This window comes from Vicugna pacos, chromosome 11 (assembly GCF_048564905.1).
Source record: "Vicugna pacos chromosome 11, VicPac4, whole genome shotgun sequence".
In the NCBI taxonomy this organism is placed as follows: Eukaryota; Metazoa; Chordata; class Mammalia; order Artiodactyla; family Camelidae; genus Vicugna; species Vicugna pacos.
Window position 1 is genome coordinate 99,743,188 of NC_132997.1, and position 124,921 is coordinate 99,868,108.

General features: G+C 49.0%; 2 protein-coding genes and 1 non-coding gene across 12 annotated transcripts in view; all 3 read right to left on the reverse strand.

Moving 5' to 3' along the window:
* Positions 1-17,281, reverse strand: part of EBF3 (EBF transcription factor 3) — a 117,817-nt gene extending 100,536 nt beyond the window's left edge. For all 9 annotated transcript variants that reach the window (XM_072972128.1, XM_072972126.1, XM_072972125.1 and 6 more), the window contains exons 1-6: positions 16,652-17,281; positions 16,384-16,540; positions 15,949-16,012; positions 15,190-15,245; positions 12,057-12,130; positions 10,368-10,436 (exon numbers count right to left, since the gene is read on the reverse strand). In XM_072972128.1, the coding sequence (XP_072828229.1) occupies positions 10,368-10,436; positions 12,057-12,130; positions 15,190-15,245; positions 15,949-16,012; positions 16,384-16,540; positions 16,652-16,785 (554 nt within the window). In that variant the 5' untranslated portion in view covers positions 16,786-17,281. The remainder of the gene's footprint in view (positions 1-10,367; positions 10,437-12,056; positions 12,131-15,189; positions 15,246-15,948; positions 16,013-16,383; positions 16,541-16,651) is intronic.
* Positions 17,282-46,571: 29,290 nt separating this feature from the next.
* Positions 46,572-116,162, reverse strand: C11H10orf143 (chromosome 11 C10orf143 homolog). 2 transcript variants are annotated; one of them, XR_012077692.1, is made up of 5 exons: positions 116,005-116,162; positions 91,659-91,832; positions 91,489-91,551; positions 50,311-50,535; positions 46,572-49,851 (listed from the first exon to the last, which is right to left on the reverse strand). XR_012077692.1 is itself a non-coding variant. In XM_072972130.1 (4 exons), the coding sequence occupies exons 1-4, from the start codon at positions 116,071-116,073 to the stop codon at positions 81,527-81,529; spliced, it is 336 nt and encodes a 111-aa protein (XP_072828231.1). In that variant the 5' UTR covers positions 116,074-116,162; the 3' UTR covers positions 81,005-81,526. The 2 variants fall into 2 exon arrangements, 1 of the variants encoding a protein (XP_072828231.1); XM_072972130.1 differs by lacking the exons at positions 46,572-49,851; positions 50,311-50,535 and adding an exon at positions 81,005-81,556.
* On the reverse strand, positions 84,070-84,142 carry TRNAG-ACC (transfer RNA glycine (anticodon ACC)). The gene has a single exon. It is a non-coding gene; the product is annotated as a tRNA-Gly (tRNA).
* Positions 116,163-124,921: the final 8,759 nt, after the last annotated feature.

Here is a 124,921-nt window from a genome sequence, read left to right on the forward strand (position 1 = left end):
GAAACAATGTAAATTAGTTACTGCTCACAGTCTAATAAATGGGAACAAATGTGTTTGGGGCTGGAATGGGGTTCTGGATGCTATAATTGCTGGGAATAATTATAATGGGGTCTCAGGAAACAGGCTGCAGTCACTTGTCATGACAAACACCGCTGGCCCCGCAAACCTGCTTCTGACCACAGGACTTACAACAGCCACATTTTTTCTTTTCTTAAAGTTAAACTGTACTTACAGACCTCACTTTATTTACGATCACATGGGAAAGCCTCTTTAAAACTATGTAGCACATCTATGTGTTAGATTATTCAGAACCAAGGCGAGTTTATTTCCACCGCACAGCTTTTCTTCCATGGCCGCTGGCCCGCCTACAGACTCCATCGGAGCGGTGAGGCCGCCACAAACGCTTGGGTGACCAGCCCAAGTGGGAGAGAGTCAGTCACTTGCTGGGGGGTGGGAGACAGAGCCAGGTCTATTTTTTGAGCCACACAAAGGCACACCTCTGGATGGGAAACCTAGCCATTTATTAACTTGCATAACTCATTTATTTGTTCAAAGTAATGATCTTTGGGGAAAGGGCTGTTATATTTAGAACTCGCTTGTCAAATTTAATAAATGATAGTTATTGCCATTTTTTTCCCCCTGAAAGCACTTTCCCAGATCCTCCCCCACCTCTCCCTGGGGCCCCCGCTGGCCAAGGACCGATGGGCAGCCCGCGTCTCATAACTGATGGCTGCTGCCCGGTGGCCGGATCCGGCCGATGACCTCGGACGGCAGGGATGAGCATCACGTCTGATCCAATCCCCCACTTACTTCCTGACCCAATCTTCCTGATGTCAGAGGACAAATCGCTTCATTGAGAAAATGGAAATGGATGGGGAGTTCCCCTTTGGCAGCATTTCCAACAACCAAATATCAGGATGGAGAGACACCGAGGGGCTGCCGGGACCACCCCATCCCCGCACACTGATCTGATTTACAAACCTTTCCTAATGTGAAACAAATGCTGTGGGTGTGAATTCATACTTAACCATAAAAACCCTTGCATTACTCTGTCTCGTATTAAATACCACATATAACTCTCAGCAGGTTTTATGTTGTGTTTTACTGTCAGCAATGGCTAAAGCTGGCCTAACATTTTGTTTGGCAATTAGGAAAATTTGTAGTTTAATTTATTAAACCAAAAAAGCCAACAGCTACACTCGGTGTTGAATGCATTCAGTTTTTCTGCCATAGGGTAGCATGTTCGCCTTCCCAATAATTTAATCATTCTCCTTTTATGGCCTACGCTATTTAAATATTATAAAAAAGTATTATTTAGGGTGAAAAAAACCTGATAATAAGCAAAACAGAGTCATGCCACTTAAATAAATTCTTGGTTAAAAAAAAGTTTAAATGTTTTTATTTCTTTGCAAACGATTCAGTTGCTTTTTTTTTTTCCCAAAAATGGGGTAGGACATGTAAACTTCCAAAATCACAAGAACCCCACAGACAATAACCAAACATCAGAACACGGCGGCCTTCGATAAACTCAGGGGTGAAGGAGTTTATCACAAAAGCGCCAAGACATTAAATGAAAGGAAAAACATTGTCCAGAAACCTGTAAGAAGAGAAAAAAAAAAACCCTGAAATTCAAAAACTATCACAGTGCTCTGAAGCCACAAAGACACAAGGAAGAAACTTAAATGTGTATTTGTATATGAAAAAAACCAGTCCAAAAAGGCCACATGCTACATGACTCCAACTCTATGGCTTTCTGGACAAGGTAAAACTACGGACACAGTGAAAAGATCAGTGTCAGGGCTTAGGGGAAGGGAGGGTGAAGAGGCGGAGCGCAGAGGAGGTCAGGACTGGGGTAGGGGGAGCGACTCTGTAGGACAATGCGCGTCCCCAGGCATCTGTCAAAACCCATTGGATCTACAAAACCCAGAGCAAACCCTAGCGTAAACTGTAGACTTGAGTTCATCGCGATGTATCAACGTTAGGTGTCAACGCTGGCTCACTGACTGTAGCAATGAACCTCGCTGTTGCAAGATGGTACCAAGATGAAATGGGGTGGCTGGGAGGAGTGGGTATTAATACAGGGACCTTACTTTCTGCTCATGTGTCTGTAAACCTAAAACTGCTCCAAAAGATAAAGTCTATTAATTTTTCCAAAAATGTCATCAGAACACTTTGGCATCTACATCAAACGCAGAGGAAGAAATGCCAGGTTGAGATGGGTGTCACCAGTGCAGGTGTGGCCTCAGTGTCCCTGCCCAATGGCCACCAGCTCCCCAGCACCTCTCGTGCCTCCCTGGCTTTCCTCTTGGCCGTGGGATGTCATTCTACAGAGCTGGACAAGTGGTTCCAAGCCACGACAACTTGGAAGGGACACCGGCATGTACCTGTCAGAACAGCATTCAGGTGCCTGCTGACCACATTCCCTGATGCTGAAGGTCTTAGAAAAGTCAGGGGGCCCACAAGGAGGATACCCTCCTCAACAGGGCTGGAGGGGAGCACCCTCCCCCTCCCCAATGCCTAGTGGCTTTATGCGGTGTTATTTAAAATAAAAGGGGGACCCTCCCGCTTTGGGCCTTCTCTGTAGGCCCCAACCCTGCCCAGAGTTGGGGTGGCCTGGCTGCCCCTCCCCCATACACACTGGGGGTGCACATAGTCAAATTCCGCGCCTTGCTGCACACATGTGTCATCCTCCGATGGCCCCAGACTGGGCGTGGGCTCCAGACCTGTGCTCCGCAACCCTGTAACACCCAGACTGGCCATTGCAGTGAAAGCCTTCTATTTCGACAAAAACTCACAGCAAGGGTGAGGTTGTGCGGGTTTGCAGGACACCCTCGTTGAAACCTTCCTCTCAGAGGGCGAGCCTCGAGGGTCAAGGCTGGTCTTCCCCCTTTGGAAATTTGTCATCACAAGGGCAAATATTTTCCGGGCCTTAAACACTGCCCAAGTTTCGTTCTGTTGTTTTAACATGGCACCCAGCCCCCAGCTGCCTTCTGCTGAGAGCGAGGGGAGGGGGAGGGGAGGGGCGGGGCGGAGGCAGGGGCGCGGCTGGAGCTGCCTGTCTGGGCTTGGCCTCCTCCCCAGATGTGCAGCCACTGGCTCCCCGTCCAGCAGAGACTCTCTGGAGCCGACTCCTTCCGCCGGTGGGGCCTGGGCTCCGGGTCCTACAACAACACCACTGGAGCCCCTTCCTTTCCGCACATGTTAAACTCATTTCCTAGTGAATTATTGGGAAAGCAAGGCGCTCCCCCCTCCACTGCTCTCAGACGATGCACTCCGTCCACTTTCGGCACCGCGGCCGGCGTGCGTTTTCAGTATTTTCTAGCTGAGCAACTTCCAGTGCAGGAATTGCAGAGGGATATTTTTCATTTGTTTTGTTTTTAAAGGGAAGGGGAAATGAGTGATTCAGAAACAACCAGAATGAGAGCTTTCCAGTACCACCACGGCGGCCCCCACCCCCGACAGCGCTCTTCATCTAATTGTTTGCAAATTCATAGCATTTATTACGTTGACAGATATTACTGACTGCTTTCTGAATAAACAGTCCTGAAAACAGTTCCTTCCAGCTTCTACAATGTAACGGACGCTCGTTACCCCAAAATCTAAGAAGCTTATAAAACACAACCAAGAAAACCCATAACACGTAAAATTCCTCAGCTTATTTTTCTAAATTATAGCCAGATTTTTATTTTAAAGCACTAATAATACCGGCATAATGTCTCATTATATAGAGTTTTGACCACAAACATTTTTGGGAGATTTGCTCGGAAGATAAACAAACAAGAGGAGCTGTGTTCTGGCGAGCTGGCCGCCTGAATGGTTTCCATTTTCTCCGAGTGCAAGCTCTCGCAGCTTTGCCAAGTACAGGTTAAGCTCCTTGAGTTTTCACTTCCTGTACCCTTACTTGTCAATCACTTCCTGTCTGCAACGACAATTTCCATCATTAGAGCTCGGAATTTTTTATCTCCTCCAACGTGCCGCCCGTTGCCACAGTTAGTTTGAATTCTGATAAATTATTCACCATCCTTGAAAAGTAACCGAAAATTACAGCACCAGCGTGAGCCACCCATAGGCAGCGAGGGTCCCCGTCCTCCCGGTCTGTCTCCTAAATGCTCTGCCGAGGCCAGCTTCTCCCGCTTTCTTCGGCGGCGCGAGAAGGCCTCCGGCCAGCCCCAATTATCTCCTGGTGCACAGAGAGTAATTATTTGCTTCCTGTAAGCATGCGTAACAGAACCCGGAGTTTGGACGGCTTTCCATAAGGTAATCCAATTCATCCAAGCCATCCTAACACAATTACAGGCACTGGCAATATCTTTGCTTTTCACCTGATAAGGCTGCCGCAGAGGGGCGGGATGGCTTGCGTCAACATACCTCCTGGAGTATAGCTTCTGACAGCCCTGCCGCCAGCCCCTCCCCTCGCCCCCGCGTCTTCCTACCCGGCGGCAGCGCGCAGCTCCCGGGCTCCCGTGCACGGCAGCTCCGGAGAGGCTTCTCCCTTGCACAAGCGGACAAGAATCAGAGCTGTTTCAGAGTGTTGCGGAAGTCATTATGGGTGTGTGGCTTGTTTTAAAACCCGGCCTTCGACTGGCCTGGCCGTGGAGTCCTCACCCAGGCCAGGCAGCCATAAATCTCTGCAGGCCTCCTGGGCCTAGACCAGAGATGCAGGCACTGGGCCTGGTGACGGCTCTGCAGCAGCGTGGCCGGCGGCTGTACGCTGGCATGGAGTGGCGGGCGGTGCTCAGACTTAGCATGTATGATGTCAACTCTCTAATCCCGGGGCTCCCAGGGAGAAGGAAACATACAAAGTGGCAACTGTTTCTGGTGTCTCCCCGTTTAAATGAAAGCATGGCATTGTGACTCAATACTACAGCTCTTCCTTTTCTGTTTATTTTCAGAAGTTTATGGAAAAAAAATTTTTTAAAGGATGAATGAGCACGCTGAACTTTTTGCCTCTCTCCACTGGCGTGCCAGGGAATAAGACAGCCATTCACACCTGAGCACGGAGAAGCCAAGTGGGGCGGGTGCCAGGCAAAATCAGATTCTTTGTAGCCACATCCATTCATCCAAAGTGTGCTTTCGTATTGCCAAATTTCTCGCCAACATTTTCCCTGCACTGAAGCCCCAATGTATTAAAACAGATCCTGAACCAAAGAGCGTCTCAAACAGCCAGCCCACACCCAGAGGAGGACTCCGGGACCCCAGGCCTGTTGGCTGATAATTATATTCACATCTTTAAGGAAACCGAGAAGGAGAAATTAGCACCGAACTATACTGTTTTCATTGCCTTATGCAGATGAAATGACAAGTTGTCGTTTAAGAAGTTAATAAACAGTCTCTGTTTTGCAGGTTATCCAAATGCTACTGAATAGAAAACCTTGGATCCCTAAATGATGTGTAATTAAAATTATTTTTAAAATCCTCCTTGACAGGCCGGGGCTTAGCCAAAATGTAAATGACATTAAAGAAGACAATGAATTTAATTTTATTTAATGTCCCTTTTTGCAGATCCTCATTTACATAGCATTTTTAACAAAAGCGTTGACCTTATAAATGCTGGCATTTGTACAGCTCCCTCAGAGTTGGATTTAATCACGCTCGTGCAAAGCCATGAGGGAGGAAGCCTTAAGTTCTCTGCTTGGAGATGGAGTAGGAATAAAAACATTGGGACTGGTCAAATGTTTATCCTCCCCGCTTCTGAAAACAACCTGACAAGAAGATGTAAGGGGCTAGGGAATAGCCCGGTGCTGTTTGTAAGGCTTGGTAATAATCATACATAATCGTTTGGAAATATAGCTAATAAAAAATATAATGAGTGTTCAGCAAAATCGGCATTAGGCCCAAATTACATGATATTAATACTTGAACAGGTGCAGAAAGGCGCTTTAAATGAGGTAAATGAATAAAATGTCCCAGAGCACAACTGTGTGTGCTGACAAAAAGTCAATGCCATGAATAATTCAGTGAGGAGGACTGCCAGCAAAGGTCGGCTCTCTTTGACCTTTGTGACAGGAAGTGAAAGGAAACACTGTTGACTAAAAAAAAAAAGAAAGAAAGAAAGAGAGAGAAAGAAAGAAAATCTCCAATCGGTCTTCGGCTACTGTTCTGCAATCACTTTAAAGGTGTAAACTTAAAACTCGTAAATGAATCAGAGTGAGGCTCTGGGGGCCTGGAGGATGGAGGAGGGTGCAGAGCTGAAACTGGGGACAGTTAGCGCGTCCGACCAAAGGCAATGTGAAATCGTAGACAATGAAAGGTTAAGTAAATAAGATTCTTCTACAACCCAACGTCAGTTATGTATAAAAAATCTGAGGTCAGCTGAGAAGTATTTTCAGAGCCCACAGGGTTGAAATTTTGTAACAGCTGTTAAATATGACAAAACTCCCCACCCCCCTCCCCAGACTAAAGCTATTCCAAACTCTGTATGAAAGAAAATGGGATAAACAGATGTCTGGCTTCCAGACAGGAAAGTAGGACAGACTTGGAATGATAAGTCTCTCAAACCCTACAGACCAATGCCAGGCTGACTGGGGAGGGGGCCCTGCCTGCTGCAGAGATGCCAGCAAGTGGGCGCCTGCGACGGGGCCATCTGGAGCCGCCCCGCCGAGCACGCCCTGCTCGGCCCGGGCACTCAGTGCGCGACCCTGCCCCTTGGACGGCTGCGTCCCTCGGCTCCTGCCTCCTCTGCCGTCGGCCTCTCCCGTCTGCAACAGTTGGACCCTGCACCTCGGGTCCACTGAGGCCCGGCGAGCAAGGGGAGGTGAGAGCCTGCAGCTCCCCGGGCCCTCGCAGGGGGCCCAGGAGACCCCGGGCTGGCACGGGAGGGGGCGAGAGCCAGAGTGTGGTTTTGGTTTAGCAGCTACACCAACATCCTGTAATCATTTACAGCCCTTGGAATGCACGGGTGAAACAGGAGAGATTTATCTGTTCATAGCTGGGATATGTGGACAATGGGTGTTCCTAATGAAGACCATCTGCTTTTGTGTTTTCCCAGAAAACATCACTCCACGAGGAAAATCATACTCATCCTTTCCAGCAGTACTCGAAAAGCCGCGTGTGTACGTCTGTCTGCACGTATACAGGTTCACGTACATGCACAAGCGTGGGTGTGCGCACGGATGTGTATACGCAGACATGCGAGCATGTGTGTGAGGCGGTGTACGACTGCACACGCACGCACATGTATGTGGGTGTGTGCGTTGGGGGGTGAGCACACGTGCACACACGTGCCTTTTGCCTCCTGGCAGCTGGCTCTCCGCAGGTCGCCACCGTCCACCAGAGGTGTCTTCTCCTACTGCGTCTGTTTACTGGCCACGATTTTTACTTTACAATGTTATGTGCTCTCCTTTACCCCACAAGTTGTTGCATTATTTGAAAGACGCCATCGTATAATTATATTTGCAAAGCTATAAAAAAAATGCCTTCTCTAGCACTGTCTTATGAGAAAGAAAACAGTTAACATAAGCGAAACCTTCACCGTAAAGTAAAAGGGTTTTGTAATACAAACTATCTTCACTCCCCCCCTTTTTTTTTACTGAGGCGCCTTCCACGCTGCTTGTGTGTATTTAATGCTTCTGAACGAGAACTACACTAAATCGTGTAATTAATTGATTTAAGGCATCAGAGTCCATAGGATGTGATTTCCTTGCCAGAGAGGAGAGTTCACTTCTCTGTTCTCATAACGCAGAAGAGCAGTATCTGCGTGCGGGAAGAGGCTCAGGGTGGGTTAGAACAAATGTGGGCCCATTGATCTCAATTCAGCCTGGAATTATTGGTTTATATCCTCGGGACAAATATGCCTTATCTGGTCAGAACCTGCTAAACGTATCCAAAGGCCACAAGGAGCCGGCAAAGCGCACTGTATATAATTCTTTTTTAAGCCAACTAACCAAGTGATGACATTGCTGATGGGGACCTGCAGACTGACTCACCAACCTGATGGGATATTTTATTCTGCAATACTCAAGAGGAAACACAGGCTGGAAACTCAACATAAGCAACTAATTTTAGGAGGCAACACACACGCACAGAAATGATTATCATTATGAAATTGAAACACACCTCAGTTGCGAAAGACGGCACGACTGAAGATGCTCCTCTCCTATTGGCATTTCTCTTTCTCTGGTTAACACTACTTGCCCCAGTGAACACTGAACTCTTCATTTTTTCCCCCAGCATTATGCCTTAAACTGGAGACGTGCCCACACCACAGTCATCTCACAAAGATTTACATCACGCGACGAAATGCAAACAGGGTTTGCCATGGGAGGTGGCAGCTCTCTTAAGAATGCTAAAAATGTACCTTCTATTTGTTATGACATAAAACTATCCTTACCTTAAAATCCCTAACACAGAAGGTGATTAAAATTCCTATAAAATTGTCATATCTTTGAATTTAGAAGCAGAGCAGATTTTTTCATCAATAATTAAGACCTCCAAAGCATTTATGCCTGGCGTAAACGGAGCAGCAGTCCTCCTCATTCAAATAAACTTGGTAAACCCATCAACCAAATGTTTTTACGTTTTTCACCTCCTCTCATGCTTCTAGAATATCGAGTGGTCACATACTCCTCTTAGGTTAGAGAGGTATCAGGAAGTTTAGCACATATTTTAATTAACCAAATACAAGACAGCACTCACTCAGACGAGAACTACCGAGTACATTTCTGCAGACCTAGGGAAGATGTTCCCCACCATGTGATGGAAAATAGTATTCAAAGTTATTCAGTATCACAGTCAATAAATGACTGAATGTTACACAAACCAAAAGTGGAAGGGAACACACAGTGTCCAAAACCTTAGTTGAATCAACCCAGCTACTTCATTATCGTGGCATGCCAAACACCTCAAGATTTAAAAACCAGTCATCTTTCGAAATTTACAAATAGCACAAATCAAAGACAACTCAAAAGATGAAACACTTTACAATCCTGCATTACGAGCACACGTTCACGGTCTTTTCAAGCATCTAACACAGACTAGATTCCGATAGGTGTTCAGACACTTTTAGCCAATCAAAAAAAAAATGAAATAAATTCAGTTACGAGACAATCCCAGACCGTGTAATTTCCATAGCCACAACACTAAAGACAAATATAATTATATTGATTTCTGTAGTTCAAGTCCTATAAAGTGTTGAACTTGTTCTCAATTGCCTGAGTGACGGCCACAACTGGTCAACCCTATTTGATTACTAATAAGAGAGCTGTCCCTTCTGTCAGATACCGAACATTCTCCACTAAGCAAACAGCTATTCCAGCTAGTTAAACATTAGCATTGCTCTCCACTGGTGGTGCATATTTCTTTAGGCTTAACTCATAGAGTTTTCCGGGTTTAATTTTTCAGACACTGGACAGCAAAGTTCATGATCAAAAGATAACTTTGTAATGAAAGCTGCTGAAACTCAACCCCTCTTCAAAACAGTCTGAACCTCTGCCTCACAAAACTGGTGTCGTATGTACACATCTCACATTTATTCAACTTGGGTACCAATTTCAAAATCTGCAGTCAATCACACACTGGCTCTTCTGCTGTTCCCCATTGTTGGGGAGAACGAAATCTTCCTCTCCCCCAGGTCACCGAAAGCCCAGCGATTTGGGTGGAGGTTGGGAGAGGAGGGTGGTGGTGTTTTTGTTGTTGGCACTAAAGCAATGCCAAATACACGTTAGCACGATTAACACTAATGATTAGTATCTGAAAGGGATGCCACGTTGCCCAAGGAGTATGATAAACAGCAAGATGAAAAGCAGCAAATGTAAAGAATGCATACGGCTCATCTAGTCATGGAAATTAATGTTGGAAAATGTAACCAGCATGTGTAATTAGTTTCAATTATAACAACTTTGGTTTGTTAGTTACATATTTGCGACTTGACATAAAACGACAGCCACAATTGAAAAAAAATTAGGAGACATTTTGCAACTAATTGAGAGCAGATTCAATTCATTCTAACACTGGGCAACAATTACAACAGCAAACCACCCAAGTCTCAACTTCAGCTATCAGCGGAGATAAAAATAATGCAAAAACGAAATACTTGTTAACAAATTAGCAAAAAGCATTTTCTGACATATCTCTGGGTTTAAAGCCAGAAACTCTCTAGGCATAAAGTGCTCCTCACAGTGAGAGCAGTGGCAGATGAAACTGCTTCCCTTGACAACTCGCAAGCAATTACTGAATCCCCACAGAGCGAGCCACCAGGTTTCCAAGTCAACCCACCTGTGCGTGATAACACACGCGGACAACAAATGGTGCGACGCCCGAGATGAGCTCCACACCAGACTCAAAAACATGGAGCCACCGGAACCCAAGCCAAGCAACGGGCTGTACTGCTGCTGCGGTTTTGTTTTGAAAAATAAAGAAGTCATCCTTACCTGTCAATGATTACAGGGTCTGAGGGTGTTTCGTTTCTATTGCCACAGCTTTTCTTGTCACAGCACCGGCTGTGGAGTAATCGTAAACAGTGGTTTTTAATACACATTTCATCCTTTCATGCCCGACTTGTATTTTTTTTTTTTTGAAGCCTGACAGTAAAGCGGTTGGAGTCAAGAAAATAAGTTATCCTACCAAGGCGGTTTGGCACATTTAAACCCAGGGAGTTCACGTGCTCTGCGGCTCAACTTGTGATGTAACTTTCTACCGGAAGGAGCAAAGTTGAGCGCTCCTGTTAATACTGGGAGGGTCAGGAGCTACTATATAAATTGTGATGCTAAAATATGGAAAACGTTGTCGGTGTTTGTCTTTGCACTGAACTGAGGAGAAGGGGAGGCAGGAGGCTTGGGAATAACTTTTCACAGCTTCAGCTTTTGTTTACCTCTAATTGTCAAGCTGTTATTTCTGGAAAAGATGCAAGATGCCACCTTCAACCAATATTTCTTTGGGGCATTTATTAATTATAACCACAAAAGCATGCATCAATCTATCAGAAACTTCTATTGTTCCTTCTTTAAGCCTACCTTAACTCCGTTATTGAAACTTTAATTAAAGCAGAAATGAAACAAAAATGTTATGCTTCTTGCATTTTAAAAAAGCATACTTGTATAATGGTTACATGTCTAAATTAGCTAAATTAACACCATATGGTAGGCAAAGTATATAAAGCCTTTTAAAGCTGACAGCTAAAGTGATTAAAGAAAGTCTACAGTCTTCCACTTAGAGCTTAAATCACATCTGTGCGCTTTCTATGTTAATTGCAGTACATGCAGAAGTGGATAATAAAGAAATTCCACTTTATTGGTTGTAATTTATATTTATTACCTGATATGAGAAAAAGTCAGCTTTTGTATATTAGGGCTGTAACAATATGTCTGCTCAGAAATGGCATTCAGGAAAGAGGCACCGTAGCCAGGCAGAGTATGCCCCTCAGAGTCCGCGGCCTGCTACTGTAGCCCCAAGCCTGCAAAGCAGGTCCTTATTACGCGGAGCGACTATATTTCACATGCCGCACATACAAAGTCAATGATGCATTTTTATTTGCCATGTAGGGGTGAAACTCTTGTGGTAGTTGGAAAAAAATAGGTGGGAAATTGCTCTTCTGACAGAGATCTGAAGTAACGTGCATGATACCCAGCAACAACATGAACGATGCTTCGCTGCTCTGGGGAAGAGGTTAACTGACAGAATCACAATCCAATTCTCACATACACGGGCTCCATAAGAAGTACAAAAGAGTTTCCTTTTTATCAGGAACACACAACTGTGTATCTCAGGATGGCAGCGCCTGAGAGGGAAGTAGTGAAATGATTTCCAGTGATCTCTGACTCCTCCGGCATCGCGGACAGACGCGTCGCCCAGGACCTGTTTTCGGTTTTGACTACCCAGCAGCGACACGGCCAACATATTAATCCGCTCTGCTGAGCAGCCGGTCGCGCTGATCGTCATCACTGGGGGGGGAAATGGGACCGGGTTCCTCGGTGGCCGGCGTGCGGCCGCGGGCCGATTACATTTCAATCGATGCCCTTCCCGAAGTTGGGCGGGGTGGCGGCGCCTGGACGCGGCGTCCTTTGTAGACGCAGCTGGCGCCGAGGCCACCCGCGCCCCCGCCGCCCGCGCCCGCCGCTCACCTGCACATGATCTCGTGGGTCAGCAGCACGCGGCACATCTCCGGGTTCTTGTCCTGGCCCTCGTAGACGATGGCCTGCGCGGGGGAAACCAGAGGCGGGGTTACGCAGCGCCCGTGGCTTTCGCGCCCAATAGCCCCGGGCATGGCGGGCCTCGCGGGCGGCAGGTGCACGGCGGGCAAGGGCAGGCGTCCCAGGCTACCCTCCCGGCAGGGTCACCCGCAGCCTGGCTAGGCCGAGGCGGCCTCCTCTCCTGGGCGCCCGCCGGGCCTGCGCGGGGCCTTCTGCTTGGGAGGGCGCCGGCCGCGCTCGGGCCTGGAGAGGGAGGCCGAGGCATGCGCTCAGGGAGCGAGGGCCCGCTGGCACCGGCCCCAGCGACCCGGCTCCCGGCCCCCTTGGCTGCCCGCGCCGCCGCCGCCGCGGGGCGCGTCTTCGGGCCATTGTCTACACTGAGTTCAATCAGCGTGTTGAAAGGGGCCGATCAGAACGCGCTACGACTAGAGAAGCAGAGAAGAGCCGCGGGGCAGCCTTGCCTGGTGTCGAGGGCCGCGTCCGCCCTGCCCTGCGCGCTCCCAAGGATCGGGCAAGTAAGGCGCCCAGCAGCTCCCCGCGGTCCAAGCCCCGGCGCCTGCGTGGGCCGCCCGCCCAGGCCCCGCCGCCGCCGCCGCCGCCGCCGCCGCCACCGCGAGCGCCGGGCCAAGGCCGGGCTCCGCACGCCGCGGGCGGCCCCGTGGCCGGGGTGCAGCAGCCGCACGTGGCCGCGCCGGGCCGGGCCTGATGGGCGCCCCGCAGGAGTGCTGGGGGCCCCGGGGCGCCCGGGCCCGCGCGGCCACGTGCTCCTCGCCGGATGATATTTGGAAAGAAAGTGCTAATGGCCAATCTGGTGTTTGTTTTGAAACTGCTAACAATGATTTTTCTCGGGTAAAAAGGCAGTGTCTGCGCACACGCTCTGGTGGGTTTTGAGCAGAGGCTCCGCCAGATGGTGCGAAGCCCTAGGTGCGCTCACGACCGCGCTCAGCCCGGCTCCGCCGCCGGCAACCGGGCCGGGCCGCCCGCGCCGCCGCCCGCGCCTGCCCCACCGCCGGCCTCGCAGAAAAAAGGAAGGAGAAAGAAAGGGGAAAAGACAACTGGGGGAGGGGCAAGGGGCGGGGGCCGGGAGCCGCAAGTTCCCCGCAGAAAATTCCACGGAAGGGGGAGGGGAGTCCCCTCTCCAGTTCCCGCCCCCCCCCGAAAATTATCTGGAAATTACTTCCAACCTCCTCCGGCAGTTCTGACACTTTCCTCCACTTCCAGGCGGACAAAGCTTTTTCTCGGGAAAGCCTGGGGCTGCCCTCTGAGAAGAGGGAAGGGTCCCCGCGAGCCCCTCTCCCACAGCCTCCCTCTGGATCCGCTGGCAACCACAGAAGTGATGGGTGTCACCGCAGGCCAACGGGCCGCCTGGGGCTCAGGGCGCGCGGCCGCGGCGGGCACCAGCACTTCTGACAACGCGGCTTGTCCTCGGATGGATCTCTGTATTTATATTTGATTTATTTTTTATTTTGTAGCACAAACAGAAATCCATAAACTGTCGGTTCAGCGCCATTGACTCTTTGATCAGTTACTGGGCTATTTCTTTCCTTTTTTTTCCCTTCCCAATCCCCGTCAGTGAGAGGAGATTAAATGCCTTTATTTTCAGCCTTGTTTAGACTGCAAAGGTACATGGATAAATGAACAATAAAAGTGCACTTAAAACGAAGCCTTCTCCTTCTCTATGCAGAAGCTCGGTGCTGCCCACATCAACCTCTTTATTAGACTACAGCGATTTCCGAAAACATTTAGCTCTTATATACAAAGGAAATAAAAGCACCCTGTCCACTCGCAGGCCGAGTTCCAGAGGCTTCTCTGAATCCGACTGAAATGATTACAGAAGGGCACCCGCCTCCGTCTTTGTCAGAAAGACCACAGTTTACCTGTCGGATCTGTTTTACTCTAAGAGAAAACCATGCTGTTTTACCATTGCAGACATTAAAATCTAACACGCTTGTTGCCTAGGTAAGGACAAACTTTTTAAAGGGCAAGTAAAATCCTAAAATGAATTGCTGTGTAGAGTGGGAAGCATGCGTGCTGGGCTGCAAGGAGCCCGAAAGAGTTCTTTTTGACTTGGCTCACAATTCTTAAAGTTAGCATCAAAACTGAAGACACTACTTTCATTTCTAAGCGTGAAGCCGAGCTTGGAAGTGTATTTTAAATCAATCTGTGCAGAGTGGATGTAATTTAGGCATTGGATTTGCCCCCTCCCCCAACACACTAGTTTAAGAAAATGTGGGGGAGGATCTCTAAAACAACTGAACAACAACATAATACCCTACACAAAACCAGCCAGAGACTGCACACCATCAGAAAGCAAGCCAGCACTTTCCTGCACTTAATCACACGACTGATAGCCAACAGTTATCATCGGGAAAGTTGACCAAGACAGGTTAAATAATTTAATAAGGAACTGCCTGTAATTATGTTATTTACAAGGTATGACAGAGGGTGGAGAGGACGAGAAGCTACCCCCAGAGCAATGGACGGGTTTGGGTGACCCCTGGAGCTCAGAGTTTGAATTATGGAGACGAGGGGGCTTCGAGGTGAAGATGGACTAGGGGAGAACAAGGTGACTTTTCACCCCAACACATTTAACTTTTAAATCCAAATAAACGTCTCGTGTTACTAGACCATCACACTAGAAAGGAGAAAAAAATGAACCAATCAAGTCCAACTCAATGGGCTTTGGAAAGGAGTTAGTTGCCTTTGTCATAGGAAAAAAAATCAATGAAATGATTGCAGGCAGAAAGAGAAACGTTTAAAAATATAGAAGAGGGAAGATCTTGAAAATTTTCTGTCCAACATTAATTACCATAATTAATTAAGACAGATTTTGATTCCAATCACAAGCCACTTCATAAGGCATATATGTCCTGTTCTAATGACAGCATAAACTATTTTACCAATCGCTTCATTTATTCCAATAAATATGGAATTCTCATTAGCATGTCAAGGAAACAAAATGAAAAACAAATACACCAGTTCCATTTGTCAGCCCCCTAGTCTCTGGACCCCAGGACAACTCCAGCTGAGCAGTGAAAACTAGTAGAGGCTTAAACTTTCTCACCTGTTTGGTCATGGAATCTATGAGTCGGACATACAAATCCTGCTCCGTTCTGACTCCTGCAAGAAACAGGGACAATTTCTCATCAGGATTTTAGCAAGGGCACACAGGGGCACAGGAAGTTAGTTGAACTCAGGACTGCTGCCGCCCGTGATGCAGCAAAACTTAGGCATGCCCTTTAAAAGGCAGGAAAGAGAACCCCAATCACCTCTCATTTAATTGTTTTTTCTTTTCTTAATAAGGAACCTTGAGGCTCAGCGTTTGCATTTAAAGGTGCTAGAAATTTGCGCGGCTGAGAGCAGGCCTGATTGCTGCACCGGTGGGCCCATGTGCTCATTTATTTTTAGAAAACAGAAAGCACGAAATGGAAACTAAGTGAGAGTCTGAACTCTTTCTAATGTCTCTCGAGGAGTTTTTAAAAACTCGGGCACGGGAAGTAAGGTATGCCCGGTTTACAGAGCTTCCCCCATCTCCATAATTAACATTAATTTGCAAAATTGAAAAAAGTCACTTAAAAGTGATGTTCTGCTGGCGCCCGTATCGATCCCCTTTTTACTTTCTACTTCAAGCCTGGCCGGTTAATCATGTGAAGTGCCATCGACTTATTGATCGTTTATGTTTTGTTTTCCTTCTATGCCATGAGAAGATTTCGTGTTTACATCCATGTCATTTTAATCTCAGAATCTTTATGTCCTTAAACATCTCGGGAAAGGAGAGCCAGCCCGGCGGGGCGGGAAGGCGGCAGCAGCAGCAGCCACTTACCGTTGCTGTAGAGCAACTGGAGTTTGTAGTGGATGCCGTTGTTGGTTTTCTCGTTGTTGGGCTCCTGAAAGTAACGATAAACAATTGCGTTTAGCGCGATCGGCGTCCGGTGCGGCCACCGCACTCGGTCCCCCTCCACGACCGAGGCCCCTTGGCCTCACACATGGCAGTATTCCTAGCTCGGAGCAGCGCGGTGATGTCACTTTCCTGCTGGAAGCCCAGCGTTCTCCTCGCCCGGAGTGTAAGTCCGGGGGCGCAGAGAAGTTGCCCAGCCCTCGGCGGGCCCGGGCGGCCGCACGTGGCGGCGGCGGCGGCGGGGGCGCCTCGCGGAGCTGTCCCCGCCGCCGAGGGGGGCTCTCCGGGCCACCGCGCTTGGACACCGCCTGCCTCCCACTTCTAGAAAGATGGAGGGTGTGATTGTGTGTTTGCACTTACTTTCTCTTTCTCCACAAAGTCCACAAAAGCGGTCCTTTCAATCTCCACCGGCTGCCCCTGCCTGTCGTAGAGCGCCAGCACGAAGTGGAAGAAATTGGATTTCCGGAGGTTGGAAGGCGGCTGCTTCTCGAAGTGCGCCCGCGCCAGCCCCACGCCGCTGCGGGAGGAAAGAGACAGCGGCCCGGTGAGGAGCGCGGCGCCGGCCGGCTGCGGGGACCCGGTGGGGCCGGGGCCCGGGCCGGGGCGCGCGGGGGCGGCCGGTACGTACCTCTGGGCGGCCGTGTTGGCGTCCACCACCCCCGCCGTGTGCATCCATGAGCGCACCGGGTTCATGCCGCTGCCCAGCGGCTCCTCCTTCATGGTCGTCCCCCCGCGCGGAATATTCTCCTGAATCCCAAACATGAAAACTGGTGGCGGCGGCCGCAGCTCCCGGCCGAAAGCGCTTCCGCGAGCAGCGGCGCTCGGGGCTCGGCGGCAGGCGGCTGCCCTGGCCGCGCTCGCCCTGCTCGGCGCCTGCGGTCCGGCCCGCCGCCGGCTTCAGCCCGTCCCGGGCAGGCGCGACATACACCAGCGGCTGGGCGCTCCGGACGGCCGGGGGCGCGGAGGCGGCTACACCGGCGGCGGCGGCGGCGCTTCGGAGGAGCAGGACGCGGTGGCCGCGGCGGCGGTTGTTGTTGTTGTTGTTTGCAGGCGCGCTCAACGTGGTGTCATCCTAGCCAGGCGGCGTCTGCGGCTGCAGGACACTGCGGGATCGCCCGCTTCTGGCGCGGCCCGCCTGCTCCAAAGACAAATAAACGGGGCAGTGAGTGCCGCGGCGCAGTCCCGGGCGCAGGCGGGGCGCGGCGGGGCCTGGAGCGGCGCGCGCAGCGGACGGAGGCGCACAAAACTCAGCCCTCTCTCCCCGAGGAATGGACCCTTTCCCGGGAGCCAAAACTCGAAGCCCCCGGGAGCGGCGCTGTCAGAGGGTGACGTCGGGGGGCGGTGCCTGCGCCATATATGGGAGCGGCCGCCCCTCGCCGCGCCCCTCGCCGCCGCAGCCGCCGCCGCGCTCGCCGACTGACTGCCTGACGGCGCCGCGAGCCGGCCCGAGCCCTGCGAGCCCCGCGAGCCCCGCCGCCGCCGAGCGCCGCCGAGGGCCGCCGAGCGCCACCGAGCGCCGCTGCCGCCCCCAGCCACGCGCCGCGGCTCCTCGCGCCCACCCGCAGCCAAGGAAGTTACTACTCGCCCAAATAAATCTTGAAATGAAACAAACAACCAGTGCACAATTGCAGCTTGGCCCCTTAATACCTCCTCCTGAAATCAGCCACACAGTCAAAACACGGTGGGGAGGAGGGGGTAAAATGCCGGGGCGCCCCCCGTTGCCCGAATGCTCGCAATAAATGCAAGGGGCCGCAGATAGCCCTGGGACGGCCCAAAGGGAAAAGTGGGTAGAGGCAGGCAGGCCGCAGGAAGGGAGCTGGAGGGGCAAGCAACGAACTAGGGGCTGGGGACCGAGGCGGGGGGAGGCTGGTTTCCAAGCAGACCTAAGGCTGCTTGGGGCCGGTCTGCCCCCGTCTGGGCCTCACCGGGCGCCCATGTTTTCTGCCCCGGCGGAAGCCACCGAGAGTCAGGCTGAGGACCCACGTCGGAGGCGGGCTCCACTAGATGCTCTTTCACGGTGGCCACGGGAGACCCCGTCCCCCGGCCTGTCCTTAGGCGCGGCGAGTGACAAAGAAGTCTTCGGGCTCTCTAGGCGGACAGGAAGCGCGCCCGGCCTCTCCGGCGACCAGGAGCCGTGTGTCGGGCTGCGCGCCTTGCGCGGTGGCCAGACCTCCCCGGCGCCAGCCACTCTAAAAGCCGAGCGGACGCTGCCGGCGCCCGAGTCGTGTCCTCGGTGCCGCCGGGCCCGGGTGAGCGCGCAGCGCGCGGCTTCCAGACCTGGTTTCGAGGAATCGGGAGGACAGCGGGGCGCGGGCAGCGCGAGGGCCCGGCGGCCGGGCTCCTGCAGCCCAGACTTGGCGCCCAGGCGCACTGCCCGCTCAAAGGACGTCTGTGCGACACGGGGCGGAGACCCAGGGGACGACCGGGAGCTGTCCGGCACTTCCCTGCCGAGAGAAATCAGGCCCTTTGATTAAAACAAACAAATGAAAAACAAAAAACAGGTTTCAGGGTGCAAGTGTGTCGCAGGACAGCCTCTTTCCACCCAGTCTGCGGTAGCACTCTTTTTTTCATGAATTGGCAGTGTGCGTACGTTAATATTTTAATTAATCGGGAAAATCGAAGTCCGATTTACGTTATCTGGGGACCCCCTAGCCTCTTGGAAGGGGTGAGGAAAAAAGCAGTGCTGGAAAGCAATCTATTTTGCTGGTGTTGGGGGTTAATGACTATTGCCAAAGATAAGTGAATTATCACAGCTGTTGCGCCAGTCCCATCTCAAAATCCATTCCGGTGCCGGCCGTCTAATTAAATACGTAAGTATAATAAAATCATATTTTATGACTATTTGAGGGTAATGAGATTAGTCTTTAGAAGCGATCGCCACATATTAAAGATGCCACTGTCTATAGAATGTTAATAACCTTAAATCAAAGTGTATGGAAACTATTCACGATAAATTAAAAGAAAATTTCTGTGTTCCTAATAAGCCTAGCACTTTCCACCTACAGCTGACCGAGTGTAAGAGGGGACACTTTCTTCGTGGAGGGGACAACGCAAAATAAAGTTGGCCAACGGTGGAGGGTGGGGTTGAGATATCGCTTTGTCTCTGCATATTTAGCTGCTTCGGGGGCTCACGCAGGGCGAGCGGCCAGGCAAGCGTTATTGTCAGATTATGCAAAGTGCCTTTTCGGAAAAGATGAAGTTGGAAAGAGGAAACAATGCTTCCTTTGTAGCACACTTCCTAAAATGCCCAGCCCACGCTGGAGGTGCCCCCTTCCTTGCTCTAACGAAAATATCATGCTTAAAATCATTTACAGTATCTTTAATTCAGATTACACGCGCCAAGGCGATTTAAATCTGATTACCAAATTAGAAGGTTTAAAAACAAATCCTTCTAAATCTGATACTGTTGACTAAAGAGGGAAGGAAAGTTCTGTAAGCCCATCACATAAGGTAACGATCCCACCCCAGAAAGAAAAGGGGTTTTAAACCTTTTTGACAACAAATGCAGCTGCCCCACTATTTTGGACGATATTAAGCGAAAATGAATGCAAATCTGTGTTCAGCAGCCATCTGGCCCGAAATGGGGGAATCAGCTGCTCTCACAACAGGCTTGGAGGCTGAATCCATTTCAGCTCATTTTCTAGATCATCTGGTCCCGCACCCAAAGCGTGGAAAATACGGTCTTTATCATTCACCAACTTTATCTTTTTTGTCACTCCACTCCTGGCTCCGAGCTGCGGGCACAAGGAATCGTGGCCGGGCAGGGTCGCCACACGGGCCTGCTGCGGAGCGGCCTGGGAGGGCAGCCCCCGCAGCCCCCACCTCACCCCACCCCAGATTTTAGCCTTGACGGGGCGGGAGCAGCAGCAGAGAGGAACGAGGGGCCGAGCACCCAGGCCGGGGAGGGAAGAGGGGGCTGTAGGTCAATGCCTGGGCGTGCACAGAGATGCTGGGGGCGCGTCCCCGCGCCGCCGCCTCCTGCGGGAGTCCTGCCCCCGCCCCACTCCCTTTCTGGGGAGCTAGGGGTGCCCAGTACCCAGACTGGGGAAGCCGAGATGGGGACAGGCTGACACTTGGGAAGTTGCGCAGGCCCGCTGCGACTGCCGGTCCAGCCTCCGCGCACAGAGCGCTCCCAGGGGCCAGACAGACGCCCAGGGGGCCGGGCCGGGCGGGGCCTGACCTTCGCTGGAAACCCCGCGGGCCGCGACGGCGGCGACGACCGCTCAGGGCCCCGCGCTCAACGCGATTTGCACGGGTGGCCCTCGCGCCGCCGCCGCCGCCGCCTCCTCCTCCTCCTCGGAGGGTGGGAAGTATTCCTTTTGTGCGGATTTACGGGGAGAGGCTTCAATGAGTCCCCTCACATTTGCATTTAAATAGCGGCATCAAGCGCTTCGCGTGCCACACACCAGTGGGCTCCCAGATGTCACGCCGGAGTCAGTCAGATGGCCAGTGCCCAGCTGTCCTCCCCACGTCGTGCCGGAGCAGGCAGTGACCTTAAAGAGACAGCGCCCGCAGCCCCTGGAGCCCCGCTAGGGGAGCGGCGTGCAGGGCACAGGACCACGGCCGCGCTTGGCCGCTGACCCGCGGCACAATCCGAGGTTGGGCCAGGAGGTACAGGCGCACAGCGCCCGCACCCAGGCCTAGCCCAGCCTGGCCTCCCTGCCGGCCGCTCAGTGCCCCGGCCACCGCGCGCGCCCAGCCCTCCGCCCGCGCCCACTACCCACCCGCGGGAAGGGTGGGGAGAGCTGTTCCGCGCGCTCCAGGCGTGAACTTTCCCAAGCAACTCCCCAGTCCCGGGTCCTCCACTGCTGCGTGTTGCAAGGCCTGGAGAGCGGGAGCCGGGCTGGTGCCGGCCTCCAAGCCATCCAGAAACTTCGGCCAAGTTGGGGTCCCAGGGCGTAAGGCCAGCCGCAGAGTCAGCGCTGGCCCAACGGCCAGGGCACTCTGTGAATGCCCCTTCTTGCTCTCGGCCGAGCCCGGGGAGCCAGCCGCCCTCTCTACCAGCCTTCCAAAGAGTAATAAACTGCATTCATTTCCGGCGTTGAGAAGCCCGAGCCGGGGGTTCCTGGAAGCCGATCACCATGAGGGATCCGGGGCGCGCGGGCGCGGCCAGGGGCGGCTCCCTCGAAGGCCCAGTGTCCTGAGGCCCACGCTGCGCGGCCATGCCACTCCGAGTCCTCGGGAAGGGGTGGAAGCCTGCGCGCCGAAGGCCGGCGGTCCGCGTTCCCGCCGCCAGTGCTGAGTTGCAGGCGCGGCCCGCCCCCACGTCCTCAGCGCCCGGGGGTCACGCTCAGACCGCGCTGGTGACCTGGCCTCCAGCCCCGCTCCTGCCCGAGGTCCAGGTCTGGCGCCGCATGCAAGCAGAGCCCGGGAAGAGAACCCCAAAGCGGAGACCAGACTGACCTTGGGCCCTGGCGAGGAAGAGGCCGTAGGGGCTGGGAGAGCCAAAGAATGGGGTAATCCCGGGAAGGCACACCCAGAAAGTACAGCAAACTGCCGGATGGGGTGGAACAGCAATGCGCTCGCAAAGCCTGCTCACCGCAGGTCAGTGCTGTGGTCCCTGAGTGTGCCCGGGCTTTGCCTTGCGCCGCCGGGACACGCTCGCCTGTGGGCCTGGGGACACCAAGAAAGGCAGGGCTCCGCACTCAGGCTACCCCCAACCTGTTAAACTATGCACAAAGGGAGCCAGGCCAGAGTCTACTGAGTTTTCCAGGCCCAGAGAAGACTCCTTCGCCCTCTGTGTACAGAGACGGAAGCCGCGGGGCCCTCAGGAGGCGTGTGGCGGCTGAACCCAAGCCAGGACTCGCGTCCCGCCTGCCCTCAGAGGCAAGTAACTGGGCATCTCGCCCCGGACACACGAGGCGCTCCTATGGGCTCCTCTCCCCTGCGCTGGAAGGTGGGGGGCCTGGCTGGATTCACAGCTAAGAAGCGAACACTGAAGGGTCTCAGACTCCTTTCTCAGCACCTTTCCCCCACCCCAACGCCGGTCATTCCTTAAGGCTAAGGTTCCTGAAGCCCGACTCCCCGAGTGCCGAAAAAGGCTCAGTTCTGCAAGTGAAAACGTGCAGGCGCCTCCTGCCGAGGCGGCCAAGTTTGACAAACAGCGCCTCCTGGGGTGAGGAGAGCAGAGTGCCGCAGCGCAGCCGAGAGCCGAGCCGCCGAGGCTCCCACCTACCCCTGGGCAGGTGGCGGCCGTGGCTCCCCGCCCGGCTTCAACAGCTGGGCCGCGGCTCCTGCGCGTCGGGCGCACCTAGGCCTCGCTGACCCCGTGACCCCAGGGGCGCGCGGAAACGTCCACCGGCCGCCTGGTCCTAATTGTCGCTCACGTGTGTCTGCGAGAGTCAGGCCCAGCCGGGCACTGGGAACAAGGCCCAGGCGGCGAGCACCGCGCCCACACCCTTGCTGGAGAGAAACGCCCGCTCCAAGTGCCGGGCCCCGCGTGGGGCAGCGGGCACTACCCGGAACCCGCTCGATCGTCTCCCTGGAAAACCTAGCTCCACGCGGGGCCGAAAATGCCGGGCGCACCTCGGCGTGCAGCCTGCGAAAGTAGAAAGGAAGTGGTTGATTATTGTCTCCTTGTCCTAACTTTTCTCTGGTCCTTTCAGTCACTTTGGCTAACCCCACGTCCTGAGTCAGCCCTGGGGGCTCCTCAGCCAGAGCGAGACTCCAGAATCAAACACTTGCTTTCTCCGAGCCGGGCTTCTCCCAACGCACCTTGCAACCTTAAAGGCTGCCTCTCCGCCAAAAGCTGGGAAGGCTACCCGAGCTGGGAAAGACGCCTGATGCGTGGCGGGGTCCCTCGGATCCGAAAACGCACAGTGGTTTAACGAGCTGCGTTCAGCGGTGCCCCAAGGCAATCCGGCAGGATGAGCCAGAGCCGGCGCCCGGGACGCGAATTCCGCGCCCGCCCGCCCCCGCCGGTTTACAAAGCAAACTTTCGCCGGAGTTGTTTCTACATGGAACGGCGCACGGAGTGCGCCAATCAACACCTAAACACACCCAAACTGTAGAAACACGGATCGATCAGATAATTTCAAATATTATAATTGGCTTTAATTAAACACACTGCGTTCTAATTAACTCTGAAATTTTAGCATGCTTTGGGACACTGGTGTCTGATTTGATATTGTCAGTCCAGATGTCCTAATAAAATTCAATCCTCCACTCAAGACTTCAATATTCACTAAGAACAAAATGCAAATTAAATGTAAAACCCTAAGTATCGCCAAAGGTATAATCAAGAAAGGTGTCTCAAAACTTCTCACTTTTTATTACGCAGTAGTTTAAAAATGCAGATTACATCCAACAAGACCTCTCCAGCACACCATAAATCTTAACTCTTTCCTGGACGGAGATGGAGTGCCCTGTCACTGGCTTAAAGGTAAAGGAGGGGGACAGCCAGACCCCACAATGGAACTGAACATCCTCATCCAGAAGCTAACGGAGCGCAAAAGTTTGCCAATGAAATTCTGGTTTTAAACATGGGTTTGCTAATACGGGCAAAGGAGTTGGGGTGGTAGAGAGCCAAGGGGCGGAGGCAAACGGGATGGCAAGGGATTGACATCCTTCTCTGCCACGACCCTTGCCCACTCCTTGGTCACACCTTAACGCAGCTTGTTCACATCTCTTCCCCTGCGCAAAAGTGGGGAGGTGGGTGGCAGAGGCCAGGCCTGGTCAGTCCGCTTGGGGAATTCTCTCAGCTGCGGGGTCTGGGATGGCGAAGCTGGGAGGGAAGAGAGAGCACACTGCCCTTGGACAGAAATGTGTCAAGCCCTCCTCCCCTCCTGCTTGCACAAACCATTTCGCCCACATTCTCGCGACTTCTAAGGGATCCGAGCCGACAGACCGGGTCGGGAGGCGTGTGGTGGCAGGACTGCCCCTCCCGGGAAGCCCGGCGCAGGCTACGCAGGGGGTGAGCCTTTGGCGACACATTTGGCCGCGACTTGATTCTTTACCAATGGGAGGGTCTGATAAATTTACAGTCCAGAATGAGCCCCGTTAAAAGGATGCTATTCTCACGTTAAACGTTTATGTTTTCCATACTAATGGAGTCACTTAAAGCTGTTATTAATTTAACTTTTTTAAAAGGCCACACTGTGGAAATTTGCATTTTCTTTAGGATATTGAAATGAAGAGAAAACTCCTGGGCGGTGAGGCTGCCCAGGGCATAGCTGGGGGCCATGCAGAAATAAAAACAGATAAAGAAAAGAAGAAAGAAAGAAACCCGCTTCTCTTCTAGACTATTAATAAGCAATTTGTCCCGCTGAAATTTACATTGCAAAGCACAGTGCACCAGCAACCGCGGCAGCAGAGCGGGCTTGGGCTTGGGCAGTGCACCTCGCGCGGGGCGCGAGCGCACTCCGGGCCGTCCCGGCCGCCCTCGGGAGTGATCGGTGGGCAGCTTTGAACTTGAGTCCTTGCTGACAAACGGCCGACCCTCAAGCGTATCTGCACCCCGGTGCCATGCCTGGGCCGCGCGCCTGGAGAGCCAGAACTGGGGCTGCGCCGTCGCCACCAGGTCAGGGCCGAAGCCAGACTGGGGTCTCTCGAGGGGAACCCCTAGGCTCCCGGGACATCCCGGATTCACGGACCCCCACCTTCCCCCCAATACTGCCCAGGCCTTAAATTTACAATGCCAACAATAAGCTTAAAATTTTTGCCATTGAGCCGTGCGGCCCCGATCCAAGTCCACTGCTAGTGAGGAGCCTTGAGCTCCACGCCCGCCCCGCGCCCCCGCCAGCTCCCCCGCCCGCGCGCGGCCCGGCGGAGCGCGGCTCCCGAGCCTAGCGTGGGGCCAGGGCGCCATCTACGGGCGCCGCGCGGCTCCGGGAGCCGCCGCCTCCTCCCTCTCCCGTTCCAGAGCCCGCTCCTCCTCCCGCCGCCGCCGCCGCCGCCCGCGCTCGCCCCGCGTCCGCACCGCGACGCCTGCCACTTATCACAATTACCCGGCGCTCCCCGTGCCATTTTGCTTATGAAACATTGATTGTTAGATATTCGAACTTTTAAGCACTATATTAAAACTTTGAAATGAAGGCGCTCTTCTGCTTGCGATTTTTAGGCACACGATTAAAAGACATGAAATGTAAAGATAATGCAATTTGATTTGTTAGTCTAACTCCGATTTGAGACTTGATGTCCCCAAAGACCAGGCAAGCTTTTCCCCTTTATTTATTTTTATTAAAACATCAATCTACGCTGGAGCTGGGTGAACTCGGTTTCACCTGGAGAACATAAAATTCTCCATACCAGAGAAATAAGCACCTTTCATAAATCAGCGGTATTCCTGACACATCGATCAATTTTTGGTTGTTAATCCGAAAGGAGGAGTTTTAATTGCTTCCTGCGTTCTCGTCCAGGCACCTCGGCGTTTCGACCCCTCCCTCCTTCCCTCCAAGGGTCTCACTTTGTATTGGGGGGAGGGGTGGGTTTTGAAAAATCCGGGGTCCTTCCAGTAAATCCCAGAACCCCCAATCTCTGCCCGCGCCCGTGCGCGCCTCCTTCGCGCCGAGGGCCCCCGGCACGCGCTCACCTCCCCGCAGCCCAGCCAGGAAGGCCTCGAGGAGAGGCCACCCGGAGCCCGCGAGGCCGCCCAGGCAGTGCTCGCCGGCCGCCAAGATGCTGGCCAGGGCGCGGCGCAAAAGTTCAGTGCGAGGCCAGTCCCGGAGTGCCGCCCACGGTCCCGGGCTCCCGCGTCCCCCAGCTCCGCCGCGCGCCTCCGCCGCAGCCCCGGCCCGCGCTCCCACAAGGCAAGGGGAACGCACCCCGGCTCGGGGATCCCGCAGTGCGCGCACGGGCCCCCTGCACCCACCGCCCGGCGGCCCGCGAAGCGCGAAGTTCAACTTTCCTGGCCCTTGGCCTCCGATGGGGACGGGCTGGGGCGAGGAGCCCCCGACGGGACCCCGAGCAGCCCCCGCGCGCTTACCTCCGCCACTCATTCGACGGGCGTCGCGGGGCGCCCTGGCCGCGAGGTGTCGGCGGCGCCGGGCGGCGGGCCGAGAGGGCGTGCGGCGCGGCGCCTTCCCACGTTCCCACCTCCCGCCCTCCCGGGAGAGCCCACGGGCCCGGCCGCGAGCGCGCCAGTGCGCACGCGCCGCGCTGCCTTCCACCGCGGGAGGCGGCGGCGCGGCAGGGGCCGGGCGGGGGCGCGAGGAGGTGCCCGCAGGCGGCCCCGGGGCCGCAGCTGTGCCCCGCGCTCGCCGCCGGGGGGCAGGGACCCCCGGGGCGCCCCCTGGCCGGACGCGGGAACCCTCCGTGGGGAGACCCTTTGGCCGGACCGGAGCCCCGCTCCTAACCTGCGTTTGTAACCTGCTTTGGCCAAAAGCGCGCCAGGGCCGGGACACCTGTCCTGAAGCGAGTCCCAGGCCCTGGGAGACCTAAAAACGTCGGTGTGGACGCGTGCACCCTTCCAAGTGGAGGATGGCGCGGGGTCCCTCGGGCCTTTCTGATAATGTTGGAGAGGGGACAACTTCCTTGGAGGCTAGATGCTACTAATAATCTGGTGAGAAGCATTCTTCTGCCTGGTGGTCACAATGAACTGGAGGAGGCAAGAGACAATCCACAAAGGGGGAGAGGGGCCAAGATTCTCCACCGTCAAAGAAAATGCCTGGCCCTCTCCAAGTGAGCTCTGAGCTCAGGGCATCTTCAGCTGACGTGCTTCTGCACCTCTTGGAGAATGAGGCCAGGCAGCCCTGACCATGCTACTTCTGCCTTTGGCATCTCCTGGCAAATGACCTGACATGGCCCCTTTGCCATGGACATCTGGAGCTGCTCTGTAGGCAAGAAACGGGGTCAGGCGGGCGTGCTCGCATCCCAGACCCTTTGGCTGGCTCTGGGGTTGGAAGGAGCTGACCTGTAAGGAAAACTCCAGTCCTTCCCTCCCCTCCCACATGGCTGCTTGTTTCTCTAATATGCCCCTTGGCCAAAAACCGGGATCTGTCTCCTACTAATTCTTATCTACCTGCTTCCTTAAAACACAAGTGAAGTGCAATGCAGATACCTAAATAAACACAACTTTCACAGCGCGGAGGCTGTCTCCAAGCACCAGTGCGCTGGAATGTGACCCTCACCCTCCATCATTTATTGCTTTTTCTCGCCTGTTTCTTGCTCCTAGATTTGTTTTGTACTCTTTATTTCAGCCTTTTATAGTGAAAGTTGAATGTGCTGAATCATGAAATCTTACTGGAAGGAAAAAGTTATTTTGGGCCATTTATTTCGTAAAAAGCACTCTAGAGAACGCAACCCAGAAACGTGCTTTATTGTGATAGCTTAATGTAAGAAAAGAACTAAATTACTAATATTTCCCCCTTGTCATCTTCCCTTGGGAATCATTTTCAGTGTGAGCCAGCATGAAACCATTTAAGCAAATATGCAGTATTTTAAGATATAAAATTACCCATGTTTTTCGTTTCAGCTCATGTGTGTTAGATGTTATGGCCAGGACCCAAGACAGATAGGCACACACACAGAAAAGTTGGAGGATATGTCCTGGTCACACTGCAACTCCAGCCCTAGTGCCAGACTCCAGAGCTCTGGTCTTCACAAGGTGCCACCACGTGTAGCTTCAGAGGCAAAGGGGGCTGGATTCCAGTATCTTGAATTCACTTTGCAAATGTGGAGCATTGAAACGGCCTTTGCTCAATCAGCATGGCCAGATGGGCTGTGGAATGACATGGAAGAGGCTGAGGGGATAAATTCCATCCTCCAATGATGGCTAGGAGACCCTTCATTGTCCAACCCTCCTCCACACTGTTTGACACCGAGTTCCCACACCACTGCTCTACAGTCTTGCCTGTTCCCTGCGCCCCCGAAGGCTGCCATCGCTGGGCTTCTGTCTCCAAATGTGCCTGTGAGCCTCCGCTGCCCCGAAGTGCCTGCTGCACCTCTCTCTTCCTGAGCTGCTGCTACAGAATGGAGCCTGGACCTCCCCTTGGTGGTCCCGCAGGGGAGATACAGATAGACAGTTCAGGAATGAGAGACGGATGAAGAGCATTTGGCCACGGAGGTCATGATTCTGGCGTCAGGGGCCTGGGAGAGGAATGGCGTTGGTTAGGTGGGTGCCTGGGGGTAAAGACCTGATCTGATGGGATGGTTGGAGGAAGCCCATCATTTTTATGGGCAAGAGAAACTCAGACAGCTCAGCCATTGACAGGCCTCATTAACCCACAGCCTCGTTTTCACGTACAAGTAACAGCACAGAGGTCTCCTTAAGTAGAAATGATCAACTACTTTTTCTGCACCTGACTTACCTGTATACAGTCATTGCTGCCCCCTTCACTGCCCTCCCTTCTCCCTCAAATATTCTTTGGGCTGGGCGAGGCTGTGTGTGCGGTGGTGAGCAAGGCCCTGCCCGCATGCAGCTGGAGGTTCAGTGTGACAGTTAGACAAGTGAGAGTGTGACAGAAAACAGCTTGGTGATGTTTGCATCGGGATAGCCTTCCATAGATCTGACAGTTAAACCCAATTCTCCCAGGCACATAAAAATCAATGTCCATTTCATCTGTCCTGGTCCACGTATGTGTGTTTTGTCACTGGCCACTGTACCTAGAAACGCAAATCCACAAACGTCAATATTCAAACCTGTTCCAATATTTACTTTAATCTCTTCACCCATAACAAGCAATGTGCCTTATGGCTACTGCTAACCAGCCGGCATGGCAAGTGGGAGACAAGGCGGAGACTTAAATGTACCCAAATAGTACGAGCTAGTCCAAGGGCATGGGGGGTGCAGGGGCTCTGTCCCCAAAACTTTGCAGAAGTGAAACTCAGCCACCCAACCCAGAAGTCAGAACTTGATCCTGGCTGTTTTCGGAGCACCAATCGTTTCAGGGATTGTTTGTTTCATTTGCAGGTGTGACACGTGTCTTCACGCGGATTTCCCCCGAGAGAAACTCCTGAAGCCAGGGCCCACCTGTTCCATCATCTGGTTTATTAGTTCTTAGCACAGAGCTGGGGAGACATGGGGACTCAGTAAATCCTTCCTCAGTTAATACTGATGTGATTCCATTGTAGAGACTTCGTATTGTGGAAAGATTCAAACGCACACATATCTTAATAGAACGGGAAGACAGAAACTACTCTCAGAACATTGTCCACTCCTCTTCCTTTCTTACAGGGGAAAATACGTTAATTAAAAAGGCAGCTGCCTTGGTCAAAGATGCTGTGATGCTTTGAGACATCTTTGCCCTTGCCTCTCACTGGAGTGACCCAGGCAAGGGTGACAAAGAAGACAACCCACTGTCTGTATAGGACCACCAGGAAAAGGACCCCTTGTGAGCATTGGGGTGGGGGGAGTGAGGACCCTCAGGGCTGAGTCCCGCCTGGGCCGCGGTGAGCAGCTAGCTGCCCGCAGGACACTAAGCCAGCCAGGGATGACAGGAACTGCTTTCCAGTGCACTTCCTTCTGGGATGTTGGTTTTGGGATGAGACCCGCTTCTCCAAACTGGGGAGATGGACCTTGGGCTCTTGGGGCAGACCTCCCCAGGAGACTGAAGTCAACTGTGAAGACCATTTTCAAGGTGTAAAGGGAGGCAATACACCCCTTACCAAGACATCTCTGCTCCCCCAGCTCCACTGTTGGGGTTGAAGGGAACATAACATGATTCTGTCTAATTGTCATTCTTGGGGGAAATCCCAGGGTGGGAGGTGAAGTTTCCAATGAAAGGTGTGGGGACAGCAGAGCGGTCCCTCACTAACTGTCCCGACTCCCCCAGCTCTGGGGCCACTGGAGATGCAGCTGTGGGGTGAGGGGTCCCACTCAGGTGCTGGAATGTAGGAGGAAGAACGTGACAGCTGGCCTCCCAGGGACTGAGCAAGTCTGAGTCACAGACCAGTGGCAGGATCCCATCAAGCGGACCGAGAACGGTCCCCATCTGCCTCGTCATGGAACGAAGGAGTGGCACACAAGCGTGGGGACACTTGAGAGCTTGGGGCTGGCGGGGCAGCCGGGCTGGCCTTGGCGGGGCCGGAGCGTCAGGGTGGGGTGCTAATTAGGGGGACCATGAGAAGAGTCTCCTCTCAATAAAACTCAGGGTCCCCACTGCACGTGTTCTAGAACAGGGCCACAGCCAAGGAGCGGCATAAGAACGAGGAGACTCCTGAATGTGATCACAGCAAATGTAAACCTGCTAAAGAATATTTTCTCTGCGGACATTAAATCCATTTTGCTTGTTTACCAAGTGTATCTCTGCAATGTCTTTTCATACCACGAATTCTACTAAAAAGAAAATAAGCCATTAAGAAAATGTAAATCATGTACTACTTGTATTTAATTTTTAAACTATCAGAAGACTTTCTAACAAATTCTTTCCAGTCCTGTGTTCTCATCTCTGACAAGACTGACAGGCATGGGATACTATGGAAGTCAGTTCCTCACCGGGCTGGTAATGGCACAGCCCTGGTGTAGGGGCAGAAGTCTAGAGAGGTCCCAGAGGTTTCAGTCCTCTGGTAATCCAGGTACTGCTGGGAAGAGACTTTGCAGACGGAATTAAGATTCCTAATCAGCTGACTTTGGGAGATTATCCTGGACTCTCAGGGTGTAATCACATGAGCCCTTAAGAGCAGATGGGGAAGGAAGCAAGCCAGCGGGATGCAGCAGGAAGGGAGCCAGAGGAGAGACGAGGCAGAAGAAAGTCCAGAGAGAGTCAAAGAATGAACTAACTGGGTCTGCTATTGTCGGAGGGGCCACATGGAAAGCAGGAAGCGGGCACAGGCAGCTTCTGAGCAAAGCTGACCCCAGCTGACAGCCAGCAAGGAAACAGGACTTCAGTCCTACAACCCCAGGAACTGAATTTAGCCCCAAATCAGAAATATCTTGGATGAGGACCCCAGGTTCCAGATGAGAACACAGCCAGGCTGACAGCTTCATTTAGCCTTATGAGATCCCAGCAGAGGACCCAGTCGAGCCTACCCAGGCATCTGACCTGCAGAATTGTGAGACAGTAAGTAGGGTTGTCCAGATTTGTTGTGATTTGTTACAGCAACAACAATGAATACACCCACCTTTGAAGGTGGATGCTCGTCACACAGTGTATCAGTTAGTGGTTGCCATGGTAATGCTGCTAACAAACCTTCCCCAACTCAGCATCTTAAACAATAGCCACGCTCCTCACACATGTCCCTGTAGGTCAGCTGGGGCAGCTCTGCTGATGTCAGCCCAGCTAGTTGGTTCAGGCCAGGTGTGGCTTCACCACATGGGGCAGGAGCACTGGACTCTCCCAGCAACTCTGGGGATGGGCTGCCTTGTTCTCTGTGGGCTCCCTGTTCTCTGTGGCCACAGGCTAGTGTAGATCTGTTCTGAGGCGTGGAGGCCAGGTGGACATCACCAGCACCAAGGAAGAAGGCTAATCCAGCCTCCCAGCCACAGAGTGTGGGGAGATGCACATCATCCCCACTGGGATGCCACAGGTGACGGGGAGGTGGTGACGCAAACCATGGGAAGGAAGATGCAACACAGACACAGGGCTGAATATAAGGTTGCACTCGGATTTTCTGCTGCATGGAGGATCAGCACCCCTAATCCCTGTGGTGCTCAAAGGTCAACTGTACTCTTCTCTATTGTTCCTGCTAAGTACAGCCCAAAACTTGGGATCTTACATGTAAAACAAATATGAAAAGACTGTAAAAGATGCAAAGAGAAGAAAGACCATCTGGAGATCTTGAGACCCAGGGAGCCACATACTGGTGATTTTCTTTGGTTTTCTTTTTGCCTCATATATCTCAGACTTGGAGCTGAAGTTATTGGCGGTCCATAAATGCCAATGGTGCGGACTTTTTAAGATGCTGATCCCTCTAACTAAAGGACTGGGAAAGGGGCAGCCTAGTAAGGCAGAGAACTTTTGGACAATCACTGCTCTATTCCAACCAAATACCATGGAAAGCTGTGCCCATCTCACCCACACCAGCAAGGGCCAAGTGGGGAGCCTAAACTCTCACCCTCAAGAAGCTGTAAGAAGACACCTCAATGGAATGGTGTCAGAAGAGGTTCCCAGTAGGAACAAGGCCCATCCCCATGTGGAGGCCGTGTAGAGAGCAGTATGAGGCACTTCTAACCCTCTGAGCTAGGAAGTATCAGTGGGCAGCCAGAACTCCTACCTCCACCTGGAAGCAATGAGTGCCACTGGAGGCTGGGAGGTAAACCTGGACATCCAGCCCCGACCTGGCAGTAATGAGGTGTGATACCTTCCTCTTCTGTTGCCAGAGCAGTGTCTGAGGAAGCCGACCAAAACAGAAAATTTAAAAAAGATTCAGAGTCTTATGACATAATAACCAAAATGTCCAGGTTTCAATCGAAAATCACTTGTCATACTAAGAACCAGGAATATCTCAAGCTGAATGAAAAGAGACAATCAATAGTTGCCAACACTGAGATGAGATGCTATAATTATCTGACAGGGATGTACAGTAGCCATCATAAGAGTGCTTCAATAAGCAATTACAAATATGCTTGAAACAAATGAAAAAATGGAAACTATCAGAAAAGAAATCAAAGGTCTTAGAAAAGAAATTGAAGATACAAAGAACCAAATGAAACTTATTGACATGAAAATATGGTAACTGAAATTTAAACCTCAATTGATGAGCTCGATAGCATAATTGAGGTGCCAGATGAAAGACTCAGTAAGCTAAATCAAAACAACAAAGGAAACAGATTTTAAGAAATAAACAGCCTCGGGAACATGTGGAATTATAAATAAAGGTCTAACATTTGTGTTACTGGAGTCCCCAAGATGAAGAGAATGAGGACAGAGTTGGAAAAGCACTTGGCAAAAGACATAAACTTACAGATTCAACAAAATGAGTGAACTCCAAACAGGATAAACCCAAGGAAATACACACCAAGACACATGACCGTCAAACCTCTGAAAACTCAAACAAAGAGAAGCACACTGAAAGCAGTGAGAGAAAGACACCTTACCTACAGGGGAAAAGTAAATTTTAATGACAATGGATTTCTCATCAGAAACCATACAAGCCAGAATGTAATGGCAAAAAAAATTATTTTAAGTGTTGAAAGAAAAGAACTGTCAATCCAGAATCCTATATTCAGAAAAAAATGTCCTTCAGGAATAAAAGGGAGATCAAGACATTCTCAGATGAAAGACACTAAGAGAATGTCTTGCCTTATACTTACCCCCAAAAATGATTAAGGGAAGTTCTCTAAATGAGAAAGAAACAGTAAGAGAAGGAACTTTGGAGCATACAAAGAGATAAACATAAAAACACAATAGTTCACTCAAAATGGAATTCTAAAAAGTGTTCAAGTCCCAACAAACAAAAGTCCAAATCCAGACAGCTTCACAAGTGAATTCTACAAAACACTTAAAGAAGAGCTGACACCTATCCTTCTCAAACTGTCCCAAAAAATTGAAGAGAAAGGAATGCTTCTGAACTCATTCTACAAGGCCAGCATCACTCTGATACCAAAACCAAAGATACCACACAAAAAAAGAGAAAATTATAGTCTATTATCACTGATTAACATAGATGCAAAAAGCCTCAACAAAACAGGAGTAGCAAACTGAATTCAACTACACATTGAAAGGATCACATACCTTAATCAAGTAGGATTTGTCCCAGGGATACAAAGAAGGTTCAATATCCAAAAAGCAATCAGTGTGATACACCACGTTAACAAGTTGAAGAATGAAAATCATTAGTTATCTCAATGGATGCAGGAGAAGCTTTTGACACAATTCAACATTCACTTAGGATAAAAAGTGGGCATAGAGGGAACATACCTCAACATAAAAAAGGCCATAGATGACAAACCTACAGCCAAAATCATACTCAACAGGAAAAGCTGAAAGCACTTCCTCAAAGTTCAAGAACAAGACAAGTATGCCCACTTGTACCACTTTTTTTTAACACAGTATTGGAAATCCTAGCCACAGCAATCAGGTAAGGGAAAAAAAGAAATACAAATTTCAGGAAAGAAGCAAAACTGTCCCTGTTTGCAGATGACATGATAGTATGTATTGAAAATCCTAAAGCCACTACCAAAAAATATTTAGAATTAATAAATGAATTCAGCAAAGTTGCAGGATACAAAATTAAGACACAGAAATCTGTTGCATTTTCACATGCTAATAACAAACCATCAGAAAGAGAAATTAAGAAACAATCCCATTTATACTTGCATCAAAAAGAATAAAATACCTAGGAATAAATCCAACTAAAGAGGTAAAATTCTCTGAAAACTATAAGACATTGACGAAAAAAAGATGAAGATGACACAAACAAATGGGAAGATATACCATGCCCATGGACTGGAAGAATTAATGTTGTTAAAATGACCATGCTACCAAAGGCAATCTACAAATTCAATGCAATCTCTATCAAAATGGCATTTTTCACAGAAGTAGAACAAATAATTCTAAAATTTATGTGAAAACATAATAGACCCTGTATAGTCAAAGCAATCTTGAGAAAAAAGAACAAAGCTGGAGGTATCATACTACCTTCCTGATTTCAAACTATATTGCAAAACTACAGTACTCAAAACAGTATGACTGACACAAATCCATATAGATCAATGATACAGAATACAGAGCCCAGAAATAAACCCACACAATTATGGTCAAGTAACCTAAGACAAAGGGGGCAAGAATACACAATGGAGAAAAGACAGCATCTTCAATAAATGGTGTTGGAAAACCTGGACAGCTACACACAAAAGACTCAAACTGGACTGTATTCTTATACCACATACAAAAATAAACTCAAAATAGATTAAAGACTTAAATGTAAGACCTGAAACCATCAAACTCCTAGAAGAAAACACAGACAGTATGCTCTTTGACATGGGTCTTAGCAATACTCTTTGGGATCTTTCTCTTCAGGCAAGGGAAACAAATGCAAAATAAACAAATGAAACTAAAGTAAAAAGCTCTTTCACAGTGAAGGAAACAACAAAACAAAAAGGCAGCCTACTGAATGACAGAAATATTTGCAAATGATAGATGCAATAAGGGGTTAATATCCAAAATTACAAAGAATTCATACAATTAAACATCAAAAAACACAACCTGACTAAAACATAGGCAGAGGATCTGAATAGACATTTTCCCAAAGACATAGAGATGGCCAACCAACACATAAAAAGATATTCAACATCACTAATTATCACAGAAATGTGAATCAAAACCACCTTGAGATACCACCTCCCACCTGTCAGAATGGCTGTTGTTAAAAAGAAAACAAATGGCAAGTTTTGGTGAGGATGTGGAGAAAAGGGAACCCTTCTGCATTGTTGGTGGAAATGTTAACTGGTGCAACCATTATGGAAAACAGTACGGGGGTTCCTCAAAAAAACAAAAATAGGACTACCATATAGTCCACAATTTCACTTCTGGATATTTATCAGAAGAAAATGAAAACATTACTTTGAAAAGATATGTGCACTCCAATGTTCACTGTAGCATTATTTATTACAGCCAAGATATGGAAGTAACATAAGTGTCCACTGAAAGATGAATGGACAAAGAAGATGGATATATACACAATGGAATATTAGGAATATTGCTCATTCATAAAAAAGTGAAATCTTGCCATTTGTAACAACATGGATGGATCTAGAGGATATTGTCCTAAGTGAAATAAGTCAGACAGAGAAAGACAAATACCATATGATCTCATTTACACATGGAATCTAGAAAACAAAAGGAAAGCAGAATCGTAGATACAGAGAACAAACAGGTGACTGCCAGAGGGGAGGGAAGTGCGGAGCGCAAAACAGGTGAAGGGTGTTAAAAGGTGCAAACTTCCAGTTATAAAATAAATAAGCCACAGGGATATAATAAACAGCATAAGTAAATATAGTCAATAATATTTTAGTAAATTTGTATGAGGACAGAAGGTTACTAGACTTATTGTGGTCATCATTTCATAATGTATGCAAGTGTCAAATCACTATGTAGTAAATCTAAAACTAACATTATATTGTACATCAACTGTATTTCAATAAAATATAAAAAATTAAAATTAACTAACCTATTAATTAAAAGTGTTTAAGTAACCCACAGGAAGATAGAAAAAATAAAAAGCAGAGGGAATAAACTGAAAACAAAATTAAAATGGCAAACTTAAGCCCTGATATATCAAAAATGACATTAAATGTAAATGGTCTAAATACACCAGTAAAAAGGCAGAGATTGGCACATTAAAAAACATGACTCGACAATATGCTGTCTACATGAAACTCACTTCAAATACAATGATATAGGTAGATTGAAAGTAGAAGGATGGGAAAAAGATAGATTGTGTGAAAATTAATCAAAAAGAAAGCAGGACTGCCTATATTAATATCAGATAAAGTATATTTCAGAGCAAAGAAAATCACCAGAGATAAAGAGGGACATTATATAGTGATAAAAGAAGACACAGCAACTGATGAAAGAAGACACAGTAATGATGGATGTGTCTGCACCAAAGAAACATCTGCGAAACATGTAAAGCAAAGACTGATAAAAACTGAAAGGAGAAATAGGCAAATCTATAATTGCACTTGGAGAGTTTCTCAATGATTAATAGGGCACTTCAACAGAAAATGAGCAAAGGTGATTTTGGACATGGAAGAACTCAACTACACCACCAATCAACAATTCAATCCAATTAGGATCTAATTGACATTTATAGAACATTCCATTCAACAATGGCATTATACACATTCTTTCCAAGTATCCATGAAACATATACCAATAGAGACCCCATATTCTGGAACATAAGACAGAGCTCAACAAATTTAAAGGAACCAAAAACCTATGGTGTTTTGCCTGACCACAAATGAATGAAACTAATATTCAGTAAGAAAATAATCTTCCAACACTTGGAAACTAAACAATGCACTTCTAAATAATCTCATGAGCCAAATAATGTTTTCAGTGAAATTTTAAAAGTAATGCATTGACCTAAATGAAAATGAAAAAAAATAATGTCTTAAAATGTGTGGAACACAGCTAAAGCATTGCTCGGGAAAATATGCATAGCATTAAATGCACACATTAGGAAAGATGCTGGACCAAGCGGACATTCACGGGCAACTGCGAACGGAGGTCTCACATCTCATACAAAAGTGAATTCAAAATGGATCCTGGACTTAGAGTAAGATGGAAACCTACAAAACTTCTAGAAATAAACATGGGAGGAAATCTTGGAGATCTAGGGTAGTAAAAACATTCTTAGACTTGTCACAAAAGCACAACCCATAAATAGAAAAAAATAGGTAAACTGGATTTTTTATATATGTTGGGAAAGGCAGTCTCTTACTTGTAGTCTTTCAACTCCCCGGCCCACTTGGCCACATAAGAATGGGCCTCGGCAACAGGCACATGAAAAAATGCTTGGTATTGCTAATTATCAGAGAAATGCAAATCAAAACTACAATAAAGTATCACCTCACACCAGCCAGAATGGCCATCATCAAAAAGTCTACAAATAATAAATGCTGGAGCAGAAGTGAAGAAAAGGGAACCCTCCTACACTGCTGGTGGGAATGTATTTTGGTGCAGCCGTTGTGGAAAACAGAATGGAGATTCTTCAAAAAAACTAAAAATAGACCTACCATACGATCCAGCAGTCCCACTCCTGGGCAGGTACCCAGAGGGAACTCTAATTCAAAAAGATACACACACCCCAGTGTTCATAGCAGCACTGTTTACAACAGCCAAGACATGGAAACAACCCAAATGCCCATCAACAGATGACTGGATAATAAAGATGTGGTGTGTATATACACACACACACACACACACACATACACATACATACATATACATACACTACTCAGCCATAACAGGAATAAAATAATGCCATTTGCTGCAACATGGAGATCGTCATTCTGAGTGAAGTAAGCCAGAAAGAGAAAGAAAAATACCATATGATATCGCTTATATGTGGAATCAAAAAAAAAAGACACAAAAGAACTTCTTTACAAAACAGAAATAGACTCACAGACATAGAAAACAAACTTACGGTTACCAAGGGTGAAAGGGCGTGGGAAAAGATAAATTGGGAGTTCGAGATTTGCAGATACTAACTAGTACATATAAAATAGATAAACAACAAGTTTCTTCTCTATAGCACGGAACTATACGCAATAGACTGTAGTAACCTTAATGAAAAAGAATATGAAAACGAATATATATGTGTTCATGTATGACTGAAGCGTTATGCAGAACACCAGAAATTGACACAATAGTGTAAACTGATTATACTTCAATTTTTTTTTAAATGGGCCTTGGACCTGGAACACTTCCTCATCAAGAGACAAAGGGCCTGCACAACCTTCCCGGACTTGCCACCCTGTGTTTCGGACTCAGTGTGTGCTCCTGTGTTCTGCTTAGGTACCTGGCCAGCCCCACTGTGGTACTGTCCCCTGCAGGGAGGGGACAGGGCCCTTCCGATGCAGCACAAGAGGGCTGCGTGCAGCCAGTGGCCCTGCATCTGCTGCCGGGAGGCGCCTGCTGGTGTGGGACCGACACCCGCTCCTTAAGCAGATCCGGCTGAGTCTCTTTGTGTCAGAAAAACGCTGTTCCGTGCAGGGCTCATCTGTGCTGTGTCATCCTTGGTGCCTCTAAGATCAGGATGCACTGGGCAGAGGTGCTCAGACTTCTCCTCCTGGTGGCAGTGCCACTTGCTGGACAAAATGTTTTAAAACTTGGTTTAAGCACTCACCTATTGAAACATCTGTGCTGTTTCCTGGTTTTGGCTATTATGAGTGACGCTGCTACCAACATCCATGTGCAGGGTTCTGTGTGAGCATGAGTTTCTGCTCTGCAAAAGATCCTGGTAAGAAGAGGAAAAGATAAGTGACAGACTAGGAGGAAATATTTGCAGACTGAAAATCTGACAAAGGACTAGTTTCTAGACCACACACAGAACCCTCAAAACTCAACAGTAAAAACGCACACCATCTAATGAGAAGATAAACTAAAGCTGTGAAGAAACGTTTCACCAAAGAGGGTCTACAGACAGCAAATGGTCCCATGAAAAGATTGCGACCTCATAGTCATTAGAGAAATGCACATTAAAGCCTCAGCGAGATACCATAACCTCCTATTAGAATGGCCAACGTGACAACCAGTGGCGCACCGAGCCCTGGCGTGCACGCGGGAAAACCGGGTCGCTCACATGCGCCGGCGGGAAGGAATCACAGCAGCACGCGGCCGCTGCAGAAGACAGTTGGGTGGTTTCTTTAGAAGCCCAACATGCACGCACTCTACAGGTGGCAGTTGCACCCTGGGCGTCATCCTGGAGGAAGGGAAGCTGACATCCACACAAATATGGGTACACGAATGTGGGAGCATCTCTGTTCACTGTAGCCAAAACCTGGAACAGCTCAGATGACCTTCAGCCCGGGAGCACTTCAGCCCTGCACGCCATACAGACGAAGGGAAGGAGAGACGTGCCGATGCACGTGCCAGCCTGGATGGATCGATGGCCAGAGCATTCTGCTGAGTGAGAAAACCCCAAAGCTCACACACAGGACGATTCCACGTACACGGCATTCTTGACATGACAACTACAGAACTAGATGACACGTCAGTGGTCCCCTGCGGTGCGGGCAGGGGAGAAGCGTGGCTGTGAGGGGCACGAGGAGGGCTCCCCGTGCTGGTGGAAATGCTGTGCCCGGCCTCCGTCGCCCTGGGTCTCCTGGCCGTGGCGCTGCACCACCGCTGTGCAAGACGTCGTTGCTGGGGGAACCAGGAAGAGCAGACGTGGGGTCTCTCTGGATTATTCTTTACAACTGCATGTGCACCTGCACTGATCTCAACATTAAAAAAGCGAGTTAAAAAGCTATAAAGTTCAGTAATGTTTCCTGAGAACCTGCTGTGGCGCCTTCCAGGTCCCACCAGAGCCCTGCAGGGTGTATGTTATTGTCATCTCGTTTTAGATGAGGACCGTGAGGCTTAGCGAGGACAGGCGGCTCCCCAGGGGCACCGGCTAGTGCTGTGGAAGCTGGGCTTCTGGCACAGGAAGCCGGTCGGACTCTTAGGTCCCCCCAACACACACCCCCAACCTCTGCAGCCTGGCCACTCAGCCTGCACCCAGCCTTCAGTCTGGGCCCCACGAGGGCCGAACCCCCCCTCCCTGGCCCTGCCCCTGGGCCGTCCACGGATCTCACTCCAGCTTTGTCTGAAACGGCAGCGTTCACTGCACGCAGTGACCCGCGCCCTCCTCTCACCCGGGCAGAGCCGTTCCTCCCCCAGCCACATCCCTCAGCACTTGCCCGGGGCAAGTCCCCCTCCCCGGCATGACTCTGGCCACAGGCACCGCCTCCGCCTGCACGTGGGACAGGCCACTTGTGGGACAGGCCACAGGACCGACTCCTGGGAGCCGGCGGGCAGACACCCAGTGTCCCGCCCGGGCGTGAGCTCCGAGGCCCGGGGGGACCACGCGCCCGGGCCTCCCGCGCTGAGGCCCTGCCGTTCCCACCTCGCTTGCCCTCTGCCCTGCGGCGTGTCCCCGGTAAGCCTGCTGTGCCGGTCCACTGGCGGGGACACCCCTGGATGGGCCCCCAGGAGCCTAATTCACGTCCAGGGCCGCCCCCAGGCCCGGAAGGTGGCTGTTTCATGCAAGCTTCCTGCGGCTGCTGTAACGAATGACCACAAGCTGGGAGGCTTAGAACAACAGGGATTTGTTCGCGCACAGTCTGGAGGCCAGAAGTCTGAAATCAGTAGCACCGGGCTGAGGTCGGGGTCAGCAGGGCCAGGCCCCCTCAGGAAACCCCTTGCTTCTCCTGGCTTCTGGAGGCTGCCAGCTTCTTGGGCCTCATCCTCTGATCTCTGCCTCCGAGCTCAGGCGGCTTTCTCCTCATCTGTCTGCAAAAACCTCCTGCCTCTACCTGCAGAGAGGCGCGGCCACATTTAGGGCTCACCTCGACAGCCCAGGACGTCTCCCCATTTCCAGATCTTTAACCGTATGTGCAGACACCCATGTTCCTTTCAAGGCAAGACGACAGATTCCAAGGGTGAGGACTTGACCTCTCTGGGGCAGCAGCAGTCAGCCCAGCACGCTCCCCCATCCACAGCTCTGGCCAGACTTCCCATCTCCTCGTGTCATCTTAATCTGAACTCACCACTCCCGTCCTAAATTTGAACCACCATGAAAATTTTAACCACGGTTGAACCATCTATTCCGTCGTACAGGCCAGAAATCAGGCACTGTCTTCACCCTCACCTCTTCCTCCTCGACCTTCACACTGACTTGGCCCCCAGGCCCATCCGTCTTGGCCCAGAGACCCCGGTGCACCTGTGCTGCGTGAGGTCAGTCGGGGTCATGCCTCTTCGACCAACAACTGCCCGGTGCCCCTGTGGGCTGTGTGCCCCCTCAGCCTCCTGCCAGGGCTCCTTGACTGCAGGTCCCTTCTCCTCTCTGAAAAGCCAGTGGTCCCCAGGCCACCTCCCCCAACCTCCCCCTACCAGCTTCTGTCCAGGCAACTCCATTCATAGCCACCTCCAAAGCACTCTCCTGTCCCCTGAGACACGACTCATGACCCAGTGGTCACCTCAGGCCCGGGCCAAACTCTAAGCGGACCAGAGGACTTTTTTCCTGAATGTTACCTGTCACCTGGCTTCCCCAGGTCTGACGCTCCCATCCCTGTCACAGGCTGGCTTCTTCTATTACTTTAAAGCACCAAAAAGCGGCCTCTTATAAACGACAGCCCTCTAGGTCCTTCTCTCTGTATAGAGCCTGTCTGTCTTCTCTGCTGGAATATGTCCCACGACAGGGAAGCAGGTGACTCTGTGGGTCACCACAGCTGTCTCCAGCCTAATACATTGCACTGCATGCAGTAGGCACTTAATAATATCCACTGACTGGCTTTTTCATGTAACACTTTGTGGGCATTTTAATAATTAACATATCTTAACATTTTGATGTCCAGCCAGTTTTGCGCTGCACCAGACATGCCCTGGCCCCCAGGGATGGACACACAGACTTTTCCACACCACACACAAAGCTTCGAGGAGCCCCTTGCCTTGAGCTGCTGACTGCATCTCTGCACGTTTCCCTGGGTGAGCGAGCCTTTTCGGAAGGCAATTACTGGCCTGAAGAGCTTTTGGTTCAAATCAGTAGCAGCTTCTTCCTAACTCAGCCCAGAGCAGGAAGAGCTGGCTGCCCGGCCTGAGCCTCTGACCCCAGTTCTGATGCTGTGGCCAGACAGCGCCTCCCCTGGCAGAAATGCCCTTGACTTCATAGGTGCACACGTGAGGTGTGCTTGACCTCACTGTCTGAGCTTCTCCTGGGGAACAGGCCTGGCCTGGCTGCCATCCTCCAGCCTGTGACTTGTCCTGTGTGTGAGTGTGCCAGGGACAGGCAAGTGAGCAGAGTGTGTGGGTGCTGTGATGAAAGGAGGGGCCCCCTGCCACAGGAGATCTCTGCACAAAGGCAAAGATCAGTTTCCTTGGACTTTACAAACAGTGCCTCCTCCTCACTTCTGGGAGCAGCCAGCCTATCAGCCACTCACACCTTAGTATGAATCTGTTGATCCTGTGCAGGCCCTCTCACAGCCTGGCTGGCAGCTTAGCAGCCTGCACACATATTTCAGGCCCACCCAGCTCTGCTGGTCCTGGGAGATTCTGGTTCCTCTGCCCAAAAGGAGACCCAGACTCAGTCCTGGCCCTGTGGAATTCCAAGATATCAGGGATCAAGGACAGATCCCTGAAGGACTTAGAGAAAAGAGAGGCTAACCGCAGAAGAATGAGGACCCAGTTAGCACCAGGCTTCTCTCGGTCAGGATGAGCCCAGAGAGCAGCGGGGCTGACCTTGGGAGTCATGAGAAGAGCACTTTGAACTCAGAATCCGTCCTCAGCCAAGCCGCCAGTCACGTCTGGGGACAGGATCCCTGGATATGCAGACTTGGGGGACGTACTCTGTTAACTCTCCTTTCATACTCTTCCTGAGAAAAATTTGCTTGAGGATGCACTCCAACAAAGGGATTCAAGGAAGGGGAAGGAACAGAGTCCAAAAAACCAGCTGCATTAACCCAAGAGAGCAACGTGAAAATAAATTCTACTCTGAGAGCCTAAAACGGCCCCCACAAACTAGCCCTTCCAGAGAGAAGCCGGGTGGCCTCCCTGACGTGGTGAGGAGAGCAGGCTTGTTGCATCGACGTGGAAAAATAAAGGCAGTTAGCAATGCAGGATAAAGTTACAGACGAGTGTCACGCGCTCAGGTGAAGCATCCTGACGTGGGGCAATCGACAGAGTGCAAAAATCGTATGTCCATCTCAGTGTGGGGCCTGGGCCGTGCTCTTCCAGTAGCCCGGCTTCATGGTGGTGCAGGAAAGGAGTAATGTTTATAAAATCAGAACGTGTGTTTACTAGCGCTACAATTATAGGCTCACCGTGTTGGCAATTACAGGGGAGACATAGACAACAGAGTCAGAATGGAGAGGAAGGGCTATAAATTCCCCCCATCCATTTATTAAACTGCAGCCCCTCACCCCTTGTCCTCTTTCCCTGCTTTGGTTTCCTCCGTAGCTCGTATGGCCACCTGATGCCTTGAGATGTCACTGACCGATTTTGTTCATTGTCCGCCTCCCCAGACCAGGAAGTCAGCTCCGCGAGACCAGGAGCTTTTGTCTGTAGAGTCCGCTGCCCGCGGGGGGCCAGTCTTCAGCAGGTGCTCACTACTTTTTGTGGAGAAAGGACAGCTGAGCTACATAAATGTCAGGGCATCACTGAGACAGCTTGGCGTGGGGGGCGGGGGTGGCGCGGAGAAAGGACCCCTCACTTCTTCACCTGGCACAGAAGGGAGACATGAGGCTGTGTCCCAGCGGGTCACAGAAGCAGAGGCCTGTGCACCAGAGTCGAAGCTAGTCGTGAAAAAAAATGGAAGGGCTAAAAATAATATAACAAAATTAAGAAGCGGGGAATGTGGGAAGGAGAAATGACTTCAACTTCTCTTTCATACTCAGAAGTCAAACAGAAATTGTTTAAAATTGACAAACGCAGAGACAGAAGTGGAAGCCCTTTATTTAGAACGATGGTGGTAGCAGGATCTGAAAACATCAGCTGTTAAAATGCTTCTCTCCTGAGAGCAGGAACCTTTCCTTTTTCATTCAGTATCGGTCTCTGCTGCTCTCATATTTTTACTTTGTGTGTGTTACTTTTATAATTTTAAAAAATGTGGGGAAAAAGTCATGTACACTGACTTCAATGTCCTCGTTTCCTGTAAAAATGTCTTCACTTGTTTACGACTGAATCTTATGGCCCTGGACTTTATAGAGGGTCAACATGAAAAAATGGCCATCTGAAGAGCATGTCTGTAGTGTTTGAAAACTGCAATAAAAGACATTCACGTCCATTATGCCACCTAATGTCCCTATATGAGGATTCATGCCATAAACCTCTCCTCGAATTTCTCCCCTGAAAAAGGTCTGTCTCAACCAGGGAGGAATATCCACAGCAGATACGAAGGACAAAGGGGGCGACATTCTGATAGAGATTTTCTCAGATTAACAAGAAAGTTCCTAAATATCTCGACAGACAAAAAAAGAATAAAGATATAAAGCACCTCACCAAAGAAGAAATGAAAAATAGTCCAGTAAAGCAGCAAATGAACTTTTTTACCTCTCCGCCTGGCAAACCTGGAAAACGCGGAGGAGGGGGACCAAGAGGGGAGGGGAGGAAGAGGAGGTGGGGGGAGGTGGGCATGAGGAGGGGGAGGAGGACGCAGAGAACAGCCAGTATCGATGGGGATGGGAGGGGTGTGGAGCCTGGCTCCCCGGGCTCTGTGGTCGGAGGCACCATTTTCCATGGGCCAATTAGAGAGCGTGGTCAAAAGTCCAGCAGTTTCACTTGTAGGAACTGAGGCTAAGGAAATAATCGGCTAAGAGTGCAAAGACGTACTTCAACCCAGTGACAGGCGTCAGAGACACCGGGACACAGGCAGAGGGAGAGGATCGTGTGAGGACAGACGCAGAGACTGGCGTGATGCAAGGAAGGCCGGGGAACACCTAGAACCATCGGAAACCAGGAAGAGGCAAGGAGGGTCCCCTCCCGGGGCCTCCAGAGGAAGCCTGTCCCTGCCAACACCTTGATTTTGAACTTCTGGCCTCCTGGACTATGAGAGAATATGTTTCTGTGGATTTGAAATAAGTTTATGGGACTGGCACAAAACAGACACATAGTTCAATGGAACAGGATAGAAAGTCCAGAAAGAAACCCATGCACTTATGATCAATTAATCTACAAAAAAGGAGGCAAGGAGGGAGAAGACAGTCTCTTCAACAAGTGGTGCTGGGGACACCGGACAGCTGCCTGTAACAGAAGGACATGAAAACATGCTCTAACACCACGTACAAACATAGACTCAAAATGGATTAAAGACCTAAATGTAAGATCAGATACTACAAAACTCCTAGAGCAAAACAGGCAGAACACTCTTTGACATAAATTTCAGCAATATTTTTTTGAACCAGCTCCTGGAGTAATGGAAATAAAAGCAAAGATAAACAAACGGGATCTAATTAAACTTAAAAGCTTTTGTACAGCTAAGGAAACCACCAACAAAATGAAAAGACAACCTACAGAATGGGAGGAAATATTTGCAGATGCTGCAACCAACAAGGAGCTAATTTTCAAAGTGTACAAACACTTCATACACCTTAATATCAAAAAAACAAACAACCCCATCAAAAAAAAAGATGGGCAGAAGACCTAAATAGACATCTCTCTGAAGAAGATATTCAGATGGCCGACAAGCACCTGAAAAGATGCTAAACATCGTTTACTGTTAGAGAAATGCAAATCAGAACTACAATGAGCTATCACCTCACACCAGCCAGAATGGCCATCATTAAAACATCCACAAACAATAAATGCTGGAGAGGGTGTGGAGAAAAGGGAGCCCTCCTACACTGCTGGTGGGAATGTAAATTGGTGCAGCCACTGTGGAAAACAGTATGGAGGTTCCTTTAAAAACTAAAAATAGACTTACCATATGATCCAGCAATCCCACTCCTGGGCATGTATCTGGAGAAAAGTATAATTCAAAAATATACACATACCCCAATGTTCACAGCAGCACCATTTACAACAACCAAGACATGGAAACATGTCCATCAACAGATGACTGGATAAAGAAGACATGGTACAGCTATACAATGGAACACTTACTCAGCCATAAAAAAGAATAAAATGATGCCATTTGCAGCAACATGGATGGACCTGGAGATCATCATTCTAAGTGAAGTAACCCAGAAAGAGAAAGAAAAATACCATATGATAGTGCTTATATGTGGAATCTAAAAAAAAGGGACACAAATGAACTCATCTACAAAACAGAAACAGACTCACAGACATAGAGAACAAACTTAAGGTTACCAGGGAGTAAAGGGGGTGGGAAGGGATAAATTGGGAATCTGAAAACTTCCCCCCTTGGGGAGTGATGGAAATGTTAGCTATCTTGGCAGTGGTGGTGGTTTCATGGGTGGGTACACATCTATCAGAATTCATCGAATTGTACACCTGAAATTAGTGTAGTTTACTGTACAGGAATCAGACCACAATAAAGGTGTTTAAATAAATAAATTTGTTTATTTAAGTAAAATAAGCTTGTGGTGGCTCATTGCACGGCCACAGGAAGCGGACAGGTGGATGCAGTGGCGAGGAGTCCCAGTCCATGGGCGCACGGCCCCTTGCTGAGGTCACAGAGCAGAGTCCGCAGCCCTGGACTCACACGCAGGCCTTTCTTGGCTTTATGGCCCAAGCGTCACTGCCAGGCCACCACGTGAGGGGGTTTCTCCTGCTCTGTCTCCCCACTGTCGTCCCTTAAACTCCAGGGACACTGCACAGCTTGGGGGCAAGATGGGAGGTGCAGCCTTGGCGTTACGGCTAAGTGTTGACCTGACGTTTTCATTCTCTTCTCAAGATTTCACTCAGGCACGTCTGCAGGGCTCGACGGAACACCGGAAACTCAGGGCTCGGAAGGCCCCTCCGTCTGACATGCGATCGCAGTCAAGTTCATCACGTGCAAAGGGAGGGCCGCGCGTCCACGAGTAACCAGGCAGCACCCGGCTCCCGGGCTGGGCCTTGGCTGGCAGGTGGAACCGCGGGATGGGAGGGGACACCCCGGCAGCCAGAGGCCACACACCTCCAGCCACTGACCAGCCACGTGGCTGGAAAACAGCAGTAGAAATAACAGCAGCGGATGCTCATGACCTCTGACCTGCTCATGACCTCTGACCTGCTCATGATGGCTGACCCGGAACCAGGCCTGCCAAGTGCTCCGAGGCACCTCCGAGGTGGGGGACCCTGTCCCCGTCTCAGAGGTGGGGGGGCCCTATCCACATCTCAAGAGGTGGGTGGGACCTGTCCGCGTCTCAGAGGTGGGGGGGCCCTGTCCACGTCTCAGAGGTGGGGGGGACCTGTCGGGTCTCAGAGGTCGGGGTGGACCCTGTCCGCGTCTCAGAGGTGGGAGACAAAGGCACATGGAGTTTGAGCCGCCCGCGTGCCCTGGCACACAGCTGGAACATGCCCCGGTGCCAACTTGAAGAGAGGACTTGATCCCGAAGCTACACGCTCAGCTCCCACCCCACAGAACAATCAGTGACCCATCTCCTTTCTGTAGGAGTGATGGTCTCCACTCCAGCGTTCAGTTTAAGTCTCTCACACTTACCGACCACCAGAGCAGCACAGGGACCAAACATGCAGGAGACCGTTGCCTGTGACGGATGGAGGCTCGGGGGCAGTCGTTGGCCTGGAGCCAGGCACTGGGTCCCGCGGTGGCACCCTGCCCAGGACAGGGCTTTGGGAGAAGTCAGCCATCTTTGGAGAGGTGGGATCCATTTGAAATCGCCTGTCCCTTTCCCCTCATCTGTTACCTTTTCGAAGGGGTTTTGGGTTGGAATCATGGCTGGTGTCTACAAGATTCATTCGTGGCTTTCCTGGGGCAGTTTTGAAAATACAGAGCAGGAGAGAATTTAGGAACCAGATGGTTCTCATAAAACAAAATAATGAATTCATCCCAAGTATGAGATATTGATTTAGCATCACCTAAGAAGTCATCCTACCTCTCTGCGAAGAACATGTTTTCAGTTCTAAAATCTTCTAATGGATACGTCAATTTTAACTGATTTTCCCCCGTTAGGTCTAAATCTTTCCTTTGGATCGTGCCACGCGGCTGCCATGAGCGCTGATAACATGACAGATGGGGTTAGGTTACGCATTTCCATTTTCCAAATGAGCCTTTCCACCGAGGCTGCAGCTGGCCTGCCTCTCTCGGGGCAGGTGAGTCCGAAGGCTCAGGCAGCAACCAGGGTGGGGTCCTAAGTGTGGGACGTGGCTCCTTCACGGAAGCTGAGACGGGGCTGGGCCCCCCTCCCAAGCAGCGTCTAGACCAGGCTCATGCCTTGCAACCCGTCACCATATTTAATTGTCTGATGACAAGGCCGGTGTTACTATTTTGCAGATGAGGACGTGGCAGCCCGGAGAAGAAATGCCTGGGCCGCAGCCCTGCAGCTGCTTTTCCCGTGACCAGGACCGCAGCGGCCGCACGTGCTCACACGAGGCTTGCTCTGCGCAGGCGCTGTTCCAAGTGCTTCTCCGTGATTAACCCCCTTGATCCTCACAGCAGGTCGTTGTGGGTTCTCCGAGGTTTACAGACGAGGAAACTGAGGCCTGGAGGGCTCCTGATATTCTCCCAGGGCCATGCAGCCGGGAAGCAGGTCCCCGGGCCCAGCCTTCAGTATGAGACGCAGACTGGACCCTTTCCCGTTGGAGGGTTGTCTACCAGCCCCTCCTGCCCCCCCCCGCCCCTCCCACGGGGCAGGTCACGCTGCCGGGCCGGGGAGGCCCCTTCGCGCCGCACACAGAGCCCTCCGGGGCCGGCGGCTGCCCCTCGGAAGGTGGGGCCTCTCCTGCCGTGTGGCTGGGCCCTGTGCCGGCTTTGGCCTCCGTGGGCCACAGCCGGGGGCCGGGCGGGGAGGGCCGGTCTGTGCGGCCCCCGGGCAGGCTCAGCCGCAGCTCCCGGCAGTCCTTGGTGTCCTTCATCACGTGTGCCACGTGTTGGATTGTTTCTTTATTGATTTTGCTGCCTCGCTTTGCAAGGTTTTCCCCAGGACTTTACCATAATAATGTGTTCTAGTCAGGCCGATGATGTCTCCCTTAAGAGGTATTAATATCGGAATAAATTGTTCTTAAGGTGCATCTACTTATGAAATAAACCATAACAAGCACACTGCCGCGTTCCACGGAGCACAGCACACACGGTGATACACAGAAAGCTGTCGGGTGTTCATAACTTTGTTTCAACTTCCTGAATCAGTCTGCCAGGGACGGGATGCCTTTCTGGAACAATCTCTGCTAAAGAGGAAGATCACCCCAGGCTTGCTCTGAACGAGGTGGGGTGTTTGGCGGGAGCCGCCTGGGCGGTCAGCTGGGGTGGAGGTGGCCGTTCTGCACAGGGGAAGGCACAAAGAGCAACGCCTTCCGGATCTTCGTCCCTCTCTGGCCCGTCTGGAGAGGTCACTGCCTGAACCCCGAACCCACTGCTTCAGGAGGACATCACTGTGTTGGAAGCTCTTTGCTCTAATGGTAGGTGTCAAATGCATCACCATATCTAAATATTCAGCTCATTAAGTATTAAACATCTGTTCTAAATAGCACTGTGAAATGCAAATGACAGCAGCTGTGTTATATCTTAATACAAAATTCATGAAATCCGTAGCCCCAACTTTCCAACCTCATTATAAAGCTGTGTGCTCACCGCTCGCCACCAAAGATGTGTCTGAGCTCAGCAGCCTCTTCTGGAAGCCACAGCATCCAGGCGGCGGGCACTAGAGAAGGATGCCGGGGATGGGGTGGGAGGCCGCCGCCGTCGTGGGGAGACCTGCGGACGAAGCCTTGCCTGTTGTATGCATCCTCGCCCCACCCCACCCCCCGCAGCGAAACTACTGACTTAGTTCAAAGAACTCTCAGGTTTTGTCACCAAAGTAAACCCACACGGGTCCATGCCTGAGACCACGATGGCTCCCATGGTCCGGGGTGGGGCAGGGCGGACCACTGCCCATGGGGTCAGTGCCCTGCAGGGTCCACTAGCCCTGTGCAGAGAAGACTGGCAGGTAGCAGGGCCCCCCACTATCCCGGGGCAGCGGGAGACGAGCTCCAGGGGACAATCAAAGCAAAGAGGACACAGGGGCTGGCCAGTCTCGGAGCCGTCCATTCTGCGGCACAGACACTCAGAACCAACCCCATGGGAACTCCGCTAACCCCAGGGCGCGCCGGTGGGAGCTGGGCACGCAAGACACCTGACCAGATCGTTAGTTACCTAGTTGTTTAGTTAACTAACCCATTAGGTGTTCTCTCCTCCCTCTGCACAGCACTGCTTCCGCCTGGGCGTCTCTCTGGAAACGACCTCATCCTCACCGGTGCCTTCAGTCCAGCGATGCGGCACTCACCCCCGGGCCTGGCAGAAGGCTCCAGAACCTGCCACTGCACTTTGGGTTTCCTCCTGTCCCTGTCCGCTGCCAGCCCATGCCCTGAGCGTGGGAGAGGCTCCACAAGGGTTCCTGAACTGTTGAAAGAACAAATGAACAGAATGTGTGCCCTGTGGGATAATTCCCAAGCTTGCGCCCCGCAAGGCCCCCTCCCACCTCCAGCGTTAACCACCAACAGCCCTGCTTGTCACCCTGCCGCCACAACCCACAATAGGAAGCACATTTTACGCTGGACCAATATTCACATCTTTACGAGGATTTATCCTCACGTGTTGTCTGTTCTAAGATGCACTTGTTCACCTTGTAGCATCTCTGAAATGCACTCAGTCTTACAACCAAAGGCACCGCCTTGCAGGCAGCACTGCCTGCACCCGCCTCAGCTCACTTGAGTTGTCCATCTTTTCAGTACCACGTGAGTTAAATTTCATTTTTGTTAAAATGTCTTCATAGAGAGTCACTACATTCAGCACTGAAATGAAAGGACTGAGTATGCAGAGAGGTACCAAAGCAGGGCGGCCGATTCCAAGTAGATGCTGGGCACAGAATTCAATGTGAGGGAAGCAAACACTCATCATGAGGAGAGTGACTGGGAGGCCACCTGGTCTTTGCAAAACTACTTCCAAGTGCTTTGTGAACCTTAAGGAGGGACAATGCCCACACGTAGATGAGGTTGGGTTGTGTCTGGCGCCCAAGACACATGCAAAGGGCCTAACGATTCCACATTTGGCAGCGCAGCCCCAGGAGAGGAAATGGCCAGGGGCTTGGAAGGAGGAACTCAAAGCACCAGGAAGCTGCTAGGACTGATCCTGGCGTTTCAGATGCCTGTCATTCAATGCCTTTTATTGTGATTTAATGGGTTGTGTGTTTTCTCTCTTAGTTGTTCAAAAAATCATAGTACAGTGGGCCCTTCGAAGCCAAGGGTTTCACATCCATGGATTTGACCATCAGCAAATGGAATTCTTCTCCATTTTATATGAGGGCCATGAGCATCCTTGAATCTTGGTGCCCACGGGTCTCCTGGAACCACTCCCCAGCAGACACCCGGGGACACCTGTACATCGTACAACTTCTAGCACTCAGATGGATGAAATAAAAAATGCATAACTTAAAAAGGTTTAGGAAACCCACACTCATTTTAGTGTGAAATTCACTGTGAGTGTTTTCTATCTTATTCTACTTCATTTTTCAAAAATTCTGGCTGTGACCTGCTAAACTGATTCCCTGGCCCATTAACGAGCTGTGATCCGTAATTTGCGAAGATGCTGCTGACAGCCACTCCCCCTGCCGCACACAGGAAGCCCCACCAAGAGGTGGGAGAGAGGCATGGAGTCTAGACCAGCGCCGTCTGGTAAGAACGCAACGGGGGCCACAGGCACAGTTGGACATTTTCCGGTAGCCACACGAAATGTGCAAAAAGAAGCAGGTGGAATTAATTCTGATACTACAGGTCATTTAACTCAACATATTAAAAAATACCACCTTAACATGCAAACAATATGCACAAACTCTTCATGAGCTGTTTTACACCCTTTTCTTCATGCTAAGTCTCTGAAAGCCGGTAGGTAATTTACACTCACAGCTCATCAGAATCCACACTAGACAAGTTTCAGATGTCACCATGCTGGACAGCACCGCTCCAGAGCTGGGGTCGGCAAGCCTTTGGTGCAAAGGGCCAGGTAATAAATATTTTAGGCTCAGCCAGCCGATGGTCTTTGGCACAGCCACTCACCTCTGCCATTGTGTGAAAGCAGACAGAGGTGACACTTAGGTGTCTGTGGTTGTGTTCCAATAGCTACTCATTTACAAGAACAGGCAGCATGGGGGTGGGGGTGGGGGTGGGGGTGGGGGGAGGGTATATATAGCTCAGTGGTAGAGCACGTGCTTAGCATGCAAAAGGTCCTGGGTTCAATCCCCAGTACCTCCATTAAAAGACAAATACATAAATAAACCTAATTACACATACACCCCACCCCCGCCCCCAAAAAAGAACACTCAGCAGAACAGATTTCACTAGAGGGCCAGAGTCTGCCAAACCCTGATGCGGGTCATTGCACGCCTGAAGCCAGCAATGTCTCCAGACTCTCCAGGACAAGCCTCTTTTACCATTTGCTGCAGCGGTCATCAGAAAGTCCTGATTAAGATCTACCATCTCAAGCTCTGGCCCTGCTGAGGGCCACTGGGCAGCCTTCAGAGGTCCCCCGGGCCAGTCTTCCGGCTGTCTTGTTCATATCCCCGCCGTGCTGCCCACCACCCTCACCGTCCACTGTTCCTCCTGACAGCTCGGCATCCACCCCTCCTCCCTCCCACCCTCTGCCCTCTCCCTGCCTCTTCTCGGAGGAGTTGGCTGGGTTCTCCTGCATTTGTAAAGCACGCGGGCATGTGAAGCTGACTTCCACGAAAGCCGGCATTGTCTCTTATGGACTTGGAATCCCCAGCCAGGGATTAGGGAAAACTGCCGGGCAGGTTCAGGGCAAGCTGGCCAGACAGGCGGGGAAGGTCCCCCCAGTGCAGGGGTTTTCAGGGTCTACAGAAAAGCGTCCACTCCGTCCCTGGTCACTGCCTCCTGGAGGCCCTGGAGAAGCTGGTGGACCCAGCACGGCAGCGTCTCTCCCAGCTCAGCCTTAGCCAAATGGCTCCAACGTCTGATTTTTAGCTCCAGACTAGGTCCTGCCCAGCCCTGCACAGAAAATGATTCCAAATGACAAACACTAGCCTGGTGGCTTCCGAATGCCACCCTGGAGCCAAGTGACCCCCATGTCATGGTGGTGGGGAGCAGACCTCCCCGGGTTTGCTGGGTTTATCCTTCACCTTTCCATGGGCAATTCCTTGCGCCCAGCTGGCCTCCAATGATGGGAGGGAAGGGAGACCTGGCCAATGAGTCGCTGCCCTGAGGTTTTTGGACCTGCAGCTCTGTTGGCTGAGGCAGACCCACCTGGGGGCTGTTGGCAGCACGTGGAGGAGGCCAGTCTGCAGTGAGAGTGGAGGAAGCCAACAGCCGAGTCGCCAAGTGAAGTGCGTGGGGAGGCAGCCGGAGGGTTGCCCCCGGATCCCTCGTCCAGGCCTGGCTCACTCTTGCTCTTCTAGTGGCTGGTGGCTCTTAGAGATGTCTCCAGATTCTTTCAATAAGCCTCCTTCTGCTTCCAGCTCCCCTTTGTTTTGCCCACTTGCAAATAAATGAATCCTCTTAAGCCCCATCAAGTCGATGCGCTCTAACTCGAGTGGTGGGAGGTCCCAGTGAAAGCAGTGAGGCAGGAAGGGGCCAGGGCCAGTCCCGGGGCTGCAGCCTGGCTGAGGCCAGAAGCACTGAGCCTCCCTTTGCACCCATGGTCCCGTGGTCCTGGGCTTGGTTTAGCTGTGCCTTCCTCACCCAGAGGAGAGGCAGCTGCTTGTCTTCCATCTCCGGAGCGGCCTGCTCTGCCTGCTCTCCTCCGGGCATCCAAGGAAGACGGCCGGCTGCAGGCAGCAGGTGGCTTGCTGACTCACAGAAGAAGCGGGGTGTCTGGGAGTTGGAGGGCTGGGCCAGCTGGATCTCTGCACCGAGACCATTAACGTGCAGAGAAATCCCCTCCCGAGCCCTTTCTTCAGAAAACACATGTGATTTTGTTAATATCACATGCTTCTTTGGGGTGTCACCAGGCTGAACTGGGGGGTGAATGATAAAGTCACTCCAAGCTGGGGCCAAGGGCACTGCTCTTTACAGCAAACTTCCTGTACAGGCTGAATGCTGTCCCCTCCAAATGCACGTCCCCACCCACATGCCCCTGCAGAGTATCTCCCTCTGTCGGCGGTTTCAACGAATGTTCATGGAGATTTTCCTCACTCTTTTGAAATGCATTTGGAAACGGTTGTGTTGCTGAGGCTGGGGGTTCCAAAGGCTCCCAATTACTGGAAGGTTCTCCCTAATTTGAAATGTTTTCCCCTCTAGCTCCCAAGAATTCATGCAAACGTTCCCAGTGTTCAGGTTTGGATCAGAGCTCCAGCGCCAACTGGTGCGGCGGGAGGAAGAGCGGGTAATTTAGGCTTTCCGTTAAGGTGATGAAAACCTCTCCGTGCACACTGAGATACACAAAAGGAGCAGGGGCTCGGCAGTCAGCAGCTGAAACCACCTCCTTGCGGGGCTCCAGTGAGAAACAGGCCTGTCCACCCCACGGATGCACGGAGAAGGCCAGGCAGTGACATGCACAGCGGGTGACCACACGGAGCCAGGACTGGGCGCCTGAGGTCCACTGGGCTTCTCTCCTCCTCCAGCCGTGCTCCTGGGTGGAGAGAACCTGCCTGGGGACTTCCCCACATCTGTTGTTCATTGGCCATAGAGGAGGTCCTACGAAGCCCCAGACCACTGAGGATGAACAGTGTTCATGACCAGGACTCCAGCTCTAGTGGTCCAGGGCTCAGCGCTCGGAGCCAACTGGACAGAGGGAGGCAGGGGGCTGGTTGTGGTGGGAGGACATTGGCCGACCACATAGGCTGCGCCTCAGAACAGCAGGAGATTGGTGACACCCAGTGTCCTAACGCCTCACAGGACTGAGGGGTACTGAGTGAGGGGATGTCTACATACTCTCCACCAAGCTTACAGCCTTGAGAATTAAGAGATCAAAGAAGAATGGTGTCTCACTCCTGGGCACGTGTTGGGAGAAAACTAATATGAAAAGACACATGCAGCCCAATGTTCACAGCATCACTATTTATAACAGCCAAGACATGGAAGCAACCTACATGTCCATCGACAGGTGACTGGATAAAGATGTGATAGATGTATACAGTGGAATACTACTCAGCCACAAAGAGGAATGAAATAATGACATTGCAGCAACATGGATGAACCTAGAGACGATACTAAGTGAAATCAAAGACAAATATCATATGATATCACTTATATGAAGAATCTAAAAAATGATACAAATGAATTTATTTACAAATCAGAAAGAAACTCACAGACATAAAAAACAAACTTACGGTTACCAAAGGGGAAAGAGGGGGAGGGATAAATTAGGAGTTCGGGATTTGCAGATACAAAGCACTATATATAAAACAGATAAACAAGCTCCTATGGAACAGCACAGGGAACTATATTCAATAACTTTAATAACCTATAATGGAAAAGAATCTGAAAAAGAACATATATATATATATATATATATATATATGTATGTGTATAACTGAACCACTATGATTTACACCAGAAACTACATTGTAAATCAACTAGACTTCAATTTGAAAAAAGTAGAAAGGTGGTCCCCTGGGGCTGCAGGGTGAGGAAAAACTGGGGAGTTTGTTCATGGGTATAGAGTTCCAGTTCTGTAAGATGAATGGTTCCGGAGGTTGGTTGCACAACAGCATGAATATACTTAGCACCACTGAAACGGGTAGATAAAAAGCACTTAAAAACCCTAAATTACACTGAAGATACTGAATTTTATTTTATGTATTTTACCACAGTGAAAAATAAATTTAAAAAGAGCAAGGCCCAGCTGTAACAGCTATTTTAAATAAGTTACTTTAAAATAGCTACCCGTATAGCCCAGTGGTACAGCACATGCTCACCACACACAAGGTTCTGGGTTCAGTCCCCGGTCCCTCCACTTAAATAAGTAGATAAATAAACCAAATTACCTTCCCGCCACTTTTTTTTAAATTAAGTTACCTTAAGTATGAAAACTCAGGCTGAGCATAAAGAGATGGGAAAGTACAGAAACCAGTAAGCACAGGAAAGCTGCAGTGGCTACATTAATATCAGACAAAATAGAACCCAAGGCAGCCCTGAAGGAGAAGGAGGAACATTTCACAATGACTGAAAAGTCATTCATCAGGAACTCTGGACTCTGGGCTCCTCATCAGAGCCCGCACATCAGTCACCGGTCCGCAGGTAGTGGCCCTGCTGCCTCTTTTCTCCCGTCCCCGCGCCCCCAGGGCAGGCAGAGTGGTGGCTGTCTGCAGCCATCCCGGGGGGACAGTCTCAGACGAGGGCAGAATTGCCCAAGTCACTCTCGCTCTGGCCAGGCAGTGCCTCCAGGAGGCACGGAGGTCCATGCTGTGAGACCTGGCCCTGCCCCCGGGCCCGCCACCAGCCTGCCCACTCAGGCTCGCTGCCCGCGCTCACAGACAGCATCCCGGGCTGCGATGCCCAGGAGACCCGAGGGGCTGAGTAGCGGCCCCAGGCTTGCCCAAGGAAAGGAGTTCCTGGGAACTGTGCCCTGGGAGGCAGCAAGGAGGAGGAGGGGAGTCTCAGCCCTTGGTCTAGGGTTTTCCTTCCCGTCTGTAGTCACGGCAGATGACGACATGTGAGGAGTGGACAACATCCCGAGAGGGCTGGACCGCGGGGGCAGGGCTGTTATCATGAAAGCACAGTTGTCTGTCATCAGGGCTCAGTGCTCCAGGGCTCTGAGCGGGGTGGAGGGTGTGTGGACGGTGCCTCCCTCAGCGCTAGAGCTGTGATGGAATCACCCTGGCATCATGTCTTCAAGGCTCATCCATGTGGTAGCTTGTGTCAGAGTTTCCTTTCTTTTTAAGTCTGAATGGTATTTCATCATCATATGTATCCACCACGTTTTGTGTGTCCATTCATCCATTGATGGACATGTGGGCGGCTGCCACCTTTTGGCTGCGTGAATGATGCTGCTACAAACACAGTGTACAAATGCCCTTCTCACCCCTGCTCTCCATTCTTTTTGGTATTTCCCCAGAAGTGGAGTTGCTGGGTCACATGGAATCTATTTTTAATTTCTGAGTAATTACCGTACTTTTTAATATAGCAGCCGCACCATTTTACAGTCCCAGCAATAGTGGACCAGAATTCCAATTTTTCCACATCCTTGCAACGTGTTATTTTCACATTTTTTGACTGGAGCATCCCGATGGGTATGGGGAGGGTCTTGCTTTTTAAAATCCGCTCTGACCAACTCTGCCTTGTAGTTGGCGTGCTCGGGTCAGTAACGTTCAGTGTAATGTTGATGTGGTGAGCTTTAGGTGCGCTGGTGTATTATTTGTTTCCGGCTTGTCCCCTCTCTTTGGGGCTCCTCTGTTCCTCTTCTTCTGCCTTCTTCTGGATTATCTGAATATTTTTTTAAATCCATCGTAATTATTATATTATGTCTTAGCTATACTTTGCGTTACACTATCAGCGGTTGCTTAGGGCTTACAATATGCACACCACAAGTCCTTCACTTCTCAGTCTAGTTAGAGTTAGCGTTGCACCACCAGGTGTAAGATGTAGGAACCTTATTACTGTGTAAGTCCATGTGTCCCCCTCCAGTCCTTTCATCTGTAGTTGTCCTGGGCATTATATCCACATTCATAATAAACCCCAGAAGACAATGTTATAATTTTTCGCTTAGAACCATTTTTTGTATTTTAAAGAAAATAAGATTTTAAAATTCGTTTTTTTTATTTGCCCATGTATTTCCCAGTTTTGATACGCTTCATTACTTCTTTAAAATCTGAATTTCCTACTGGCATCATTTCCCTTCAAATAATTGCTTTCAGCATTTCTCATAAATGGCAACGACTTCTCTAGGTGTTATTTAATCTGAAAATATTTCCCTTTTTTGAAGTGCAGTGTCCCTGATTATAGACTCCGAGGGTGACAGGAGCACCAAACACACTGTTCCACTGCCTTCTGGCCTCCATAGTTTCTGATGAGAAGTCTGCCGTAGCTCAGATCCTGCTCTTCGTGTACGATGTGTGTGGTGTTTCCTTTGACTGCTTCACGCATTTCCCGTCTTTTGATTTTCAGCAGCTTGATTATGATGCTTAGACATGGTTTCATTTACATTTATCCTGTTTGGGGTTCACTGAGCTTTTTGAAACTCAAATGTATGTGTCTTACCGAACTTAGGAAATTTCTTGGCTACTATAACTTTGAATACTTTCCCTTCTACATTCTCTGTTTCCTCTCCTCTTGGGACCCAAATTGAGCATGGGTTAGAACTTTTGAGATTGTCCCACAGGCTGCCAGGGCCCTCTTCATTATTTTCAATTTGTTTTCTCTCTCTTCTTCAGACTGCATCACTGATATTCATCTTTATCGAAATTCACTGACTCTTTCATCTACTTTCTCCAGTCTGGTAATAAGCCAATTCCCTGAATTTTTATTTTCAAATATTGTATTTTTTTAGTTCTAGAATTTCTATTTGGTTCTGATTTTTATAATTTTTATTTCTTATCTCTTTTTTCACTGCCAGCATATTTTCCTTTACTTAATGGAGTATAGTTACAGTATCTTCTTTGAAATCCTTGTCTTTTAATTCCAGCATCTTGGGGTCATCTCAGGATTGCTCTCAGCCGATGGACTTTTCTCTTGAGACTGGGTCACATTTTCCTGGATTTTTTTTTTTTAATATCATGCAATTTTTGTTGTTCCCTGAGTATCATGTGTCGGGAATGGCATATTGCAGAGATTCGGGAGTCAGTTCTAATCCTCCAGAGAATGTTGACTTCCTGTTTTGGTAGGCAATTAACATGATTGGACTTAAACTGCAAACTCTGGGTCTTCAGTATCAGCTCAAATCACAGTGCAGATCTTTTATTTTAGCTAAATTGCTTTGGGTCTGCCTATAAGCATGTGTAGTTCAGGGATCAGGCAGAGAATTGGGTAGAGGTTTTTCTTTTTGTGCAGAGTTTTTCATTTTTATTTGCAAGAGGACTAGGTCCAGTAGAAGTTTACTTGGCTGTACCCATATACTTACTTCTAATGCACAGGTGCTTTTTCTTCTATCCCAAAGCTGGGAGGACTCTGAGCAGGTGACTTGGTGACAGGTAGAAGTGCCTTCAGAAGAGATTAAGGAATAAAAGGCCAACTCTCTCTAGGCTGAGGACAGAGGCAGCTCTGAGAAACCCTGCCTGTATTAGTTTGCTCAAGCTGCCACCTCCACGTGGCTTAAACAACAGAAATTTATTTTCTCACAGTTCTAGAAGTCCAAAAGCAAGGTGTCAGCGGGGTTGGTCTGTCCTGAGGCCTCTCTCTCTGGCACGTAGATGGTGGTCCTCTTCCTGTGTCTTCACACTGTTTTCCTCTGTGTGTGTCTGTGTCTTAACCTCTCCTTATAAGGAAAATAGCCGTATTGGATGGGGACCCACCCTAATGACCTCATTTAACCCTGAACACCTTTAAAGGGTCTATCTCCAAATACAGTCACATTCTGAGTTACTGGCAGTTAGGACCTCAACATGTAAATTTGCCAGGGGGTGGGGGGACAATTCATCACATAGCACTGCCCTTCAAAGGCTGAGGTCTGCCCTCTCTTAAAAGACTGTAATGAGTTCAGTTGATCCACCCAGTGATGCCCATGTTATTCCCATATTCTGATGAGAAAACTGAGGCTCTGGAAGATGCAGTCATGGACCTACTGAGTGGCACATCTGGTACCCACTTCCCATGTCAGCTTGTCTGATCAGGCACCCATTTTGGGTTTTGGGCTCTGGTACTCCAAGCCCAGTAGGTCATGGGCACAGACCTCAGGACCTCCCATCATAGGACAGAAGTACTGATTGGGGCAGACCCCATGTTGGATGGAGGGGGTGGTTCTGTGGGCCCTGTCTGCAGCTCAGCACTGCCTCCTGGCAGCCCCAGTAGCAAGACCCAGAGGCAGGCAGCTCTCTCCCCAGGCCCCCAACACGAGGGCCTGAGCATTTCTAAAAGCCCTACCTGGTGCCTCACCTGAGAGGAGGGCTCCTCCCTCATCACCATGGCTGTGCGGTGCTGCGAGCATCCCACGTTACAGCGGTGTGCGTTTGACAACCTGCCGGAGAAGCAGACATGGCTCCACGTGGGTGTGAATCACTGTAGGGTGTCTGAGTCCCCAGAGTATGGCATGGCTGCCAGGCAGGTGTGCAGCCCATGTCAGGGCACCCTGCTCCGTGCCATTCTCTCCAAGCAGACCAGGTAGGGCTCCCAGAGAACGGTGGTGCCGAGCAGAATCTACAGTTCTTCCTGGAGCATCCAGCTTCCCATACGTGTCTCTTCCCACCAAGGACTGCCATGGAAATGAAAACTTCTAGGGACACGCCCTGCGTGGCATGCCGTTGGCTCTTCCGAGGTGCAGCTACAAGATGAAGCGACACTTAAAATGAACAGAATTGGAACGTTTGGGAAAACCTGGCTTCAAGGTCATTTTAAAGTAGAGTGATACTGAAGAGCACGGCACCGGGAACTGAGGCATGGACCCGCCGGGGCTGCCAGAAAGCCTGGGAGAGTTGGGGGACAGGTAGAAAGGCTGCTGGCTGCGGAGTGCTCCACAGCTATGTTGCTGGCTCATTTTAACGACCAAGAACGTTTTTAACGGAGCACTGCTACTTTCTTCCAGCTTGATTCATGCAGTGGTATTGATGCAGTACATTCATGCAATTTGCCGCAATTACGCCGTCTAGGGAACAGCTTGGCAACCCACTAATCCCCTGGTAAAGTATTTGATAAACAAACAAATTCAGAGAAGGACCCCTCGCAATCCTGTTTCACCAGCTCCCCTTTTACAAAAGGAGTCAGACCGCTTGACCTCCCAGAAAGAGGCGACTGGCTCTGTCCTCCGCCTGAGAGCCTGCCCTCCCCACTGTCCAGCCATCCCCCACGGGGGGAGGCACCACGCACCTGCACGGGCATCATGCCACCAGGTAACTGTAGCCTGACATGTTGCCTAGTGTGGGGTCACAACAGGGAGATGTGCAATTAAAGGGACAAAAATACCCCAAGGAAATCAACACGGGACTTATTAATACCAGACCCACAGGTGACAACTGTCAGACAATCGGTCAACAAGGGGCCCCGTGTCTGCGTGATCCTGGCTAACCCATTATGATCTTTATGAAGTGTCCTTCTGGGGGGGTCTGGATCCTCAGATATGAGGGGAAGCCCCTTCCCTTTTATTAGCAGCTAAGCTCTTTATACTTTGACCATATTGCAGCAGGTTAGAAGTCTAAGCTTTATTGTCTTATGTTATTGAAAATCCAGATTCCGGCAGCCTTCCCCCTCAGGTCACGCTTTGTCTGCGAATACATTCTCATTTTTCCATGTACAGAGACCGTCTGGAGAGAGGCAGAAAAAGATTAGGACTGTAATATACTTAAATCCAATTTATTTGCCTGGCCAGAAACTTCCACCTTCCACAATTGCTTCCTACCCAAGATGTTGTCTTTAATGCTTTGGTGACAGGAAGAAACACGGGGTGCGGGCTCCCAAGCAGGTGCAGGCGCAGAGACAGGGCCTGGGTCCTGAGGCATCCAGGCCAGTGGGGACAGGAGGGCCCGGGGGCTGTCCAGCCACAGACCGCAGTTGCTGGTTCAGAACTTCTCCTTGGTTTATGAGGAATAAATCTGCAGCACAGGGTGTTCACCGGAAGAGAAGCGTTCATTAGAGAACGGCATGTCCCGAGAAGCTGGCTGGCCCCAGGTCCCGGCCACAGCCGCTCACTCGCACCTTCTGTCCCCTTGGAGCGGCTGTCCGCTGGCCCGGCGCCCGCCCAGGTGCCCGCCCCAGGCCGGGTGGTCCCCCCAGCCGCAGCCAAGGTCTGTCTGTGGAAGCACGCCCTCCGGACTGTGCCTCTGGACGCAGGCAGGAAGCCAGGGAGGGAAACAAACGATCAGGGGGGATTATTTTGTTAATTAGCGTTTGCTCAGTTTAAATGATGGGACCCTGCGGCCTGGCAGGGCACGGGGAGGGGGGAGGTGCAGGGGAGGTGCAGGCAGCCTCCTGGAGGGCGCCCAACCTCTGCCCAGACCCCTCTCCATCCCCCGCCCAGCAGAACTTGGTCAGGGGCCTGCCTTGGCCTTGGACCACCCAGCTCATGAACTCGGGCCTGGCTGCCGACCTACGTCTGTCCAGTGTGGCTCAGAGCGCAACCACTGAGCACCGACTGTGTACGCTCTTCCACGCCAGGCCTTGCAAAGGGAGGAGGCAAAGAGGCAGCCCAGAGGGAAGTGATGAACTGGGGCCTCTGAGCTCAGGGCAGGGGGGCGGGACCCGGGGGCAGAGCCCCGGCTGGCAGGGAGCACCCAGGGAGGAGCTTGAGAGACGCTGCACAGAGTGATGAGCTGGGGCCGGTTTGCCTGGAACGTTGTTCCTGTGAGCACTGAAAGTCACAGATGCCAGGACACCCTCAGCTGCAGGCAAACCAGGACACCTGGTCTCCGTGGCAGCCAGAGGCCCAGCGCAGTGCTGCTCTGTCGCCCCTGCGTGACACTGAAAGTCAGCTCACAGTCTGTGCCTGTCTCCTCACCTACACACCGTGGACGACAAGAAGGACGCCTTTACCTCTAGGAAACCTCATGGCTTCTCATACACACTTTGGTTTGGGTCCATGGCCTTCCCCAAGGCATTTTGGATGTTTTTAAGGAAGACAGTGGTTACCATCAGTCTGCTGTCCCCAGAGAGCCAACGGGCACGGTCCATTCAGAGATGGGGCAAACTGCACTGCATCGATGGTGCAGAGTTTGAGGTAAGAAACTGGCTTGCCTGGGAGGCTGGCTCCAAAGTCAGCAGTAGGAGGCCTGGAAGCTCCAATCTTTTGGCAACTTAGATGGTAAGGGTGCTCTGGGCTGGGACCCCTGTCCTCTGCCTCTCTCCCTTTTCATGGGGTGAGCATGAGAGCAGACACATCAGTGGGGACACAAGGAGCTGGTGCTGGAGCAGCCTGAGCCTGGGTGCCACCTCTCTAAGGGAATGCTGGGAAACTCAGCTTCCAGTAGCACCAGCAGGCCTGGGTCCCTGCACCCCCAGCCTCCAATCCCTTGTGAGCTAAATCACCCATGCCTGCTGCCAGGCTGTCCACAAAGAGCTACCATGACTGTCCTGTGACATCTGCTGGTCCCCACTGTGCTGCTGTGCAAGGCACAGGGGACTACGTGGGTCTCTCTGAGGTGAAGGTCATGTCAAGGCTCCTTTTGCAAAACATCTCAGAAAGTGGGTCATTTGGTTCATGGATATCAAATTCTGTATCGGCATCCAACTCTTTCCCCTCATTGGAAATAAGACAGCAATGAAAGTCTTTGGTGGTTCTCCCCTGGCCCACCCCCACCCTGCCTGCCTCCGATGGAAGAGCACCTTAATCAAAAGGACAGAAGGAGAAGAGACCACGGGAGTGGAGCTGGAGGCCCAGCGAGAGGGGGCCCCAAGGGCCATGGTGGGGAGGGGTGCTTTGGGAAACTGCGCCGGCCTCCTCGTCCAGGGCACCGTTCCTGGGTGCAAGCCAACATGCAAAGGGAAGCTTGGGCCCTGGTCAGGACCCACCGCCACTCCCAGACCTCTGGGAGGCCCTGGTGGGTGAGGATGCTTCACTGTCCAGTATGCCGTCACCACCCAAGGGCAGCGTCTGGGAAGTCGGTTCCACTTTGAAGGAGACAAGACTCCCAGGCTGGCATCTTGCCAGGGAGACGCTGAGTTCAAGACAGGTCATCCCAAGCACAGGTGGCTTCCACGAACCTGAATCTGAGGGCCGCTGACAGGTGTCACGGTCCCCACACAGGACGTCCGACCCCAGAAGGGAAAGAAGACAGTGGTCCCTTTTGGTAGGCTCAGAAGGCAGCTTTGGGCAGAAATCTGTGCACAGAATTGATTCTTAGGAGAGTGACAAGTGGAGCGAAGAGCAGGAACAGTTCACAAATAGATTTTGCCAAACTGTCTTCCAAAGTGACCGTAACACTGTTCACTGCTACCAACAGGGACAAAGTGCCTACCTTCCAACATCTTCACCAGCACCGTTAGGTTTTTAAAAAATTCTTACCAACCTGATAGTAAGATTTGATTTGCATTTTTAAACCTACGGGTTTTAGCATTTTTTGCTGCAGCAAAAACTCAGAATCAACCCAAGTGTCTATCACCGGGGTACCAGCTCTGTGAATTATGGCTCTTGTAGTCAGTGTAATCACACATGGCTCTCAAAACAACGGGCCAGACCCGTGTTGATGAGCTGTGTTCACAGGAAAGACCTCCAAGACTCAGTGTTAGGTGAAATGGAAAGTTAAAATAAATAATGCATATAAACATGTAACTATTGTCTGTAATAATGCAAATAAATATGTAATATAAATATATGTGTATAAAATATAAGTATATATAATAAATAAATATAAAAATAAATTAGGGACTGGATACTAACAGATACACACTACCATATATAAAGCAGATAAACAACAAGACCTACTGTAGAACACAGGGAACTACATTCAATGTCTTGTAATAACATATAATAGCAAATAATCTGAAAAGGAAATATACATATGCATGTATATGTGTAAGTGAATTGCTTTGCTAATCACCTGAAACTAACATTGTAGATCAACCACACTTCAATAAAAATTTTTTTAAAAAAGAAAATGGAAGTTGTAGGAATTTTGTGTATGGCTGTAACGGGCTCTGTACGCAGGCACACCTCCCCACACCTGCACTCACGTGTGCACACATGCACACTCACACACCCTTCCCAGGCGGACGCATCCGTGGGCATCAGGCAGGAAGACAGAAGATGGAGCCGGCCCAGCGTGAGGGTGGCTGTGGCTTCCCGGCTCTTAGCGCTGGACTCACAGAGTGCGCGGTGTCCCCGGGTAGACGGGAAGGTCCTCCTGCAAGTGTTAACCCGTAGGGCAGTTTGGATGGAGCTAAGTTAACTGATCAAGGAAATAAATTAGAAAGCGCAAAATCTGCTAATCGGATTGAATTTTTATTCTTAGAAGAGCCCGTAGATGGATGAGTATCGTGATCCTGTCACCGGCCCACGGCGTGGACGTGCTGAGTCCTAGTGCCTGTCCCGCAGGGGGCTGGCCAGGCCTGCGGTCCCCCCCGCCTCCACACATCAGCCTTTGTCTCTCCTGCGCCTCTTCCCACTGGGCTCCGGGGGTCACTAGGCCGTGGGTGAGGGGGCACTGCCTGTCCAGGTGAACAAGACCCACCCCTGGAGGAAGTTTCGGACCCCCACCCAGAAGGTCTGGTTGTTCAGGAGGGCTGGGGCCAGCTCGGTCTGCCCAGGCCTGGCTTGTGGGGGCTCCCACGGCGTTTCCCAGTGGGACAGGCTGTGGGAGAGGCATCTGGCCGTGAAGTGGCCCTCACAGCTTCCGCCCTGCTGCGCATCAGGTGACTAATGGGCTCCCAAACCACTGCGATTGTGACTGGCCTCCACGGAGCCAGGCGGCACTGCCAGTGCATCTGAGAGCAGAAGGGAAACTGTACGTGTTAAGTGTCAGCCTGTCCAACCAGCAGGTAATTCAAACGGCATGGGCCCCACCTGTGCGCGCCGACGACAGGGAGCGCGACAGCCCTCATGTCCTCCGACACCAGACTCCGCGTTTCTGCAGCCCCTCGGGCCGGCATCACTCACTTACAAACCACCACACAACACTGCGGGTAGCAGCGTGAAGACCTTTATTCCAGGAACGTTTTTATTCTGTGGGATTTTCATCTGAAGCAAGAGGCTTCAGAAAAATAAGCACAGACAAGGAGGTGTGATTGGGCGGTCACAGCATGTCCAGTCACACTCACACTGGTGGAGATGAAGTCACAACTCGGAAAGTCACAGCACGTGACACCGGCGGGGCTCGTGTCCGTCAGCGGCGGGGATCATGGATGCAAAGGCGAGGTGGCCTCCTCTAAGCCTATCGAATGTGCTTCCCCACGCTCCCAGGCAGACTGACACAGCAGTCTGACACAACTAAGCTGGCGAGTAGATTCTGCAAAACACATTTTCCCGGGAAACCCAGTTGCGCCTGCTTTGTTTTCCTGGGCAGTGCCCATCATTTGCTGACACTACATGCATTGGGCTTAGGCTGTTTGGGCGGAAAGGTTGTGCGCCTTCATCCAACAGGGGTGGGATGAGAGTGCCCCGGGGGATCCGGTGGGGAAGGGGCCGGAGTGGGCACCCTTGGGTCCCGTGCTCGCTGGGCGGCGCTGCCTTCCCCCAGCTTGGTGCCGCTGCCCCTCCCAGGACCCGCCCCAGGGGCCCCGCCTGCAGTCCATACAGCTGAAGGCAGGCGTTCAGGGGTTCCCACCACAATTTATTTTAATTATGTGTGACGTAAAAAGACCACCTACGGATGAGACGATGCTGCCATAAGAGTCTCGAGGTTACTGTGGGGAACACTTCACAACCGAAGTGTGCATTCCCCAAGGAGTTATACTACCATTTGATTTAATTTTTAATTTTTACATTTTAATCAAAAATAGATCAAATGGTGGTGGTCTCTCTAGGGAAACATACTTCAGATAGGAAGCCGGCCACGCGCCTTTTAAATATGTAAAGCTGCCATCCCCGCAGAAGTCACCGATGGCGCCTGCTGCCGGCCGCCCCACCGCGGGCTGGGCGCGTTTCTGGAGGAGCGAGGCCGCTGCAGCCTCACCTGCTCCCGCCCACCCTGAGCTCTACACAGAAGATGAGAGGCTCATTTAATTGGTGCAGCTTCGCACCGCGTGGGGCCTCAGATCTCCCTGCGAGAGGCCAGGTAGGTCTCCCACAGGAAGCCCCCTTACCTTCCCAAGGTGGGGCGGCGGGCAGCGTGACTCACATCCCAGGTGTGTGCGTGTACACCTGAACCCTTTGCTCTGTGTTCTAAACAACAGGTAGCACAACTTTTCATTCTTATCCGGGTGCTTGGGTGGAAGCAGTGTGTCTTCCACCCACGAGGGTCACCTGGCCTGTCACGTCACCACCCTGAGGTTGGCCCAGCCTCCTGCAGCTGTCCAGGGGGCCTCCAAGAGCAGCCACCCAACCCCCTGTGTGACCTCAGGTGATGCACGTGTACGTTCTGCGGCTTCTCCGGACTCGATGTTCTCACCTGTAAGGTGGGGGCGACGCTGGGGTGTGCCCGTGGCATCATGTGGGGATCAGAAGTCCATCCAGGGACATGCCGGCGGAGTCCTAGCTGCACATAAAACATGCGCACTGACGTTATACCGTTGACGTCTCACTATTGCATGGGTGATAAAGGTGATCTGCTGGTTCTCTCTCATCCTGAGTGTCACTCAGGATGCTGGAGGGTCTGTTCAAGGTGTGAGAGGGCTGGGTGCTTGGTGGGGAAACAGCCCGGATAACAGTGGAGACCCGGGGCCTCCAGAAGTCCTGCCCTTCCCAAGGGCTCCCTTAACACCCCAACAGTGCCCACAGCTCTGCAGCCTGCAGCGGCTTTCTCAAGTACTGGATCTCCCTTCCATAAGTAACCCAAGATACCTGCATTCCAGACTCCAGGCTCCCCCACTGCAAAGCCAGCAGATCCCCATGAAGCTGGGAGGAGGGCAGAGATAGGGGCAGGACAGGGGGAGCGGGGACAGGGGACAGAGCACCATTCGCTTTCTCTAACTCCTGTCCCTGCGCCAGCTGAGATCAGTGACACCCTGGCCACATCCACCTGGTCCTGGAGACCCGTTTCTCGTACTCATATATTTAACACATCCCTCTGGTGCTCCAAGTCGGGGAGGTGCCCATCAACGTCACTGACATAAAGATCCACTGCAAGTATTTCTTCTGAATTAGCTCCAGGGAACTAACGCAGTTTCTCCTAAAGAACAGGCACACCTTCTGTCTACAGGTCATCGGGGTGCAGGCCAGCTGTCTCTGCACCACAGAAGCCCAGAGAAACAGTTCATGCTCACATCTGGTGGCCCGGTTCCTGGTCCAGTTGTCCTCTGCTTTGGTCTGTAATTTGTTTTCTGCCCCCATCTCTGTGGCTTATCACAGACGTGCTTGATGCTGGGCCATCCAGCTCCCTCTAGAAGCTGTAGGACAACGGAGCAGGTAAAGGCGAGTCTGGCTGTGTCCCCTTCTTGGCCCCACCTGCCAAGGCTGAGGGTGGAGTCTGACTGTGGGCGCCAGGCAGGGGCAGGCACCCCCTCCCTGGGACCAGCACCCCTTGCACCCGCTACCTCGTCACTGCCTTGGCCCATGGCTGGGCTGGACATGGCTCAGTCCCCAGTGCCCAGTGCTGGGGCCACCATGGCCTCTTTTGTTTGCTCTGGCTGGGACTCTGGGACAGTGGTGCGGGCCCCCAACTCAGGATGCAGGGTAAGTGGATTTGGCTGCTGTTCCAGATCTGGGGGTGGTGGGGAGGGTGCTCAAGGGAGGTGAGGTCTGCAGGGACTTCAGTCAACTTCAGGCTCCAAGGGCCACTCCCTAACCCGCAGTTACACAGGTCCCAGAAGCTCACCACATTTTCTCATAGACCACACACAGGCCACACATTGCAGAGCAAGCTGTGAGTGCAAGGGAGAGCTGGGGAGACATGTTCTTAATAGACTTCATTCTGAAGGCGGAGGCTTGGGACGTGCAGTGAGGCCACAGGTGGCCCCTGGAGCACACTGTCCCAGGTGTGTCCCACTGTCCCTAGGACAGCCTCCTGAGGCAATAGAAATAGAAGCAAAAACAAACAAATGGGATCTAATTACACTTATAAGCTTCTGTACAGCAAAGGAAACCATAAATAAAATGAAAACCTCAGAATGAGAGAAATAACGCAAATAACGCAACTGACAGGGCTTAATTTCCAGAAACAGCTCATACAACTCAATGACAAAAAACAATCTAAAAATGGGCAGAAGATCAAGCAAACATGACTCCAGTGAAGACATACAAATGGCCAACAGGCACATGAAAAAATGCTCAGTATCGCTAGTTAGCAGAAAAATGTAAATCAAAACTACAGTGAAGTACCACTCACACCAGTCAGAATGGCCATCATTCAGAAGTCCACAAATGACAAATGCTGGAGAGGCTGTGGAGAAAAGGGAGCCCTCCTACACTGCTGGTGGGAATGCAGTTTGGTGCAGCCACTGTGGATAACAGTATGGAGATTCCTCAAAAAACTAAAAATAGACCTACTACATGGTCCAGCAATCCCGATCCTAGGCATATATCCAGAGGGAACTCAAATTTCGAAAAGATACATAGCAACACTATTTACAATAGCAGCACTATATACAATAGCCAAGACATGGAAGCAACCTAAATGTCCATTGACAGATGACTGCATGAAGAAGCTATGGTGTATATATACACATGGAATGGAATACTACTCAGCCATTAAAAATAATAAAATAATGCCATTTGCTGCAACATGGATGGGACTGGAGATTATCATGCTAAGTGAAGTAAGCCAGAAAGAGAAAGAAAAATTACCATATCACTTATATGTGGAATCTAAAAAAAACAGGACACAAATGAACTTATTTATAAAACAGAGACAGACACACAGACACAGAAAACAAACTTTCAGTTACTGGGGTGGGGGAAAAGGGGGTGGGTGGAGGGATAAATTAGAAGCCTGGGATTAGCAGATACAAACTACTATATAAAAATTGATAAACAACATATAGCATAGAGAATTATATTCAATACCTTGTAATGGCCTATAATGAAAAAGACTATGAGAAGGAATACATATTTACATATGTATACATGAATCAGTATGCTGTACACCAGAAATTAACACAACATTGTAAATCAACTATCCTTCAATTTAGAGAAATCAGTTCGATTGTTGAGTATTCGCTGAACCCGCCTGAGTGCCAGGGAACTCGGCCAGCTCTGGGGCACCGCAGAGCGAAGCACCGTCTTCGCCTCCACTCGAGCCCATTAAACCTCGAGCAGTGGTGCCTTTCAGTTTCTCTCTTCCTCATCTCCAAAACGATGCCCCCACCTGCCCGGGGGCCACGGAGGTAACTGAGCTACCAGTGCCCGAAAGGAAGCCCCGCCCTCAAGCCAGCCTCCCCCCAGGGCTCTGGGAGGGGACCTGGGAAGACGGCGACGGAGGGGCACCCTTGGCTGACAGCCGAGCTAATGTGACTGGATGGGGGACAACAGCACAGTGACCTGCCGTCTCTAAACTTCACTTAAGCCACCAAATAAAGGCAAGATGGAAGAGCAAATACAGTAATCATAGTAAAACTTTAAAAAGATACTTGAAAATCTACGTGACATTTTCGACCTCAAATAAGACGGGACGTGTGAATTCATTTCACATCAGCAAAGAAACATGAGTCCATACTCAGATTCAGTTTAAAATTTTATTCTAAGAGACTGTCGTGTTAAATGGAACATGTAGCAACCCAAAGAGTGCCTGGACACAGGCAGACGCTCGGGAGCCCCCAGCCCGGGACAGAGCCCGCTCCGGGGCTGAGCCGCGGCTGCAGCGTGGCCCTGGCCAGTCTCCTGACTTCCCGGTCCTGGAAGCAGATGGCCGTACCTGCCCCAGGGGACCAACAGGGCTCCCCGAGCTGCTGTGTGCGACGCGCTCAGGACGTGCATGGACGGAGCAGGGTCAGCTGTGACCACAGACCTTAGGGTGCACTTCTGAGCCGACCTGCTCTTTATTCAAAGTTAACTTTATAAAGTTTTAATACACTACAGGGAAAATACAACGTGTACATTCTCACCAGAATTAACTGCGAACCCTTGGTCCCATGTGGCTCTGATCTTTTCATTGGTAAAGCAAGACGGTGGCCCCTGAAATTGCTTTCATCACTGGTGCCTTGTCCCCCTCTGTCCACCCCCACCTTGCCTGGCCACCAACCTCCCTTCCAACACTACAGGACGTGCTCAGGCCCTGTGGATGGGAGCCGGAGCAGGGGCTCCCGTGTCGGTGAGAGAGTGGATGGGACCCACAGGAGGAAACTGGGGGTGGGGTGGGGTGGGGGCAGGACAGGATGGGGAGAGCCCAGCCTGATCCCATGGGGAGCACAGAGGACCTGGATGTGAAGCGGGGGCTCTGTGGACCCCACACCCGTCAGTCATCAGCTCTGGGCTGCCCACCAGCCACGCAGCCCCCCGACATCCGGGGCCCCCTCGGGGCAGTTAGTGGAGGGAGAAACTGGTCCAGAAGAAGCTGCCAGGACGGGAGGCAAGGATCCTGCCTCTCAGGCCTGGCCTGGCCACGGTGACCAGACCTGAGAGAACACGAGCCTTTGGAGCCCTCTGACCTCGCCGTCACCGTCTCACTCAGCCAGTCTACTCAGGCACCAGTGTCTGTTCCGATATGGGGCGAATTCTGGTGAGAATATGGGCTTAATGTGAGAGCTTAGACCGGATGCCTGCGGCTCAGAGGAGGGGCCAGCTCATCTCCATCACTATTCTGTGAGCCCAACAGCCTCGGGGACAAATAAATATTAAGTTAAATATTGGTGCATTTGAAAATTATTGCACTAACTTTGAGGAGAAAAATACATGTTCTAAGAAAGTTTTCCAAGCCTGTCTGCTAACGCCGGTCCAGCGGTGGTGGAGATCATTTGTATGGTGAACATTTGCCACCAAATCTGAATGCCACACTGAGGACAAGCTGGACCTTCTTATACATTTATGTGAATTGTGTCAATGTGCCTTGTTTTCTGTTGTGTTAAGAGCCAGTCTGTCTGAGAGTGATGCAAAGCGTGGGAGCTGTAAGTAAAGTTCAGCTGCCGAGGGGCTCCGTGACCTGCTGGGCGGGTTTCTGCCATTCAGAGGCTTTTGGGGACAGAGTCGGATCTTCCAGTTAGAGTCTCTGTGTCCGTGGTGGTGTCTTCCAGACCAGGGCCCAGAGCACACGGGACCACACAGGAAGATGTCCCCTCGTGTCAGGGAGCAGTGGAGGGGCAGCTGGCCGGCTGCGGGAGCTCTGCAGTCTGGGCGGGGACAGCAACCAACGCGGGCTCCTCCAGAGCCTGAACTTGTGGACCATGGGTCTCGAGCACATCTATCAATTACCCTGGATGCCAGGGAAACCACCACGTAAGTGGAACCATCTGGAGGGACAAAGAGGCTTTGTGAAATCTCCTCCTGCTCCATTAGAGGAGAAACTGCTGAGCACCAGGAGAGGGAGGGAAGGTCCTTCAGCAGCAACCAGGGAACCAAGGGCAAAGACAAGAGCCAGCGTGACAGGCAAGAACAAACCTGACTCCATCTGAGATCCGCGCCTTTAACGCTAACCCTGTGCTGCTTCCTGTGCTTAGTCTTGCTGGTTCTGCACCTTTTGTAAAAGAATGTTGCCGATAGCCTGAAATATACAGGAGAGCCGTTCCCAAGGCTCTGACCTTTCAGGGTAAAACACTTTCCCATTCATATAAAGATAAGAAGTTGCAGACTAGAAAATAACATTTGTCTTGTTGGAGTTTTGCAGGGACACCATGATCTGACCCAGGTGGACAGCTGCAAGAACAAATGATTCCAACACCAAGAAGTTGGCAGTAACCAGCCACACCCCCGTTCCCTTTCTACTATGAAAGGAGCCTGAATTCTGACTTGGAGAAGATGGTTCTCCAGGATTTTAGTATGCCATCTTCTCGGTGTGCTGGCTTTCCAAATAAAGTCACTTTTCCTTGCCCCAACACCTCATCTCCTGATTTACTGGCCTGTTGAGCAGGGAGCAGACCAAGTCTGGACTTGATGACACCTGTGCAACCCTTCCTCCCAAGCGCCACTGCAGGCAATGGGTGTTTCTAGTTTTATTGTGTTAAGAACACTTAATATGATCTCTAGCCTCTCTGGGATTTCTAAGTGTGCAATGCACACAGTGTTGTTGACACATGTGCTCAGCTGTGCAGCAGAGGCCCAGAGCGCAGCCACCCAGCACACCTGAAACTCTACCCACCGACCCACAACTCCCCATGTGCCCCTCCGCCCAGCCCTGGCAACCACCGTTCTGTTCTTTGCTTCTGAGTTTGACTATTTTAGATTCCTCATCTAAGTGGAATCATGCAACATTTATTCTTCTGTGACTGGCTTATCTCACGTGGCATAATGTCCTCCAGGTTCATCCATGTTGTCATATAATGCAGGGCTTTCTTCTTTTTAAAGGCTGAATACTATTCCATCGTGTACACAGACCACATTTTCTTTATCCATTTCCCAGCTGATGGACATTTAGGCAGTCTCCACATCTTGGCTCCTGTGACTAGTGCTGCAGTGAACATGGGAGCACTCACATCCCTTCACGATCCTGATTTCAGTTCCTTTGACTGTATGCCCAGAAGGCAGATTGCTGGATCCTCTGGTAGTTCCATTTCTAATTCTTTGAGGAACCTTCAGACTGTTTTCCATAGCAGCTGCATCATTCTGCATGCTTACCAATAGTGTCCAAGGTTTCGTTTCTCCACACCTTCACCAACACCTGCCATCTCTTGTTTTTTTGGCTTAGCCATCCTGACAGGAGTGCGGTGCTATCTCAGTGTGGGTTTGGTTTGTTTCTCCATAACAATAAGTGATGTTGAGCATCTCTTCATATTCCTGTTGAAGGCATCACACTTCCTGGTTTCAAAATATATTACAAAGCTATGAAATCAAAAAAGTAGGTACTAGTATAATGACAGACATCTAGACCAATGGAACAGAATGAAGAGCTCAGAAATAAATCCATGCATATGTGGTCAAGTGACCTTTGACAAAGGAGCCAAGAATACACAATGGGGGAAGGATAGTCTCTTCAAATGGTGCTGGGGAAGCTGGATATCCACACGCAAAATAATAAATTGGACCCTTAACTTATATCATACACAGAAATCAACTCAAAATGGATTAAAGCTCTGATACTGTAAAAGTTCTAGAAGAAAATATAGAGGAAAGGCTCCAGGGCGTTGATCTTGGCAATGACATGATGGGCGTGTGACATGACACCTAAAGCAAAGGCAACAAAAGCAAAAGCAGACAAGGTGGACCACATCAGACTAAGACGCAAAGGAAACAGTCAGCAAAGGCAGGGGAGGGTGTAACTCAGTGGTAGAGCACGCACTCAGCATGCATGAGGTCCTGGGTTCAGTCCCCAGTGCCTCCATTTAAAAAAAGATAAATAAACCTAATTACCTCTCCCTCCAAAAGCAAACAAACAAAAAATAAAGTGATTTAAAAAAAAAGTTAAAAGGCAACTTATGGAATTGGAGAAAATATTTGGAAACCATTGCTCTGATAAGAGGTTAATTTCTAAAATATGTGAGAAACTCCCATAACTCAACAGCAAAAAAACAATGCCCCAGTTTTTAAAGGGGCGAGTGACTTGCATTGACATGTCTTCAAAGAAGACACACAAATGGCCATGGGTCATTTTCGATGATCAATAACTTTTAGGGACTGGAAAAAGCATTTATGACCCCCGAGATTACATTTCTTTTGCTAATTCAAATTAATTATTAAGAGGCTTGTCAAGAATGTTTGACAATCTATGGTTACTGGGGGGAAGGGGGTGCAAAGGGATAAATTTGGGAGTTCAAGATTTGCAGATACTAACTACTATACATAAAAATAGATTTAAAAAAAGCAAATTTTTTTCTGTATAAACACAAGGAACTATATTCAGTATCTTGTAATAACCTTTTAAAGAAAATGAACATGAAAATGTATGTATATATATATGCATGACTGGGACATGGTGCTGTACACCAGAAACTGACACTGTAACTGATTACACTTCAGTTAAAAAAAAAGAATGTTTGAAAACATTAAGAGATTTAGATCATCATTGAACTGGCTTTCCCAAAACATGAAAACATGAGTAAGGTGGTGTCACCAGAAGAGTGACCAGAAAGATCACTTCAGCTGTTATATATGTTTGTGGTTGACAGTTACTTCTTTTCTTACAATTTGATTCTTAATAAAGATCATAACTAAATGTGATCTAAGTTCGTATTTCTGTAATTATTTTCACCTAAGTAAATTTGGATGTCAGTAAAGAGATCTTGTCCTGAATTGTGCCTAAAAAGTCCCTGTGTTTTTAGTCAAAGCTCATTTAGTCCTTACTGACCTGAGCTGGCCCCTGGGAGTGCCTGGGCTCTTGTTCCAGAAGGAAGGGCTGCCCCCAGGCCTCCACAGCTCGAGACCCCGACCACAAGACAGGACAGGAAGTGGGCGTGCTGTCCCCAGCAGGATGAGGAGAGCACCCGGAAGCACACACAGGGTCACAGGTGGCAGGCACCACAATAAGCAAGTAGAACAGGCACACTGGGCACCCACCCAAGGAGGCCAAGGACGGCGACAATGAGTCTACAAGGAGACGGGGGCCCCAGATACAGCGGAGGAGAACAACGGTCAGACGGGAGCCCCAGCTGAGTCTGGGAGAGCCAGGAGACACAGCCCCATACGCTGCAGTCTGTCCCCACCGGTCACTGAGGGAACCAGGGACGGTCCCCGGGCATGAGATGCGCGTGGCCTCTCTTTCCCCGACTACCCGGCCTTCCGGCCGCTCGGAGCCGCAGCGCAGGTCAAACCTCCTTGCCATCTGGGAGCCATTCCACACTGCTCACCCTCAGCCAGACTGGGAGCTAAGGAGCTAAGGAAACTGGACTGGGGACAGATGCTGATGCCCCCTGCTGGATGGTCACCTGGAGGGCATTCCTGCTGAGTTCTTGGGACAGATGGTTATTTACACTCCATGTAACCTGTGGGGTAGGCGGTCCAACATGAAGGTGCTGGCGAGGGCTCGTAGCAGAACTTGACCGGAGAGCTCGGCCCTGACCCCATGTCCACCAGGCACTGGGTGCCGAGTCTGGGACTTCCTGGACTGGCAAGTAAAAGGCTCAGTTGTTCCAGAAAAACAGAGTGCCTTCCACCCTGGAACCAGAAGGGCCTGAACCTCCACTAAGGTCCCATGTCACGGGGACGCCCCAGTTCTCACTGTGGTCAAAGGCATCTCCCAGGAGCTGATTCAAAGCACACAGTCCCGGCACCCCTGCCGCCAACCTAGGGAGTCCGCCTGTTGACCAGACCCTCCCGCCCGGGATCCAGGAGCCTGGGTCTGGAGGGCAGGTGCTGGGTCTAAGCGTCCTGGGCTGGCTGTGGGTTAGTGACGTGGCCTTGCTGAACCTCCATTCTCAGTACAGGCAGGATAATTCTCCTCTCAAAGGGATTTTTGAGGATTAAAAATGGTAATTAAGTATAGCGTCTGATCCAGTGTTGCTTACTCACTGAAGACGAGCTTCCTTCCCTTCACATTTGGGGGAAAATGTCCTACTGAGTTTTAAACAGCAAATTTTCAGGAAATGATCCAGTATAACATTTATAATCAGAAAAGGTCACGGAAAAAAGACTGCCTAGGGCTGAGCTTAAAGTGTAAGACATATAACTAACAAAACAAGACAAACATCAGAAAAAAAGAGGAAACTTTTAGATACACACATTAAAAGTGTAAAATGTACACGTACCATGTCTCTAGGTGATAGATCTCAATATAGTGAAGGTACTGTTTATCCTGCAGTTATACACATCACACACACACACACACAAACACACACACACACAGAGTGTTCAGCCACCAGATGAGAAAGATAGATCACAGAACAGAAGAGAAAGTAAAGAAGCAATTCTGTATATGGTAGAAGGGGAATTTACAATCAGTGCAGAAAGATGTGGTTAGAATAACTGGTTAATATTTGGGGAAAAACAGAATTAGACATTCTGTCCTTTGTGCCCCCAAACTTTGTAGCTAGAGTAAAGTTTTACATGTTAAAAATTAGATCAGAATTATGCAAAAATGTAGACGCATAATTTACATGTCAGTTCATGTCATGTACACGGTCTTGGGGAAAGGAAGACCTTTTCAATGACTCCAAGACTAGAAACAAACTGAAAAAAGGCCAACAGGTGTGACAGCTAAGAACTTCTAGCCAAGGAGATCACAGACATCACTGAAAAGAAAGTGAAAAATATTAAGTGGGGAAAAATATTTGTAACAAGCAAGAGAAAAACAGCCTTAACAACCTTAATGTTTAAACTCTCAAAAATAAATAACAAAGACACGCACCCCAATGGGAAAATGGGCAAAGATGGGACATTCACCAAGGACACACAGATGGCAGATACACACCTCCGAAATGCAACACACGACCTGCATGTTAAAACCACAAAGTTGATGCAAAGGTCAGACCAGCAGGGATCAAACAAGAACTTTTGCCAAATAAACCAAAATTGAATCCGATCAAGCTTCTGGATCAACTACCAATGTATAGGAGGCACAGAGTAAGGAGGAGCAGGTAAAACATGACAGAGATGCAACGAGCAACATCTCGACACAAACTCCTCGAACAAGCTGATTTCCTGAAAACACTGCACACGGGGGAAGAGGAGGAAGGGAGACCCGCGGTCAGGAGAGACTCAGGACCCAGCAACCCGTCAGGTACAGGGACCTTGTCTGGATCCCGACTCAAACAAGTCGTAAGAAACAAAACAAAACAAAAACAATCGTCTATGAAACTAAGAAGCAAGTAGGAATCTGGCCAAAGACTGGAGACTTCATAATATGAGGAATAATTGTAAACCTCGAGGACTGACAGTCGTATTGTGGGCATGCTTTTTACATGTCTCTTTGGGAGGACAGACTGAAATAATCAGAGATGAACAAAGATTATGTCTGGGACCCGCTTCCAGTGCACAGGGAGGGGAGGCGAGGTGGGCGGTGAGTGAGACCGCTGTTGGAGCTGGTCAGAGGTCAATGGTCAGAGGGCAAGGAGTTCCTTGTCCTGTTCATTCTGCCTAGTTTGTGTGTGTTCAAAACGTTTCAAGTTAAAAAAAAAAAGTGGGTTCTAGTCAGTGCTGGTGAAATGGAAGGGACAAAAGCTCCTGGGACCACCTTTCCAGACGGCAGAGAACCAGGATGCACCCTCTGACCCAGCAATGCAACTTCTAGAATCTTCTCTCATGAATACAACTGGAAAACTTCATAAAAATGTGTGTAAGAATATTTATCCAGCAATTTTTGTAATAGCCAGTAGATGAATGAACAAATGAATCAATCAGTCAGTCAATGAAAATAACTTAGATGCACTTTAGGAGGAGAGTGGGCTACCTCACCATGTGTTTCCATTTGATGGAATAAATACTCTGCAGCCCTTTAAAATAACAACCTAACACACGTTACTGGCAGGAGACGATGTGCGTGACGTTAAAAGTATTGAAAGTATACATAGGCTTATACGGAGGAGGGTGTAGCTCAGGGGTAGGGCACATGCTTTGCATACACAAGGTCCTGGGTTCAATCACCAGCACCTCCATTAAAAATAAATGAAACCTAATTACCCCCAAAATAAATAAATGAAGTAAAATAAATTGTACTATAAATAAAATAAGTATTCTAAAAGTTTTTTTAAGTACAGGCTTATGGATGTGTGTGCTCAGAAGGAAGTTTTATAAGGATACATGTTGAAACGTTGGCATAAATGATCTGAGCCATGGGATTATGGATGACTTTCACATTTATATTTCATTTTCACTTATCTACAATTAAAACTTTTTTCTCTAATTAGTATGTATTTGAACTATAATTTTGAAATGTGTTAAAAGCAAATGTGGAAATAAATGTTTTCCAAAAGAAGGCAAAACATTTTGAGTGATGTTAGTATCTCTTGGATAAGTTACGTTTACCATGCTTTTGAATTTTCCAAGAGTTTTGTAATTTGCTCAAAAGTTTGGAAACCATTATAAATTTACTTTGTGAAATGATAAAAGGTATGTTCTGGTATTCTTGTCCCTACACAAAAAGCAAATAATGGCAGATCAGGATTAAAGAACAAACTGGAAGTTTATCTAATGGAAGTGCACACACACAGATGCCAGCCTGTTTCCTCAGGGTGTGAGGAAGTGTCTTGTTCCTCCTCTCCAGACAGGAAAGCAAAGATGAAGCACTGGAAGGGGATAATCACATTTCATTCTCGTCACGGGTGTGTCAACACCCAGCTTCGCGAAGCCCGTGCAGGTTTTGCGAATTAGCTAATCTGTTTCAGGACCTGTGGTGCCGACAAATGAACCTGGCAGGGAGAGGTGGTTCCTGAGCGAGGTCCCCGGGCGGCTCTCCCAGGTAATCCCAGCAGGATGGCGGTCCCCACTCCTGCCTGTCATATCACATCACCTCCCGGCAGACAGAGAGCTGCCCCACACCTACCGAGACACTCTACAGACGGCCCTTCCCAACAAAAGGGCCCAGTTAGTGTCAGAGCCGTCAAAACGATGGCCTGCTTTTCCCACGGTGGAAACCCCTGCCACCTCTTAAAATGACGTTTTCCTACAATGACGCAGGAGAATGTTCACAAAAGAACCTTCAGTTGGGAATCAGAGACGCCCACACCGGGAGGCAGCCCGCCGGCGGCCAAGTGTGGCGGTGCGGGGTGACTGTTTTCCACATTCTTCTACAATGAACAAGTATTTTTATAATCATAAAAAAAGCCAATTAAACAAAAATGTTTTACTGAAATGTCATTTCCCTATATATTTCAGGCTGCAGGGCCCAGAAGGAGGCAGGCTGGGGGTGGGGGTAGGGACGATTCTGGAGCAGGAGGTGAGGCTGCCAGCCAGGAGGGGCTTGGCTGGAGGACGCGCCCCCAGGCTCTGCTGCGCAGTCTCTGCTGGGCCGGAGGGCCGGCGAGCTGGGCTCCGGGTGTAGAGACGGTTCTGGACGCCTAGCTCTCGGCGCGCCCTACTGATGGCCTGTCCTCAGCTGACTGAGAACACGGAGCCCACACCTCCCAGGGGCCCCGGGGCGAGCAGTCCCACGCTGCGTTTTCTCCTTACGATCTAAGGGCTGGAGGAATTCGGATAAAACTGCTGGTTCTCACGCGTGGCCGGCGTCACCGCACCCGTCCGGGCATGTTCACGTTAGACGCGTGTCCTGCTCTTGCAGAGAACGCCCGCTCTGGCTGCAGTGGGCCCGAGTGACAGGGTAGGGGACAGGCCCTGAGCAGCGGCTGGGCCCTTGTGGCACATCCCGGGATTCACGCTAGCCAGTCCGCAGGTCATCAGACCCCCTCGCGGGCTGGAACGAGGCTGAGACGCTGGTGACGTGGGGAGAGGAGGCCCGACCCATGTCTGCCAGGCCCAAACGCAAGAGGTAACGTGTTCCCCACCTGGTAGGGCGGATCCCAGGGTCTCTTCCTCCCCAGAAAAGCTTTCGATTCATATGAGCAGCTCGGGGTTTGTGCTGCTTCAACTACCAAACCCTCAGCTCGAGTATGTGGACATCTTCTCCCCAGGAATTGGGGCTGGGGGGGAGCTTACATACAAAAACTAAATGTTTGAGTCTAAGAATTTTCATGTTTTCCATAAAAGATAAGATGTCTACCTCACTCTGAAAAGAGAGGAGCAAACGAAAGCTCTTTAAAAATTGTATTTAAGGCCACAGATCTCACTTTCTCTCTCTCGGCCTCAGCTGGCACTTGCTCAAGTCGCAGCTCTGCGATCTTACTTTGGGTTAAATGTCTCATGACCTCCAGAGATGCTGGGGGCAGAAAAGCCAGCTTTCCGCCCCGCCACCTGGCAGCGTGTCCTGTGACACTGGATAGCCCATGTCACAAATGGTGTGGCACTAGTTCCCCTTCAGCACCCTCTCTTCTTCTGTCCTGTCTTCCCAGTGCGACGTGCCCTCCACCACACACCGTGATGGCTTATGGATGGGCTCCTCAGGACGTGGGCGCTGTGGGACGGCCACTGGCATAGGACACAGCCATGAGGACAAGACAAGGGAAACGGAGAGCACAGGGCTCCGTCCGTCCCGGCTCTAGGAGGAAGGACCCCGGAGCAGGTCTAGACCCAGCGGTCTCGCCAGGACCCACCTCCGAGGTGACGGGGCACCTCAGGGAGCCTGCAGACCCAGGGAAACAGCGCCGGTCTCCACAGGCAGACGATACACCGGAAACCCAAGAGAAAACGAGAATCTCCATTTTATTGTCAAAGGGGTTCCGCGCCTGGTAACTTCCGTCGGGGAATCACAGAGAGCAGACGGGCAGTAGCATTTACTAAATTCAGCTTAAGGTTACAGGACATTTTCAATATAAAAATAAGATTTTTAATTAAAAAGAGTCCACAAGCAGCCCTGGCCGTGTCCACAAGACTGAGAAGTTTAAAGTGGGGCTGCATCTGGATGGGGCCCCCTAAGCCACGGGGTTCTCAAACCTCACAGGAAGTCTGACACTGAATTTTTTTTTAACTTTTAAATAAAGCAGCCGATCTCCTCGAGTAAGATGCACATGAGCAGAGGCTCGGTAAGTGATGGCGTTGAGAGGCTCCTCTGCAGTGTGGGGTACCCCGGCCCTGGCGCGGAGGATGGGGGGTCACCTGCTGTGGAGCAGGGGGGCACCCAGCCCTGTCCGGGACAGGTTCACACTCGCTGGCGCATGAGGGTTCCAGACCACCGTCGGAATCGTCCCTCCTCACCTTGCATCTTCTACCGATCCCCGGTGTGGTTAAAATGTCCCTGCAATAAACAGCACACCGGGGAATAAATTTACCTTGGCTGTACGTTCACCAACACAAAACACAGCATTTAAAACGACTGAGCTAACCCTTATTTCTGAGGTAAGCACGTGTTTACAGAATATATATAAAATGTTACAATTAAGATACTCAAACCACTTCCTACACCTGGTGCATAGAATGTTCCCAATAAATGCTACTTCTCTTCTCTCCCACAGTTCTATGAGGGGGAGAAGAGGGGATGAAAGCATCACTTGCATACTCAGAAACAGAATTTTTTTAAATGATGTTGTCTAAATACAGAATGGATGTAACACAAAAGCACTGCCGGGGGGCCCTCGCAGGGGTCTGGGGTCTGGAAGAAACCTAGGTTCGGAAGGACCCCCCAGGGCCCTCTGCCCGCCCTGTCTCAGGGCGCAGACCTCATGTCTCCCCAGCCTCACCTGCAGAAGGGGCTGGGAGAACCAGGCGGCCGGGGCGGACCCACGGCCAGACACTGCACCACCATGAGTGAGAGGTCTTGTCCAGCGTCCAGAAATCTTGACCACACTTGGCCTCTGTCCTGGCAGAGAGCAGCATGGCTCGGTGCCCCCACCAAGCAAAGGCTGGCAGGGCACCCCTGCTCTTCGAGACCACCAAGGTGGCAACAGGCGCCCTGGGCCAGCTGAGGCGAGGAGGGGAGCAGTGGGCCAGGAGGTGGGGGCATAAAGCGGTCTGGCCCACGATGGCATCCCTGCTTCCTGGAAGGTGGGTGCTGCCCTGAGTCATGGGGACCCAACAGGGGAGATCCAGGACTCCCCGTTTCACACAGAAAGATCGTCTGGGCGGTCAGAACGGGATGCTGTGGTGGCCACGGGTCGACCTGATGAGGGGCCTGGGAAGGCGTCACATGAGAGGTCTCTCAGCTGGACCATGAAGGCACAGCAGAATCTCACAAGGTTGGAGACGGCATCCCAGGCAGTGAGAACAGCAGGTGAGAATGTTCCAGAACAAGAGAACTGTCTGTGATGACGAGCCAGGGCTCATGGCGCACACAGGCAGGGACCGTCTGAAGGTCTGGCCGCATGGGACTGAGACAGACTCCGAACACCATGATGCCCACAGCCTGAGTCCCGGGGCCAGACACTGTGCCACCATGAGTGGGAGGTCTTGTCACCAGTTTCTCCCACCCACCACCTCTGGCAACCACCAATCTGTTCTCTGCATCTATGAGCTTGTTGTTTTGTTTTTTAAGATTCTACATGGAAGCAAGATCATACAATTTTGTCTTTTTCTGTCTGACTGATTTCACTTAGCACAATGCCCCAAAGTCCATTCATCTTGTGGCAAGTGGTAGGATTTCCTCCTTTTTGTGGCTGAGTAATATTCCATTGTGTGTGTACCAGTTTCTCTATCTGCTCATCCATCCTGTTTTTGCATGTTCATCTTAACGTTCAACAACTTTGCTGAACACTAGTTCTACTACTTTATCAGTAGATTTTCTTTGTAGATAATTAAAGCATCAGGAAACAACGATTTCATTTTTTTCCTTCCCAATTCTTAAAGCCATTGCTTCTTTTTTCTTGTTTAACTGTCTGAGTTAGGAACTCTGGTAAGCAGAAGTGGTGACAATTAGCAAAGTTTCCTCTTCATCAAAGGAAACGCTTCCCCTGAGCACGGCGGACCTTCGTTCTTGCCAGGATAAACCCTTCTGCTTCTGGTTTGCGGACTCTATCATGAGTGGGACTTGGAGTAACTGAGCACTGTTTCTGTATCTGTCAAGACCATCTTTTTCCTCCCGTCTCCTTTGACCAAACGATGTAGTAGTTCTTCTAATGCCAGCCATTCATGTGTTCCTTCACACAGGATTTCCCTTAACCTATAAAACCATGTGGGATGGTAGCTTTTGAGAACTTTCCCAAATGTTTCCATTGTGATTGGTCCATGTTCTCTCTTCTGAAGTCAATTTTGGTACGTGAATTCCTATGGAGGAAGGAAAGTCCCACTGCACTGGCCATCCCAGCTCCAAGCCTCGTACAGCCAGCCTGCGTGTTCACACAGGACGGTCCCCTTAGCGTTTCAGACAGGATATGCCAAGGTCTGTGGTATCTACTGTTCCTGAAGGAGGTCTGCTGTCAGTCAAACCACTGCTCCTTCCTCGGTACCGGTCCTTCCCTCTGGCAGTTGTCCAGAATTGTTTTACGTCATGTGGTTTCACCAAGATGGACGTGCAGATACATCACGTCCAAGACTCATTGTGACTTTTCAGGAATACAAAAAACTACAGACAGCAATATAACTAACACTCGTGAACCATCACATAGCTTCAGAGATTAAACAAAACAGATATAATTGAAACACCTGCTGTAACCTGAGCCCTCACTCCCTAAGTAGAAATAACCTCCTTGTGATGAACTTAATGTCTCTCTCAGAAATGTTTCTATTGTTTTAGTTAATATGTATTTTTTAAACTTTTTTCTTATTTTATTGTTTTTATTTTGGGGGGGGGATTAGGTTTATTATTTACTTTTTTAATGGAGGTACTGGGGATTGAACCCAGGACCTCATGCATGGTAGGTATGCATCCTACCACTGAGCTATACCCTCCCCCCATAGTTAATATGTATTGATTTTCACATGTTGAAAATGATATCTAAATGTTGTCATTCCATACATATCTTTCTGTAATTTCCTTTTTGAAGCTCCTCCATTTTCACTACTGTGTATATTTCGCTGAATAAATACACACTGCGTCCTTTATCCACTCTCCTACTGATGGACATGCATGTTGTTTCTGGCTTTCTGCTAAGCAAACAGTGCTACAATCACTGTGCACACATTTCCTTGGGCATCTGTGAGGGCACAGACCTAGGACCGAAACGTCCAGGTCACAGGGATACCCACCATCACCTGTACTGGCCACTGCTCTACAAGTCAACATGCTAAGCTACACGCCTCCCAGGAGGTGGGTGATCGGCCAGCGCCACACCCCCACTTACAGCATCACAGTTCTACTTCTGCTAATTTGATGCTTTCCCTTGCAAGCCCTTGATTACTGGTGAGGCTGAACGTCCAGTGACACCGCGGGGCCGCCTCCTCTCCGAGTGCCAGTGCACACACTGCCCCCGTTTACCTGCTGCCGCGTCGTGTTGCTGTGTGTCGTCCCTGCTTTACCTTCTCAGCCGGTGACGGGGGAATCCTGATACGCAGCTTGTCTTACACGTGGTGGAATGTGTCAGTCCTTTCCCTTGGGCTTACTGGTTTTATCAGTCTTCCCAACGTCACAAACATATTCTCCTGTATTTTCTAGTGTAAGGTGTTCAAGTTTTGTTGTTGCTGTTGCTTTGTTTTTCTCATTTAGGTTCTTAACCTCCCCCACTTCCCAGAACTGACTTCTACGTGAGATAGACCTAATTTTACTTTTCCTCTTACATGGAGAGCCGGCTGTCCCAGCACAACTTAGAGAGCACCCCGTCATTCCCGATGGACTTGGGTCACATCCTCTAATATGTCCAGCTGCCACACATGCACGTCGAAAGCCCTCGACTTCATCCCTTGATCTGCCTGTCTGTCCCAAGGCCAACAACGCTGTCGTAACCAGCACAGCTTTGTAACACCCCTGGACCCCTGACACGTGGTCCCCCTCACCTCGCTCTTCTGCCTCAAAGCTGTCTGGCGACACGAGCCTTCCCTCCGCCCTGGGCAAGCCCAGCCGCCGTGCTCTGCACTTTCATTTCCTCTCCTGCTCTCGATTCCTCCCTTCTGGATTTCCGGACCGGCCGTCTCATTCCTTCCTCTGCTAGCCAGACTTGCATAGTTCTCATCGCTCCACCTCTTGCTGTGGTTTGAAGGATTTCCCGAGATAAATCTCCTAGTTCACTAACTCTGTCTTGGTGTCTAACCTGACAACTTTTTCTCACTTTAATGACCATATCATTCATTCACTTTTAAAAGATTTTTTTTTTAACCTCCCAATTCCTTTTTCATATTCTTTTTCATTATGGCTTTCTTCCTTTTTTAATCATTAAAATTTTAAAAAACACCTTTATAGTGAACTTTAGGCTCTTTTATTAATTCGATTTTTACGGGTTTGTGTTCTCCTGCTTGTAATGGTTCCTGATGCCCCACCCCGGCCCTGGCTCCCCCGTGCTGGGTCTGTTTACGGAGCGTACATCTTCCTGCCAGGACCTCCTCTGTGGTGCCAGCTCATCTGTCCCTGGGGCCTGCATGCTCTGGGTGGGGAAGCGTGCCTCCAGGATGATCCCGCATCTGCCACTATCCAACAGCTTCAGACTTAAACAGTCTGTGTCTATTTTTGTTTGCTTGTTTGTTTTGGGGGGGAGGTAATTAGGTTGATGTGTTTATTTTAATGGAGGTGCTGGGGATTGAACCCAGGACCTCATGCATGGGGGGCACGCACTCCACCACTGAGCTGTGCACACCTCCGACGTCTGTACCTATTTTTATGTTAATACTTCAACTTTTGGTTCTTGCACCATTGAGACAGAATAAACATGGAGCCCACACCCATGTATGGCCTGGTATTTTAATTTCTAATCCCCTTTGAAGGGACAGGCAGATCTTCAAAGCAGAGAACTTCATGCAGGGGTCCAAATTCTGGCTCCCACACCTCCACTGGCCAAAGGCACACCTATCTCTGGACATCAGAATTCTAAATCCCAACCGTTCTAGGACCAAACCCAACACTAGCCAGACCTCCTGACAGCCACAGTGGCGGGTCTGCCTCTGGGCTGCTGCTTCCTTCACTGACACGATCAACTATCAGTGTTCTTATCTGTAGTAGGAGGGGGCACACTTGCATTTGCTTAGACAACATGCTTGTGGGAAATCTAAATAGCATTTTTCTTAAAATGCTAACTTGTCTGTGAAAATTCATTTCACATCTCTTCACAGTATAGCATTTTATCCCTAGAGAAAGACGTTCTAGTTTTGTTCTTCTGGTCACCTGAAGGCTCTCTGTTTCTTCACAGCCTGGAAATCATCTCAACACACAGTTGAAAAATTTTTAAATTACTTTTCTAGTATCCATAGTTCAGAAAAAACATTTGCTGTTAGAAGCTATACCCAAAGATTCTATCAGCAGGCCCGTTCAGACTCATGTTTCGGAATTCCCATCTGGTTGGGCTGCCACAGCCACCTCCTCTCCTGGCCAGCTCCTTCCTCCATGGCCTGAAAAATCCAGCCCTGTGTCTCAGCAAGAAGCCCTTGCTGCGTCCAGGACCCACGGTCTCACTGCTGCACGTCCCAGAGGCTGGAAGAGCGGCTGCTGTGCGCAGTTCGGGGAGGGATGCTGGCACACCAGCCGCGGCACAGGCCAGCCTGGAGGGCAGGAAGGACAGGGCTGTGGCCTGAGCTCTGCAGCCCAGCCTCCCTGTCCACCAGGGCGTGTGGCAGGCCCGTCACCTAACCGTCGTGGACCTTATGTCCCTCATCTGTAAACGGACAGGGTAAGACCGATGACTGGGACCCCTGGCAAACCTGGGGGGAAATGCACAGAGTACAGTGTGATTCCTTCGGAATGATCCATGAGATTCACGCTGATCCCCTATGACTGCGTTTCTCTCTCTTGGGATATAAGAATAAAAGGCTGACAAGAAGTAGCTGTTGCTGAGACAGGACACGAAGTGCGAACCACTGTGCCTCGGTCCTTCTCAGTCCACGTCACACTGCTTGCTCCTGGCCTGACACCTGGGCCACCACGTCCAGCACAGGCAGCACCCGTGTCCCCGCGGGCACAGGAGAGCGGGAGGACCTCGTTTACACCGGTTTCTGGGTCCGGTCCTGCTTCAGGGCAGTACTTACAGATGCTACAGGGGTAGGAAGCAGTTACTAATGACAGGTAAATAAAATAAAGCAATTGTTTTAAAGGTCGCCCATTTGGAGACAAAAAGAAGTACAAGGGGAAAAATGCATCCATTTAGAATCAGAATAATCACACCTGGGCTCCTCCTGCTGTCCCGACAGGAAAAACTAAACCCAGACAACAGGATGGGCCAAACGCCCCCCACTGCCCCCAGCTGTGCCCCTGCACTGCCGCCTCCTCCCCCCACACACGCTGTCAGGCAGGGCATCTCACTGTCAGAAAGTGAGGAGCAGAGAAACTTACTAACACTCTGTATCTGCCCTCAGCGCTAATAACAGGCTGTTACGCAAGATCAGCTTGCTGGGGGCGGGGGCGGGGGCGGGTAGCCCTCAACACCCAAAACAATGCTTTGCACGTTGGCTTTTATGTGGCGATTCACTACCAGCTTGGGTAATAAACCCCAGTAACACCACGTGAACAAACGCAGAGGAGCACCGGTCAGGGGCAACACAGAGGGCCTGACTGTCTTTTTCAAGTTCACGCCCAGGCGCTCAACTCCACCGCGCCGCCCGGCGGGCCGGCTCTGCGCGCTGCAGGGTGCGGTGCTCGCTGGGCCAGGAGCCCGCGGCTGCAGCGGGCCCGCAAGGACCCAGCGCCTGTGTTTCAGACAGCAATCTCTGTTTCCAGGTGGTTTTGTCCACTCCTTAGAGGAATGGCCCAGGTAGGTTCAGTCCAAAAAGAGAAACCAAACCACCACCCACCCGAAAGAAAAAAAAAAAAAAGAGAGAGAAATCAATCCAGGTGTTTCAAACAGAGGCAGCTCAGCACAGGATTCAACTGCACAAATGATGCAAGAGAAGAGACGCCACACAGGGGAGGGGGGCAGACATCCCCCAGGAGGGCCCCTCTCTTGGGCGAGAGCAGGTGCCTCCCGGCAGGAGTTGGGACCAAGGCGGACAACTCTGCAGGAGCGAGGACCTGGAGAGAGGTGCTGAGAGGCTGCTTGCGGTGGGGGAGGGGGCGGAATCACACCCCCTGCCTCCTGACTCCACTCCAGTGTCCACGGTCAGAAACCAGACTTTAGGACACTGAGCAGGGGAGACCAGGGTAGGGCATGGAGCTGAGAGAAAACAGACAACTGACTTTAGCGCTGAGCCAATAAAATCTGAGGGTGGCCCCTCAGCCGAGGACCTACAGAGCATCAGAGGCCAGGTGAACTCGGAAACCGGGGTGCTAAGGACACGTGAATCCCGCAAATCTGTTCTGCCTGTAGTTTTCTGCCTGGGCATGCCCACCTGCCTTTTGTGCATCTTTCTCTGGTTACTGTGGAGACAGCCTCGCTAGATTGCTAGGTTTCATTAAACGGGTACAATTTGCAAAGAAAAGCATGACTTGGCTGCCATGGACCCCTGAGCCAAGCGGGCTGAGCTGACCAGAGAAGCCGCCGGCTGCACGGCGTGGCCTGGCTTTGGGACAACTCATGGGAGGAAAGGAGTCCGGGAGACGGCGACCATCGGCACTGATCCCGGACTTTCAGCACTGGACAGAGAGCCGCTGCCCTGGGGTCGGGGGCGGACACCCTGAATACCCGGTCCCACCACGCCAACAGGGGATGGCTTCATTCCAGCTGTCAGTAATGTGAGCAGGTGACTGAGGGTTAAGAGGAGCTGTTTCTAAATAACACCTTGTACTAGGAGTTGAACCTTCACAGGGATCACTGAGAAAAAGTCAGCAAACAATGAAGCAGTCATCATTGCAACAGTCAGATCCAACCAGCGAGAAGGGAGCACACAGAGGAGACCCGCGTGCTGACCTGGGAAACGAGTTTGGGAAGGTCTAAGGAAAACGCGCTCACACACGTGAGCAATGACTCACAATAAAAATAAGGAAGAGCTTCGCAGCAGAAAGACACCAGCAACTCAGGAGCGAGCTGAGACCGCCACGTGAGAATTCACAGCAGAACCGATCAGACAGATCCGGCAGATGCCCCGCTGAGGCCAGAAATACACCAGAGACCCGGGACACAGAGGAGGTTCTCAGAGAAAAGCACCAAATAAGCTGAGAGGCACAGCACGCTGCCTGTTAGCAATCCCACACAGCTGCCCAGCAAAACCTTCGCTTCTCTCTGACCCAGGGTCGCCACCCGGGTCAGCTACTGGAACTGTGGGCCAGGACGGGGCAGGCGTGTGTGAACGGGGTGCACCTGTGAGTGGAGCTGTGTTTAATAAAGTCTTCTGACATGTGGACTTGCTGCCCATCAGTCACTCACGGTGAAGCACTTCTCCCTGGGATCGCGCGTTTCTAAAAATACCATTTGCTTTTTATTTAACCCTGAGCCCTTTGGTGTTCTAGAATGCAAAAATAGTGCCTTATTATTTCAAAAGCTTAAGAGAGAAACTAGCTGTATTATTATTAGAAGATATATGCAGCTACAGTCTGTTCAAATATCAAGAGGTGTGACTTTCCACATTCACATTTCAATCTTTATTTACATAAGACTTTTAGAAATAGTGGGTGTAAATATTAAATCACCCAAGCCTGGGTGAAATTTTGTTGAGAATAAGTCCAAACAAAGGGAAACTGATTTTTTAAAGTCAGTTTCTGAAATTTAGATGAAAAGAACATTATGCATTAACAAAAAAAAATGATGTATTTACACATCAATATAGGTTTCCTGCGTGCAGATTCATTTCCTACAAAACATACAGAGGCAAGCTTGGGGAATTACAAAGGAAGGAAAACCCTAATCGAACAGGTGCGGTTGTTCAAACAGAATATTGGCTTAAATGATCCAATCAGTTGCTTGAGCCCCAAATTTTTTTCTTTAAGCCATTCATGCCAGAGCGCAGCCTCTCAGAGCATTAAGAACCCATATTACATCCCAAGTGTCTGCCCGGCAGGTGGGGGATCTGAAGACACGGTCCACGAAGAGTGACGAGGATAAGGCAGGCTCCTAGTCAGTCACCAGCACTGACACAGTTTACCCACGATGGGGTCACGCTTCTCAAGGTAAGCACTGCTTATCCAAGATCCAGGGAACGCTGGGCAACTATACGAATCAACTGAGATACAGCAAGTTCACGCTGCGGGACCCTTGATTTCACCAGTGCTCAGGATCGCGCTGCAGGAGGCAACGTGACCTGTAGAAACCTTCCTGAAGACTGGGCACAAAAAGAAAAGCACATTTTCATGGGGTGGGTCTGCCAACAAGCTCTGCTTTCATATTTGTCTAAGGACTTCAGATGATCAGAGGTTCACACGAGGGATAACTGACAACAGTTCTAGGTCTTGGTTTAAAACAAAATCATGGCCTCTCACTGTAAAACAGCCACCTGCAATGTGTCAGGTGAATCTCTAATTTACTGACTCAATCTTTTGCTTATCAAAAACAGCAATGTGCTTCTCAAAATCTTCAGGGGGCAATCCTAGAAACACAGTTGCACAAGCACGCACGTGTGTGCACACGCACACACACACGCAGACACTCCTGGTTTCTACGTGGAAATTAAACACAACTCTATTTTATTGCACTATTAAGACTGCAAATTTAAAATTAACAAAAAAAATAACAGAGGTTTCAAAGACATAGTAACCTGTTCTCAGAACAAGTTCAAAATTAGTCACAAAGGCATCAAGAGACCACTGCATCAGAGACTGAACCTCTGACCCTGGCAGTGTTAAGCCCTCCCTTTCCTTTGAATTAGTGGTGTCAATACTGTGTTGCTCTTTTATGAAATCTGTGGTTTATGTGAAGTTGACGCAAACAAAAGAAAAGCTTAAAGAGGGAAAGTTAAAAACAACACTGATTCATATTTGGGTAATTAAATGAAGTTAGGGCCGTCCTCCAAAATGTCCGCAAATAATCTGTTTTAACCACGTCCATGGGTCTGAACTCTGTTTAAAGAACTTAAAATGTATTTTTTGAGTTCTATTTCCAACCTGAAGCTGGAAACAAATTAGCTTGCATGTGGCAGAACGCTAAGAAAGGCTTAAATCAACCTGCACCTTGTTATTTACACCTCTCATTCCTTAGAAACATAACTGCCGCTTTTATTAACTTTGTTTTATGGATCTAATATTTAAGAACAAGTCTATCTCTTATGTCATAGCAAGAAGGTGACTGTACTTACAGACTCCCCTGCAGCGCATCTTGGACAAGGCTGGGCCGAGCTCCGTCTGCCGTTCTGAGGACTCTGTTCGACAAATCACAGCCACAGATGAATCAGAACAGTGGTTATTCACACTTTCTATTAAACATTTAAAAGGATGCACAGCTGGTTTGGCAGGAGGAGGAACCTACCCCCACATCTAGTCGCCCCTGGCCGCTGTCGGGCCTCAGTCCGGGGAGGTGGCCTCTGGGATGCAGGTCTTGTGACTCAGGGTCCTCACAGTCCCAGGACCCCAGGGCGCGCGCTTTCCCTGGGGGGCAGCCCCGCTCCTGGGCAGCTGCGTCTAATCTCCTGCACGCCCGTTTCTGCAACAAACAAAATTTCACTTGAGATGGCCTCATAAAGCACCCAGCACTCTAACTGAATCTGTTTCCTGAAAAGCTCAGCCGTGAGAACAGGCCTCTGCGGAGCTGGGGAGTTTACAGCACGTTTGAGGAGGTGACTTCAAACTTTATCTTTCAGGAATAACCACCATCAGTTACACTTAACCTCATTATTTCCAGCACTGTCTGATATTTGCTTAGCTTTATAGATTTAAAATAGTCATTTTAAACAATTTTGGCCAAAAGTCTTGTAATAAAGTATTGTGACTGGTTTATTGATACTGAAAAAGTAAGAAGACCTATAAATTTTGTTCAAGAAACTAGTTATATGCTTCAATACATTTTGCCGAGTATTGTTACATACTTTTTAAATATAATATGAATAATTCATGTGTGAATAATTCTTTGTCTTACTGACACTGAAGAGCAAATTAATTTCATTTCAAAAGTTGCACACACAGCCCATAACGGATAACCTCTGGGAAAGTTAGCCCTTGGTTTTTGCTTCCTCGTGAACTGAAGAGGATGAATTACAAAAGCAATCTTCCATCGCTGAAGGAAAGAGACGGTTCACTCTCCAAGTCCTGGGACTTTGTGTACTGTGCGGGTAATAACGTTTTCCCCGACACAGCTGAGAGGCAGGAGGGTCCGCAGGTGCTCAGGGAGTCCATCCTTCTGCCCGGCCAGCAATGGGTCTCTGGCTCCCAGGGCCAGCCCGCAGCCCCGCCGGAGGACAGCCCCGCCCGAGTCACAAACTGCTCCTGATATGCGCGGGCTGCTCCACAGCCTCGGCACCTGCACACCATCGTCATGATTTGTTTATTATGCCAAATCTGTTCGTTATGACCTATTATCTATTTATTATTTTCTAAATTTCTAAATTGACTTTTTTTTTTAAACTTAATTAATTAATTAAAGAAAGAAACCTTGTATTGTGGGTTTAGACTGCTGGTGTTACTCTCCCCTAACATGCCTTAAAACAGATCCTTAAGGATGAAAAGGGAAAACGCTGAACTCTGAGCCCCTGCGCCCACCACCTGGAATAACGTCCTGGGGCGAAGCGCTGACCCTGGGTGGCTGCACAGACCTGCCCTCCTGACAGCCCTCCCCAAGGACAGGAAATCACGGAGGGTCAGAGTTGCCTCTGCGTCACAGCGCACCCTGGGCACGAATGAAGTGGGAGAATGCTGGAATCTGGAAACAAGGCCTGTGAGAGAGAAAAGCCACCAAGCCCGTGCGGGGTCCCCTCGTGCTCGCAGCCCTCACCCCTCACACGGCTGCAGGCCCAGCAGGCAGGAGAAGCTGCGAGCTGGACGGAGCCAGGGCACCTGCGAGGGTGCAAAGGATGTGCACGGCCGGGGGGCGCACCTGACTGGGGACCACGGACTCGGTGGCTGGAGGGCCCACCGTGGACCACGGACCACTGGCCACAGACAAAACAGCCGAGGGAGCCAGAGTGTGGATTCGGGGCTGGGGTTCGGGGTTTCCCGACAGATGCCGTTTAAATAGGAATTCCTTCCCCACAACCACAGCTCCCGGGAAGGAGACAGGCGACAGAGGAAGGGAGAACGTCCGTGGATGATGGCGGTGAAGATAAAAAGGAGAAAGAGAAGACGTGTAGGTCCTGTAAGTAAGGTGCACCCTAGCATCAGGAGACTCTTGCCTCCCCGTCTGTCACCAAAACAGACAGACAGTAGCTGCCCCTGGACTTGCCAAACTGACAGAAGAGGTGTCCTGAGACCAACAATCTTTTAAAAACACTTAATAACATAAAAATTCCTCCTGAATCAAAAGAAAATTGTAATTCAAACACCCTAAAAAATGCAATTAAACATTCAAACAAACATCTGAGGATATAAAAAACCACCTTGAATTAGAAATGTAGAATTCAAAACAGAAAGAAACAGAAAAATGAAGCAAGACGCAAATAAACTCGGGAAAGTACTGGAAGGAACACAATTATCTCAGATGAGGAATAACTTACGAAGCGTGCTAAGGAGAATAAACTCAAATGAAAACCAATAAAGGGCATCGAAGGAAGACAGGGGCACAACCCAAAGATGTAAAGAAAAAGCTGAAAGGGTAAGAAAGGCAGCAGCAGGAGTGGAAGCCAAGGAGCAGCGTTCGTGGCTCAGAGCTCTGATCTAAAGAGGGAGACAAGGTCATGCAGCAAACCTCGCATCTAAAATTACAATCTCAGAAAACCTCCTAGAAACAGAAAAATGACTGAATCTTAAAGGAGAAGGGCTCACAAAGCGCCTGGGAAAATTAACCCAGGGCGATCGACTCTGAGATAAACCCTAACAAAACTATGAGATTTCAAAGACAAAGATAAAACCCTCAAGGCCCCGGGGCCGGGCCGCAGATCAGTGAAGGTGAGGGGGAACTGGAGCGCACCGGGCTTCCCAAAAGCAGCAGGAGAAAGACAGCAGCAGAGCCCCAGATCCTGGCTGCTTGGCTGGCCGTTCGGTTCCTGAGCAGAGGGTGGTGCTTTACAAAACAGACAGTCCACCACCCAACTTAATCGAGAAAAAAAGGGGAGAGAGCACAATACAGAACATAACACTCGGGAAATAAACAATAAAAGAGAAGAAATTTAAAAAATCATTAGAGACTACTTTGCAGACTTCTATGCAAATGAATTAGAAAACGCAGCTGAAATGGGTAACTTTCTAAGAAAATTCAAATGACGAAAACTGACCCCATCAGAGTTAGGAAGCTTAAAGGACTGACTGCCATAGGAGGAACAGGAAGGGTTACGAGCAAGTACCCCACAAGCAGCAGCAGGACCAGCCGGTTCCTCAGGGGAACTCCACCACACCTTCACAGATGAGGTCTTTCCAGTGCACCACACAGAAGCTCCTGCAGAGAGACGAGAGGGGAGGAAACTTCCCAGCTCCTTTCCTGAAGCACGTATAACACTGACAAGCCAGCTAAAGAGAGCAAAGAAAGAAAACTGCAGGCCAGCATCACTCATAGATATCAGTGCAAAAAATCAAATAAAATATTAACAAACAGAATCCAGCACCATGTTAAGAAATCAGATACCATGACCAAGTAGGATTTTTTTCAAGAAATGAAAGCTGGGTTCAATATTAGCAAATCCATTAATATCACTCCCACTGTAATAAACTAAGGGAAAATAATATGATTATCCCCATGGATGCTGAAAAATCCTCTGACAAAATTAAAAACCCACTTATAAAAGCTAAAGAAAATAGGAATTGAGTGTTACAGTCTTAACATGATAAAATACATATACCTTAATCCAAAAGCCAGTATCTTATTTATTGGGGAAGGACTAGCAGCATATCCACTAAGACCAGGAACAGGCAGGCATACCCAGTCTCCACATCTGTTCACCATCGTCCTGGAGGTATTACGTCACCAATAGAATTACAAAAGATACATCCATCAGAAGCATAAGAATGGATACAGAAGTACAGTTACCTCTACTTGTAGATGACGTCATAGTGTGTACCTGGAAACCCCCAGAGAATCAATGATGAAACCAACTCAATAAAATAATCCACTGAATAAGAAACAAAATTAACATACAAAAATCAATAGCCTTCAAATACAAAACAATGAGTAACTAGAGAAAACCCCATTTAAAATAATTGCAACAAAGAAGATTAAATGTTTAGGAATAACTTTAATAAGAATTTGGCAAAACCCATACAAGGAAAATTTAAAACATTCTGGAATAACATAAAAGTAGATATCAACAAATAGAGAGGCACCCCCTATTCTTGGATAGGATAACTCAACCCTATAAAGATGACAGTTCTCCCTAATTTAATTTACAAATTCAATGAAAAACCAGCAAACAGCAATAAACTACTATATAGACTTACACAACTTGATACTAAAGGTCACATGAGAAAAAAAAAAAACATGCAAGAATAGCCAGAAAAACCTGGGGGTGGGGAGAAATGCTGGACATTAAAACATACTATAAAGACTGTAATTAAACAGGGTGCTGGACAGCTACATTCAAAATAATGAAATTAGAACATTCCTTCACACCATACACAAAAATAAACTCAAAATGGTTTAAAGACCTAAATGTAAGACAGGACACCATAAAACTAGAAGAGAATGTAGGCAAAACATTCTTTGACATAAACCGCAGCAACATTTTCTCAGATCAGTCTCAAGGCAGAAGAAATCAAAGCAAAAGTAAACAAATAGAACCTAATCAAACTTAAAAGTTTTGGTTATGAAAAAAGTTTTTGTTTGTTTTGAAATCATCAACAAAACGAAAAGACAACCTACAGAGTGGGAGAAAATATTTGCAAATGATGTGACCAATAGGGGGTTAATATCCAAAATGAACAAACAGCTCATACAACTGAAAAAATAACCCAATCAAAAAATGGGCAGAAGACCTAAACAGATATTTTTCCAAAGGAGATATCCAGATGGCCAACAGGCATGTGAAAAGCCACTCAATACTGCTAATTATTAGAAAAATGCAGATCAAAACCTCACACCAGTCAGAATGGCCATCATCAAAAAGTCTACAAATAATAAACGAAGAGGGTGTGGAGAAAAGGGAACCCTTGTCTACTGCTAGTGGGAATGTACACTGGTGCAGCCACTCTGGAAATCAATATGAAGACTCCTTAAAAAGATAAAAATAGAACTGCCATATGATCCAGCAATCCCATTCCTGAGTATATATTCAGAAAAAAACAAAAACTCTAATGTGAAAAGATACATGCACCCCAATGTCCACAGCAGCACTGTTTACAGTAGCTGAAATATGGGAAGCAACCCAAGTGCCCATCAACAGACAACTGCCTCAAGGAGGGTGGTGTGTAAACACACATATACACACATAACGGAATACTGTTCAGCCACAAAAAAGAATGAAATACTACCATTTGCAGCAACATGGATGAACCTAGACAATAGTATGCTTAGTGAAACAAGTCAGACAGAGACAAATACTATATAAGGTATAACCTGTATGTGGAATCTAAAAATAAAACAAACCAATCTGTATACAAAACACAACAGTCTCACAAACACAGAAAACAAACTTCCAGTCATCAAAGGGGAGAGGAAGTGAGGGAGGGACCAATGAGGAGTATGGGATTAGCAGACACAAGCTACCATACAGAAACGGTAAGCAACAGGGACTCACTGAACAGCACTGGAAATTATACCCTAATCTTGTGATCACCTACAGCGGAGTGTAACCTGAAAAAAAAAATTTCACTATGCTATATACCTGAAACTAACACAATATTGTAAATCAACTCTACTTCAGTTGAAAAAAAAAATAACCAGTGGTGCTAGAGATAAACAGACAAAGAGACCAACGGGACAGAAGTCCAGAAATAAACCCAAACGTATATGGAAATCTGGCATCTCAAGACACCGGCATAAAGATGAACTCTTTAATACATGGTGCTGGGACAACTGGGTGGCCATGTGGAAAAAGATAAAATTAGACCTGTATCTCATACCATATATAAAAATAAACTTCACGTAGATTAGGGATGCAAAACAATGAAACTGTAATTCTTGGAAGAAAATGTGCGTGGGTGCTTTTTGAAGCGTGGTGCAGGGAAAGACCTTCTAACTATGACTTAAAGTTACCAAAGGCAACAAAACAAAAATTGAAAATCTGACTACATAAAAATTATGTCTGCAGGACAAAACAAAACAATATCTTACAGTAAAGAGATGACTACAAGCTGGAGGAAAATGCTTGCAGCATACACTACAGGAGAAGGACTAACAGCCTTAATACACGGAACTCTCCCAAAAATTGAGGGACAAAGGACTAAGAACCTGAAAGAAAAATAGGAAAAAGACATGTACATTCAACTGATGAACAAAGGTATAAAAACAGCCTCCAAACACGGAGAAAAAGCTCAAACTCGCACATATTTATAGAACTGCAAATTACCACTGCAAAATACCAGCATCATTTATCAAACTGGCAAAAAATTTTAAATTGTGAGGCAGCCTCTGTTGGTGAGGCTGTGGGAAACAGGCACCTCCTGTGTTGCTGATGGGAATGCAGATTCTGCAGGGAAATATGGCAATGCCTAATAAAACTACTTCCTACTTTTTAACCTGGAAATTGGAGCTCGAGGAATCTACCCTCCAGGCCCATCTACAATACTGGGAAAATAAAAACTGCACAAGGTTACTCACTGCAGCACTGGTAACCTGCAAGGCACTGGAAACAACCTGAATGCCCAGAGCTAGAGAGCGGCTGGGTATGTGGGGCACATCCATGGCCCAGAGCGCCACGCAGCGGTGAGGGGCAGGAGGAAGGTGTGCGTGCACTGGCAGTGAGGCCAGGTGCAAGGGGGTATCTGTAGCATGCTGTCCTTTACGTGAGAAAGGAGTGCACACCTTTCTGCGTGTTTGTGCAAAAGAAATACAGGAGGATATGTCAGGAGCTGAAGAGACTGGTTTCCTACAGAGAGGTGTGGGAAAGGCTTGGACAGAGGAGGACCGGCAGCAGGGTGAGGAGGGGGCCACACCTCTCCGAGCTGCATGCAGATACTGACGCTAGTGAGTAAATCTGTTTCTCCCCGGGTTAGCAATTTTGAAACTGCTTTAATGGCATACTAGGATTGAATAAATAAGCAAATGTACTGTAATAATGAGAACCAGGTTTCTACTGTTGAAATGCTACAATAAAAGGGAGAAGTTTACAATGAACCCAGTGGTGCTGATTAGAATTGGAAGCATTAGCATGAAAGCAGTTTTTAATACATAAACAGGAAGAGGTACAGAAATGTGTGTGTAGGTATATAAATACAAACATATGTACTTCTATACATTTATATACAGACATAAAATACATTAAGTATTCTATATTTTGTGATATATGTTACAAATATGTATATAATACGTACATTTCCTAGCTGTGCTGCTGACAATAGTGGCATCCTAGCAGGAAGATTACACTGCCCACGTCGACACTGGCTTCTGAACACCCTTCTCCCACTAAAGGAACCTGGGCTCCACGGAGTGGCTGATTCAGGGATGGAGCAAGGAAAATGTAAGATGAGCCTGAAACATTTTGTGGCACCCAAAGTAAGAAAAGTTTTTTTAGAGACGAGGGCAAAAAGACCTAGGTGCCAAGCTGACGGAGTTCCTCCTGGCCAAAGCTGCAACAGCTCAAGCAGTAAAGTCAGCCACAACAGCACTGGGTCGTAGCCCGCAGAGTAAGTACCCGTGAGGCTGCCCGCGACATAAACAGCTGAGTAAATAGCTGCGGCAGAAGAGGCGGTTCTTCCTCACAGATGAAGTCTAATTAAACATAAAAGGAGTGGGGCAAATACAAAATCGCCATCAAGTAAACACCGCAGTGAGAACTATTTCAGGCAAGACTTACCAACAGATACTAAATCAGCAGGCAGTTTAAGGAGAAACGGGATACTGGCACAAATATTCAAAGCATCTCCCTCAAGGTTTTTTTTATAATTACAAAGAGAAAAAATAGTAACTTTACAGTGGATGAAAACACGTTCATCAAGTGACAAGTTTAAGAGACATCTTGACACCATGGACCCCTGATGTGACGCACTGAGAAAGCCCAATGTCACCTCTGCGGTACTCCTGCCACAAATGCATGCCTTGACCTCACCATAAAAATGCTGGACAACCCAGGCTGAATCTACAAAGTAACTACCACTCCTCATTAAAAGTATCAAGGTCAGGGAAGACTGAGGAAGTTCAGAAGGGTTTAGGAAAATGCAAGGACTAAGTGCAATGTGGGATCCTGGTTTCAGGTCCTGGATTAGTGGGAAAACTGGTGAAAATGGAGCAAGCCCTGTAGTCTGGTTAACAGTCCTGCACTGATGTTAACTTCCAGGTTTGCTAATTGTACTTCGACTACATGAACTGTTCAGGTGAAGGGTGTACCCGAATTCTCTATATTGTTTTTTGCAATTTTCCTGTACGTTGACAACTATTAAAAAAAGTTTTAAAAACGAAGACAAAAACGTCTCTTGCACCCCTGGTGGTATGTGCACCGCACTTCTAGAAATACTGATTTCAGCCAAACTGCCTTCCCATAGTCTCAGCCCACTCATTCTAATTTTTCCCTCTTGAGCGACATAAAGCAAACAGGCCGTGTGTAAGATAAAGATCCTCTCAGACGTCTGAAGGCGGCCCTCGGGCACTTCGGAGGCTTCTCTCCAGCCACTCGTTCCCACCGTCTTTCACTATCCCGCATCTGAGAGGCTTCCCAGAATCTTCCTGTCCGACACGAGCTGCCCTGCAGTTCTTACATCAATATTCCTCTTACAACAAACCATGCGATGCAAATCAAAACTATGATGAGGTTATCACCTCACAGCAGTCAGAATGACCATCGTTCCAAAGTCCACAAACAATAAATGCTGGAGAAGGTGTGGGGAAAAGGGAGCCCTCCTGCACTGCTGGTGGGAATGCACTTTGGTGCAGCCACTGTGGGAAACAGTATGGAGGTTCCTCAAAACACTAAAAATAGACTTACCCTATGATCCAGCAATCCCACTCCTGGGCGTGTATCTGGAGGGGACTCTAATTTGAAAAGACACACGCACCCCAATGTTCACAGCAGCACTATTTATAAGAGCCAAGACATGGAAGCAACATAAATGGCCATCAACAGACAACTGAATAAAGTTGAGGTATATTTATACAACAGAATATTGCTCAGCGATAAAAAGAGAAAATATTGCCATCTGCAGCAACATGGATGGACTAGAAATTGTCATTCTAAGTGAAGTGAGCCAGAAAGAGAAAGAAAAATATCATATATCATTCATATGTGGACTCTTAAAAAGAAAATAAAAAAAGAGGACACTAATGAACTCATCAACAAAACAGAAATAGACTCACAAACACAGTAAACAATCTTACGGTAACCAGGGGAAAGGGGGTGGGAACGGACAAACTGGGGAGTTTGAGATTTGCAAATGTTAGCCACTATATATAAAAATAGACTTAAAAAGGCAACTTTCTTCTTTTTTAATTAAATCATGTTGAATATTTTATTTAATAAAATGTGGAGACTCTTTACCTTTCAGAAGAAATTCAGAAATGATTAGAATAAAAAGTCAGTGATCAAAGTAACAAACTTCTCTTTTGGAAAATTTACTTTTGTTGAATGTATTTCAACAATGTTAATAAATCAAGTGTTAATGTAATCTAATAATTTAATTTAAACGTGTTAATTTCAATACACAACTACTACTGCAATGCCTCTTTGTGTTAAATAGGCAAATTTGAAGCTGCGTGTTCTATCGAAAACTACTTATACAACAATGAAAATTAAAGTCACAGTGTAGTTGAGGATTTTTTCCAGAGTTTTCCCTAATAGTATTCATTATTATAGGGTTTAGTTATTTAAAGAGAGCAAAGGTATTAACTTCTTTGATTCATTTTGAGCAATTAAATAAGAAAAATTTTTTCCCTGCAGTTTAAACATAGGTAATTCAGCTGATTATGTGCTAGCTTATGTTTAAAAAAAATAAATTTCTTCTATGTAGCACAGGGAACTATATTCAATACCTTCTAATAAGCTTTAATAAAAAATAATATGAAGATGAATATATGTATGTATATGCATGACTGGGACACTGTGCTGGACACCAGAAATTGACACATTGTAACGGACTGTACTTTAATAAAAAAATTTTTTTAAATAACGAACCATGTGAAATACTTCCAACGCGCCGTCGCCCCCAGAGAGCAGAATGCCCAGCTCCACGACGTGACCACTGAGCCTGCACGGACGAGGCCTCCCCGAGCCGGGGGGTTTCAGCAGCCATGTCACCCGGGTCCACGAGAGGCTGGTGCCCTCCATGGCCCCCGTGTCTTCTCCGCAGGAGGCCCCATCCCGTCCCTGGAGGCTCCTGAGGGTCCTTCTTTAAATTAACCGTAGGCTCTCCTATGGACGCTTGTTAAGTTTAATTTGGTGTCTGTGTTGTTTCTCAGTGTATTAAAATACTGCCAAACATTGCAGTGATCAGATTAATCTTCTTCATGACTTGCAAATAATGTAACCTGTGTTTTCACCTAAGTCAGATGAAAGTAGTGAAGAAAAGACCAAGGACCTAGATCTCTGGTTTTTCAGGATCCCCTCAACCTTTGCGCTGCAAAAAGAGGCACCATATGTAAGATGGGTTTACAGCCCACTTCCACTCCTCTGGCAAAGGGAAAAAGCGGAGATAGGAAATACATCCCATGGCTTTTTTGCTTTTTAATTGAAGTACACTCGGTTTACGATGCTGTGTTCACTCCTGGTGGACAGCACAGTGACTCAGTCATACACACACATACACTCCTCTTCATAGTCTTTTTCATTATAGGCTGTTACAAGGTACTGGAGACTGTTCCCTGTGCTACAGAGCTCCATGTCTTTTCATCCATAGCTTTCGACGTTCCTCCATCAGTAACACCATGGTTGGTGAGCAGCAGTAATATTTCCTTTGCTCCTTTCTGAGGAATATCACTTGCCAAAAACGGAAGCAAAGGGGGCATGGTTGGATGACCATGAGCTGGAAGCCATACCTCTGGATGAAATCTGAAACACTCTGGAACTACATTCTACACCATCCTCTGTGGCATCAAATACCACTCGGCACATTAAGGTCAGCAGACTGTGATCATCCACAGTGACAGGCTGATGTTCTCTGAGTGACTCAGGTGGCCCGAGGTCCCCACACCCTGTGGCAGGCAGAAGGGGGCCACACTTATAATCCACTGAGGTGGTCGGTGAGGGCGGGGCTCCTCCAGGGAGTGTGGGGTTACCTGCTTGGGGGCCCTCAGCCAGCTGAGTGGATTAAACGATTCACATTTTCTGCTACTGACTGTGGATTATTAAAAGCTGACTGCCTATGACATAGACCGGTAAGCTTCCTCGGCAAACAGTCCAGTTATGGGGGGTTGGCCTGGACCAGAGGAAAATGAAAGCCACGGGGACATTTAGCTCCAAGATGCTTGTGTTCCACGGTATGCTCTCTCACTCCCTTCTGGAGAGGATCTGTCAGCTTTCATAAAAGCAGACGAAAATTTACCACCCAACTAAAAAAGACTTGCACTGAATAAACAAAATTAAAATCCTGAGTATATGCAAAGACCCCACTGCTTAATAACTGAACAGCAACCTCACCAGAGAACAGCTGGAAACAGGAACGTGGTTGAGACAAGACACTGAGAAGACGCGTAAATCGAAACATAAACTACGTTCACGTTCCCACAGCCACGGGACACACACAGCTGGCAGGTCTCCACTGGAGGCGCGGGTCAGGCCTTTGCTGCAGAGACGTTTGCCTTTGTTGGAAGAGAGGGGGCCCCAGCGAGCTCGAGGGGTGGGGAGAATGGGAGGTGGGGGTAAAGGTTTCAAAATTGGGCAGAAGTAAAATTCGAAGCCCCGGCTTCCACGCTGGTGAGACTGAGCCGTCGTGGAAAGTGGGCCGAGGCCGCTCTCCCGCGGCTCCGGGGACACGCTGTGACCCCAGGCACAGGCCCAGCCTGGGCCAGCCCCACCCTGGACAGAGCTCAGATGTGTGGCCGCCTCTGGAAACCCATTTCTCCACTCCACGCTCGAGAGGACTGTGGAGAACAACAACAAAAGACTCCAACTTCCTTGAACGCCTTAACAGAAAAGCACTGTGTATTCTCTTTAATCAGCACAGAAATGCAAATCAAAACTGCGATGAGGTATCACCTCACACCACCCAGAAAGGCCATCATTCAAAAGTCCTCAAATGACAAATGCTGCAGAGGCTGTGGACAAAGGGGATCCTTCCTACACTGCTGGTGGGAATGCAGGTTGGTGCAGCCACTGTGGAAAACAGTATGGAGATTCCTCAAAAGACTAGGAATAGACTTACCATATGACCCAGGAATCCTGCTCCTGGGCATATACCCAGAAGGAACCCTACTTCAAAAAGACACCTGCACCCCAATGTTCACAGCAGCACTATTTACAATAGCCAAGACATGGAAACAGCCCAAATGTCCATCGACAGATGATTGGATAAAGAAGAGGTCATATATTTATACAATGGAATACTTCTCAGCCATAAAAACCGACTACATAACGCCACTTGCAGCAACATGGATGTTCCTGGAGAACGTCATTCTAAGTGAACTGAGCCAGAAAGAGAAAGAAAAATACCATATGAGATGGCTCATATGTGGAATCTAAAAAAAAAAAGGAACATAAATACAAAACAGAAACAGACTCAGACATAGAATACAAACTTGTGGTTGCTAAGAGGGCGGGGGGTGGGAGGGGACAGACTGGAATTTCAAAATTTGTAGATACTGACAGGCATATGTAGAATAGATAAACAAGATTGTACTGTACAGCACAGGGAACTATATACAAGATCTTGTGGTAGCTCACAGTGGAAAAAAATGTGACAATGAATATATGCATGTTCATGTACAACTGAAAAATTGTGCTCTACGCTGGAATTTGACACAACATTGTAAACTGACTATAACTCAATAAAAGAAATCTTAAAAAAAATCAGCACAGCCAGACAGTGGCACGTTCTCAAAACTTACACACCTTAAATCAAGCACACGGCACACTCGACACGAGAATATCCATGGAAGTTGTTAGACGTCAGTAATGCAATTACAGGTAATTCTCTACACACACACTAATGTCACCTTTCATTTTGAAGGTATTTCGAGGATTTTTATTGACTAATGGACTTTATTCTAAAGATCATTTGTATTATAAATGTGTAATGCTGGAGTCCTAGTTACCAGAAGGTTTGCTGAGGGAGGTTTTACAGTTTAGTTTTACTTCTACTATAATGAAGAAAGCTGGCTTTGGCTGGAGCAGCTGACACGGACGTCCACCAGCCCTGAATACAGACCTGCTAGTGCTGGCCGAGCTGGAGTAACAAGGCCTCCGCACTGCTGTTGGGAAAGCAAGCATGGTCTTCGTCAGGCAGACTCCTCCAGGACGTTTCCACGTGGACGTGACCCTGTGCTCTTGGGAGGGCTGCTCTCCACATACAGTGCGGGGGCCAGAAGCGAGGACCCCTCCCTAACTCGCGCGTTATCAGGGCATCCCAGGACTTCAGCCACGTCTGGGCGCTGTGCCGTTTTTAGAAGACTCCTCACTTGCTGGGCGTGGGCTGCTTCCACACCCATGACCGAGCCTGGCTTGGCAAAGAGAAGGCAGCGGATGAGGAGGCGAGCGAGGCAGGCCAGCGGCAGGAGTGGGGGTACCAGCTTCACCACGAGAGCTGGTTACCTGCAGGAGGGCAGCGGAGAAGAGAGGAACACCACTCCTTCACTTCCAGGCAAAATTAAAGCCATAAATGCACACTCTAGGCTGAGAGTTGACAGCCTGCATGATTTACCAAGGATGCTGTAAACCTAAATTATAAAAGATCTACCTACCACAAGTGGAACCTAGTAAACGTCCCTTGCAATGACAAAAACTCATAGTTTAGAGTGTTTCCGAGTTTGTAATCTCATCAACAAACAAAAATCCTGTGACATAGAAAAATAGAAGGTTTTACTTCTATTTTGTCCCCAAAGTCCAAAATGAAGAAAATGAAGATGAAGATGAAGAAAAAGAAGTCCCAAACGTCCAAAATGCTCAACTAATTTGCGTGAAGTCTGGTGATTTGAAATGGGAGAGCTGCGGCTCAGTGTGTGTTCAGCCTAACTGGGGAGACAAGGCTGAAACACACACCAGAGAAGCATTAAAAGCCATCTAATGTATGAAGACTGTTTCAAAACTCGATGTAAACCTAATACACAGCTAAAATGGTCAAGACCGTGTAGTACCGGCAGGGGGTGAACACACGGATCAATGGAACGGAACTGAGGGTCCAGAAAAAACTCTTACATTTATGGTCAACTGACCTTTGACAAAGGTGCCAAGACAATTCAGTGGAGAAAGAACAATCTTTGTAAGAAGTGGTGCTGGTAAAATAGATAAACAAGAAGCTTCTACTGCAGAGCACAGGGAAGTATTCAGTATCTCGTCGTAACCTGTAATGAAAAGAGACATGAAAAGGAACACTTGTGTATGACTGACTGAAACATGACGCTGTGCACCAGAAACTGACACAACAGTGTAAACTGACTGTACGTCAACTGAAAAAAAAGTGGTGCTGGCATGATTCGACATCCACAAAAATTAACTCAAAACGGATCAGAGAGCTAAATGTAAGAGCTAAAAGCATTACATTTTTAGAGGAGAACACAGGAGAAAATCTCTGTGACCTGGGGTTAGGCAAAGGTTTTCTAGATATGACACCAAAAGCAAGACCCATAAAAGAAACAAATTGTAAACTAGATTTCATCAATATCCAAAACTTTTAGGCTTCAAGAGACACTATAAGAAAGTTAAAAAAAAAAATAGCCAAATTCTTGGGAGAAAATGTTTACACATCATATCTATGTTAAAGGACCTGTCTCCAGAATATATAAAGTGTTTCAATTCAACAAATAACACAATTTTTTAATGCGCAAAGAATCTGAATAGTAATTCTTCCAACAAACATACACATACGGTCAATAAGTACATAAAAAGATATTCGACAAAATTAGTCATTAGAAAAATGCAAATCAAAAACTTGGTGGGATACCACTGGGTCCAGGAACCCATTTAAAATTATACATAAATAAAGGTATTTTTTCAAATGGGCAAAACATTTGAGTAGACTGTCAACCAAAAAAGATATGAATGATTAATAAGCACGTAAAAGATGTTCAACATCATTAGTCATTAGGGAAATGCAAATTTAAATTGCTGCGAGTACCTAACTTCATCTACTGGAATGACTACCATCAAAACCACAGATAATTTGGGGGTGGGGGTACAGCTCAGTGGTAGAGCACGTACTTGGCCTGCACTAGGTCCTGGGTTCAATCCCCAGTGCCTCTGTTAAGAAGAATAAACAGACAAAAAACAAAAAACAAAAATACCCACACACAGACCATGTGAGGACGTGGACAAACAAGAACCTTCACAGGATGCAGGCAGGGAGCAGAATGCTGCCCCCACTTTGGGAAACAGTTTGGCAGTTTCTAGAAAGTTCAACATAGAGCCCCCATCAGAACTAGCCATTCTAGTCATGGGTGTCTGCACAGGGGACGTGTAAACACCCGTCCACACAGCGACTGCTACACGAGCCTCCCAGCGCTCAGCACTCCGCATAAAACCCAGAACGGAAACACAGCCCAACGTCCTCCACGTGGCGCATAAACACACAGAACGTGGTGTGTCTGCACAACCGAGTGTCACTCAGCGATGAAGAGGGACAAGCCTGACGTGCGCTTCATCATTGAGAAACCTCAAAGGCGTTGCGCTAAGTAAGAGAGTCCGCTGCAAAACCGCGCTCTGTACAATTCTGTTCATATGAAACGTCCAGAAAAGGCAAACCTAGAGAAACAGAAAGCAAGTTAGCGACTGTCTGGGCCTGGGGGTGGGAACGGGCCGGGCCGCAAATGGACGCAAGGATCTCTCTGAGGTGAAGAAAATACTCTCAGACTGGGTGGTGATAGTTATGCGACTGTAAACTTACGAAGAGCCACTTCACTGTTTCACGGTACACTTAAAAATTTTTAAACCCTTAACAACATGGGCCTGATGGTAAGTGCAAAGAGGAAATCTAACAAATGGGCGCACGGGCGCGCTCGCGAGCGGGCGGCGGGGGCACACGGCACCAGGCCAATTATGAGCTTCCCCAAATAGATGAACTTTGAAAATGCCAGCAACTTTATGCATCAGTGTCACCCTCCCTTCATTTCTCTTCAGTTAAACGCACACACAGCCTTACATGTTGAACAATCACGAATGATCTGATGAACACCTACTGCATGCCCTGCTTGCTTCTGGTAATCAGAGAAGCAGCTGCCAAGTCACGGTCCTTCCTGGGTCACCGCCGAGCACATGGACGCCTAACAGGGCCCCAAACCATGGAAACTACCTCCTGACTAACCTACCCTCACTCTGACTTTTCTGTGTCACATACAAAGAAACCTCCAGAAAACTAGAAATGGCGAGGCTCGTGCAGCTGGCAGCAGGAAGACCTGTACTAGAGTCAAACCCGAAGACGAATTATTGCTGACAAATTGCCTTTTTCTAGATGGGGGATGGCTGAATACAATTAAACTGAGTGGACCAGACGGTACAAAGTAGCTCAGAAGACAATTTCCACACTAAAAAATGGGAGAGAGAAGTAAGTAACTTGTCTCTTGAGGAGTGGGTCACAATTATTTAGAATGAAAAGGGTGACCGGAGAAAGGCAGAACCAAAGGGTCTGGTCAGGGGTCCGCAGCACCAGCTACTGCTCATTAGGCTTTCTCGGTGGGGATCTTGCTCAGCAGATGAGCTATAAAGCCTACATCCTATGGGCTGAAACATGCAAATTTAACTCTGAATTTTCTTACTTTATAAGTTAGACTCCACAGGGTTACTTGAATGGAGTTAAAGCCATCAATACGTTTAAGTGGTTTTGCTGACAAAGACTACGAGCTTTACTGGATAGTTTTTCACACGTTAGCAAAGGTAGGTCTCAAAGGCACCCACAGAAAGAGTGGACATGAAACCCCCTCAGCCCTCCAGTTTAGGGCAGCTATTTATAACACCAAGAATTGGTGAAAATGGCAGATCGGAACTTCACAATCTGCTCACGTCCAAGTTTCAGTGGCTGCATCAAAAACATTTCAGACTGCAACTCAAAATCAGCCGCCCTCTTGCAAAGCTCGAGCCTGCTCACCCCCGGACTGAAGGCACAACCTGTGCGCAGGTGTAAACGAAAGGAAAAGCATGTCTGCTGATGGACTGTGCACCAGACCCACACAGCACAGCTAAACAGAGCCACATCAAGGCTGACAAACTAAATTCTGTGCAGAAAACATGCACGTGGTTAGTGGTTTTAGTTGGTAGTGACGTTACTGCTACAGTGCACAACGGACTCGAATGCTACAGTATTCTAAATCCAAACAGGCTAGAAAGCATTTACAATGAACGTTCCTGAACTGGTTAAGGAGCCCCTCAAACTTAACTTTATTGATACACATGCGTGCGGGTGTGTGTGTTTCAACTTCCTTTTGTAAACCTTGAATCAATAATCCAAGAAGCTCTTCAGGCCAAGATGGAGCAACAGGGACCAGATTCATTCTCCTGAATGAAACCAAAGATGGACAGAAGAAATGAAACAATAGATCTCAAAGACACTGACCAGCAAGTAGCAAAGAACAGTGGCCCCTGCGATGGGGTCACAAGCAGGCTGAGCCCGACACGGCTCCCCCCGCCCCACGCCTTGAGTTCCCAGGGAGGGGAACCGAGGCAGAGCCAGGTGGGCTCCCTGAGTCATGAACACTTTGCTGAGTGTGTGGGAGGCTCACAGGCCAGAGCCCTGGAGAGAACAGGCAGCCCAGAGAGAAACACAACAATCCACACACGTGTGATCAGCACCCATGTGTGAAGAAAGTACCCAGGGCAGGAAAAGAGCCACTCAAAAGGATTAGAAGGAGCAGTGCCTGGTGCCTGGACATGGCTGGGAACACTGTTGGACCCTACCAGCAAAACTGGAAAGCCCCCAGACCCATGACACAGAAGGCAGCACACACAGAAGGATCAAGAGTCTGGCCCTAGACTAAGCCCTGCTCTAGTCTCACCTAACAGACCTTAAAAGCAAGATCCAAAGGCTCAAACTTTTCCTAAGTAACTTCTCTGTGATCCAGAACAAAGTTCAAGGAATGTTTATAGGAATCTAAAAATATTCAACACCCCGTATGGTAAAATTTACAGTATCTGACATCCTGCCAAAAGTTACTAGGCCAGCAAAGAAGCAGAAAATTATGATCCATAATAAAGAGAACAACCTATCAAAACCAGTCCAGAGCTGACACAGACGTAAAAATTAGCAGAGAAGGACATTTAGAATGTTATTATAACTGTATCCCATATATTCAAAATGTTAAACGGAGATATGGAAGACGGTTTCAAAGAGATCCAAATCAAGTATTATGACTTGAAATCTATGTCTGAGATAAAAACTGGAAGTATCTGACAGATTAGACACTGCAGAAGAAAACATTAGTGAACTTAAAGGCACAACAACAGAAACTATCTGAAAATAAACAAAGAAAGAAAAGAAAAAATTTTTTTAAATGAACAGATCATAGGTGGTATGACTTAAATAAGTTTAAATGACACATAGTTGGAGTCCCAGTAGGAGAGGAGAAAAGGGGAAGAGAAAAAATATTTGAAGATATAATGGCTAAAAAGGACCCAAATTTGAGGAAAACTATAAACTCATAGACTCAACAATTATCAATAACCCCAAGCACAAAAAACTGAAGCACATCACGAGCAAATTGCTCAAAGCCACTGAAAAGAGAAAACTAAAAGGAGCCAGAGACCAAAGACACATTGCGTCCTGAGGAACAAGGACAGGGTGACAGCAGATTCTCACTGGGAACAATCCAATCGTGAAGACAGCAGAGAAACAGTGGAGCTTTGAATTGCTCAAAGAAAAAACTGCCAATTTAGAATTCCATATGTAGTGGAAATATCTTTCAATAATAAGGGTGAAATAAAGACATTTAAAAAGGTGAAAAAATGTACCACCAGTAGGTTTGTCCTATACAAAATGTTAAAGGAATTCCTTTAGGAAAAAAAACCAAAAAAATGAAACCAGATGGAAATATGAAGCCACACAAAAGAATGAACTAAACCAGAAATAGTAACCGTGGGTAAAAGATAAGTTTTTGCTCTTGTTACTGAAACTTCTTTGAAAGATGACTGTTCAAACAGAAATAGTAACAATCTAGTATGGGGTTGACAGCATGCGTCAAGGTAAAATGTAGGACAACACAAAAGTGGAGAGGAGAGGGATGGAAGTGTAAACTGTAAGGTTCTTACATGTACACTGGATAGTATCGCCTGATGACAGACTGTGTAATTTGAAGATGTACATTCTAAGTCATAAAGCAAAAATCAAAGTTACAGCGAGTAAATCAACAAGGGAAATAACAAGAAACCACACACACAAAAAATTCCACTATGCCAAAAACGAGAAAAAGTAAATAAAGAATAATAGGACACACAGAAAACAAAAAGAAGGATTATAGATTTTAATCTAACTATATCAACAATAACATTAAATGTAAACAGACGAAATACTCTAATAAACAGGCAGAGACTGTCAGATTAAATAACAAAAATACCCCAAGACTCAATCTATAGGCCGCCTACAAGAAACTCACTTTAATACAAAGATACATCTAGATTAAAGGTAAAAGGATGAAAAAAGATATACAAAGCTAGCACTAATCAAAAGAAAGCTAGGGTTGCTATATTAATACTAGACAAAGTACGTTTCAGAGTGAGGAATGTTACCAGGAATACAAAAAGTGATTTCATAATGACAAAGGAGTCAGCTAATCAAGAGGACATACAATTCATAAATGCACGTGCACATAACAGAGCTTCAAATTACACAAAGCAAAACTGACGGAACTGCAAGGAGAAAAGACAAACCTCCAATTATGTTGAGATTGCAACACCTTCTTACAAAAGCTGATAGAATATACAAAAAAAAAAAAAAAAGACAGAACATGAAGAAAATTGTTAAGGACACAGAAGACATAAACCAAGCTATCACCCAGCTTGACTTGACTGGCACTTACAGAACACTGCACTCAACAGGGGAATACACATTTCCCAAGACTGTTCCTATATTGAGTCATAAAAGAAGTCATATCATACGAAAAACAGTATGAAGTTTCCTCAAAAAATTAAGAATAGAACTACCATACAATCTGGCAATCCTACTTCTGGGTATTTATCCAAAAGAAACGAAATCAACATCTCAAAGAGGTATTTAGCATGCCCATGTTCACTGCAGCACTATTCACAACAGCTAAGATGTAGAAACCAGCCACATGTCCACTGGCAGAAGAACAGAGAAAACGTGGTGTATTCACACGGTGGAATCTGTGCTGAAGAACTTAAGGGAGATGTACGCTAAGTGCCTACACTAGAAAACGTGAAAGGCCTCCACACAGTGACCTCAGCATCCCCCTTCAGTCACTGGAAACAAAAGAACCAGTGAATCCAACACAAGAAGAAAGGAATTAATGAAGATCAGAGTGAAAACTACTAACATAGTAAACAGAGAAGCAACAGAGAAAAATCAGTGACGCTTAGAAAGGCATCACATGTCCGTAGATCAAAGACCTAGTATTAAGCTGGCCACATTGCTCAAATTGACCTGTAGAGTCAACACAATTCCTAACAACATTCCAGCTGACTTCTTTGCAGAAATGAACAAGCTGACACTAAAATTCATATGGAAATGCAAGGGACCCAGAATAGCCAAAAGAACAAAGTTAGGGGACTCTCTTACAGGTTTCAAAACTTACTGCAAAGCTACAGTAATCAAGACAGGGTGGTACTGATGTTAAGGACAGACATACAAATCAGTGGAATGGAACTGAAAATCTAGGGAAAAAACAACCCCCCTCACATTTACAGTGGATTGGATTGTAACAAAGGTGCCGAGGCATTTAAATGGGGGATGAGGGCGGGGACAGTCTTCTCAACAAACGGTGCTTGGACAACTTAAAACTTCTGCAAGAGAATAAAGGCGGAACCCTACCCCATACATACCATATATAAAAATTAACATGAAATTGAACGTAGATCTAAATATAAGAGCTAAAAATGTAACTTTTAGAAGAAACCTGGGGTACAGAATAGAATAATTTTGCAAATCACGGCTCCAATATGGGAGTGATGTTTAGACTATATAAGGAACTACTACAATTCAATAAAAAGACAACAACCCAATTAAAAATGGACAAAGGATCTGATAGACTTTCTCTAAAGAAGACACACAAATGGCCAAGAAGCACATGAAAAGATGCTCATCATTAGCTATCAGGAAAATGCTAATCAAAGCCCCACAAAGAGAGAGCACTTCACATCCACTTAGGATGGCTGTATTTTATAAAGCAGGGAAGGGTTGGAGAGGATGCAGAGAAACTGAAACCCTGTATACAGCTAGGGGAGTGAAAAATGAGGCAGCTAAGTTGGAAAACAACTTAGCAAAACAATTCCTCAAATGGTTAAAGACAGTTACCATACGAGCCAGAAATTCCACAGCTAGGCATACACCCAAAAGAAATGAAAATATATCTGTACAGAAATTTGAACACGAATGTGCATAAAAGCATGATTTTAATAGCCAAAGAGCCACACCGTAAGCTTCAAATACATGTGGTTTGTTACACCCCATGATGGTATTAAAAAGTAAAGATAGAAAAATGATAAGCAAACCAACCTGGAACAGCCGATGAACTAAGGCAGCCTTCTGTTTTATTTCGAAAGGACCGTGACCCAGAATGGAAAGAAATTACAACAGAGGAAATGGCCGCTTATCCCTAAGAATCAGAAGCTGGAAAAGGAGATCTTGGATCGACCCAGATGAAGCCAGAAAAGATACCCACCGGATCGTGAGCCCAGGCGCTCGGGTGTGCTCCTCCCAGAGAACTCGCTCTTGATTTTTTGCAAGGAGAGTCTTCTCGGGGATAAAAGGCTGAGCAGACACGGATCTTCAGGTGTTGTGGGCAATTTTATTCTGAAGCACGTGGTGCAATGGGCAGGGGGACTGAACCAGACACTGGACGCTCCTGAGTCACACGGACAACCTAACCAAGGACTTCATTTCTCCCATCTTGTTCCAGAGCCTAGAATAGTGTTTGGCACACAACAGGTGCTACCCAAGGGAAATGATAAACACCACTGACGTTTAACTGCCTCATGTGTTAGGCCATCAGCTAACCTCACCACGACCAGGACACTCACAAGACCCCAGGGGAGGCATCCGACGCTAGCTCGGCATGAGAACCACCTGAGAGGCTGTTCCAGCGGTGGGTCCAGGCAGCTGCAGCCCCTGAAACTCCACTCGTGGTTTTAATGCACAGGGTTCAGAGGCACGAGGTTGTCAACAGAGCTAGGAAAGGAGCTGCCCCTCCCAAGTAACCAAATTCAGCAGGGAGAGGGGGGTTGTGAGACAGAGAAAACAGAGAACTTGGGACAAGAGCTTGGATACTTTATTGAACTCAATCTGGATTATTAGATCAAAGACTAGGACAGAATACAACATACACAAGAACTCCACCAAATTAGGAGGCAATATACACTACAGCAGTAAGATGCCACCTCACCCTTCTTTCAGAACAGACAGGAAGTGTGGTAGCCTCAAACTGAGCACTTAACTTCATCAATCCCAACCTGAAAGATCATTCAAGGTTTCTTCCGTTAAGCCTTTCCCGTTCTCTCTGACCAGTTACGACCCCTGGCTCCCCGTCCCTGACAGCCCGTGGCATCACACTTCTCATCATTTTATGACCAGTCGAGGGCTTCATTTCAAAGCCTCATGTTTTAGTGCCACCAGCCCCACGTGGGAAGCAGTGCGGCCTAGTGGTTAAGAGCACAGGGTCTGGAGGCGGACAGTGAGGTTGAAGACCAGCTGCCACCACCTGCCAGCTGTGTGTCCTTAGGCCAGTCGAGTAAAGCCCGCTATACCTCAGTTTCCTTACTGGTACTGTGGGCTTAATAAGAGGCTATTGTGAAATTCAGATAATCTACGCGGTAACCACTCAATGGCTAGCAGTATCTGCCACACCTCTGCTAAATGTCTCAAAGACACCACACTCAGTATGGCCTAGCAGGGGCGCCTCGTTTTCCCCTGCAGTCACACACGGGTCCTCCCTCAAGAACACCACCCAGGTGCTCAAGTCACAACCCTGGGACTCAGCCGGTCTGCCCTTTACACGACCTTCTATGTCCGCTCCCCCAGCAAGACCTGACAGTTCCTCCTCCCAGACACACAGCCCAGTCTGTCCACCGTCAGCATCGCACTCTCCACTCTGAGCCTCTGTCACCTCTCATGATCTGTGTATTCCTTGCCGCCCTGCCCTCCCTCTGACCACCATCCCTTTCATCTTCTACAAAGCTGCTCTGTGGAAAGTAAGCTCTTAAAATGTTAGTATGATCGTGTCACTTCACTGTTTACTTTCCATTGTTTGAAGGACAACAAGCAGGGAGAGGTGGAGCCATCAGACAGAGGAAACTGGGGGGGGGGGGTCCCTGGATGTCTTCCATTTGGGTACCACCAGCCCCATACTTAGGGACTCTGTTTCACCACCGTGGAGCTGACCTCCATACTGTTATGTATGGGAGAATCAAACTTTTATCTGGTTTGAGCCAATGTAGTCTGAAGTCTCTACAGAAGCTTAATCTATACCCTGTAACAGGGCACCAGAAAGTGGGGTGCTACGGGGACAGAACATTAAGTGGCACTGGCTTGGTGGTGAGGAAACAGACGCTGCAGGGTAGAAGCTAGTCACTCTTGATATGCTGTGCAAAACATTTGAGAAAAACATTGCCTGCATTAACTCAGAAGACACATCCTGTGCTTACGGAGCCTGTAGGTCTAGGAGCAGCAGACAGAAAATATTCAGACGCTGGTATGGTGGCAGCTCGATGCTGCTCTTAGGAAAGAACCAGGTAAACGAGATGGAGTGAGAACAAGCCAATTCGCAGGCAGAGGTGTTAGGTAAGGGCGCTGCTCAGAGGCTCTGTCTTCGTGCTCCAATCGCACAGGACTCCTTTCAGTTTTCTAGAAGCCTAAGTAAGCCCTTTCCTACCTCCTATACTGTCTCCCCTTGAAGCCTCACACAGACCGCATTACCCACCCACCGCGGTCTTGATCAAGGCCCCCCATTACCAATCACCTCTTACCCTGTTCTCTCCAGCAAAGGACCGGTGTGTCTGCTCACCTGGCACCCATACCACACCCAGCCCAGCGCCTGCACATGGAGGGGTGGCTGCGGAACAGCAGCCTGCAGAACCCGGGAGACCCCCTGCACTAGACACCGAGCCCTCCAGGCCTGGCAGGGAGCCCATGCTTGTTAGAGGAATCCTGAGTCTCCAGTCTTCGGGAGCACCCGGGCCCGCACCTCTGCGCAGGCGCGGCCCCGCCCACCACGCCCCGCCCCAGCAGGTGCGCGCGGCCCGCTCCGGCCAGGCTCCTCACAGGGAGGGCGCCCGGAGACTTGAGGCCCGGTGGGGACACGCCCAGGGGCGCCGCTTCCCCTTCCTAATGCATAGGCCCCGGGGGCTCACCGCGTCCCCTGGAACCTGCAGCTCCTCTGGCCTCCGCCGTCGCCACCGGCCCAGCGGCAGGGTGTCCATGCGGCCCCAGGCCCGAGCCCGCCCGGTCTCTCATCGCCACCGGCCGCAGGCCACGCCCTCCTCGCCCACGTGCCCTGAGGGAGCCAATGAGGGTCTGGGGGCGGGGCGCCGCCGGGAACTCGTGAGACCCGGCGGGCCGGGGCGGCAGGCAGGAGTAGTGGAGGCCAGAACCTGGTGAGACGAAGGGATGGCTGCTCCAGGTCGTCGTTTCGGGAAGAGAGCTGGCCTGTCACTTCTCCAATCACTGAGTCGGCCTCGGGGGTCCATGTACCCTACTCTTAAGGTCCCGCCACGATTCGACTGCAGACCTTGGATCGGCTGGAGGAGCGCCCGCCTCCTCTTTCTTGTGATTGGTCGCTGAGCCCGGTGTGATGCCGTCTTCCTGCGGCTGATTGGCTGATAGATGGCGCCGCGGGCCTATCAGCATGAGAGAGGCCTTGGCGTCTCTGGGAGTTGTAGTCCCTGGAGGCCGCCTCACTTCAGGGAGGGTACCGCTGTGCGGCAACGCAGGGGCTGCTGCAGCCGGGTTTTGCCCGGTGCACGGTGGCTTCTTGTCCGGAAGCCCCGGGAGCGCCTTGCTTTTCTGAGGCTGCAGGCCTGAGCTGCCAGGGCCCTCGGGCTGCGCCATCGGGGATGGGATTCCGGCTGTGCGCCTTCCCCAAACCGCGGGCATCGTCCCAACTCTGCCGAGCTCACTGTGCTCATCGCAGGGAGCCAAGGGCCAGGAGTCGGCCAACTGCCCGAGCTGGAGCGTGCGCAGGTTCGGCCGGCCCCCGCACCCCACCGCGAAGCTCTCGCCCCGTTCTGCACCAAAGCGCCGAGCCCGAGTTCATTCCTGGTTAATGAAAATTGGTGTAAGTCAGCCCTTTGCCAGTGATTGGTTTGTGGATCTGTTGAGGGCAGTGCTCTGGGAGAAGAGGTTCCTTACTGTTTAGAAGAGTGGTTGGGGTCTGCGTTCTTTCCTGCTGTTGTTGCCAGTGTAAGCTTCCTGGAGCTGCTGCAGCCTTCTCATCACCATGAGGGCAGTTGGCGGGAAACCTAGTGGCAAGTAGGAAAGCATCTAGGCCCGAACATGAGCTTCTGAAGAACAAAACATAAATACAGAACAGATACAGACTCATAGACATAGAATACAAACTTGTGGTTTCCAAGAGGGTAGGGGGTGGGAAGGGACAGACTGGGATTTTAAAATGCAGAATAGATAAACAAGATCATACTGTATAGCACAATGAAATATATACAAGATCTTGTGGTAGCTCATAGTGAAAAAAAAGTGACAATTAATATGTATATGTTCATGTATAACTGAAAAATTGTGCTCTACACTAGAATTTAACACATTGTAAAATGACTATAACTCAATAAAAAATGCAAAATAAAATAAAATAAAATAAAATAAAATAGAGGGTTATTTGACAACCAGGAAAAAAAAAAAGAGTTCTGGACATGGGTGGTGGTGATGGTTGCAAAACAAGGGAATGTGTTTAATGCTGATGAACTGTACCTTTAAGAATGGTTAAAATGGTCAATTTACGTTATGTGCATTTAACCGCAAAAAAAATAAATGTGTTAACTACTAAAAGAAAAGTTGTATCTCCATGCACCATTTCCAGTCATCTTGCACACCACCTCCAGGGAAAGTGGCTCTCAGGAGGAAGGCACCTGAGTTACAATTACACCCTCTAACTTCCAGCACCTAGACAAGCTGCTTTGACCTTTCAGTATTTTTTTTATTTAACATTTTTTATTGATTTATAATCATTTTACAATGTTGTGTCAAATTCCAGTGTAGAGCCACAATTTTTCAGTTATACATGAACATATATACATTCATTGTCACATTTTTTTCTCTGTGAGCTACCGCAAGATCTTGTGTATATTTCCCTGTGCTATAGAGTATAATCTTGTTTACCTATTCTACAATTTTGAAATCCCATCTATCCCTTCCCACCCTCCGCCCCCTTGGCAAACACAAGTTTGTATTCTATGTCTATGAGTCTGTTTCTGTTTTTATTTATGCTTTCTTTGTTTTTGTTTTGTTTTGTTTTTAGATTCCACATATGAGCGATCTCATATGGTATTTTTCTTTCTCTTTCTGGCTTACTTCACTTAGAATGACATTCCCCAGGAGCATCCATGTTGCTGCAAATGGCGTTATGTTGTCAGTTTTTATGGCTGAGTAGTATTCCATTGTGTAAATATACCACTTCTTCTTTATCCAGTCATTCGTTGATGAACACTTAGGCTGTCTCCATGTCTTGGCTATTGTAAATAGTGCAGCTATGAACATTGGGGTGCAGGTGTCATCCTGAAGTAGATTTCCTTCTGGATATATGCCCAGGAGCGGGATTCCTGGTCATATGGTAAATCTATTCCTAGTCTTTTGAGGAATCTCCATACTGTTTTCCACAGTGGCTGCACCAAACTGCATTCCCACCAGCAGTGTAGGAGGGATCCCCTTTCTTCACAGCCTCTCCAGCATTTGTCATTTGTGGATTTTTGAATCATGGCCATTCTGACTGGTGTGAGGTGATACCTCATTGTAGTTTCGATTTGCATTTCTCTGATAATTAGTGACATTGAGCATTTTCTCATGTGCCTATTGATCATTTGTATGTCTTCCTTGGAGAATTGCTTGTTTTAGGTCTTTTGCCCGTTTTTGGATTGGGTTGTTTGGTTGTTTCTTATTAAGTCGTATGAGCTGCTTATATATTCTGGAGATCAAGCCTTTGTCAGTTTCATTTGCAAAAATTTTCTCAGTATTCTTAAACATATATATTTATCAGTGGGATGCTCTGAGTTTTCAGTGAGGTACCATCTGTACAGTGCCAAGCACGATGCCTGGTACGCAGCAGGCTCACTGCAGCTGGCCTGACTACCTCTAGTCTTTTCCCACCCGGCACTGGGTCATTGGGATTCCAGGAAGTTTCTGGGGAGATTTTGTTTGCTTAACTAGTGAGGTGTGCTTGGGGGAGGTGTTCACTCCTGAGCCTCAGTTCCCTCATCTGTAAAATAGGAATAAACCTTCCAGGGAAGTCAGAGCTTCAAGGAGTAGCTGTGGGTTGCCTTGAATATCATGCTCAGCTCAGCCTCCCAACGGGGAGGCTGTGTGTGTGTGTGTGTGTGTGTTATGAGAAAGGGGTGAGAAACAGTTTTGATTCAACTGCTCCAAAGCCATTACGTCTACTCATCCATTGACCTAACTTTCCTCCTGTCCATCTTTAAAGGCCTCTTTAAAAAACTGCTTCCTCTGCTTATCTTGTTGGAGAATATGTAGACACACACACATACATAACCTGTCGCACAGAGCCTGGCACATAGTAAGTGTTTAATAAATGCTCTTTCCTTTCCTTCTTGCCCTTTTGTTTAAAAAAAAAAATCCCAGAATTTCCTTGGGCACTAGTAGAGGTTATGTTTTTTTTTGAAACGCACAATTTCTTTAGATATTGTATCAGAACGTTGGGCCTCATCTTTGCCTGGAGATGTTTCCCCAAACAGCAACGGCTGTCTCCTTCTCATTTTTCGGATGTTGAGAGCACAGTTCGTCCCCGAGAGAAGCCTTGTGACGCCTACCTCCATCTGCCCGGTTCCGGTCCTCCAGGGCCCTCGTGGCTGGCGGCAGCCTTCTTTATTGGCTGATGTTCCATATCCCCTCCAGGAGGGCTGTTCTCCCCGGGGCAGAGCCAGGCCTGCAGCCAGCACTCAAAAATGACTGTCCACCGGGCCTTAACAGACTTCAGGGGTCAGTTTTGCTCCACTGATTTCCCTTCATCCTCACAGCCACGCTTCGGGGCTCTCTTCGTGTTCAGATAAACAGGGAGACAAACGTCAGGCTGGGCGAGGTCGCCCCATCGCCTGGGGCTGCAGGGCTGGAGCGGCAGACCTGAGCGCGGACACGGCGCTGCCTGGATCTCCAGCCCTTCTGCTGCCTCTGCGTTTGCTTCCGGTGGAAGGCCCCCCTGCTGAGCTGCCAGGCCTCCTGAAACCCGGTGAGTTTGATCAAACAAATAACAACAACACTTCCAGCTCCGCCAGGTGCCCCCAGGGCCTGAATCTCACAGCACGAGTTTCTCAGAGAGTGCAAAGCCCCAGTCCGCTGTCTCCAGGTGAGCCTCTGCTGTACTGGGCAGGAGTCATCCTTATTCTGAACACCCGCCATTGCATTTGAAGTGGCTTATGCATGGAAGTGTGCGGCCAAAAAGAAAAATCTGTATTCCCAGGCCCCAGTGCCCAGGTTGGGTACTCAGCGCAAAGTGGTGAGTGAACGAGTTCAGCAAGTTAGCTGTGTGCCACCTGCTCCAGCCACGGCCTGGGGAGGCCTCCGTGTTGGGGCCCCTGCCCTCCTGCCTCCTCTGGGCTGTCGTCAGCTAAAGACGTCTAACATCTCTGGGATGTGATGGAAAATGAAACAGTGGGAAAGCACAAGCCCCTCACTGGTCCACCTCTTGTCTTTGTAATTACATCTTATGTTTCCAAGCTCCAATCGGACTGTTACTATTACAGATACACACTACTATATATAAAATAGATAAACAGCAAGTTTCTACTGTACAGCACTGGGAACTATATTCAGTACCTTGTAGCCACTTATAATGAAAGCGAATATGAAAACGAACGTACGTATGTGTATGTATGACTGAAACATGATGCTGTGCACCAGAAACTAACACAACATTGTCAACTGACTCTACTTCAATAAAAAAAAAAGTTACTCAAGAGTGGCGGGTCAGAACTGCCCACAGGACTGCACTCTCATCTTCTGCCTCCGTCTTCATCTCTGCGGCACACGGTGACTCGGGGGGGGGGGGCACTCGCTGTGCAAGGAGCTCCGTTCCTAGGGGCTGAGAGTCTGAGGGATGCCTGTCTCTCTGGAAGGTCAGCGCGTGTTTGTCCTGCTGACAGTGGTGGTTTTAATCCAATGTCAGTTTAGCTCAGGGTGTTTTGTCTTAAGGTGAGACTCAGTATAAGATTTTTCTAAAGGCAATTCTTACAATGATCCAGGGATATATCATTAAGGCAAATAGTAATCATAACAGTAATAATAACCCATCATTTTCAACTTTCAAAATAACATCTCTACATGGAGACCTTTGTGGTCTAAGCCATTTCCCTAAATTATTTCTTGACATTGTAAACACGCTCTTCAGGGATGACCAAAAGTAGATGATTCTTTAAAAGACTTTATGACCAGAGCAAATTAGAGATTTGTGTGAAACTGTGTAATGTATGTGCCCCCATCCATTCCACAATGTGACTGTAAACACTTGCTATATACAGTAGGCAAGAATTTTATTTGTGGTGTTTTTTGTGGGGGATGGTAATTAGGTATATCTATGCATTTATTTTAATGGAGGTACTGGGGATTGAACCCTGGACCTCAAGCATGCTGGACATGCACTCCACCACTGAGCTATACCCCCCCCCCAGGCAAGGACTTTAGAGACTGTCATTTTGCATTTTCTACATAGGTGCTGTAGAAAAATTAAAATCTTAATAAAGCACAAATGTGCCCTCTAAAATCTTTAAGGGGGAGGGCATAGCTCAGTGGTAGCGTCTGGATTCCATCTCCAGTACCTCCATTAAACAAACAAACCTAATTACCCCCCGCCCCTGTAAAAATCAACAGCTTGAGATTTGAAATAGAAAATATTCATTGTGTTCCATTTTACCTCACCCCTGCTTCTGATCGCGTGGTAATGATTGCTAAATGCCAGGCACCAGTGTACTTTCCATGCTATGCTACGTCTGTTTCCACAATAGGTTGGAATTTTAGCATGATGTTTTATATTTCATCCTACAGTTTTTTCATTTACAAGTGTATGAAGTCACACTGGCTATGTCTGAGCATCCGTTTTTGGCACATACATTTTCATGTAAATTATAGTGTATTTTGCCTCTTGGTTCTCACGACATAGCAAGGAGAAAACCTCAGCGTGTGGAAATATGGCTGATGCTGCGTTAGTGTGTGGGTTGGAAATAATAAGGATTATAAATGACTCGGCAGGTAGAGAAAATGAGGGGAGAAGACTTACCGGGAAGAGGTAAAAAAGCTCGCTTCTTTACGCACAGCTGAAAGAAGCCACCATGAAAGATGTATTACTAGTCATCTTTTTATTTCTGAGGCGTTTTTATTAACCCCTTTTTATCAATCAAAAGAAACCGATGGCCAGTGGATGCCCTATTTTCTGACTATTTGAGGTTATAAAACAAAAGGCAAGGCACACAAACTCACATCCTACATTTTCTGGTAAATAAGAGACAAACCCCTCCAAAGAGACTGCTAAATAGTGGTAAAGACTTTTACGGCCGCCCCTTAAAGCAACGTTTCATTTAAGGACCGGAGCAGGCCTGGGGCTTGTTTGGACTTGGCTTCCCTCTGCTGTGCGAGCAGGTATTCCAGAACGCTGTTATTTAATATTTATGTCCCATCATAAAAGGACGTATTTCTGTAGGGTAAGTACAGTTACGCCCAACAATAACTCGGCCCTGGGTAAGGAACGATGTGATAACTGAGCCAAGGGGAGGAAACAGCGGGTGGCCAGGAGTCCACGGGAAGTGCGTCCAGTCTTTTCTAGCTGTGATGCGGTGACGGAGTATGTGCGGAAACTGGAAAATCAGTGCGGCATCCAGATGGGCCAGAGCATCCTCCTGGTCCTCCCCGGTCTGGGAGGAGGCCGGAGAGCTTGAGACAACAAGAATAAAACACTGCAGTTTAGAAGATGGGGCCAAGAAGGGCTTCCCCGTGGAGGGGCTGGGGATGCGAGGGGAGCCCACTGAAGCTCCCTGACGCCGGGAGACATGCCCTGAGGGCGGCTGTGGCCTGACTCCTGGCCAGCTGGGCACCTGGCCGAGCTGTTCGCTCGGGTTGTGGGGAGTCGGCCAGACGGGCTGCTTTGTCTCTCAGACCCAGGCTGCAAAGGCCTTCTCATTTTAGGGCCCCTCACTTCTGCCTCTTATCAGAGGAAGGAGACAACTTCCCCCCTGTTATTCATTTCTTTATTTATTTATTTTGGGGGGAGGTAATTAGGTTTACTTATTAATTTCCAGAGGAGGTACTGGGGATTGAACCCAGGACCTTGTGTATGCTAAGCATGTGCTCTACCACTTGAGTTATACCCTCCCCCTATTTCTTAGTTCAACAGCTATGAACTGAAAAAAGACTGTATGTCATGTTGGCAATTCTAAAGGCAGTGCTGGCATCGACATTTTTAAATGAGATATTTGTTCTAATTAAAATAGTTAAGCATATTTCATACAAATGAGTGAATAACAGATACTGATTTAAACAGGCTACTAATGGAGTCACCAAGTTCCTGCTTTACTCTGGTGAAAAGACACAACCACAGAGTTTTCAACTTTAGCTACTTTATCATGAGAACATGAAATACTGACCCTTTATTTTCTATCCATCCTACAGGGCAAGAGAGCCATTTAAAAACAGTGGTTTGCTCTTTTCCTTTCCTGCGTGTTTGCTTCTAGAGGAAGGAATTTAAGTCAGCAGTCAGATCATCCCAGCCATCGTAATCCGAGGTGGGCGAGCCAATTTGGAGACCATCAGAACTGGAAATGCTTTTAGAATTTGAAGCAAATCCAAATCTGCTCACAGCATCCAGGGTTACATTATTATTTCACCACCTTCCCGGAATTGCCCTGAGATTCCCTGAGAGCAACTGCAGACCCGCAGGCACAGGGCTCCCAGCTGCCTGAGAGGGGAGCTGAGAGCACCCCCATCCCTGCCCCATCCTGCCCACTGGACTCCAGCTGGGGACGCTGTGGCCAGACTGCTCTGGAAGAGGTTCAAGAATACAGGTTTCCAATGGTTAAAAAAACCAAACCAAACCAAACCTGGTGTTTCTAGGGGAAAATGTCGTCACGGTATTTTGGAAGATAGTGAGGCTGGTAAGGAAGTCACTGTAGGTGTGGCAGACTTCTGAGGCATTTTGTCGAACATAAGACGATCATGGTTGTCGATTTAAAGTTAAACCAGTCAGCTGTCCCAGCTGGGATGACTTCTGCCTCGTGTGAGAGAACCACCGATTGACCAGGACTGGGTGCATTCGTTAAGGGATGTGAGTTCTCAGCGTTCCCAGATCTCTGTACCCTGAATTCCACAGGCAGGCAGGGCCAGCCCTGCTCACTGTGACTGCTGGACACTTCAGACGTCCACTCTGGAAGGTCACATCTCCAGGCAGAAGCAGGACGGTGGGACGGAGGGGCCGTGAGCGCAAAGGAGGCAGCGTTGGGGGGAGGGTCCCCTGAGACGTGAAGTCTTGGGAGCCACACAGCCTGAGAGAACTTCTCAGCCCTCTTAAGAATTCTCTCATATTTTGACAAGGGATGTTGCTTGTGACACCAAGGCCAACTTGTTTGTATCCTTAGTATCTCAAATTTGAAACAAGAGTTTTACAAATAGGAGCAGAAAATTAACTCCAAATGGACCTGGAGAATAAACACACAGACACACAGGCACACACACGTACACAACCCTGTTTATATGCAAAACGTTTTTGACTCAAGACGACACGCAGCTGCGGACACACAGTGACTACGATGCTTGTGATCCACGTAAAGCACCATCGAAAGTGCGTCTGGGGGATCGCGTGGGGACTGAAGCTTCGGTAGACAAAGATGCGTGTGGCAGGGTGTGTGCAAGCTCTCCTCTCTGCACGTCCTCCCCCAGTGCTCGCGGCTGTCACACGTACAGTGCAGACTCTGTACATTTTTAGGACCCCAATACACTCCCGACTGAACAAAGGAGGTGGGAGAAGGTGTTAAAAATTGGCAGGTCGGGGGTGGGGCATGTTTTCGGGGGTCAGCACAGCCTTTGCAGATGCAGCACAGATTGTGT

What these genes read in the sequence shown, in the direction of transcription:
- C11H10orf143 (XM_072972130.1), bottom strand. Translation starts at nt 116,073, where the DNA reads ATGGACACCCTGCCGCTGGGCCGGTGGCGACGGCGGAGGCCAGAGGAG. An exon ending in AGGGGCGACTAGATGTGGGG is followed by an intron (nt 91,552 to 91,658) that starts GTAGGTTCCTCC and finishes TTTGTCGAACAG; the next exon opens with AGTCCTCAGAACGGCAGACG. An exon ending in GATGCGCTGCAGGGGAGTCT is followed by an intron (nt 81,557 to 91,488) that starts GTAAGTACAGTC and finishes TGTTTATTGCAG; the next exon opens with GGACATTTTAACCACACCGG.